At 34.6% G+C, this 144,179-nt stretch overlaps 9 protein-coding genes, 1 non-coding gene and 2 pseudogenes across 20 annotated transcripts in view; 8 read left to right on the top strand and 4 right to left on the bottom strand.

Annotated features, from left to right (window-relative positions):
* Positions 1–16,240: 16,240 nt before the first annotated feature.
* On the top strand, positions 16,241–19,366 carry LOC122280002 (trihelix transcription factor GTL1). Of its 2 annotated transcripts, XM_043090938.1 has the most exons (3): positions 16,241–16,772; positions 18,224–18,852; positions 19,157–19,366. In XM_043090938.1, exons 1-3 carry the CDS (start codon positions 16,312–16,314, stop codon positions 19,171–19,173), a joined length of 1,107 nt encoding a protein of 368 aa, XP_042946872.1. In that variant the 5' UTR covers positions 16,241–16,311; the 3' UTR covers positions 19,174–19,366. The 2 variants fall into 2 exon arrangements, with proteins under 2 accessions (XP_042946872.1, XP_042946871.1); XM_043090937.1 differs by lacking the exon at positions 19,157–19,366 and having other exon boundaries at positions 18,224–19,115.
* Positions 19,367–24,001: 4,635 nt separating this feature from the next.
* On the top strand, positions 24,002–27,124 carry LOC122280003 (nuclear transcription factor Y subunit B-3-like). Of its 2 annotated transcripts, none has more exons than XM_043090941.1 (2): positions 24,002–24,162; positions 26,227–27,124. In XM_043090941.1, the coding sequence occupies exons 1-2, from the start codon at positions 24,108–24,110 to the stop codon at positions 26,859–26,861; spliced, it is 690 nt and encodes a 229-aa protein (XP_042946875.1). In that variant the 5' UTR covers positions 24,002–24,107; the 3' UTR covers positions 26,862–27,124. The 2 variants fall into 2 exon arrangements, with proteins under 2 accessions (XP_042946875.1, XP_042946876.1); XM_043090942.1 differs by having other exon boundaries at positions 24,003–24,162; positions 26,236–27,124.
* A 243-nt stretch (positions 27,125–27,367) lies between these two features.
* TRNAT-CGU lies at positions 27,368–27,439 on the bottom strand. The gene has a single exon. It is a non-coding gene; the product is annotated as a tRNA-Thr (tRNA).
* Positions 27,440–42,448: 15,009 nt separating this feature from the next.
* LOC122278043 (tRNA (guanine(9)-N1)-methyltransferase) lies at positions 42,449–44,752 on the bottom strand. Its single transcript, XM_043088110.1, has 4 exons — positions 44,210–44,752; positions 43,686–44,045; positions 42,942–43,125; positions 42,449–42,828 (listed from the first exon to the last, which is right to left on the bottom strand). The coding sequence occupies exons 1-4, from the start codon at positions 44,621–44,623 to the stop codon at positions 42,800–42,802; spliced, it is 987 nt and encodes a 328-aa protein (XP_042944044.1). The 5' UTR covers positions 44,624–44,752; the 3' UTR covers positions 42,449–42,799.
* Positions 44,753–60,600: 15,848 nt separating this feature from the next.
* Positions 60,601–77,353, top strand: LOC122279215 (sister chromatid cohesion protein PDS5 homolog B). Of its 6 annotated transcripts, none has more exons than XM_043089658.1 (35): positions 60,602–60,860; positions 63,110–63,313; positions 63,419–63,600; positions 64,479–64,605; positions 64,756–64,974; positions 65,159–65,375; positions 65,488–65,633; positions 65,767–65,912; positions 67,036–67,185; positions 67,315–67,363; positions 67,448–67,639; positions 68,021–68,203; positions 68,292–68,446; positions 68,526–68,652; positions 68,794–68,943; positions 69,085–69,144; positions 69,328–69,464; positions 69,622–69,739; positions 69,886–70,020; positions 70,150–70,346; positions 70,954–71,116; positions 71,238–71,384; positions 72,290–72,370; positions 72,454–72,639; positions 72,742–72,844; positions 72,929–73,125; positions 73,233–73,343; positions 73,626–73,705; positions 74,769–74,820; positions 74,945–75,031; positions 75,125–75,171; positions 75,329–75,391; positions 75,478–75,629; positions 76,307–76,728; positions 76,819–77,353. In XM_043089658.1, exons 1-35 carry the CDS (start codon positions 60,768–60,770, stop codon positions 76,864–76,866), a joined length of 4,926 nt encoding a protein of 1,641 aa, XP_042945592.1. In that variant the 5' UTR covers positions 60,602–60,767; the 3' UTR covers positions 76,867–77,353. The 6 variants fall into 6 exon arrangements, with proteins under 6 accessions (XP_042945589.1, XP_042945590.1, XP_042945592.1 ...); XM_043089659.1 differs by having other exon boundaries at positions 72,745–72,844; XM_043089657.1 differs by having other exon boundaries at positions 72,454–72,844.
* A 1,226-nt stretch (positions 77,354–78,579) lies between these two features.
* On the top strand, positions 78,580–82,221 carry LOC122279216 (protein C2-DOMAIN ABA-RELATED 11). 2 transcript variants are annotated; one of them, XM_043089661.1, is made up of 4 exons: positions 78,580–78,803; positions 79,421–79,575; positions 80,113–80,208; positions 81,546–82,221. In XM_043089661.1, the coding sequence occupies exons 2-4, from the start codon at positions 79,465–79,467 to the stop codon at positions 81,840–81,842; spliced, it is 504 nt and encodes a 167-aa protein (XP_042945595.1). In that variant the 5' UTR covers positions 78,580–78,803; positions 79,421–79,464; the 3' UTR covers positions 81,843–82,221. The 2 variants fall into 2 exon arrangements, with proteins under 2 accessions (XP_042945595.1, XP_042945596.1); XM_043089662.1 differs by lacking the exon at positions 78,580–78,803 and adding an exon at positions 78,828–79,305.
* Positions 82,222–83,141: 920 nt separating this feature from the next.
* LOC122279217 (DNA oxidative demethylase ALKBH2) lies at positions 83,142–85,152 on the top strand. 2 transcript variants are annotated; one of them, XM_043089664.1, is made up of 4 exons: positions 83,142–83,458; positions 83,824–83,940; positions 84,068–84,257; positions 84,679–85,152. In XM_043089664.1, exons 1-4 carry the CDS (start codon positions 83,225–83,227, stop codon positions 84,867–84,869), a joined length of 732 nt encoding a protein of 243 aa, XP_042945598.1. In that variant the 5' UTR covers positions 83,142–83,224; the 3' UTR covers positions 84,870–85,152. The 2 variants fall into 2 exon arrangements, with proteins under 2 accessions (XP_042945598.1, XP_042945597.1); XM_043089663.1 differs by having other exon boundaries at positions 83,145–83,458; positions 84,670–85,152.
* A 1,576-nt stretch (positions 85,153–86,728) lies between these two features.
* LOC122279220 (acetyl-CoA acetyltransferase, cytosolic 1) lies at positions 86,729–97,333 on the top strand. Of its 2 annotated transcripts, none has more exons than XM_043089667.1 (14): positions 86,729–86,961; positions 87,525–87,623; positions 87,770–87,943; positions 88,052–88,157; positions 93,206–93,344; positions 93,870–93,947; positions 94,028–94,093; positions 95,012–95,097; positions 95,235–95,334; positions 95,416–95,526; positions 95,646–95,663; positions 95,810–95,896; positions 96,454–96,539; positions 97,164–97,333. In XM_043089667.1, exons 1-14 carry the CDS (start codon positions 86,916–86,918, stop codon positions 97,195–97,197), a joined length of 1,230 nt encoding a protein of 409 aa, XP_042945601.1. In that variant the 5' UTR covers positions 86,729–86,915; the 3' UTR covers positions 97,198–97,333. The 2 variants fall into 2 exon arrangements, with proteins under 2 accessions (XP_042945601.1, XP_042945599.1); XM_043089665.1 differs by having other exon boundaries at positions 86,733–86,961; positions 95,622–95,663.
* A 239-nt stretch (positions 97,334–97,572) lies between these two features.
* LOC122279219 lies at positions 97,573–104,490 on the bottom strand (annotated as a pseudogene).
* A 22,880-nt stretch (positions 104,491–127,370) lies between these two features.
* Positions 127,371–133,336, top strand: LOC122279062 (annotated as a pseudogene).
* Positions 133,337–134,345: 1,009 nt separating this feature from the next.
* On the bottom strand, positions 134,346–139,093 carry LOC122279061 (cellulose synthase-like protein E6). The gene is made up of 8 exons (XM_043089376.1): positions 138,779–139,093; positions 138,279–138,612; positions 136,516–136,656; positions 136,279–136,410; positions 135,918–136,130; positions 135,576–135,800; positions 135,149–135,496; positions 134,346–135,062 (listed from the first exon to the last, which is right to left on the bottom strand). The coding sequence occupies exons 1-8, from the start codon at positions 139,060–139,062 to the stop codon at positions 134,517–134,519; spliced, it is 2,223 nt and encodes a 740-aa protein (XP_042945310.1). The 5' UTR covers positions 139,063–139,093; the 3' UTR covers positions 134,346–134,516.
* Positions 139,094–141,818: 2,725 nt separating this feature from the next.
* LOC122279449 (WEB family protein At1g12150) overlaps positions 141,819–144,179 on the top strand; it is a 3,446-nt gene continuing 1,085 nt past the window's right edge. Inside the window, exons 1-4 of the mRNA XM_043090128.1 lie at positions 141,819–141,913; positions 142,067–142,142; positions 142,694–142,887; positions 143,325–144,179. The exon at positions 143,325–144,179 is cut by the window's right edge and continues 1,085 nt beyond it. Of these exons, the coding sequence (XP_042946062.1) occupies positions 142,708–142,887; positions 143,325–144,179 (1,035 nt within the window). The 5' untranslated portion in view covers positions 141,819–141,913; positions 142,067–142,142; positions 142,694–142,707. The remainder of the gene's footprint in view (positions 141,914–142,066; positions 142,143–142,693; positions 142,888–143,324) is intronic.

Genomic DNA, 144,179 nt, shown 5'->3' on the forward strand with positions numbered 1-144,179 from the left:
AATAGAATAATATAGTAGTAGAACTTTTGGTTTCGCGACCGGGTCTCATGTCCTCGAAAATACCATGCAATTATTCAGAAATTTGGTTCATGACTTGTTAAAATTTTATTAAATATATTTTATTAAAAAATAATAAATTAGATAGTTTTAAATGGAGAAAATAAGTTTTTTTTTGTTTTTATCAGTTTCACCCATTCATTTTTTTTAGTAATGTTATATATATGTTACAGTTTTATTTATATTTTTACTTATAATACTTATTTTGTTAGTTTTATTTTGATATTCAAATTTTAAATTTTATAATTTTTAAAATATCAATAACTTATACATAAAAAAGTAAGATTTTCTTAAATAGCATATTTATCATTTTCATTCATTTTTTAATAAAATATATACAACAAAACTTTAACAGAACGTAAGCCATACTTGAATATCAACTCAATGTTCGTATATTTCTAAGAGCACTACTACACCCATCGAGAGTGGGTATCAAATCACCGATAGTGTAATTTTTTTTTTTTTTCCAAACACTTTTTAAACCCCTTGAATGTTTTTTTTTTTATTAAAAAAAATTTCAAAAAGACTTCCTTAATCATTAAATTAGAAAAAGAAAATAGGTATACTTTATTGGTGGGTTTTATCAATGGAAATATCATTTCCCTATTTCTAATTATGAATATGAAAAATGATACTCGCACTGACAAAGTGTAATAATTAGATTTCTTTCTTAGAAAAATGATTTGTTTAAGTCTCAAATAAACAAGTCTCATACAAATCTTTATAAAAAAAATAGACTCTACCTTTAAAAAGTGTAAAAATACTATTTTTTATTAGTGAGATCCACTTTTCTTAAAGAATGCGTGTGTTATTTATTTTTTACTATTGTTTAAAAAATATTATACACAAAAATGCTTTTAAGAAAAGGAAAAAAAATATAACATTGATCGGTAACCTTTTCAATACCGATCGTCGATGAATGTAACATCATACGAATGAATATATATTAACTGGTATTAATGAATATTGAAAGTAATAATCAGATGACTAGAGATAAAAATAGAACCAGGTAACTGATATATATATTAATGAATAATGAAAATAAAGACTAAATGACTGGAGATAAATAAAAATAATGATAAATAAAAAATAAACGAGAAAGTATAAATCACATTTAATTATTGAAAGCAAACAACTTATAATAAAATATTATAATATTACAAAATATTATATTCAACCCTGCACACTGTAGCATGTCGATTAATGACTCAATGATCTTGTCGCCTTTGACTTGTTCTTTTGTATGCTTAACGAAATGAAATCTCAACGTTCCACATATACTACTTTTCAATATACAAATTAAATTATTATATAAAATCTGAGACGTTTATATATTATAAAACAATGTCTCTTGGTCGATCTTCAACTATATATGTACGTCAGTCTTTGTCAATTGCGTACATTGATTAATAGTACCACGCGTTTCAAGGGATTACATAAGTCAAGTACGTATCTAAATAAATAAATAAAAGCTACCTAAATTACTACACATCAAATGAGTAGAACTAACACATTTTTCTTAAAAATATTTTTCTTCTTTATATAAATTTAAAAAGTTATTTCAAACTCGATGGATTTTAATTTAATTATTATATATTTTTAAGTTTTGAGTTAAGTTTGGACGAGTTGATGAGCTGCATTTAGTGCATGTTTGGAATTACAGTGAGAAATATAACTTATAACTTTAGGATTTATAACTTATAACTTTAGTAATAAGTTCTACTATTAAAATGTTATTTACTGTTTGGTAACCATATGTTTAAAACACTTTCAAACATGTTACCTTTGTTTGAAAACAAATTAAAAAATTATTTTTTGAGGTAGAAATGACGATTATTTGAATTTTTAAAAATTATGATTATATTTTTAAAAGTTTGAAAGTTGTAATTATCTTAAAGTTGTATGGATATTTTCGTCTATTGACAGTCTTTTTAAAATTCAAATTATGTTCCGCATTATCCAAAAAATTACTTTAGAGAAAAAGATGCTTTTTCTCAAACGTACTTTTTAACTTATTTAAGATTAAAAGTGCTTTAATATGTAACACCCAAACAACCTAATTTTTTTATTAAGAGCTTTTAACAATATTTAAGCACTTTTTAAGACTCCTAACGCAACCCCAAACTGGCCCTTAGATGTTGAAATGAATTGAATTAAGTTGTAAATAATAGTACATTATGAGTCACATTGAGATGAGTTTAATTTTTTAAGATTGAGATGAATTTAACTTCTTAAGTTGAAATGTATGAAGTAGCTAGGTTAAGATGAGTTTTTTTTTTTTTTTTTTTTTTTATTTTTTTATTTTTTTATGGATAATTAAAAAAAGTAGTGAGTTCTATCTCAATTTTTTTTAAAGCAACAATATTCCATAAAAAGCAACAATATTTCATCAGTGAAAAATTGAAAACACAGCTTAAGACTGCGTTTGGCTCTTGAACAAAACTCAACTTATTATCTTAAATCAATCATATGTTTGATTGTTGAACAAAACTCAACACGCCATCTTAAACCAATAATTGGATACGTAGCCTAAGGTTGTGTTTAGATGATGGGTTGAGTTTTGTTCAACAACCAAACAAAGTCTTAGGCTGTGTTTAGATGTTAAAATGAGTTAAGTTATGAATAGTAATATTTTATAAGTTTCATTTAAATGAGTTTTAACTTTTTTAGGTTGAAATGAATTTATGAAATAGATTGAAATGAGTTTACACTACAAGAATTTTGGGCTCTTGGGATGGAATTTTGATTTCGTTCCAAAAAGAACACTGAAACATGCAGTTCAAATGGTATACTTAGGGATGATAAATTTCATCCCTAATAAAATAATTATTCGATAATGGGAAAAAATTGGCGGGTTAAAGAGCAGGAAACTAATTTACCATTCGAACATCACTTTACACCATTCAAACATGTAGTTAACCAAGTTCGAATGGTACTATGGCGTTCTAACGGATACACTAATTTAATCAATTAAAGAAATAATAATAGTAATCAACAATTAATTTATAAAACAAAATATCATGCATAATTAATTAAACTTACAAAACAACAAATATTGTCCATACTAAAAATAAAATAAAGTACAAATCAAAGAGATAAAATATTATGTCCCGGCCAACTCTTTGAGGACATCCTCGAATGCATCTATTCTTGCCTCTATCTGTGTCAATCGAGTAGATATCTTCTCCTGATTGTAAGACACGTGATGAATATTCACAGCTAACTTAGAAATGGCACCAATGATCTTTGTACATAAGCCAAAGAACGCAATCTGGATCTCTATACCCACTATATCAACAATCTAATTAGGAGTAATAGTGTGTGATGCCTCGGGTTGCATAGATGTCTCACCGGCTGATACTCCATGATAAGTTGGGTGTGCATCTCTGGTCTGAGTATCGATCGGCTCTGTAGTAAGAGCACGAAGACAAAGTCTCAAGTGCCCTTTGCTCTGTGATAACGTGGAAGAGTTGATCGATTCAATCAACTCCCAGATACACTTGGCAACATCAAGTAGGACCCCAACTGATAATAAGAATTGTGTGATCAAAAGGTCAAATGGCAAAATATATGTCATAACATACGAAACCTCTGATTGTATCCTAATGAATATATAACCCACTAGGTCGATATGCATCATAGGAGTGACACGTATCATAAATCTCGACCTATCCATGCCAACCTCCATTTTGTGCTGCCAAGAGTCAATGTTTTGGGCGATGATTAAGTTCATAATCTTAAAAAAATCTGATAAATTAACTTGTTTGATGCTCTTCATCCCATCATAAGGAGGCACATCTAAACCAACAACCAACCTATACACCTCAGCATTCGAAAGGCCATCCAGTCCATCAGTATCAATACCCTCATCCTCAACTGTCTCCTCATCAGCTGTAGACTCCATGGGCACCACGTTTGGATATAAAATCCCCAAACATACGATGCCTATAAAATCAGCAAGTATGTTTGCCGAGAACGGGAATGAAATACCTCATATGCTGATAATATATCTACCATTAGCATCCTGGTGAAAGGCACCGAGTCCTCTATAAAAATTGGTGACAAGATCAATATATGCCAAGAATGGGATACCTCATCCCTCTAGTCCAAAATTGGTGAACAACGGCGCTCCATGAACACTGATGTCAAGGAGCGACTCTCGAAGAGAAGATCTTGAAAATTGTCGATTTTCACCTGACGCTCTAATAAAACTTTACAGCCTAAGAATGTATCGACCGTACTACTAGACGAACCTTATTCCCCTGGTCTGGCACGCTTTGACCTTCCCCTAGCAGACATTTCAACTTGAAATTTAAATAATAAACTTAAAAGGATTAATTACAAAATATAATATACAAAACAATCATAAAATTATATAATTAATAAAATAATTTAAATCTATTTTATTTTTTGTAAGATAGATCGTTCGAACGAGTTTGGATATAATCATTCGCACGGTCTAAACACATTAGAACGGTTTTGTATTAAGGCATTTGAAACACCATTCCAACGAATGACCTTGGGTTCTAATCGTTTGAACGGTATAAAGACGTTTGAACTGTTTTGGATATAGGCACTCGAGCAGTAATGACACCATTCTCACTAACGACCTTTAGGTTCTAATCATTCCAATGGTATAAAGAGGTTCGAACGGTTTTGGATATAGGCATTTGAACGGTAATGAATTATTTAAGTATTTTATTTATAATTTTCACTTACTAATATTTACAACTTCTATACAAGAGTGAAGTTCTATAAACAAAACAAATAGGTCGAAGTTGAAAATTCATCATCATACAAGCTCAAGATCTTTCCATCGCCTTTCTCTGACATTAGTAATGTACTCTTTATTTATTTTTAAATAATAGTTTGTTTATTGGAGGTACTAATTTTAATATTAACTTTATGTCTTAACAATGTCTCTTGTAGCAAGAGTCAGACACGAATTATGATCTAACAAATTATATGTTGCATCCCATATTGATCGTAATGGAGAGTGGACTCATCCTGATACTTGTAAAAATTATGTAAGTATTATATTTTATTCTAATTAAACATATTTAATTTGTGTCAATATTAATTTTTAGGTTGTGTAGGATAAAATGATTGACCTCTGTGCTAAAACTGCATTAGATTAGAATTCCTCAACAAGTGATGTTGAAATTTTTTCATAAGTTCTGAGTCAACATTCAGGATATTTGAAGGGTTTGGGTCGCTGTGTCAAGCCTTCACAAACCCTTCAGGCTCTTCATCAATGTCAAGTACTACTGTCATTGCATTAGAAAATGAAAATTCTAGGATCGAATAATTGACTGTAAAACAACATGAGTTAGAGGCTCAATTGACGAAACAAGCATACATGAAGATGCACATAAAATAACACAAGAACAACAAGAGTTCAGGAGACAGATGCAACTCCAAATGCAAACACTTATGCAACAATTCAGGCCTCCAAACAATTAATTTTCATGTTTTGCACAAATTTTAGGATTTATAAAATTTTGTATAGATGATATTATTAGTATTATTACAATTTTTTTTTATTTAGTTAGGACTTATTAGATTAGTTTGATTAATATTGAACAATTTGTAATGTATTTTTGAAATATAAATATTTATTTTGTTTAAAACTTTTGATTAAAATCAAATACTAACTGTTTATACATATTCGAACGTTTGCTCATGTCTATTTGGTCGAATGAACTGGAATACGTTCGAACATACATACCGTTCGAACAGTTTTTTTAAAGTTTGAATGGCTTTTTGGAACGAAATTCAATTGACCCAGAATAAAATTTCCTTTCGAACGTGATTGAATGTCCCAATAAAATTTCATTCATTACACATTCGATCATCAATTTGTTTGTTCGAATGTTTGCTCGTGTTTATTTGGTCGAACGAATTGGAATACATTTGAATATACATATCGTTCGAACAGTTTTTTTAGTGTTCGAACCGATTTCTAGGATGAAATTCAATCGACCCGAAATAAAATTTCTGTTCGAATGTGATCAAACATTTTCACAAAATTTCATTCCAAAAGATATTTTTTGGAATGAAATTGATATTTTCATTCCAAAATACCTTTTGGGACACTGATATTGGGATGACCTTGAGACTTTTTTTCGTTCTAAAAGACATTTTGGGACAAAAACCTATTTTTTAGAACGAAAAATTTTCATTCCAAAAGACCTAATATGTTGTAGTGTTAACTTTTTTTAAAAGGTTAAAAAAGTAGTGAGTCTCATCAATGATTAGTTTAAGATAAGTTGAGTTAAATTCAATAACCAAACACACCTACTACAACAACTATTAGTCTCGAGTTGAGCTCAACTCAACTCAACTTAGATTTGTAGAAAATCCAACTACAAAATATTGCAAGTTTAGTAGTGATTGAATTTGCAACAAAGCCCTCCAAATTCCCCTCTAGATAGTCAGATCCAGTACGCCTTAAAAATCATTTGGCGAGACTAATGACCGTCGTAAAAGAAGTGATTTGTTGGTACTTTGCATGGTACTTAGCAAATTTTTTGCAACTCTAGCTTAAATAAACTAGTTTATTTCACGAATTGATTATTAATTTTTCTTTTTACATACCATCAAATTTCACATTAAGATTTCAATAACTGGGAAAGTACCATGCAGTAATCATTAACTCATTACAATCACCATCAAGGTTTTTTAATATTTTGAACCTATGCCCGAGTAATAGCAAAATACTTTGGCTCTTAACCGTTACTAGTATCATCATTTAGAGGCAAAGCATTTGTATATGCACATAATACTATTGAGAAGTGTAATTTTTTCATTCGCGGGAGTGAAGTACTCGCAGTCAGTCTATACATAGAGTGTACCAAAATAACATAAAGAAAGCAACTTCTTATTAGATACATGTAGCTTATCTAAGTATGGAAACAAATGAAGATATGGAAATAAGTAATATTTACAAATTAATGACTAATTCCTAAAATCATGGTGATGATGCTTGGCTGATTTTGTGCAAGGCTAAATCATGATTTGGTGTAATCACGAATTTAGTCAATACACCCCCTCAAGTTGGCACATGAAGATTCATAATGCCCAACTTACGTGAAAAGCGGTGAAAAAGCTCTAGTCCTAAAGCTTTAGTGAAGATATCGGCAGCTTGCTCATAAAATGGAGTATGGACAGCAGTGAGGAAGCCAAACTAGATTTTATCTCAAATAATATGACAATCAATCTCAATATGTTTGGTACATTCATGAAAGACAAGATTATGGGCAATATAAAGAGCAGACTGATTGTCACAATATAAGTTGAAAGGCTCAGGATGGGGAATACCAAGATCATTAAAGAGTTGTTTTAGCCAGTTGAGCTCGCAAGTGGTGACGGCCATGACACGATATTCAACTTCTGTAGAACAGCAGACCACTGTCATCTATTTTTTTATACACTAGGAGATAGGACTCATGCCGAGCTAAATAAAATATCTAGTTATGGAGTGACGGGTAGTAGGACATCTCGCCCTATCTGAATTAGTGTAGGATGTAGCCTATAAACTGCTGGATGATGAGAAAAAAATGCCTTGGCCTAGATAGCCTTTGATGTATTGGAGAAGACGGGTGGCTGCTTGCATGTGAGGGGCACGAGGTGCATGCATGAATTGGCTAAGGATGTTCACTGCAAAGACAATATCAGGACGAGTAATGGTCAGGTAAATAAGGTGTCCAACAAGTCGGCGATAGATACTAGGATCGGGAAGGAGTGTGCCATCCTAATTGATGAGCTTCAAGTGTTGTTCCATGGGAAACAGAGCGATCTGAGAACCAAGTTGGCCACTATCATTCAAAATATCAAGAACATATTTTTGTTGGTTGAGGAAGATGCCTTTTGGGGGAACAAGCAATTTCAAGACCAAAGAAAAATTTGAGGGGACCAAGGTCTTTGGCTTTGAAGTGTGTGGAGAGTACTCCTTTGAAAACTTCAATCTGGGAGAGATTATTGCCAACAACTAGAATATCATCAACATAGACCAAGATGATAGTGATAGTGGTGGAAGTGGCCAACAAAAATAAAGAGTGATCTATTTGAGATTGAGTAAAATATGCATCAAGAAGCATAGTGGTTAGTTTATAAAACCAGTTTCAAGATGCTTGTTTAAGGCCGTATAGTGATTTGTGAAGGCGACAGACACACATCTCCCCCTAAGAGCAATAATCGGGAGGTGATGTCATATACACTTCCTCATCAAGGTCTCCATATAGGAAGGCATTATTGACGTCAAGTTGATGAATGATCCATTGTCGAGTAGCTACAATAGCCAACAGACATCGAACAATAGTCATTTTTGCAACGAGTGCAAAGGTCTCATGATACTATAGGCCTTCAACTTGCTTATAACCTCTGGCAACCAACCGAGCTTTATATCTTTCAAGGGAACCATCTGCTTTGAGCTTGGTTTTTAATACCCATTTGCAATCGATCGATTTCTTACCAGGTGGTAAAGGCTCAAGACTCCAGGTGGAATTGGCTTCAAGGGCATGGAGTTTAGTAAACATAGCTTCTCATCAATGAGAATGGACAATGGCAGTGGAATAACAAGAAGGGTCAACAGAAGTAGTGAAAGCATGTAAAAAATTAAGGTAAGATGAGGAAAATTTAGAATAAGAAAAAAAAGCAAATAAAGGGTGAGAAGTACCTAAGGTGCATGCAGCAGGTGATGATGTCGTGGACTCGGTATGTAGAGTCGGATAAACATAATCATGGAGATATGCGAGTCAAGAAGTAGTGCAGCAAAGACGGGAAGAAGTGGGAGGAGGAAGGGGATCAAAGATGCTAGAGGAATGAATGGGTGTAGGGTATGGTAATATAGGATCGGGAACATGTAGGGGGAGGATGGGAATAGATGAGTCAAAAAGATAGATCCTGAAAATGAAACTTTTGTTCATTGAATGTGATGTCTTGAGAGAAAAAAAATGGTTTGAGTGTTCAGATTATAGAGCTTGTATGTTTTGTGGTTACTGGGATAACCAAGAAAGACGCATTTAGAGGCACGAGGAGAAAATTTATCTCAAGATGCACAAAAGGTTTGGGCATAATAGAGACAACCAAATACACGGAGATTACTGTAATTGGGGATGGTGTTGAAGAGAAGTTCAAATAGTGATTTATTTTGGAGAGCGACTCGGTGTGCGATTAATGAGATAAGCTATAATGAGTACACATTCACCCCAAAATTTTAAAGGTAAGTGGACTTGAAAATAAACACTTCGAGCAATATTCAGGAGATGTCTGTATTTTCATTTCACAATGCCATTTTGTTGTGGAGTTTCAACATATGTACGCTCATGAATAATGCCATGATTGTGAATGTAAGTTTGGAATTTATGCAAGAGAAATTCTTGTCCATTATCACTTCGAATTATTTTAATCATTGTATTGAACTAAGTTTGGATGAGAGCAAAAAAATGCATGAGATGTGTATAAGTCTCTGATTTATGACGCATGAGATAGATCTAGGTAGTGCGGGAAAAATCATCGACTATAGTAAGAAAATAATGGGCACCACGAATTGAGGGGATATGATAACCACCCCAAATGTCACAAAAAATGCCATTGAAAGAAAAAAAACTTTTATTAGCAATAGAAGAAAAAGGTAGCCGCGTGTGCTTAGAACGAGCACAAACATTACAGTTCGAAATAACATATGAATTATTAAAAAACCGAGGAATAAGAAGAGGAGATGGGTGACCTAGGCGTTGGTGCCATAAGTCTTTATTAGCAGTGGATTGTACAGAGAAAGCCATCACTGTGTTAGACTAGTACACATAAAACCCATTGGAAAAATCATCCGCTCCAATTAGCCTCGTCGATTGTGGATCGTAAAAGAAAATTTTTTTAGAAGAAAATGAAACAATGCAAGAGGTATTAGTGGTAAGCTGAGGGACAGATAAGAGATTAAATTAGAACTGAGGGATAAAATAGACATTTGAAAGAGTGAGTGTTTCGGATAAGAGGCATGTGCCGACTCCTTCAATGGAAAGAGTATTTCCATTGAGAAGCCGAACAGGGTGAGGGGAAGAGAGTATGAAACTTGATAAAGGTGGCTCGGTTATGGCACATGTGGGCACTGGCTCTGTTGTCCATGACCCAATCACGACAACTATCAAAAGAGGGAGGAGAGGAAGTAACACTGTCGACAAAATCTACTGATGAGGGTTGTGGGTTGAGGAGATCAAGCAATTTTTGGTAAAGCTCTAGCATCAGAGTTGGTATCGGTGACAAATCAGAGCAGAGAGATGTTGTGTTGGCTACCGGAGTCACCGTAGATGGTGGTTTGCTGAGTAGAGAGGGGCGGGGCTTGGATCGATTGTCTCGGCCAGTGGGCTACCCGATGAGCCTCCAACAACAGTCACGAATGTGGCCTATTTTGCCACATTCCAGGCATCGAGGGGGACTTTTGGAGGCACTGGACTGAGTTACGAAGGCAATAAAGTCAGCCGACATTGGTCACAGATGAAAAAGATGTTGTTGTTCTTACTGAAACAAAATAGAAAAAACTTTTGTGATAAGGGGAAGGGGTTCCATGGCTAGGATCTGAGTCTTGAGTTGGGAAAAAAATTCATTGAGACTAAGTAATATTTACAAATTAATGAATAATTCCTAAAATCATGGTGATAATGGTTGGCTGATTTTGTGCAAGGCTGAATCCTGATTTGGTGCAATCACGGATTTAGTCAATAAAGAAAGCAACTTCTTAGTGTTCTTCACTCAAGCATTGATTCGACATATAATACAAAGCAAACATTAATATGTCCTATGCACACTATGCAATATGTGGCAAACAACATTTGAATCCTTTCTATAATTCAAGCATGGTGAGAACTTGCCTAAACTAGAGCCTTGGATCCCATATCTTTAGCAATCACCCATAAGTTTTCATGTGATTGGTGCTACACTATTCTGCATTCACTTCTTCGTACAATTAAATAAATCGAGTAATATTAAATGGGAAGAAAAAACGAGTAATCCAACACGAAAGAAGTTATTTAACTAATATCCTATATACATGTATTTGATCAGGTCCTCAAGGTTGTTAAATAATTTTAAAATGGCTCATTTAACAGACCTATGCATATGTTAAAACAAAAAAAAAAAAAAAAATACCCAGCAGCAAACACACATGTAAAGGACAAAGGTGTGCACCTAAAAATATACAACTGTTTTTGACATGCATAAGGAAGTTTAGAAAATCTATACACAAACAAAGATATATTAAGATTTGTTCATCCCCAATATAATCAAACCCAAAGCAAAACTCTTCATATTTCTAAGTTGTTGTAACTTTGTGATAATTATTAGGTATCAATTCCCCACAACATTTAACTTTTTCATTCTACTTATTGTATACGAGAAATATACTTCATTTTAATACTAATTCTTTTAAGTTCGTTGCAACCAACTGGAAACACAAAAATTTTTGGGAAAAAAGGCCATCTCGTGAAAACAAAAAGGACACAACAACCCAAAATTCATTCTAATTTAAGCCATATACTAATAACACAAGAAGTTCAATCTTCTATCTAATTGACTGACTGGTACTTTAGATCTTGATTAGTACTATCTGATTGACAACTTGTAAAAAAATCTTTAGTGATTCAATTATGATCTTTAATGGGTCCATTCAGAGACAGAAAAGTTGGTATCAACCCAAATAGAGGCCACAATTTTTTACATCCATGGTAAGGTCAAAGCATAATAATGTAGAAACAGAGCCAGATACAAAAATATCATAATATCATACCAAAGGTTTTCAAATGCCACATCATATCAAATAGAATACTGAATAGAGTCATATTATTTTCATATAATCAAAACAGATTCAGAGCATCTTCACATAATCAAAACAGATTCAGAGCCTCTTTTAGTAATCATGCCCAAAAAATTTCATATTTCATATTTGCTCCTTTTGCACAACTCAAAAATAGAATGCCAAAGTGTTGCTCATGTCTATACTAGTCATGATAAACATGTCATTCTTTTATTATTTAGATACAATGAGTGATACATAACAAAATGATCGAGGTTGTTTTTCAATTTTCTTTTCTTAACAAAACATGCATATTTTTCATAAGTCAACCTCAGTCCATCTCTTTTTATGCAAAGTCTAGTATTGAAACACTGTTTACCTAGATTTTTTAACTTTTTTGAATTTTTCCATAATAGTGCCAAACAAATATCAATCATCACCTATAAAATAAACACGTAATTTACTTAAATCTCTAATTAAATATGTATTTTGATATTTAAGTCTAAAATACTAAAATATCCTATTTTTCCTTTAAAAAATACAAAATTATTGTAAGCCTACAATATCATCACTTTCCAATTTTATCGATATCCACTTAACTTCTTCAGCTAATACATTGAACTCTAAATCATTTTTGTAAGATAAAAGTGTATGGCTAACATATTTACTCAATTAAACTAAACCCATGTAAAATACATCTCACTTAATATTCAGTAACAAAATTCCAAATTGATCACAAGTCTATTTAAAATCAAGCCCAAACCCACACAAGATATTATAGGTGTTTTATAACAAATACAATCAGACTCAACATCCAGCCAAGACCCACATGAAATAAAATAAAACAATCTAACATGACTTCTAGCTAAAGGGCATAGATGTAATTAATATTAAAAAGGCTTAGAATCTTTCATTGGAAGCTAAACATGTCGCTAAGGGCATTTATGAAAATATATAGTAAGTGGATAGAGCTCAAGGGCTAGAACTTGAAGAAAAACAAACTTAAGAGGAACTACATCTGGTGAGGGAGGGATTGTGAGAGATAACTCGCCGAGAGAAAACAAAAACTGTGTGATAGAGCTGGTGCATTGGCAGATCTAGTGGGTGAACATAATCGAGTTCAAGGAGGCATGACACTGAGAGAGATAGAGAAAGTGATGAGAGAGAGAGAGAGAGAGAGAGAGAGAGAGAGAGACTTATGTATGGTGGAGTGAGTTAATCGAGGCGATGGTGGCGTAGGGAGTAGCATGACTAAGCTCTGGCATGATGGTGGTTCATAACGGTTAGAGACTGGGCACTAGGCGCTGCCTACAAACAGCTAGGAGAGAGAGAGAGAGAGAGAGAGAGAGAGAGAGAGAGAGAGAGAGACTTCAAGGCATTTTCATGCTTGGAGGGCTTCACATGCACTGGTTTGGTGGTTTATGATGCAACTAGCAATTTTGATGGAGCTGGGGGGCTTGAAAAGGTTAAACTTGGTAGGACCATGGTGCCTCTCAGTTGAGATAGGGAGGCAGCTAGTTTCGAGACTGTTCTGTTTTGGTGGTATAAAAACAGAGGTGCTTCGTGGGTTTAAGGCATTGCAATTGGCTAATGGTGGATGTCATGGTTTGCTGCCAGTTGTTCCCATGGTGGTTCACAGTGGAGGAGCATGCGGTGTAGGGTGGCAGTGGGTGGTCTTGGTCTGGTTCTCCTTCTATCGAGGCTAGCATGTGCGTGGGGCTAGTTCCCATTTGAGGACATGGAGGGGCTGGGTTGTAGGGGCTATCCCATGGTACTGCATGGCTTGGGCTTGGGTTTCACCATGGGCCTAGGCCTTGTTTGGACCCGGGTGTTACAAAAAACCTCCCCCTATACACCAAGACAAGAGAAGAGCAAAAATATCCAGAATGTAACCCATGTCATTCAATCCCAAGATATTTATTTGCATCCACCGCACAACAATAATTGCTGATAAGTTATCACAATATTTGAAGATTCCAATCTCCCAACTATGATTCCAAAGAGCTACTCACAAAAGACATATTGTTCCCCTTAGCCAAGAAAATGCTTTATCCCATTGCCTCTCAAAACTCAAAAAAAGGCCAAGAAGTCTGCTATCGTAGCAAATTGAGATAGCTCCCAGAGTCTCCCTCGAAGGCTCCCCCTAGGATTGTTGCTTTGACATTGAATATGTCATAAATTTATCGAATTCAACTTGCTATACCAATATTTGTTAAACATTTGCCCCTAAGTGCCTCAAGCTAGGCCTTGTAAAAGTACGCATCCTCTAACAATACACCTCCATTGTCGCCATGAAATACTCTTCTTGATGTTTTGGGCATTACCTTCTCGCCCAAACCCCTTTCATATCCTGATCTTTTCCCAGTAACCTCCCTAAACACTGCAACTATGGCATCTTTAGTTCGCTCTTCCGATTCCATGGTATTTAGCTTCTACACCATTTTGTTTTTTCACATGAGAAACAAAATGTTCAGTTTTAAACAAAGAACATAAAGAAAACAAACCATGGTTTCATAGATGGCCAAGATTAAGTTAATTCAAGATCACAACACATTATGAACTCTATCACTGAACTATTTTGTATTTAGCAATGTATTAAAAACTTGATTTTACTCCGAGAAGCAATTTTTACCTTGAACTCCTTGCTATCGCAGTGCATGCATAAGTTTCTCTAGACCGCTTCATCCACCATATTGATGCCTTTTTGCTAGAGCCATTTTATGACTTCCATACTCGGTATAGATTTTGTGTAGGTCATAGTGGAAAGAATTGAATCTACTACATAATTGGTCGATAACCGTCTTGCAATGGTTTTACTTTTCTCATTGTAGGATAAAGTCAATCTAAACATAGTAGAAAAAACATCAATATATGCATGCTAACTAATGAAATTAAACATTACAACTCACACTGCGTGATACTCAATCTTGCTTACATGAACGTGACTACACAACTCTTGTTCAGCTTCAGGCACATCATTCCAACGTTGGTAACCCATGTCAGTGTAATGTTTGACGATCCATATCACATTTCCACTAAATATATTTGCATTCTGGCATGAAATCTTAGTGCCCGCATCCTCGATCAACAAAGGAATCGGTCCAATCTTTTGAAACATGTCAAATTTGTCATCTCTGCCTATCCATGACCATGTTTCTTGTTCAAAGATACTAAATGTGAAATCTCTACCACAAATATGTAAACATTATATATGTATCCCAAAAACATTAGCACACCATGTAGCATGTTCAATATGTAGTTAAAACACCACAATTTCTACATTAAGATTTATAACAAAGCAATTTTAAATTGAACATCCATACCTGTACAATCCATCTGATTTGGAAACTTAGTTTCAAGTACGATGTCAGGTGGTTGAGTTGAATAATCCAATAGGGACTTAGTGTTGTCTCTTAGTATCGGTTCATTTCGTGGTAGTGGTTACTCATCTTATATAACCAGCCTGTGCATTAAAATATCCCTCAAGCCGCCTTCTCATCCGCATACTCTTCTTATACTTTGCACCATGTCTATCGTGACCCAAACTTGATTCGACACTTGAATTATAATCAAGACAAGTGTTTAATCAAAATTCAGATAGATTAGATAATTTTTTAAAGTTCTTATTCTCTTAATTTAAAAAATAAATAAATTAAATAAGTTAAAATCAAGATTTTATAACTAGTAGATATATATATATATATTATACATATTTGAATACTATATACATATAATACATAATTTATATAACATATCTATATGTGTGAGTGAGATTACGAGTCAAATTGAGTTTTATACGAGCTCGCTCATGAATATTAATTATATTGAATCCAAGCTTTTAAAAATTATATTTTTGACAATTTGAATGAACTTATTTGATAAACAAGTTGAGCACGAAACAAATTTAACTAAATAAATACAAGTTACCACTTGTCTTCTATACTATTCAGATTACACTCCTAATATATATAAAAGTCTTATACTATAATAATATATATTGTTAAGAGAAATATAATATACAATTGGAGAATCGTAAATATTGTACAATTATTTTAAAAATGAGTGAATTTTATTATTAAAAAAATAATTTTTTTTATATAAATTTTATATTTATTTAATTTTTTAAAAAAAATTATACAATATTTACATATTTATAACTGCAATTATCATTTCTTTATTATTAATATAAATTGACATTAGTATAAAAATTTGAAGTAGGTGACATTGTCATTGGATGAAACTTCCAAAATTTGTTAATTTTTCTAAATTTTCCTATGCTGACACGTCAGCTAGAAGGACACCACCGTAAATATTTGCAACAAAAGGTTATCCACGTGATTTCACTTGCTTCCCCACACGCAGTCACTAGGAAGTACGGAACGGCTTAGGGAAAATAATTTTTACCCTCTTTTACTCTCTCATTTTACCAAACCTCCTTTCACCGAAACCCTTGGAAACCTTAAAAAATGGAGCCCTTCACCGGCGACCGTGGAGTTCCGGACCCCGAGGAGGCCTTCCCAGACCACGTCACTCCATTTCCCGATACGATGGACCTGATCTATGATCACCAGACGGCAGCAGTTCACTCGCCCGAGTTGGTAGCGCACCTCCAAAACCTGCCGCCGCAGAAGCTCCGCCCGATTAGGTGCTTCAACTTCCGGTCTCCGGAGAAACTGGAGGAAACCCAAGGGAGGTTCTCTCCGGAGGAGCCGGAGGAGGAGGTGGCGCTTGGTTCTGTCAACGGTCCCGTTGCCGAAGTGCCGGGGGAGTGCTTTGTGCATCCGATGAAGGTAGAAGTCGGTGAGGCCTTCGAAATCGGGAAAGGTAGTTTGACGTCGGATGATCCGGAAAGGTTCGGGTCGGTTACTGGTTGGGGTGAGTGGGGTCCGAACTGTGTGGACGAGGACGTAGAGTCTGGAACCTCAAGGTGGGTTTTGGCTTTTTCCGACTTAATACATGCATCTACCTATTAAAAAAATAAATATATATTTGAATCTTTGTTATTTATTTATTTATTTATTTTGTAAAGCGTCGTTTGATTACATAGTGCAGAGAAAAAGCGATCAGAAATTTTAAATATTAATTTTATTTTAAAATTTAAAAAAGTCGAATTATTTATTATATTTTAAGCAGAAATTTAAAAAAATCATAATCGCAAAGTGAAATTCATGAAATGAAATTGTTTAGGTAACAAATGAGGCCTAATTAAGTCTACTATGTTGACATTATCAGAGGTCTTTAACGGAAGGAAAATAAAGGTTAGGTTTGGTAAATAAAATGAGAATTTTGTGGTGAGATTAAGATTTAAAATATTATTTTTGAGTATTATTATTGATATTTAAAAAAATTAAATTATTTATTATATTTTATGATAATTTGAAAAAATTATAATAATAATAAGATGATAATTTTGAATTGAGATGAGTTTTTAAAACCTGTCCTTAGCCTTTACTGTTCAAGTTACTGATTGAGGATCTTAATTTTGTTTATTTTTTACTTAATAATTAAGAAAGTGATTATTAATAAAATATAATTTTTTTATTTTTTAATTATTAAAAATGTTAAAAAATATATTTAAAAAAAGAAAAGAACAACAAATTTTAACGACGGTACGCTAGCACCGTTCTGAATGGAATGGGTTAATAAGGGCTACTCTACCAAACTGATTAACATAAAGTTGTTGCCTTTGTTTTTTGGTTTCTTATGCGTTTAACTGAAATTTGAGATACATCCAGTGCCGTAATTTTTACATTAGCAAGGAGTATGTATGCTGTTTAGAATTTTAATGTGCAGCTTTTCCTTGTATTCTATATGGAACGTTTGTGGTGAGCATTTTAGAAATTGGAAAGTAGGAACGTGCTGTCCTATTGTATATAGTTGTGTTACGCGATCATGCTGATTTTGCAAATACGAGTTAACGTATGTGACCTATGGAACCATGGTGCATGTACTGTTTAAGGGATATCTTTATTTATATATTTTGCATGTGTAATAGAATTGTTTTTTGCGATGAGAATGAGATTTGGTTGGAAGCTTTTTGGGATACTAGCATTATGGTAGTATACTGTTTATGTTTGGTATTGAAAAGATGCTTTAAGGGTCTTGCAGTAAGGCCAGGCGACTTGTAGGCTTTTCTGTTCATACACTTTCCTATATTTTTATAAAGTGCTATGTTCGGAGTAACATATTGTCGGCGGCACTTGTCTGAACAAATTTTTGGCGGCTATGATTGGCTTAAGAATAACGTTATATGGAAGTGTTTCAATTTGAAGGATCGTTCCTTGCACTTAAGTTTTTCAAGGGGTTGGATCTCGGGGCATTGCTTTAATCCAAACCCCAAATCACTTCTGGAACCTAACGTGTTCTTTTTGCTTTCAGCTCTTCTTCAGATGACGATTCCACAGCAAACATCAAAGAACCAATGAACCGTAAGAGAAAGGGAAAATCAAGTGGAAAACTTGAGCATTTTTTGGAAAGTTTGGTGAATAAAGTGATGGAGAAGCAAGAGCAGATGCATAAACAGTTGATAGAGATAATAGAGAAGAGGGAGAAGGAGAGAATAATCAGAGAAGAAGCTTGGAAGCAGCAGGAGATGGAAAGGATGAAAAGGGAGGAGGAAATGAGAGCCCTACAGACGTCTCGCAGCCTAGCCCTGATTTCCTTTATTCAGAATCTGTCAGGCCAGGAATTCCCACTTCCACAGCCAGTAAACACCCAATGCAAGGAAGAAGACGGTTCTGAAATTGGTATGGAACCCGACATCAAATGTGACCCAAATGGTAAAAGATGGCCAGAAGCTGAAGTACAAGCGCTGATAACTCTTCGAGCTGCTTTGGAGCATAAGTCTTGCCTTACTGGCTCTAAACGATCTATGTGGGAGGAGATCTCTGTGGGAATGTGGGGTATGGGCTATAACCGGACTGCAAAGAAATGTAAGGAAAAATGGGAAAACATCAACAAGTACTTCCGAAGGTCAATGGAAAGTGGGAAGAAGCATTCTGCTAATGGTAAGACATGCCATTATTTTCATGAATTGAACATGCTGTATGGTAATGGACTAATGGATCCCGGATTGCTTGTTAAAATCACAGACAGTGAGACTGAGGCTAAGAGTGAAAATGAGTGAACATTTGTAGTGCTCGACATTTATATGATTATCCCTAATCCTTTATAATCTTTTGGCCAATTGTTATAATGGATCGAGCTTTAATTGTATCAGCTTTGAACGTATATATATAAAATATACCCAAAAGATTATTTGGCTGGCTAAGGGAAGTGTTTTATGCTGTGTTTTTTGTCCAACTGAAACAGATGAAGCCTGCAGTTAGCCAAGTAATCCGAGTGCTGGGCTGGAATCGGTATTCTTTCCATGCTTTCTCCTGTCTTGTAAATCTTGGCCCCACAGGACTTGGTTCTAGTTCTCTCTGGCAATTCGAAATTGGATTTGGTAAAGCTAGCTCAAGGCGTTCTACTACTTTTACTTTTACAATATTCTGCAATAAAATATTATTATTCTTTAAATTTGAGCCCATCAAAGTCAAATAAATTTAAATATATTTAAAAAATAATAATATTTTATTGAAGATTAATTGTGTTAAATATGTAAAGTGGCTGTCTATATTATTTTGAGTAATGATAATGTCGTCTCTTTTACCGTGATCCTTCTACTATTTCAAGTTTGTCATTAAATAATTGGAAATTATTTGTCAAGTAATTTCACATATATACGTATCTTATAATGCCATATCAAGAGATGTTGAGCAAGTGATGATAAAAATGATGAAACATAGAGTTTCTCTATCAATTTGTTATGGTTTAAAGTGTGCCCATTCTTTATATTTATTTTTTGCATGTAAGATTTGGTCTAGTTGAGTGCATATCGCATATAAAGAAAAATAAGGACTCATTTGGACATTTATGATATCTCAAAATATCTATAAATAGTAGTAAGATAATTTGAGTTAAGATGTTTTATTAGATTTTGAAAAATGAGAGAAAAAATGTTGAATAAAAATATTATAATATTAAAATATTATTTAAATATAATTTTTGTTTTGAAATTTGAAAATTTTGTATTATTTTTTATCTTTTGTTTGGAAGTTTTATATCGGGTTTTGTATTTTAATAATAATTAGGTAATAATTAAATAAAAAAACTGAATATTTAAAATTAAAAGAAGTTTGCATTTGAATGATGTTTGCAAAGTAAATATATGATAATATATGAGAATACATTGTTACACAAACAATGCCTAAATGTGTTTATAAAAAGATAAAGAAGAAATGTAACTGCATTAGGAACATGCATGTTTTGTGATATAAGTGATTTGAAACTATGACTAGGAGTGTCGAGGTTATATAAATCAACTATTAGAAAGTTAGCATAAAAGGGTGTGTGCATTTCCTATTACATGGACTGCAAAATTAAAGATATCCATTAATGCTTTACCATCTTCTGCCCAAAAATTAATAGAAATCGGTTTATTATTATTCTTATTATTATTGAATAAATGTTTATTCCCAGAACGATCCATTTCTCTCAGACTTTGAAAATTTCAGATGGTCAAGTTATTGAATCAAACCACCGTGTGCAGGTAGAGTCAGTCTTCTACCCGTAAAAGACGAGATCTTGTTGAAGAGGGAATTGCGTGTTCCATATGAGTATCTAACGATGACTGATCTTCATGATCAACATAATATAGGTCTAGAGACCAAAACAAAACTATGAATAATGCTAGTTGCAGTTATAGAGCGTACAAATACCGCATAATCATTTTAAAAAAAAATAGGATTCATTATTAAAAAAATAGTTTGTTCCACATGAATCCTGTATTTATTCACTCTTTTTTAAAAGAATTGCACGATTATTATGCACTGCATAACTACAAATATCATTTCTCACTTTGCAATGATAGATAATTCTACTTCTACTTTTCCTCTTTTTAGTTATTTAAACTTGGGAATTTATATCCTCAGTACTTGACATCGATGAGATTAATAAGCCATGCATGAAAAAAATATAGAATTACTTAAATATATAACAAAATCTCGATGACAAAAATACAATAAACTTCATTAAAAGGAAATTATAAGGGGGTAAGGAGAGAATATTCTTTCTAGTAATTTGTAAATGATTACGTACGTACACATGACTCTCGCACATCAACTCAAAACACGAATTGAAATGTGTATCACAAAATCAGACTTATATATACAGACCAACGACATCTGAGTCATGATGTACTTATATATAAAAATTACTTAAGAGGCTTGATAAAGAAAAATGAGAATGATAACCAAAACCACAGGGAAAACGAGGAGTAGAGGGACCGTAGGTGGTTGCAATGTACTCATCACCAAAGGGAGAAAGAGGAGGATAATGGCCACCACTATTATCAATATCACCATCGAAGCCGCAGCACCATGCTCATTCTCTTGATCCATCTTCATCTTCACAAGCTAGCCTTTCTTAGTCGATATACTAGAATTAAAAACCCTAAGTTTATGTGCGTAAATTAACATGATCAGTATGTATATAGTATTAAGGCATATATATATATATATATATATAGAAAAATAGCTTTGCATGGTGTCACTTGGGAGAGGACACCACGGTTGGCTAAGTATATATATATCATGTGCAATATGTTCATTTCCAATTTCCATATACGTACAACCTGATCCTTCGACCAGTAAGTATATATAGTGGTGAATTGTCTCTAAGGTAACGAATTAAATAGAAAAATGTCTGTACATGATCATTACCAGTATCTACCCTTAATTTGATATACACACACACACACACACACACACACACACACACACACACACACACACACACACATATATATATATATAAGGAAAGTTTCAATCTCTCTTAACTTTTTTAGATTGAGAAGAGTTTAATTTTTAAGGTTGAAATGTATGAAGTAAGTTGAAATGAGTTTAACTTTTTTATGAGAAGTTGAAAAAATATTGGATCTCATCATTGATTGATTTGAGATGAGTTTAGTTTAGTTCAACAACCAAACACAACTTTAGAGATTTTAACTAAGGTTGCGTTTGGATACTAAGATGATTTTAGATGATCATATGAGTTGATCTATGAATAGTAATATTTTATGAGTCTTATTGAGATGTATTTAAATATAAATATGTCGAAGATATATATTTCAAGAATGTATGAAGTTATATGTTGGGATGAGTTTAACTTTTTATAGGAAATTAAAAAAGCGGTAGATCTTATCAATAATTGATTTGAAATTGGTTGAAATCACTTTAACAACTAAATATAGCCGACATTTTGGAGATAGATAGGCAGCCCTATAGCATTTAATATTATCCCAATAATAAAATCAACATTTAATTGAATCCATATATCAAACCTAGTAAAAGGCACATTTTTTGAATATCAAATATAAGTGGAGATTCATACTAGGAGTACTTTTATCTGGGATATATTATAAGAAAAATAACTTTTTGCGTCACCTAAATTCGTTGAAAAAACAAAAACTACGTCGCGATTATTTATTAGCAACGTGTTTTTTTTTTTTTTTGTCAAATTTAGGTGACGCGAAAAGCCATTTTTCCTATATAAGAGAAATTCCAATCATTCTTTGATTATGGTTTCATTGCTTGGGTGGAGATCCTAGTTGATCAATTCTCTCCAAGATTGTTATATTTAATCAACTAGAATTATGAATCATAATCATGCTTGAAGTATAATATTTCTTCTGACTTCTAAGGTTTTGGAAAGAGATAGGAGGGAAGAGAGAGTAGGCCCATAAACAATTCGGTCCGAACTGAATTCTGGACCGATTTGTCTCAGCATCAAAATATGTGGACCGTTGAAATTCTGTTTGGTTCCAAGGTCTACAAATTTTGGACCGGATCAAACTCCTATATATTTTTTAATAATTTAATATATTATTTTTATATAGTATTTATATAAGTTAATGATATAAGTCTCATTTAATGTATTATTATTGACCATATAAAATATAAAATAATATATGCTATCAATTAATAATAAATCATAAACCATGTGATAATTTATGTCATTATATGTAAATAGTTAATACATCATACATTCATACATACTCTACTATTTACACTTACTTAAAATAATTAGGTAATTTTTTTTAAATACCTAACTTGTAAGAAAGCATAAATAATCTATGTACAATGATATTATTTGATATTCATTAATCATATAAAAAATATATGACATTATTAATAATTATGCATACTAAAGAGTAAAATCTAAATAAGTAGTAACTATCAAAATCATAAATATAATTATAGTAAAATATTTTTTGAATAAGTTAGTTACATAATCCACATTAATAATTTACTAAAATTTAATTTATTAATTTAAATATTTTTTTATTAATTTATTTAAAAAATGATGAAAATAATAATAAAATAATTAGGCCGAACCAAAAGGACCGGACTAGATCAATAGCTATCAGTCCTCTCCCTATCGGTGTTCGATTTAAGAAAAATGATGGATCAAAATTTCACGGGACTGAATAAGGTCCAATTACAGCCCTAAGAGAGAGAAAGAGTACTGTCCATAATTACTATAATTTTTCATCTTTGTACGTAATAATGTTTAACTAAATATAAATTCTCAACCATTATCTCTAATTCCTGTCCAAAAATGTAAAAAGACGAGAGCAATGAAGAATTTATCTTATAAAAGTAAATTGATAGATTGTTATGATTTAATACATTAAACTATATAATTGATTGTTATGATTTAATATATTAAACTATATAATATATATTATAACTTTACTCTGATAAAATAATTAGTAGACCAATCATTTCTTAGTCTTACGTAACAATGTTGGAGCTAAGAATGTTTTTCGAGGCTACAAGCTGCCTGCCTACAATGGTCGCATCCCAGTTGTTGATTGAGCCCATGGCTTCCATAGAAGGTGGGTACAGCCTCAAAGCTAGCTAGCTAGGCCCACTCTTACCGTAAGTTCAGGGTAGCAAGCTAGATAGATAGCTACGTGGGGTCCAACTTGAGGGATTTCGAGTGCTGTCCAACTTGTATTTGACCGGCAAGGCTAATGCCAATGGGTTCCTCGTTCACGTCGCAAACTGCCATCTGGTGTCCGCTTTTTGGCACTATATATCTTCATATTACTGCTTAATTCATCTCTCGACTCTCTGATCTCTCTCTCTCTCAACATTCATCTGTTTTTCAGAGAGAGAAGAAAGAGATCAGCTTTCACTTGAAAAAAAATTCAGAAATGGAACGTGGAGCAGGCTTCAATGGTTACCACAAAATCCCCTCCAACAGCCCTGGTAATGTGTACTATACATCATCAAGAGAACTAGCTACCAAAGTCTCAAAACATATACCTATATACACGCATGCATTTCATTAATTATATGTTAAATGTGGCTCTTTATTTTTTAATATCCTTGTTAATTCCCCTTTGGTTTTTCTGCAAGAAATCTTGCTTTTGATTCTTGAAAGGAAGCAAAACAAGCTTTTGACATGTCAAAGTTATCATCCCCTGTAATGTTGTTTTTTGCATGCAAATGGATCGCTTTTTTATATACAAATGTAACTTCAATCTCAGAAGATGTATATGCACCAAAGCCCCTTAATGCAAGGACTTTCAGGCCCGATCGATCGAGCCATCAGCTAGCTAGGCTAGTGAAGGATCTGAGCAGACCAGTTCCTGGATCTTTTGGCATATTTTCTCCTTTAGATTATTTTAACCGCGCTCATTGAGTTTCTCTATATGTTCAGTTGATGCAACTCTCTCTCTCTCTCTCTCTCTCTCTCTCTCTCTCTCTCTCTCTCTCTGGTACATGATCTTGATCTGGTTTTATATTCAAATATGAATGTCCTAAAGATATGCATGCTCATTGATCAATCTGCTTGAACTAGATAGATATGTTTATGATCTGTTTGAATACTGTTAAGACTGTTTTGTTAGCTTTTTAGAATAATGCAGATCAGATATATAATCTCCCTCTTGCTCTTTTCTTTCTTTTATATTGTTGTTCACCTCGATCAATCTAGTACCATTGAGGTGCTGTTTGGTTGGCAGGAAAACGGCAGAGAAAATATTTGAAACACATGCAGTACTAGTAGGGTTGTACAAGTGGCATGCTTCATACATGCAATCTATGACCCCACAGGAGACAAGTGCCTGCCATGCATACTTATGCAACCCCATCAGGGGGACCCCCATCACTTTATAACCACATTTAAATTTTGACAAACTTTAAATTTACGAGTTTTGTGTAATTCTTAATTTAAAAAAAAAATAGATTTCATTAACAAAAGACAAATAAATCTTTTATATTTTTTTATGATGGGATCTATATTTTTTAATAAAAATTTTACACTAGACTTGTATACATCATTATTTAATTAAAAATCATATTGGGTTATTGTTGTTCTTATTGAGTTAATTATTAGCTAACCAAGTAAAGTGCAACGACTACGTTTTGTTCTATAAATTATTCAATTTTCTCGAATGGAACAAGTTACTTTGTAACATAACAAGACAAAAAGACATGAATAGGGTTGGTTGGTTGGCTTGTCGTTTTGTTGGAGTTCGAATTATATAGAGCCAAGTTTGTTTTGTCGTTAGTTGATGCTTTTATAGGGATAGAAAGTGTGGTCTCTCTCAGGTATTGTACACATAGGACACAGCCTAGCTACTTGTCTCTCCCTACATAACCACATCTTATTTGATTAGGCCCCAACTTTCTTCTACGTGTCGCCTTTGCTTGGGCCATTAGGATTTTTTTAGTACCCTCTTTTCAAATATTTTTTTATCATTTTAAAAGAATGTAATGTTTGGAATAAGTGTTAAAATACATAAATTTTGTATAAATTTTTGTAAAAAAGTTGATCCCGTTTTGAAAAATTATAAATAATTTCTTTTTAGTGAGATCTATCTTTCTACAAAAAAATTTATGTAAAACATATCTATTTAAAACTTATACATAATATTACTCTTAAAAAAATGTCATTGTATTTAATTCTTATTTCCATTATTTAATATAAAACATTTACTTTTAAAAAAAAAAATAACAGAAGTTGTGACATCCAAAAAAACTCAGCCATTTTTTTAAGAAAATTCTATACACCATACTACTATCTTACTCTCATCCTATTATATAAGATGTGTCATATTTATCACCAGTAAATAATTTTTTATTAAATAATAAATATATCACATCTTATATAATATGATGAAAATAAGATGAGACATTACTCACTTCTTTAAAGATGAGTTTTACTATTTTTTAATGCAGTGATCAACGTTACATTTCAAAACCATTTTAGCCTAAATTCATAGATTTGGTAACCATTCATCATAACATATCAAACGTTAATTGTAGTTGTTACAGGGAGGAAGCTAACAAATATCAAAATAAGGCCGGCGCCGGAGACCAACCACATCAACAACAACAATCATTCAACCACGGATGACAGTGAATGCACCGTGAGGGAGCAAGACAGGTTCATGCCGATTGCCAACGTGATAAGGATCATGCGCAAGATCCTCCCACCGCATGCCAAGATCTCCGACGATGCAAAGGAGACCATCCAAGAGTGCGTCTCCGAGTACATCAGCTTCATCACCGGCGAGGCCAACGAGCGTTGCCAACGCGAGCAGCGCAAGACCATCACTGCCGAGGACGTGCTCTGGGCCATGAGCAAGCTGGGGTTCGACGACTACATCGAGCCCCTCACTGTGTACCTCCACCGCTACCGGGAGATGGAGGGTGACCGCGGCTCCATAAGAGGAGAACCGCTGGGGAAGATGAGGGGCGTCGAGTTTGGAACGCTCGGGGTTGCTGCAACATTTGCACCGGTGTTTCACATGGCCGGTGGACATTATCAACATGGCTATTTTGGAGGTGCAGATCATCATCCCATGGGGGGTGGATATCTGAGGGATTCGACCAATGCGGGCCCGTCCCAGCAGCAGGCAGCAGTGGTGAACGGTGAAGCACATGCCCAGTATAAATGAGAGTAGTACTACTGCGTGCAGTTAACAACTTAGTGCTGATCTCTAATTTTCAGATGTAACACTAACGTAGTTAGTGGGAAGGATGAAGAAAATAGGGGGGAGAGAGAGAGAGAGAGAGAGACTTTTAGTTGTTTGAATTATCTCATGCATGGAATGGAATAACATGGTGTGTTTTTTGTGTGTTGAGGTACTGGTGCTGGTCATGTAATGCATAATCAGGGCTCTATCATGTTGATTAATGCTTTAATTTGCCGTTTTGATGATGATCTGTCTATATTTCTGCCTTCTACTGCTCAGTTTTGCATTTCCAGCGTTATAATATAGGCAAATTCAGAATACAAAGTATGATTACTCTGAATTAGATAGGCAAATTCATCATGCATCCACATACCAGAAATCAGCAAAAGACTTGAAACTGGAGTCTGGAGGTAAAACAAGCCGAATGTGCACATTATTAGTGACGTACCAAATGAGTAGAATGAATCACAGGTGATGCAAAATAGTAAAGCTCCCAGCGAGGATCGAACTCGCGACCTTTCGCTTACGAAGCGAACGCACTACCACTATGCTATGGAAGCCAAGCTGCTGTTGTATGCCAAAGTTGCCTTTGTTATTTTTTATTATCTTAAAAGCTGAGACTTGGGGAATTTTGACAGGCAGAAAGGGAATGCTTTATCTTGATAAACCTTAGGGGTGGGCAGCGGTGTCCCGGAACCCGCTGCCCCACCCCATTCGCCCCGCCCCCGCATAGGGCCCCAGCGGAGGCGGGGGACGGAAACGGACCCCCCCGGTCCGTTTTTCCCCCGCCCCGCATCATTATATATATATAATATATTATATATTATATATTATATAATATATATAACCGGATATCTAAGAGAAACGGCGCCGTTTTGTTAACCACAAAACTGCGCCGTTTCAATAACCCTAACCCATAACCCCACCCCCCCCCCCCCCGATCCCTTGATTCCCCTCCCCTCCCCTCCCATCCCGAGTTCCTTCCTCTCGGACATCTCTCTTCTGCCTAATTCCTTTTGCCTAGCCCCCGTGTTCGGTGTTCCCTCCTCCCACCGGCAACCAGTCCGGCCGCCGCACATATTCCATCCTCCCTCTCTCTCGCACAACGCACAACGCCGCACGCCGCACGGTAACATTTCTCCTCCTCTTTTGATTTTCTCCGTTGAGTTTTTATTTTTTATTTTTTATTTAGTTTTGATCGGAGATTGGAGATAGGATGGGGTTGAATCGGAGATGAAGGATGGGATTTGTGAATTGTGTGCTGTGGATTCAATGGATTGTGTGATTGTTTGGATTCAATGGATTGTTTTTTTTTTTTTTTTTGTAAATTTCATTGAACTTCGGACCCCTAAATTGATTTAGGGGTTTCAATCAATTTAGGGGTTAGGGTTTCGGATTGGAACCCTAAATTAAATTAGGGTTCCAATCCGAAACCCTAATTTGATTTAGGGGTTTCATTGAAACCCTAACCCCTAAATTGATTTAGGGGAGGGGTTAGGGTTTCGGATTGGGGCCCTAAATTAAATTAGGGTTCCAATCCGAAACCCTAATTTGATTTAGGGGTTTCAACTATTGAAACCCCTAAATTTGAAATAGGGTTTCGGATTGTGGGGTTCCAATCCGAAACCCTAATTTTTTTATGGGTTTAGAAACTAGTTTGTAAACTATTAAAAAATTGAAACCCTTTAGAAATGTAACAATTAAATTCAATATTTCCATTGCATTTAACGGGATATAATATTATAGATCCATTGCATTTTTTATACCTAAGAAAATTAAAATAATAATTAATATAGTAAGGACTGGAAACGATAAATCTCAAAATAGTTAATGATAAATAAGTTTTGATAATTTATTTTTTGGGTAAAAACAGAGTCAAAATAAAATAAAAGCTCCTTTCTACTGAAAATTTTTTCTTTGGATGGATCATAGACAAAAATTTTTCTCGAAAAATAAAGACCATGGATTTTGTAGGATTTTGAAGTTCATTTTCTGCTCACATGTATAAATACAAAGGATTTTTATTTTTTTGTTCTTTTGTTATAAATACAAAGGACTAGTTATGACAAGTTACCTTTAGTTCTCTTTTAGATTTAGAGTTGATCTCAACTTATCTTATCTAATTATTACAATTTTCTTAAATTTTTATATAAAATATAATTTTTAAATTAGGGATCCACATCTAAAACTTTACTTTCGCGTATTTAAATATTAAACTTTTGGGTTCTTTGAGTTATTTAAATTAGAAGTATTGGATTTTATCAGTTTTGAAAATCATTTTGTGCTCACATGTAAGCAAAGCTAGACAATGGATTAGTTTGTGGCAAGTGGTCTATAGAGCTTTATTTTATGTATTTTAAGATTAGTCTTTCGGGTTCTTGGAGTTATCTGCACTATTGCTATACATTAGTTAATTTTGGAGAAATTTACCCGATCATATTATTGTCTATAATTAAGAATAATAATACTAGAAGAATCTTTTAACATGCAAAAACCTAATATTGAGAAACCAGAGCACAACTTCATTATAAAAAGGAAAAGAAAAATGTTTTCCTAATTAAGTACAAGATGTTGATATTTCATGTATTATGGTACTAATAATAAAAATGCAAAAGGTATTGGTAATTAAGAAATTAAGGAGCACAAAATATATATATTGAAAAGCCAAAAAGATTGAGAAATAGAATAATATTCTGTTTGACTTGTTCTGTTTGTATGCATTTTTGCCCTGATTGTGTTGGATTGCACTTTGAATTTTATTTTTATCCTTTTTTGTTGGAGAACCAGGAATATCTTCGGATTTCAGTGATAGCTCGCCTTCCCCAGCCAACACCTACCCCAGAAACTAACTCTACTCCTACCCCTATAACGAGTACACCTTACCCTGCTCCGAAGCCCACACAGGGCAAGAAACCTGTATCCATAGTTTGGCAACACTTTACCAAACTAGAGGGTGGTGACCCCAACAACCCACAAGCTAAATGTAATCACTGTGGGAAAATGTATGGATGTCACTATAGGAAATATGGTACATCTCAGCTGAAGGTCCATCTAGAGGAACAATGCAAGAAGAGTCCAATTTTAAAATCCTTAGTAGAGAATGGTCAATCTAGATTAGATTTTAAAATGACGGATGGGAGTAGTGGGGCCGGGGGGCCAACATTGAAGGGGTATACAAAGTATAACTCCGATGAGTGTAGAAGAAAGTTAGCTCATATGATTGTCATGGACGAGCTGCCTTTTCAGTTTGTGGATGGTAAAGGGTTCCAAGAGTTTGTCCAAGAGTTGGAACCGAGATTTGTACTTCCTTCTCGTCACACTGTGGCAAAGGATATTAAGAAGATGTACCTCCGTGACAAAGATGTTTTGAGGGGCCAATTGGCGGGTTTGGTAGTTTGCCTCACTACCGATACTTGAACTTCAATCCAAAATATGAATTACATGTCGTTGACTGTACATTTTGTTGATGCTAATTGGGTTCTGCACAAAAAAATTATTAAATTTTGTCAAATAACTGATCATAAGGGTGAGACGATTGGGAAGGCCTTGGAGGCCGCAATAAAGGAGTAGGGGTTGGAAAAAGTTTTGTCTGTGTCAGTTGATAATGCGTCGTCTAATGATGTCGCATTGGGGTATCTAAAAAATTATCTTAAAGATGCAAATAAGACATTCTTGGGTGGTGAATACTTGCATGTTAGATGTGCTGCACATATTTTGAATTTAATTGTGACTGAGGGGTTGAAAGATGTTGATGACTCGGTTGCACGAGTTAGAATGGCTGTGAAATGGGTGAGGTCTTCTCCTTCTAGATTAGAGAAATTCAAAATTGCTGCAAAGGCTGCGGGCATAACATCGAAGAAGGGTCTTTGTACTGATGTGCCTACCAGATGGAACTCAACCTTCTTGATGTTGGAGGCGGCCCAAGAATATAAGCCAGCCTTTCAATTATTGGGTGATGAAGACATCCAATATGTCAAATACTTTGATGAGCACGGTGGATCACGAAAGCCTAATGATGATGATTGGGTGGTAGTTTCTACTTTCGTTGATTTTCTTGGATTATTTTATGATGTCACATTGAATATATCTAGTTCTTTGTACCCTACATCCCATGGGTTTTGTCAACAAATATGTAGGGTAAAAGAAGAATTAGAAGATATGCATAGGGATTCCAATGAAAGGATGAGGGGGATGGCAGTGAGCATGATGCAAAAATGACAAATATTGGGGAGATTTGACTAGAATGAATATTTTCTTATATGTGGTTGTTATTCTTGATCCCCGTCTGAAAGTTTCAGGCTTGTTATATGGGTTGGGACTTGTTCACAATCAGGTATGGACTGAAATTATTGGTGAATTGGCCCGAGAGACCCTGAAAAAATTGTATGATGAGTTTATGGCAATTAAGGGTGGTACTACATCGAAGACACATACACCGACCCCAACGCCTTCTACAGACACCGTCACCGGGCCTCCTACAAAGAAGCGCAGAATGCCGTGGACTAAGACCCTCGCACAGAATCCCACACTAGTCCATCAATCTACGGAGGTCGTTTCTGAATTAGACAACTATTTGTCAGCGGATATGGTCCAAGATGATAATGATCATTTCGATATATTAGGATGGTGGAAGAATGCCTCAAAGAAATATCCCATCATTTCTGAGATTTCCCGCTATATTTTGGTCATCCCTATTAGCACCGTTGCCTCAGATTCAGCCTTTAGTACCGGAGGTCGTATATTGGATCCTTTCCGTAGTTCATTGTCTCCTACAACTGTAGAGGCATTGATATGCACACAGAGTTGGACGATAGGAAAGGATATTCATGTTCCGGATATTTTAGATTTTAAGGAGACCGATGAGGGTGGTGATCAGTCTGGATTTGGACCACCCGATAAATGTTTTTTATTTTATTATTTTAATTTATTTATATTCATTTCCATTTCATCGTTATTAATTTTAATATTAATTTTTGTAGTAACACATGAGACGTCTAGTACCTCTGCAACATAAAAATATGCTGAAGCCCAGGCCGCCCCAACTGTCACACCCATTGACTCAAAGACAAGCCACAGCTGACAAGCCTCTTTAGAATATTTATTTTTTAATTATTTGTTCGAATTTTGTATTCAATAATTTGTAATGTTGATACAATATCTCTTGGACACTTTTATGTTTGTAATTTTGTAATTGTTTAGCCTTTCAATTTTGTAATAGCTTAGTTATTATTATTAGTTTATTACTTATTAGACTCTTAGACCAGTAACTTTTATTAGCCATAAAATCAATTACCATTCATAACACTTTTTTTTTTTAATCCAGTTTTTTAACTTTTCTTTTCCTTTTTACTTATAATTTTATGGGCTTAAAAATGAAAATGGCCTACAAGCTTTTTTTGGGCCAAAAATAGCAATTTCTGGGCCATTTTGGGCCCAGAAACGGTTTCTGAGCCCAAAATGGTCCAGAAATTGCTTCTGGGCCATTTTCGGCCCAGAAGATGCTCCTGGGCCCTGGGCCCAAGGCCCAGAAAATGCTCCTGGGCCCAAGGCCCATAAGGGGGGTGCGGGGGCCGGACGGTTTGTCCCCCCACCCCGTAGCCTGTCATACGAGACGGGGTACCCCGCCCCCGGACACCAGGGGCGGGGGACGGGGGAGATTTACCCCATCCGCCCCATGCGCCCGGGGGGGGGGGGTCTACCCTGCACCGTATGGTGTGGGTAGCACCCCTAATGAACCTAGGCCATTCCAAGTCAAACATCTCAGCTAGGGCTGAGAATCAGTCGATACAGATCGGATAAATCCATCGGACTAATCATTTCGGTCCAGACTATTTGACTCGGGGTTGGGTCCAGTCGGTCTCGGTCTAGATTTTATAAGACCGAGTGTTTTCAGTCCACTCCCGGTCCAAGAGTTTTTTACCTCGGACCAAATCGGATCGGACCGAATGAAAATTTTTTAAAAAAATTTATTATTTATATAATAATTATATATAATTAATTATATATGGTATAAAAAAATACTAATAATCTAATATAGACTGTAGTTATACTTATACTAATATAATTATACTAAATCACTATAACTAATACATATATCTATTGTGAAATGTACAGACGTATTAATTATAATTATATTGATGATATTAATTGGTTCTTTGTTAGTAGTTACTAACTTAGACCTAGAGTATGTCAATGTATTATGAATCTAATGGTAGTTCTAAGTTAATGCATAATGACTAATGAGGAATGAGCTATATACAATTTTTTATATTTTGTATATGAAGCAATAAGCATAAATAATTTAATTATCTACACATGCTTTACTTGCAACTTAGGTCATAGATGTAGATGTTAGTAATTAGTTAATGAGGAATTGATATCATGTTAGTTAATTGATATCATACATTACTTAATTACAATTTACAATTAGGAGTGTAACCGGTCCGGTCCGGTCCCGTTTTGGACAAAATTTAGAACCGAACTGGTATGCACCAGTTTTATATTTTTCAAAACCGATTACGCACTAGTTATCCTTTTAAATTGGTACTCCGGTTTTTCAATTTTAATGTATTATTATATATTATATAATATAGTATATTATAGTATATAATACTATAATGATAATATATTGTAGTATATTATAATTGTATTATAGAGTATAGTGATATTTTATAGTATATTATAATATATAGTGATATAGTATTATTATAACTATTAATATGCACTATATAATATTAGTATAACTATTAATACAATAAATAAAATGATATAAGATTTTAAGATTTAATATTATATTAATTAGTAATTTATCATATAATACAAAACTATTTTATATATAATTATATATTATATATAAAAATTATATACAATAGAAAAACTTAAAATATATATATAAATCGGTCCAATTCAGTTTTTTTTTTTACACCCCTATTTACAATAATATTTGTAATTGATTTATATTTACTTACAATTTAAGTACCATTTAACAAAAAATTTATCTAATAACTTTAATTAGATATAGATGAGGATGTAGATGTTAGTAATTAGTTAATGATAAATTAATGATAGGTTAATTGATAATATATATTAGTTAATTAATAGAATATTAATATTTAATTACATATTTAAAATTTTATATTGTAAATGAAGATAGGTTAGATGAAAATTACATAATTAATTATATTATATTCTATAAAATAATGTATATAAAAAATAAAAAAATTATTTTCACATTTCAGACGGTCGGGTCTGGTCCGATTCGTGGAACCCCCAACCTCGGACCGAACCGAAGATCGAAATTTTCCAAAACCGTAGACCGAAACTGGCCACACATTTTTTGGTCCAGTCCGAACCGACAGCTAAACATGCCTAAGTGAAACACATGAAACCCCTCCCTCGATTCTCTCCCATTCCATTTCCCTCTCAAGGTCTCAACTCTATGACTCTCTCACTATGTGAAAACTGAAAGGTAAAAACCCTAGCCCCACTGCCCCCTAATTTCATGATCGTCGCAGCCTCGCGAGGCCTCCCCCACCACCTGATTGTAAACGGCGTGAAAACTGCGTGTAAATGGCGCCGTTGTAGACTCGTTTTCCCTCCCCCCAGGGCCTTCCCTCCCCTCTCAAGCTCCTCCACACAGGTATGGTTTTTGTACATAAATTATCTACTTTTTGATTTCATGATTACTCTCTATTTTTGTTACTATCTATTTTTTTGGTATTTTTTTTAAAAGTATTTTGATTTCGTGATTTCGTGAATCTGGGTGTATATTTGTTTTCTTGTGAATCTATGATTCATGAATCTAGGTTGCTTGTTGGTGAATCTGTTATGAACTTATTTGTGTGATTTCACGATGAGGCTAATATTTGTGTGATTTCGTGAATAAGGGTTTCATGGTATTATTATGAATCTGTCATTAGTATTTTTTTTATTATTATGAATCTGTATTTGTGTGATTTTTTATTTGCTTGGAAAAGTAGAAATACATCTAGGAGAAAGAAAAAAAAGTGTAAAATTAAGTAGAAACAGATTGAAAATACATCGATCTGTATGTTATAAAAAAAAATCTGCTTATTTCAGTTCTTGCTATTGTTGATGCATTGTTTTTGTATATGGATCCTATTCTAGTAACAAATCCACAAAACTCTGCTACAAATGATGTTGAGTCAACCATACCTACACGACGGCAAGGCATTCCTCCACTCCCACCCAATATAAGTAGTAGTACTAAACCGAATATGAGTGGTAGACCTAGGTCAATTGTTTTGGATCACTTTACAAGAATACCAAATGGTGATCCAAGTAAACCTAGAGCTAAATGTAATTATTGTACTACTTCATATTCATGTGATACGAAAACCAGTGGTACAAAGTCCATAAAATATCACATTGAGAAACAATGTAAGAAATGTCCTGTTAATAGGACGGATAAGTCCAAACTACTCTAACTTGGAAGGCGAATGGAGGAAGTGGTAGATTGAAACTTGTGCCCATAGCATTAGTGTTGAGACTTGCATATAAGGCTTAGCAGAGATGATAATTATTGATAAGTTGCCCTTTAGCTTTGTTGAAGGTGAGGGTTTCAAAAAGTTTATACTTATTGTTTGCCCTAAATGGGTAACGATTACATCCCGTGTTACAGTTGCGAATGATTGTATTAGTGTGTATATGAGGAAAAAAAATAAGTTGAGAAGTGCTCTTTAAAAGCAATGAATTTTCCTCACCACGAATACATGGACATCAGTGCAAAATCTTAACTATATGTGTTTGACTACACACTTTATTGATGATGATTGAAATCTACACAAGATAATTCTTTTTTTTTTGTTTAGTTGAGAATCACAAGAGTGATACACTTGGTAGGGCCATTGAGATATGCTTTGCACGATTAGGGACGACTTAAATATCTTACTATCACACTTGATAATGCAAGTTCTAATAATGGAGCAGTTTCTTATTTGAAAAAAAAAACAAGTATAGGATGAACATTATTTTGGAACATAAATTCTTGTATGTTCGATGTTGTGCTCACATCTTAAACTTAATCATCCATGACAAGTTGAAGAAATTTGATGAGTCTATTGTAAATGTGAGAGGTGTCGAGAAATATGTGAAGTCTTCACCTCAAATATGGATTATATTTAAGAAATGTGTACAATTAGAAGATATTACAAGCAAAAGTGACATTTGCTTAAATGTACCAACTATGTGGAACTCCATCTATTATGTTGGAGAGAATTTCAAAATTTTGAAAAGCTTTGGAACGATTAGATGAAGAAGACTCGTGGTTCCTTACTAATATTGGAGACGATAATAACGATGATGTAGAGCAAGTGGTGAATAGAAGAACGTCAAAGAAGTTAGGACCTCCCAATAATATCGATTGGGAGAAGGTAAGGTTATTTGTAAGGTTTCCTAAACTATTTCATGATGCAACTTTATGTTTTTTGGAGGATCAATATGCAACTTGCAACTCCTTTTTTCAGGAGTTAGTTACAATATCCGATGAGATTAATTTTGAATGTCAAAATCAAAACCCTATGGTGGAATTAATGGCCACAAATATGAAGAAAAAATTTAACAAATATTGGGATAGCATGGATAATATGAATATGTTGTTGTTTGTTGGAATTCGTCTTGATCCTCAGTACAAGATGCGATATCTTGATTTTGGATTTGAATGGATGTATGCCCATGATCCCACAAAAGCGGTTGATTTGAGTGTTTCAGTGAAAAATACTTCAACTCGCAGGTATGAGGCATACCTTAGAAATGAAGAAGGGAATAATTCTTTACAACAACAGCAGCAGCCTAAATGTTTCTCACGTGAAGATTTAAATCATACAAATGAAGACGATGCAAGTAGAGACATAGACGTTCTTGCACAAAGAATGATCATATTTAAGCAACGGTTGCAGTCGGAGAACTCTCTTGAAAGCAAGTTAGAGGTTGATAGATTAGATGAAAAGTGTGAGGTAGACAATGCAAGTTTTGACATTCTAATTTGGTGGAAAGTTAATTCATTTAGATATCACGTCCTTTCAAAAATTACACACGATGTACTTGCAATACTAGTCTCTACAGTTGCCTCTGAATCTTGCTTTAGCACAGCGGGTCGTGTCCTTGATCCTTTCCGAATTAATTTATCTCCGATGATGGTTGAGGGTCTCATTTGTGCACAAAATTAGCTTCGTTCTTCTTCTACTCCAATCAATCTTAGGACTTTAATGGATGAGATGAAGGATTTTGAAAGGCTGTTGGATATGGATATGTTTCTTATTTACTTTATTTTATAACTTTTATGATCTATATGTTTTGTAAATTTATATAATTTTTTTTTTCTTTATTGCATAGCACTTGCTCAAGGGGGTGAAAATTCTATAGAGGCGTCAAATACAATGTCTACATCCAATGCAGATTCATGATACGAGAACTTGAATTGTTTTCTTGAATTGTAACTTGTCCAATTTTATTTTACTTTTATATTGTCTCTCATTGAACTTTTGTGTTCATATTTGACATTACCCAAAAAATGTAGCATTAAATTTTATTAATTTATTAGTCTATGGCAGCAGCTATATGGTAACAACATTTCGTTTGATGAAGAAAGTTTTGACGAGATCAAGTAGTGTTTGCGGTTTAGAGATCAAGTATTAGTTATTTGTTATTTGTATTATTTATTATTTAGTCATTTGTAATTTGTAATATCACTTTATTAGTAGGTGAGTTATGGCTAGAAGCCTAGATACATGGATTATAAATTGTAATAATTTTTGTGTCATTTGCTTAACTTTTTTTGGTTTTTTAACTACTTTTTTTCTTTTATTCGGACTCTTGGAGTTGGAGTTGTGGACTTATGGCTAGTTGCTTTTACTTTTTTCTTGTTTTTCTTTTTTTATTTGGATTTTTAAATATGGATGCTTAGTTGGCGTAATTGTTTGCTGCTTACTTGATTAGGGATTAGTTTAAATTTCTTTATCTCTATTTTGAAAAAATATGATTGTAAACAATTCTGCATACCAATACATGTACTTATCTAACATAATTGGTCAGAAAGTCAAATTTTAATAAAAATGATGCCAATTTGAATTTTGAATATGAATGTAGCAGTATTAATACGCAAATCGGTATGCAGATTCGTTTGTATCTAGCAAAAATCCTATATTTTTTTAGAATTTATTATCTATGATTGATAAGATCATAAATTTGATAACCTTATTTAAGTTGTTTGGATGGATATAGGAAATTTTGATTTCTTTTTAAGTAAAACATTTTTTTTCCAATTTATTGTATATAGACAATTTTTCTTTTACGATTATTTTAAATATTTTTATTTTCCTTTCAAGTTCTTTTTTGGTATTTTTTGACTTAAAATTACACAAAATGTCAGTGGGCCAAAAAAATCCACATTGAGCCTCATAGAATTTTCACAGTTGGGCCGAATTCTACCTAAGATATAGATTGGGCTATTGGCCCATTTGGTACTACAAAGGACCGAACGGACCAACTAAGACTTAACCAGACCAGTCCCAAGGTCTGTTCAGTCTGATCTAGGGTAGAAAACTTTGGACTGAATAGGTCCGGTCCGGTCCGTAAAACCTCATCGGACCGGACCGGATCAAACCGAATTCACCTCTACTTTCACTGTATAAGTCATATACTTCAAAAATAGCTATACTAATAATATACTATTAATATTAATATACTATCATATAATTTATATAGTTATACTAATCTCTATAATTAATACTATGTATAGCTATACAATAGCTATACAGTATACTTATCACTATAATTAATATAATTTAATTATCACTATACTTATATTGAATTAATATAATTATCACTATACTATAATTTATATAGTTATACTAATCATAATAAGTTAATAACTAAATTACTATAAATATAACTATATATATTCAATATGAATGTATTATTATATTCTTTAATATATAACTATAATATATAATACTAGTATATATTAACATATTATAAGATTTATAGTATAAATTATAATATAGAAATTATAATATACTAAATCACTATAACAGCATAAGTAATACTAATATATAGTTATACTAATAGTCTTCTATTAATACTATTATATAGTTATACTAATCACTATAATTAATACTAATATATAGCTATACAGTTGTACTACTACTATTAGTCTATTATATAATCTAAGACTCTCAATTCTAATATAGACTATATAGCTATAACTAATACTAATATTTATATTAATACTAATTATGTAGAATATGGTTATACACTAACTAATTCAACATAACTAATATTACTAATATAATATAGCTATACTAAATTACTAATAATCTAATATATATATATATATATATATATATATATATATATATATATATTGTTTGATAAAAAAGCATATTGTATTTATTGAAATTGGGCGTTACAATTTGGACTTGCAATTCACATTACAAACTAACTACAACTTTAAACGATCCCCAGTACACACAAGTGACTGGCATGGCCTTGCCCTTGTTGCAACCTCTCCAAACTATTATTTGAGAGACACCACTCTATCCAAAACAGAGTATAAGCAACCTCCTACCAGTTCAAAGAACGAAGTAGTAGACACCCTACAGACTAAAAGTCCTAGGGAACAACTCTTCAAACCTAATGTCTAAGAGACTTGTAATTTTATTATACTAAAAACATAAACCAAACAGAGATTAAGTTAAAAAACCAAAATAGAGAAACATAAAGCACTGACAAAGGGCTATATAGGAGCGTGGAATCCACACGCCGCCCTCGGAGCATGAAAGATGGTCAACTCCAAAGAAAACAGATGCCCTAGTCCTAGATAAGCCGTGTGTGGCGGCAGAAACATATCCCTAGTAGTGACGTTTGAACTTCAGTCACCCTGCTTTGGACCGCGCGTGCGATCCACTCGCCACTGTGTTTGGAAAACTTCTTCTCCCTTTCGACAAATCGGCGCATTGGAATGTTTGCTGTGGTGCGCGTGGATGCCGTCGAACTCCTAAAGCCAACAGATCGAAACATCTCCACCAAAATTGTTGGAACCAACCAGATGAAAACTAATGGAAAACCAATGAAAGAAAAGGAATAGGATGAGGAGAAAGAGAGGGGAAGGGAAGGGAGGAGCCAAGCTCCTCCCCCCTAGTTCGGCCACATTGGCTCCTCCCCCCTAGTTCGGCCACATTAGGGTTTGAGAGCTCTTTCTAGAGAGAAGGTAGAAAAAGAGTAGGTGTGGATCATTAAGACCTTAATTTCAACCGACACTAATAGTCTAATACTAATACAATTATATAGTTTTAATAATTATAAATTCATAATAACTAAATCATTGTAAGTCTATACCTATATATATATATATATATATATATATTTAGTGTCAATGTATTATTATATTCTTTAATGTATAACTATTAACTATAATATATAGTACTAGTATATATTAATAAATTAACATATTATATAAGAGTTATGGTATAAATTATGATATATCATATATATATAAATTTATAATAATATTAGTATAGTTAACTTAATATGTAATATGTTAGCATTAAATCACTATAATTATATAGAGTATTAGTAATAAGAGTATTACTATTATTTAATATAGTATTACATAGAGTATTAATATATGTTTAGGGTTTGAAGAGATATAGTAATACTATCATATAAACTTGAGTTCATGACAAACAATAATTGTAATACGGGAAAACCATTTGGGGGGACTAGAATGACAAATTAAAGCAATTTGATTATCTGAAGATTTGTCTTTAGAAACCTTTGGTTGCTCATCATTAGAAGGAGTTGCATGATCAAATTGTTTTCAATTTTAAAACACAAAAATTCTTGTTTTAAAGCACCATTTGAAATCTTGAGATTATTTGGAATCTTCCAGAAATGTGTTGAGATTTCGGTCTCTTCTTATTGGATTTTCCAAAATAGAACCAACAAAAGAAGATCTAGATCCAACGAAAAAATTTCTTCTTATACTGGGTGCTGGAGTTTGATCAAAACTAATTTTAACAGTACCATCCAGGTATTGCTTAATATAATCAAGATCAGGTTCATTAGTACAAACTTTAGTAGGAGGAGCTTCATGTATACTAGTATTACTATTATTACATATAGTTATTAGTTATAGTATTAGTATTAGTGTATTATTAGTTATAATAAATAAGTTAATAATTATTACTAATTTACTATATACTAATAGACTAATAATATTAGCGTATTACTAATATATATTAATATACATATATAATAGTACACTATATGTATATATATTAAATATATCACAATATAATTATATAAGTATTAAACAAAATGTCATTAGATAAAAAAAATGAAAAAATAACTAAAAAAGGCCTGGGGTGGACCGAATGGACCGACTGGATCGAACCATTTCAATTGGGACCGAACCTCCTTAGGGAGTTTGATCCGATCCAGGGTAGGAAAACCCTAGACCAAATAGATCCGGTCTGATCCACAAAACCTCTCGGAATCGGATTGGACTGGACCAAACTCCCCCCTAATCTCAGCTCTAATCTCAAATTAAGAAAAATAATACAAATACAACAATTTTCACAATTTTTAATTAAAGAGCATTTTTGTATAACACTTGAAAATAATATCGTTTCATAAAAATATGGAAAATACTCTAACCACAAATAGATTACATAAAAGTAATACTACAAACTTACGTGGCTTGATATAATTTATCAGATTATAAAGTTACTTTTATTGTAAAGTAGATATAACAAATTAGATGAAACCATATTAATTTATGAGATTATTTTTATGTAATTCCTTTGTAGATGTAACACTCCTCAAACACAACCTGCCCGCTCCTCTTTCCCCGAGTTTTTTAGAACTTAAATTTTCCTAGGAGCATTAACATTTAAGGTTATAGCACATCAACTACGATAGGCTGCTAGTTTTCAATGAAATTCCTCAAAAAATCTCAAGAGGACTCGCCATTTGATCATTTTAGAGAAGTATGTAATGAGTCTAGTGTCTCACAGAACTTAGAACGAGTTTAATTAATCACGTAGCATGCATATAAACTCTTAGACATCCTTCAGGCTTCAAGGGGAGATGTTACCAAAGGATTCATATCATTCGGTATCAGGATCAATGATCACATTTGAGTATGGAATTAGAAATAGCACATCGAGTATGGGATCGATTGATTTGCTACTTTGTAATTGGGTCTAAAACGGAGTAACCTAGAACTTAATTGGACTTTCTTGAATCCATTTATAGACATAATGCTAAAAACTAAGTAATCAAATATTGATACGAGTGGAACCCTTAAAACAAAATGACGAACCATCGAGTAGTGTCTATAGCGTGCGTGAGCTGCTCATGTTTGTCTGTTGTTATCCTAGCGTCTCACATAACTTAATTACAAGCCAATCACACACACAAGCTCTTGGAAACCCTCCCCTTGCAAGGCAATTTCTAAGGATTAGTTATACTTATATACCCATGGTTTGGTATCAAAGATTCAAAAGGGTAAATTGAAAAGTAGAGATTAAATTAATTAAAAAATTAAAAAAAAAAAACTATTTGTTGATAAATAATCCTAAATACAACTTTAAATGTGTACAAATCTCGCACTTTTTTTTGATAAAAAGTGAAATCTATTATTAGAAGGCAAATTTTTTTTATATGGGTCTCGAATTTATCCAATTTTTTTAAAAGAATTCCACCTGAATTGTATGCTCTAAAACTGTACAAATCATTTCCTCTTGCAGATATGGGTAGTTCATCCCACAACGATCACCGCGCCACAGACAATGGATGCAAGAGCGCTGGTGTACCCATGATGCCACAACAAAGAAAGGTGGTGTGAGAGGGGCGCTACAATCGGGCCCGGTCTAAGCAAGGCCTAGTAGCGCTCGTGATTATATGGTGCAGAAGACTTGCCATGCACCTGAAAATTTTGAACCTCAGCTTGAATTTTCGATTTTACAAACCCACTTCTTCCTGGGAAAATATAGAACAAATTCAAATTTCAAGTTAAGAACTAGGAAGGGACTTCAATACACTTCTTTTTTGAATCCAATTGATCATCTTTCTCTTCGTTTTCTTCCCCTTCTACTTTCTGATATCCTTCTGAATCAGCTTCAGGTCTTTTCCTTTGAGGAATCACTTGAAAAAAAGAAACTTTCCAATCCTTTGTTTCCATAAACTTGAGGAGTATCTCTATCACTTGGTTCACGGTTAGGACCTGCACTCAAATAGAGGAAAACGATCAGCCTCATGATAGAGGTGGCAGGAGAGAGACCCAACACGGATTGTAGACAAGAATTATTACATTTCAATATTTGAATTAAGTACTATCCCAAACAGCTTTGATAAAAATAAGAATACAACATGATAGAGGTAACGAAATGAGGTATTATAATTTGAATTACTCCTGCCAATATGCAGTTTCACATGTACTTGAAAATTATCCAAAATATATATATATATATATATATATATATATATATATATTTTGATAAATAAGAAAATTATCCAAAATATGCTTCCAAATACCATAGCTAAGGACCACAGATTTTTTCAAAAAATGAATACACAAAGCCTTCATGGAAACCAGAACCATTTGAAGGAAGAAATGCTTGCTGTGAATATGCAAAGTCACGGATTGAGAACCTGTCCACTTATTGTTTGGTAGCTTGGGGGCTAGAAAATCATTTAACACTTGCATCAACCTCCCACGCGTGAAAATGATGCAAGGGGTAGTCCTATCCATGCCATATTCAAGCAAGAGAGATAGAACTATACCTGGGAACTTGACATCTTCAAGTAACTCCCAATCGGGAGCTTCGCTGTCTGGATTCCTTGCTCTTTTGCTTTCTTCATGGTTATCCCTTTCCACCGATTACGGTCCACTAACCCACCAACAATATATATCTTCTTGGGATCAAGTTCCTCGAGAACAGTTTCTGCATCGGCCGTGAGATACACCAGGTTTTCCTTTTGATCTTCCAATGCTTCCATATATGATCCATTTTCCTTCTCAATTATCCACTTATCAAACCCCGGGAGTCTTTTCAATTGGCTTCCCATCTCTCCCTCGCACCCCGTTAACCAGAGATGGCAAGGGCTAGAGCATCTTCCATTCACCGCGTAACAATACATAATCTGCAGATTCAATCAATGGCAGATGGCATAAAATTATCAAAACAACTCACCTAAATATTGAACTGTTCCCCCAACAAACATGAATCATTTACTATTCAAAGAAAAAAAACACAGGTAACAGAAAGGAGGGAAAAAGAGGAGAACTTGGGGATTAGAAAAGAGACCTGTTGAACGAGACTGTGAATCTCGGAGGGGGTCATGAGGTGAGCGAAGTCGAGGTCTATGACGATCTTCTGGCCGCAATCTCTGGCTCCAGTGAGCCTCTCGATCTTCCTCCCTCTCTCCTCCGACCTCTTCTCCATCCTCTCCTTCCTCAGGCTTCTGCGGGACTCGATGAGCTTCGATCGCTCCTCTTCGGGCACGCTGGCCAAAGTCTCCTCCCACTCCTTTCGTTTCCGCTCCGAATCTTGCCTCTTTTGCTGCTTCGTCAGGGCCTTCTTCTCCGCTTTCTTCGCCTCGAACCTCTGTTGCTTCAGTAGCTTCTTCTGGGCGCTCTTCGAGAGAGGTTGTTGAAGAGGGGTGGTGGCGGGATCCGGGGGGGTTTCGAGGGCGCTTTGGTCATTTTCCACGGCCTCCATTGTTAGCTACGACCACAAAATACTGCAACCCTGCGTGTGGCTCTTTGAGCAGACGAGGGACTGTGTTTGGGTTTTAGCCTTTTAGGTTTCTTTGTTTGCTCGAGAATTGAAAGCTGCAGTCACGTCGCATTAGCAAATTCGAAACTTTTCCTTTAATCTCATCGTATTATTATAATTTTTTTAAATTTTTATATAAAATATAATAAATAATTTATTTTTTAAATTTTAATTTAATTTTTTTAAATTTCAAAATAATATAATATTAAAAAATAATATTTTATTTAATTTACATTTTTTGTTTGGTTAACCAAAACCAAAAATCTCATCTCAACTTATCATTACAATTTTTTTAAATCTCCATACAAAATATAATAAATAATCTAACTTTTTCAAATTTCAATACAAAATTAATATTAAAAAATTATATTATAACAGTATTTTATTCATTACTATTTAAAATATCTTATCTCATCTCATCTCATCTGTAAAACCAAACGGGGCCTTAATTCATCTCATTTCTAAATCTAAACCAACCCTTATTAAGTGGTTATGGCACTAACCACATATTAGGAAGTGAGGGGTATGATGAAGGTTTTATTAAAGCGTAAATAAAGTTATAAAAATAAACTTATTTAGCCTCCAAATAACATTTTGGTAACACTAATGTAATTTTTGTTACCATACTATTAGTAAGCTGAATCCAGCATATATCATTAACATGAAGTCTTTGGATTCAGCCTTGGGCACATTTTCTTCTCTGTCTCTCTTCTTCAATCTCACTGTGTTTAGATGTAAAGATCACTTCAATTTATTTCAAATGAATCTATCTCAAATTTTGAAATATTGACTTTCTATGATCTCTTATATTTAAAGGTCGAATTTTCATTACTCCATTGGATTTGATGTGAAACAAGTTACCTATCTTTGTCTTCTTGAATTTCACTCCAACCTCTTGGACCTCTTATGACATTTGATATTGACTTCCACTCTTCCCTCTTAAGCTCACCAAGAAGAATATTCCTAAATTTCTCTGCCACCTTGAATTCGAGTCCAACCACTTGAAAGTTTGTGGCATAAGGTATTGAGTACTTCCAGTCTTTATATTTGGACCAACTAGATCCTTCAATTTCTGTGTCTCTTTGAATTTGACCATTCCCTTTGGAAGCTTTGTGTTATAAGGTCTTCGCTCTTTAAATGAAGGGTTGATAGCTTTATGTATTAGATCAAGTAGATACTTAATGTTGGCAATTGAACCATAACTTGATCCCTTGACATTCAATTCACACGATAATTCCAAACAGTGAGAAAAGAAAACCAATGCACGATCAAGAAGTCAGGTTGAGACTCTCTCATTCACATCATCGAAGATTGGGCTTTCATCAAGAGCAATTTCATGTAATCAATGATGTGTTGGCTAAATTTTTCGGATTGATTGCCAAGTAGTATTTGGTTTTTCTCACTTTCATTTGCAGAGTTTGTGCTCTCAAGATTAGCATCATCATATTGTTGGTTGCAACCCTCACTCATCTCGTACAATTTAATAAGAATGAAAAACGGAAGTTAATTTTCAAGTAACAGTAGATCACGCCTGTTGAGTACTGTGGAGTCTGGTCCACACCGCTCGAGCGGAGGCATTGGCCCCTTGAGCGAAGTTAGGCAGAGTCGAACGCTCGACAGTGAGTTCGAGCAGGAGGCTTTCGCTCGAGCGGAGGCATTGGCCGCTCGAGCGAAGTCAAGCAGAGTCGAACGCTCGACGTCAGCTCGACAGTGAGCTCGAGCGGGACACAGAAGGGAAGTTCGCTCGACGCGCGTTAGACACGCCGCTCGAGCAAACATGCGATTTTAGGGATTCCGCCGTTTGAACTATATATATGATGCTTTAACTCATATGGCCGGATACTGTAGACACGAAAACACTGTGGATGAACAGTGTTGAGATCCATCTTGTAGTGTGATATTCCTCAATAATAAAATCCTCTGCAACTCCCGTGGACGTAGGCAATTTGCCGAACCACGTACATCGTGTGTGATTGCGTGTGTGATTGTTTTTTCTCGTTCGTTATTATTTTTCAATTCATTGTCATCGTTTTTTCACAACAATTGGTATCAAGAGCCAAGGTTCGGGTCTGAGGAAAAACGATGGCTGGAGATGAATTGAAGGTATCGGGGATCGAGAAGTTTGATGGCACGGATTTTGGATACTGGAGGATGCAGATAGAGGACTACCTCTATGGGAAGAAACTTCATCTTCCACTATTGGGGCAGCAACCGGAAAAGATGGATGATACTAGTTGGAACATGTTGGATCGACAGGTTCTGGGGGTTATTCGATTAACCCTGTCGAGATCCGTTGCACACAACGTCATCAAGGAGAAGACGACAGCGGATCTCATGGCGGCTTTGTCAGGTATGTATGAAAAGCCGTCAGCGAATAACAAGGTACATCTGATGAAAAAGTGATTCAATTTGAAAATGGCAGATGGTACATCTGTTGCACAACATCTGAATGATTTTAATACTATCACAAATCAATTGTCGTCTGTTGAAATTGAATTTGATGATGAGATACGTGCATTGATACTATTGGCTTCATTACCAAATAGTTGGGAAGCCATGAGAATGGCTGTTAGTAATTCTGCTGGTAAAACTAAACTGAAATATGATGATATTCGTGATTTGATTTTGGCTGAGGAGGTGCGCAGGAAAGATTCGGGCGAGACCTCGGGTTTGAGTTCAGCCCTAAATGTTGACTCTCGAGGGAGATCACATGACAGGAACTCAAACAGAGGAAGATCAAAATCAAAGTACAGGGGCAAGAGCAAGTCGAGGCTTGGTTAGCAGGCAACTTGCTGGAATTGTGGCAAAGCTGGCCACATAAAGAAAAACTACAAAAACCCCAAAAAGACGGAGAATGATAGTGCTAATGTGGTAACTGAAGAAGTACAGGATGCACTATTGCTTGCAGTTCATAGTCCAGTTGATGACTAGATACTGGATTCAGGGGCTTCCTTCCATACATCTTCCCACCGGGAGCTAATGCGAAACTATGTTGCAGGTGATTTTGGGAAGGTATATTTGGCTGATGGTGAGGCTTTGAACATAGTGGGGATGAGAGACATTGACATTGTACTCCCTGGCAAAAACAAATGGACCTTGCAAAAGGTCAGGCACATTCCTGAGTTGAAGAAGAACCTCATTTCTGTTGGGCAACTTGATGAGTGTGGTCATTCAGTGGTGTTCTCAGATAGCACCTGGAAGGTCACAAAAGGGGCATTGGTATTAGCTCGGGGTAAGAAAAATGGTACACTATATATGACTACTGGCTTAATTGACACTATTGCTACTACCGTTGCAGAAAGCACAGCAGATTTGTGGCATTGCAGGCTTGGCCATATGAGTCAGAAGGGCATGATGGAACTTCTGTCTAGAGGCAAGCTACCAGAACTGAAGACAGTTGATCTCAGTATGTGCGAGAGTTGTGTTATGGGGAAACAAAAGAAGGTCAGCTTCTTGAAAAGTGGCAGGACGCCAAAGACAGGAAGACTTGATCTTGTGCACACAGATGTGTGGGGTCCTTCCCCAGTTGCATCTCTTGGAGGTTCTCGCTACTATGTTACGTTCATTGATGACCATAGTAGGAAGGTATGGATTTATTTTTTGAAGCATAAATCTGAAGTATTTAATGTTTTCAAAATTTGGAAAGCCATGGTTGAGACAGAGACAGGCTTGAAACTGAAGTGTTTAAGGTCTGACAATGGTGGTGAGTATGTTGATGGCGGGTTCAAGGAGTATTGTGCAGCTCTGGGTATCAGAATGGAGAAGACCATTCCTGGGACACCACAGCAAAATGGAGTTGCTGAGCGTATGAACAGGACTATTAATGAGCGTGCTAGAAGCATGAGGTTGCACGCCGGACTACCACCCACTTTCTGGGCAGATGCAGTCAGCACTGTCGTTTATTTGATAAACAGAGGGCCATCAGTTCCACTGGATTGTGGATTGCCTGAGGAGGTTTGGAGCGGGAAAGAGGTCAAGTTTTCTCACCTTAAAACTTTTGGTTGTCTTTCTTATGTGCTTGTTGATTCTGATGCTCGTAGTAAGCTTGAGGCTAAGTCAAAGAAATGCTATTTCATTGGCTATGGAGACGAGGCATTTGGCTATCGTTTCTGGGATGATCAGGGTCAGAAAATCATAAGAAGCAGGAATGTGATTTTCAATGAGAAAATGATGTACAAGGATAAGTCGAGTACAGCTTCTGTAGTAGCTTATCAGGAGTCCGAGTTTGTAGGATTGGATGACCTACCAGAGGTCACAGTGCAGTGTAGAGATGTGAGTGACGGGGAGAGTGGGTCCAGTGCACCCATTCCTATTATTCCGCAGGCAGTTTCAGAACCGTCTACTCCTACAGTTGCAGTTCCCAGGTCAGTTAGGACTATACGTCCTCCACAGCGTTTCTCACCTACTTTGAATTACATTTTGTTGACAGATGGTGGAGAACCGCAGAGTTATGAAGAAACATTGCAAGATGAGAATTCTAGCATGTGGGAGCTGGCCATGAAAAACGAGATGGATTCCCTGCTAGGGAATCAGACATGGGAGTTGACAGAACTTCCATCAGGGAAGAAGGCATTACACAACAAGTGGGTATACCGGGTGAAAACTGAGCATGACGGCAGTAAGAGGTACAAGGCTAGACTTGTTGTAAAAGGCTTTCAGCAAAAGCAGGGTATTGATTACTCTGAGATCTTTTCTCCTGTGGTGAAGATCACAACTATCAGGATGGTACTGGCTATGGTTGCCACTGAAGATCTATTTCTTGAGCAGTTAGATGTGAAGACAACTTTTCTTCATGGAGACCTTGAAGAAGACATCTACATGCACCAGCCTGAGGGGTTTGTGGTACAGGGAAAGGAAGGTTCAGTTTGCAGACTGAAGAAGAGCTTGTATGGCCTGAAGCAAGCTCCTAGACAGTGGTACAAGAAATTTGACAACTTCATGCACAGTGCAGGGTATATTAGATGTTAGGCAGATCACTGTTGCTATGTTAGGCATTTTGACAATTCTTATATTATTTTGCTGTTGTATGTGGATGACATGCTTATTGCAGGGGCTAGTATTGATGAGATCAATAATCTGAAGAAGCAGATGTCAGAGCACTTTGCAATGAAGGATTTGGGAGCTACAAAGCAAATCCTTGGCATGAGAATTGTCAGAGACAGAGTCAGAGGTACGTTGAGACTCTCACAGGCTAAGTATGTGAAAAAGGTACTCAGCAGGTTCAATATAGACAAGGCCAAACCAGTTGGCACACCCTTGGGAAGTCACTTCAGACTCAACAAGAATCAGTCACCAGAGTCAGAGGAGGAACAAGATTACATGAGTAAGGTTCTTTATGCCTCATCTATTGGTTCACTTATGTATGCTATGGTTTGCACAAGACCGGATATTGCCCATGCAGTGGGAGTTGTGAGTAGATACATGAGTAACCCAGGAAAGTAATATTGGGAAGCAGTGAAGTGGATTTTGAGGTACCTAAAGGGTTCCTCAGAAACCTGTTTATGTTTCTCTAGAGAGAGCTTGGAGGTGCAGGGCTATGTTGATGCTGATTTAGCTGGAGATATTGACAGCAGAAAGAGTACCACGGGCTTTGTTTATACACTTGGTGGTACTGCAGTGTCATGGGGTTCTAATCTACAGAAAACAATTTCTTTGTCTACAACAGAAGCTGAGTATATTGCAGTGTCAGAGGCTGCAAAAGAGATGGTATGGCTACAAGGCTTTTTTGAAGAATTGGGTAAGAAGAATCAGAAAGGCACTCTCTACAGTGACAGTCAGAGTGCCATATTCCTTGCCAAGAATCTAGCATTCCATTCCAGGACCAATCACATTCAGATCAGGTATCACTTCATACGGTCATTATTAGATGACGGACAGTTGTTACTTGAGAAGATTTGTGGAAGCAAGAACCCTGCTGATATGTTGACAAAGGGTGTTACGCTTGAGAAACTGAAGTTGTGCGCAACTTCAGTTGGTCTTCTAGAATGAAGACAGGAGCAGTGAGTTGCAGAGGTGGAGGATATCATATTTGAGGAAGATGGCGATACATCGAGTGTACCAGTCTCCAAGTGGGAGAATTGTTAAGTACTGTGGAGTCTGGTCCACACCGCTCGAGCGGAGGCATTGGCCGCTCGAGCAAAGTTAGGCAGAGTCGAACGCTCGACGTTAGCTCGACAATGAACTCGAGTAGGAGGCTTTCGCTCGAGCGGAGGCATTGGCCACTCGAGCGAAATCAGGCAGAGTCGAATGCTCGACGTCAGCTCGACAGTGAGCTCGAGCGGGACACGGAAGGGAAGTTCGCTCGACGCGTGCTCAACACGCCGCTCGAGCGAACATGCGATTTTAGGGATTCCGCCGTTTGAACTATATATATGATTCTTTAACTCATATGGTCGGATACTGTAGACACGGAAACACTGTGGATGAACAGTGTTGAGATCCATCTTGTAGTGTGATATTCCTCAATAATAAAATCCTCTGCAGCTCCCGTGGACGTAGGCAATTTGCCAAACCACGTACATCTTGTATCGTGTGTAATTGCGTGTGTGATTGTTTTTTCTCGTTCGTTATTACGCCTTATTGCAAATATCATCTAGGTTGTTTGGAAGATTGGTTCATCTTCAACAAGTTCGAAGATTGGATCTCAAGTATAGAAGCTTGTAAGATTGTGTCACATGCACCAAATAAGAAACAACTCAATAATGAAACACCCATCAAGTAGCAACATTTCTACAAATTCATTTTTGGATAATTCAGGGAATTGATAAACATAGAATTTACGAGCTCTTTCTTCATTTTCTCTCATAGCTGTGATATATATCTTTATGCACTAGTCTCATTCCTTCTTTTAAGCATTTGTTGGAGAAATCTCAATTTGTGTTTTTCCATAAACCTAAGGTGATCCTTTCCATGGTGATAAGGATTGATGGCAAGCAGATCAGGCTCATATGGATATAGCATGATGAGAAACATCTCCACTAGCAGGCATATCTTATTCTAGATATCAAAAAATAGTTTGTCAGTAACATTAATTGTTTTCAAAGCCAGATTTTACACATTCATCTTAGAATATAATGAAGATGCACACTTAAGCTCAACATCAACTGTGACGCTCCTAAATCTCCATGCACGGATACGGGAAAATCGAGACGTCCGGATGATGACATCACGGGTCATCATCCTATCGACGAGTGTCAAGTGTGTGTAAAAGCAACAAATGTGCAAAAAGAAATACGCAGCAGATAACGAAAGTCATGACTAAGTACTAGAATTTTTCTTATTTAATACAAAACTGTTCAAAATATACATAAATAAATATTACAAAACATAAACTTCAGCACCCCGGTGGAGCCGCATCCTCGGGCTCAGCCTCCTTCTCCTTATCCTCGATCTCTGCACCAAAATCTACGGTACCAAAAATGGTGTCGTAGGTAAGTAAAATCTAAACACCACCAGATAAAAACATATAGAACTCAAACAATATGCATGAAAGGATGCCAATGCACAAAACCCATAAAATCATATTTTTCCACACACGCCAAAAATCTCATTTGGCCTAAAAACATAGCCTTTCCAAATATCACGCCAAAAGTCACATTTTGCCCATATCAAACTCAAACCATTAACCCATTAATCTGTATGCACCATAACCTCCTGTAGGGGTCATCCGCACACCTTGGCTCTAGTGCCACACTGCAGGTAACGACCACGCATGTGATACCTAAACGAGCGATGTCCAGTTCCGCGCCCTGCGCGTTCATAGCCAAGCATCCTCTAGCCCTCGCCAGCGAAGGGCCACGGAGTCGGTGCGTAGAGCGATACCCGATTCCACGCTCGGCGCGTTCGTAGCCAAGCATCCTCTAGCCCCCGCTCCCACCGTCGCCCAGCGACAACTCAGGGGACGTTACTTAGTTTATTACGCTCTTGAGTGATCAGAGGAGCTCCATCGGGATAATACCCCATCCAGACTTGGGGTCGTGATACACACGCACCCGAAAATCCACTTACGCCAATAAAACAGGATTTTCTCAAATTAAATAAAAAGCACACGCATGCACCATGTAAATGCGATTTCAATGCACAAAACGATCAACCAACCATAAATCAATAAAATAAGCAACTCCGTCCTCCATCCATCCGACCCCCGAACTCCTCAGACTCAGTCCGGAATCAGCCAACCAACAATAAATAATTATTGAATGAGTAAAATATATTTAAATCTAAAAATAGAGTTTGGAAAATACTTATAGCGCTATATGATATTTTTAGAAAGCTCGCGGCGTTGCAAACGGCAGAAGAAAAGCAACGTAACAGTGAAATTTCATTGTGGCCGTGGGTTGTAAAAATACCCACTTTTGAACGGGAACAAACCAAGACTCGGGATTGATAGGGAATGGTCTAAGGATGTTTATGAAGTTAAGGGAAGTTGAATTTGGCCGTGGGTGGTGGCGAAAATGGTGGATGAAGGACTTAAACGCTCAAAATGGAAACTAGCTCATGGGAGCTGTTCCGGCGACTGTTAGAGGCCGAAAATGTGTGGGTTAGGATGACAAGGAGTCGGTGATGAAGTGGTGAAGAGGTGGTGGCCGGAGGTGGAGCGACGGCAGTAGATCGGAGTAAAAACCGTGTGGCTTGATGGGCTTTTTCCGACCAAACAGCGGCACGGTTGGGGATGAAACTTGGTGGGGTGGTTCACCGAAGAGAGGGGAAGAAAATGTGGGGGTGGTGTGCCGCACGGTGGCCGGCGGCGGTGGGTCTGGGCAGCTGTCGTGATCGGCGTGAAGGATAGGAGAGAGAGAGAGCGCGCGGGAGAGAGAACTGGGGAGGAGAAAAAGAAAGAAAAAAAGAAAGAAAAAGGAAAAAGAAGAAAAAAGAGAAAGAAGAAAAAAAAGAAAAGAGAAAAAGAAAAGATGATGGGAAAGAAATGAAATCCAGTCCTCATTTCGGAAACCAAAACGATCCGTCGAAAACGACATTAAAAACTGTAAAATGACTAAATAAAAAAAACACAACATCAAATAAATTAAAAACAAATTAAAATACATTAATTTAAAATAAATAAAATAATATATTAATTAAATTAAAAAATCCCTTCAATAAAAATACACGTAAAAGCGAGTCATCACATCAACAACCACTCACTTCAGTCAACATCTCTTTCTTTATATAGAAAAACTGATTGCTTATGACTTTGATAAGTGGCATTCTACTCTTGGTCAATTCCATTTTCACGGTCAAAATCATTATCTTATACATAGTTTCAATTGTAGAGCTAATTAGTATTATGCATCGTTTGGGAATTCATCTCATATTGTGATGCCTCAAGTAAAAAGTTAGCGTTTTGAAGTCGAGTCTGTCAATTATGGGTCTGAGAAATTATAGAATTAGTGGACTTTATATATTTCAAATTTCTCATCTAATCACATTAACTAATCAATACAACTTTTCTAAACTTCCAAAAAAAAAAAAAAAAAAAAATCAACTTTTTCAATTTCTAAAATAAAAATAAAAATAAAAAATTATATTATAACAATATTTTAACTTCATAATATTTTTATTCAATTTGTTCTTTCTTGTATCTCAAAACTCAATAAAACATCTTGACACAAACAAATTCCCTACTATTCCTAAACTATTTTATTACTATTTATATATTTCTCATCTCATCTTATTTCTAAAGTGAAACCTTAGTCAAAAAAGGTTTGGACATTGTATTTCAAGAAATAAAATAGAACAAAAAGGCTGATTTAAGTATATAGCCTTACAAAATAAATCAAGTCTATAAGTGATGAAGGCAAAATGGCACAAACATGCAATTATCTTCACATGCATATTGTATTTGTTTTGTAATAAAGATGAGAATGTTAAGTTTAGTTTTGTTCATTAAAGTAGCATATCTTGACAAGAGTTTGGCTCATATATGGTGAAAAATAACTAGATGTGTTCTAGTACATAAATGTTTGAATAATGTTTGCATATCCAAACATTATTCAAACATATATAAATATTATTCAAACACAAATACTGTTTGCGGTTGTTGAACTCTTCTAAATTTATCTCAAACTAATTTATCTAAATTTAATGGAACCCGCTACTTTTTCAACTTCTCATAAAAAATTTAAACTCATCTCAACCTATTTTATATATTTCAACATAAAAAGTTAAACTCATCTCAACCTGAAAAAGTTAAACCCATTTCAATGGGACTAACAAAATACTACTATTCACAACTCAAATTATCTCATCTTAACGTAAAAAAATTTCAACTTTTTCATCTAATAATTAAAAACTTTCTGAACTTTCAAATAAAACACAGAAAACAATTCAACTTCATCAATTCTTAAAATAAAATTATAATAATATTTTAACTTCATTATATTTTATTAAATTTTTTCTCTAATCTTTCTCAAAATTTTAGAAAACATCTTAACTCAAATCATTTCACTACTATTTACAAATCATTTAATTACTATTCATAGAATTTTTGTGCCATTTCATCTCAATATCCATATATATATATATATATAATATATATATATATATATATATATATATTTCCATAGTATATAAATAAAATTTAATTCACAATTAAACACAAAATAGTTATTTATTATATTATAAAAACAATAGATAACTTCATCAAATCACTTAATAATTTATAATCATTCTCTCGTATTAATAACAAATTATTATACTATTAAATTATCAAAAATTTGTAATACCCAGTACCATTGATTAAAAAAATAATAAAAAATAAAAGGATTGAATTTTGTATCACTTTTACTTTTTATTTTATTTTATAGTTTAGTGTGATTTTATCTTCTTTTTGAAAATTAGTAAAGAGGAATTTTGATTTTTCTGTTCGGGGGAAAAAAAAAGAAGAAGATGGAAACCGAAATATCGGATAGATATATCTGCATCACACTTTTATGAAGTCAGAATCTCGCGAAAATTTCGCTCACATTTGGAGTTCATTTCGGACGCTTGTTCGAAACTCGAAAGCCCCCCCAACCCCGAAGAGAGAGAGAGAGAGTTTCCTGGCCATGAGCAAAGAGCTCGTAAAACCCTCTGACGACAACCTTTGCTAAAACTGGAAGAAATGGCTCAGAAGCTTCAGCAGCAGCTCAAGGAGGTCGGATCCAAGCTCGAGACCCCTCCCTCCACCAAAGACGCTCTCGTCAGGCTCCTGAAGGTATGCATTTTCCTCTAATTTCTGTCATACGTCGGTTCTTCCTGTTCTCTTCCTCCGTTGGTTATTTCATATAGTGAGCTCGAGCGGGACACGGAAGGGAAGTTCGCTCGACGCGTGCTCAACACGCCGCTCGAGCGAACATGCGATTTTAGGGATTCCGCCGTTTGAACTATATATATGATTCTTTAACTCATATGGTCGGATACTGTAGACACGGAAACACTGTGGATGAACAGTGTTGAGATCCATCTTGTAGTGTGATATTCCTCAATAATAAAATCCTCTGCAGCTCCCGTGGACGTAGGCAATTTGCCAAACCACGTACATCTTGTATCGTGTGTAATTGCATGTGTGATTGTTTTTTCTCGTTCGTTATTACGCCTTATTGCAAATATCATCTAGGTTGTTTGGAAGATTGGTTCATCTTCAACAAGTTCGAAGATTGGATCTCAAGTATAGAAGCTTGTAAGATTGTGTCACATGCACCAAATAAGAAACAACTCAATAATGAAACACCCATCAAGTAGCAACATTTCTACAAATTCATTTTTGGATAATTCAGGGAATTGATAAACATAGAATTTACGAGCTCTTTCTTCATTTTCTCTCATAGCTGTGATATATATCTTTATGCACTAGTCTCATTCCTTCTTTTAAGCATTTGTTGGAGAAATCTCAATTTGTGTTTTTCCATAAACCTAAGGTGATCCTTTCCATGGTGATAAGGATTGATGGCAAGCAGATCAGGCTCATATGGATATAGCATGATGAGAAACATCTCCACTAGCAGGCATATCTTATTCTAGATATCAAAAAATAGTTTGTCAGTAACATTAATTGTTTTCAAAGCCAGATTTTACACATTCATCTTAGAATATAATGAAGATGCACACTTAAGCTCAACATCAACTGTGACGCTCCTAAATCTCCATGCACGGATACGGGAAAATCGAGACGTCCGGATGATGACATCACGGGTCATCATCCTATCGACGAGTGTCAAGTGTGTGTAAAAGCAACAAATGTGCAAAAAGAAATACGCAGCAGATAACGAAAGTCATGACTAAGTACTAGAATTTTTCTTATTTAATACAAAACTGTTCAAAATATACATAAATAAATATTACAAAACATAAACTTCAGCACCCCGGTGGAGCCGCATCCTCGGGCTCAGCCTCCTTCTCCTTATCCTCGATCTCTGCACCAAAATCTACGGTACCAAAAATGGTGTCGTAGGTAAGTAAAATCTAAACACCACCAGATAAAAACATATAGAACTCAAACAATATGCATGAAAGGATGCCAATGCACAAAACCCATAAAATCATATTTTTCCACACACGCCAAAAATCTCATTTGGCCTAAAAACATAGCCTTTCCAAATATCACGCCAAAAGTCACATTTTGCCCATATCAAACTCAAACCATTAACCCATTAATCTGTATGCACCATAACCTCCTGTAGGGGTCATCCGCACACCTTGGCTCTAGTGCCACACTGCAGGTAACGACCACGCATGTGATACCTAAACGAGCGATGTCCAGTTCCGCGCCCTGCGTGTTCATAGCCAAGCATCCTCTAGCCCTCGCCAGCGAAGGGCCACGGAGTCGGTGCGTAGAGCGATACCCGATTCCACGCTCGGCGCGTTCGTAGCCAAGCATCCTCTAGCCCCCGCTCCCACCGTCGCCCAGCGACAACTCATGGGACGTTACTTAGTTTATTACGCTCTTGAGTGATCAGAGGAGCTCCATCGGGATAATACCCCATCCAGACTTGGGGTCGTGATACACACGCACCCGAAAATCCACTTACGCCAATAAAACAGGATTTTCTCAAATTAAATAAAAAGCACACGCATGCACCATGTAAATGCGATTTCAATGCACAAAACGATCAACCAACCATAAATCAATAAAATAAGCAACTCCGTCCTCCATCCATCCGACCCCCGAACTCCTCAGACTCAGTCCGGAATCAGCCAACCAACAATAAATAATTATTGAATGAGTAAAATATATTTAAATCTAAAAATAGAGTTTGGAAAATACTTATAGCGCTATATGATATTTTTAGAAAGCTCGCGGCGTTGCAAACGGCAGAAGAAAAGCAACGTAACAGTGAAATTTCATTGTGGCCGTGGGTTGTAAAAATACCCACTTTTGAACGGGAACAAACCAAGACTCGGGATTGATAGGGAATGGTCTAAGGATGTTTATGAAGTTAAGGGAAGTTGAATTTGGCCGTGGGTGGTGGCGAAAATGGTGGATGAAGGACTTAAACGCTCAAAATGGAAACTAGCTCATGGGAGCTGTTCCGGCGACTGTTAGAGGCCGAAAATGTGTGGGTTAGGATGACAAGGAGTCGGTGATGAAGTGGTGAAGAGGTGGTGGCCGGAGGTGGAGCGACGGCAGTAGATCGGAGTAAAAACCGTGTGGCTTGATGGGCTTTTTCCGACCAAACAGCGGCACGGTTGGGGATGAAACTTGGTGGGGTGGTTCACCGAAGAGAGGGGAAGAAAATGTGGGGGTGGTGTGCCGCACGGTGGCCGGCGGCGGTGGGTCTGGGCAGCTGTCGTGATCGGCGTGAAGGATAGGAGAGAGAGAGAGCGCGCGGGAGAGAGAACTGGGGAGGAGAAAAAGAAAGAAAAAAAGAAAGAAAAAGGAAAAAGAAGAAAAAAGAGAAAGAAGAAAAAAAAGAAAAGAGAAAAAGAAAAGATGATGGGAAAGAAATGAAATCCAGTCCTCATTTCGGAAACCAAAACGATCCGTCGAAAACGACATTAAAAACTGTAAAATGACTAAATAAAAAAAACACAACATCAAATAAATTAAAAACAAATTAAAATACATTAATTTAAAATAAATAAAATAATATATTAATTAAATTAAAAAATCCCTTCAATAAAAATACACGTAAAAGCGAGTCATCACATCAACAACCACTCACTTCAGTCAACATCTCTTTCTTTATATAGAAAAACTGATTGCTTATGACTTTGATAAGTGGCATTCTACTCTTGGTCAATTCCATTTTCACGGTCAAAATCATTATCTTATACATAGTTTCAATTGTAGAGCTAATTAGTATTATGCATCGTTTGGGAATTCATCTCATATTGTGATGCCTCAAGTAAAAAGTTAGCGTTTTGAAGTCGAGTCTGTCAATTATGGGTCTGAGAAATTATAGAATTAGTGGACTTTATATATTTCAAATTTCTCATCTAATCACATTAACTAATCAATACAACTTTTCTAAACTTCCAAAAAAAAAAAAAAAAAAAAATCAACTTTTTCAATTTCTAAAATAAAAATAAAAATAAAAAATTATATTATAACAATATTTTAACTTCATAATATTTTTATTCAATTTGTTCTTTCTTGTATCTCAAAACTCAATAAAACATCTTGACACAAACAAATTCCCTACTATTCCTAAACTATTTTATTACTATTTATATATTTCTCATCTCATCTTATTTCTAAAGTGAAACCTTAGTCAAAAAAGGTTTGGACATTGTATTTCAAGAAATAAAATAGAACAAAAAGGCTGATTTAAGTATATAGCCTTTCAAAATAAATCAAGTCTATAAGTGATGAAGGCAAAATGGCACAAACATGCAATTATCTTCACATGCATATTGTATTTGTTTTGTAATAAAGATGAGAATGTTAAGTTTAGTTTTGTTCATTAAAGTAGCATATCTTGACAAGAGTTTGGCTCATATATGGTGAAAAATAACTAGATGTGTTCTAGTACATAAATGTTTGAATAATGTTTGCATATCCAAACATTATTCAAACATATATAAATATTATTCAAACACAAATACTGTTTGCGGTTGTTGAACTCTTCTAAATTTATCTCAAACTAATTTATCTAAATTTAATGGAACCCGCTACTTTTTCAACTTCTCATAAAAAATTTAAACTCATCTCAACCTATTTTATATATTTCAACATAAAAAGTTAAACTCATCTCAACCTGAAAAAGTTAAACCCATTTCAATGGGACTAACAAAATACTACTATTCACAACTCAAATTATCTCATCTTAACGTAAAAAAATTTCAACTTTTTCATCTAATAATTAAAAACTTTCTGAACTTTCAAATAAAACACAGAAAACAATTCAACTTCATCAATTCTTAAAATAAAATTATAATAATATTTTAACTTCATTATATTTTATTAAATTTTTTCTCTAATCTTTCTCAAAATTTTAGAAAACATCTTAACTCAAATCATTTCACTACTATTTACAAATCATTTAATTACTATTCATAGAATTTTTGTGCCATTTCATCTCAATATCCATATATATATATATATAATATATATATATATATATATATTTCCATAGTATATAAATAAAATTTAATTCACAATTAAACACAAAATAGTTATTTATTATATTATAAAAACAATAGATAACTTCATCAAATCACTTAATAATTTATAATCATTCTCTCGTATTAATAACAAATTATTATACTATTAAATTATCAAAAATTTGTAATACCCAGTACCATTGATTAAAAAAATAATAAAAAATAAAAGGATTGAATTTTGTATCACTTTTACTTTTTATTTTATTTTATAGTTTAGTGTGATTTTATCTTCTTTTTGAAAATTAGTAAAGAGGAATTTTGATTTTTCTGTTCGGGGGAAAAAAAAAGAAGAAGATGGAAACCGAAATATCGGATAGATATATCTGCATCACACTTTTATGAAGTCAGAATCTCGCGAAAATTTCGCTCACATTTGGAGTTCATTTCGGACGCTTGTTCGAAACTCGAAAGCCCCCCCAACCCCGAAGAGAGAGAGAGAGAGTTTCCTGGCCATGAGCAAAGAGCTCGTAAAACCCTCTGACGACAACCTTTGCTAAAACTGGAAGAAATGGCTCAGAAGCTTCAGCAGCAGCTCAAGGAGGTCGGATCCAAGCTCGAGACCCCTCCCTCCACCAAAGACGCTCTCGTCAGGCTCCTGAAGGTATGCATTTTCCTCTAATTTCTGTCATACGTCGGTTCTTCCTGTTCTCTTCCTCCGTTGGTTATTTCCTATGTCTGGTTTCCAAAAAGCCTAAGCAAAACGATGCTAAAGAAAGCACACACATTTGACTCTCACGTAAAATTATTTTTGTATTATTTTCTTTGGAACATAGTTAGTAAGCTAGTTGCTGAGTTTTATGGTATAATAAATTCAGCCAGACTTATATGCTATTTGAGCTAAATAGTGCAAAAGGTTTAAAATTCATGTTTAATTTTCCTTCTTTTTTTTAGGTTAAATGGAATGCTTACTTGCATTTACACCTCCTAATATCGATATTAATATATTTGTTGGAATTCTGGGGAGAAATCAACTGAATAGGGTTAATTCGCAGAGTGTTTTGAATCTCTCTGATAAATTAAATGATTGATAGTTACCGTGGAAAGCTTTTTGTTTTTGCTCTGGTTTGTTTCGTGTAGCAAGCCAGTGTAAACTAAATAAATTGAGACTTCGAATATTCTATTTTAGGCTTATGAGGACTGAATTACTCCATTCAAAGTAGCCAGCTAGTTCTAGTTAGGATCGGTCTGAGTGAAGCTCTTTTTGCTGTCTCTGGGTTAACCTCCTAGAAAATTTGACTTTGTTGAGCTAGAAAGTCATAATTTTGATGGGATTTTGATCGTATCTGGTCCAAATAAGATTCTTTGTGCTGACCGTTATGGAGTCGGGCTACCCCTGTTTGTTATGGGTAATGAGGTTTCTTGTTTGAGTTAATTTCGAAAAAGATCAGTGACACTCCTTGATGGTTTAGCTTTGAGTTATACTTCTAGTTGTTCTTATGGATTGATTGAGCTAGCCAGTATTCATCTGGGAGAGCATAATAGTCAGCTTTGATCTGGACACTCTATTAAGATCTTACTGCTGTAAGCTGTAAGCTCAATGAGTTCATGTGCATAGGATGATCTTGACATGAAAATCTATTTATTGAGCAATTTCCATTCTGACATCACGAAGAGGCTGTATATAAACAATCTGATTTGAGGGTACCTGAGACAGAGTGTTTTTATTGGCCTGTCTTGTTTTATTATTTGAGAGTTGCAACTGTGCCTTGATGTGTAATACTGATCCCATCAGACCAAAGCTTAAGGAGCTCCTAGATCATTATATAATGACAAAATGTTTGGTCATGACAGTTTGTTGGTTCTTCATTCTATGGTTTCTGCCAACAGCAAATAATGTTATGTTCATTCAAATTTAGCTGTTGTTGGATTAAAAATACAGATAACCTTCGTTCTAGAGCGTATCTTTTCTGATTGAGGAATTGATTGTTTTACAGTTCCAATGACTGTTAAAAGATACTACACAGTGCCATGATGAAAGAAAATGCTACAGGTGGCCAGCACCATTGAAGTCATTATATTGAAAGACATGACGTGATAGCTAAGAAAAAATAGATGGAAACTGTGATAGAATATAGGTGATGACGTCAAATGGTCATATTTGCAAGTTTCCTCCTTGGAAGCATACAGAATAATCAAAATTACGTTGTGTATTTATCCATGGATAGCAATCATATGGTTACAAGATGTCAATGTTACTGAGATTTCACTTGCTTTTATTGTTATGCGAAATAAACTTCTCATTCTGTAACTTGAACAGCTGATGTTTCGATCAACTAAAATACTGTTCTGAAGTGCTGTTGATTGGGCTTTTTAAACTGACCTACAGACCTACATGTTGCATACAAACCGCATATGTCTAGAATGGCCCATTTCTTCAGCTTACCGATATCATTTTTTCCTGTCTTATTTGTGCCTGTTAAAACCACTTAGTTGTTATTATTAGTCATATATTATTCTCTAGGTCACCGATAAATATGTTATGTTGAACTCTTAGCATTGACACGCTTCCTAAATATGTATTTTGTTGAGTTTGACAGACAACCAGTGATTTAGGTGTATCCTCTTAATGAAATGAAGGAACGAGATCAATCGTGGTGAATAAATAAGTAGATCTTGTCTGTTTCCTTTTTAACAAGATAGACCCTTGATTTTCTCATTGGAAGTAAGCTGAGCTTGTATCTTATCATTGGCATTGAACATAATTATCCAAAATATTCAATTCAGTCTTGTTAGATGTGCACAATATTTAATTCACGTTGTTGGATGCTAAAATGTGTGAAATTATACATATGAGTTAGGTTTCTCATTTGGTTAATAAATATCATGCATTTTTTTCCTGTCAACTTGCAGCAAGCTGCAACATGTCTCTCTGAGTTGGATCAATCACCATCGGCTTCAGTCTTGGAGTCGATGCAGCCTTTTCTTAATGCAGTTGTAAGGCCAGAATTGCTGAAGCACCAAGATAGGGATGTCAAGCTTCTAGTTGCAACATGTATTTGTGAGATAACCCGCATTACTGCACCCGAAGCCCCTTACAATGATGATGTTTTAAAGGTAATTTTTTTGTTGTAATTGGCAAGTGGTTTGCGATGTTGGTCATGCATTTCCATTTTACCTCTATTTAAATTGTACTCCCATCTAATTGTTATCTATTTGCAGGATATCTTTCACTTGATTGTAGGCACTTTTAGTGGGTTAAGTGATACCGGTGGTCCATCATTTGGTAGGAGAGTGGTTATCTTGGAGACTATGGCAAAATATAGGTCATGTGTTGTAATGTTGGATCTTGAATGCGATGATTTGGTGAATGAGATGTTCAGTACATTTTTTGCCGTTGCCAGGTTTGCTGTTATCCATTTTTTAATAATTTCAAATCATTTTCAATGAATGTGCTTCTTTAGAAAGATGCTGATTCCTTTTTGAATTATTTGGTGGCCATGGGCATTTATGGTGTCGTATAAATGGATGTATTAATATAGCAAAGGAATTGTTTGTTTGGAATCGAATGACACATTTTTTACTGATTCTTTTTTATCGATAAACAAAATTTTATTGAGCATAAAATAGACAAAGGCCCAAGTATATGGGACATATACAAGAGCGTCACTTATGCATGCTAGTATAGCAATACAAGGAAGTCATGAAAGGACATGCCATCATTTTTTATTGATTGCTATGCTAAAACACAGAATTTTCACCTTTTTTCCGTAATTTGTTGGACTATGAATCTTAAATTCAATTGTAATCTCTTATGGTTTAAGCTTTTCTGAAATAGTTGGCTCAGACGTTTTGCAAAGAGAATTTGTGGGTAGATGTGCACTTGCTGTTAGCTTTTCCCTAATCTCATTTAGTTTTTAATTTTTTGCCTTGGCACATTGAGCATGTATTAATATAGTAAAGGAGTTGTTTGCTTTGAAGTGGAGGACACTCTTTTTACTGGGTGCAGGGCTACGACACGGAATGTTCACTGGCTTAAATGACTCATTTTTCAGTAGTTTGTTGGAATATGACTCTTAAATTGAATTAGAATCCCTCTTATGGTTAAAGGTTTTCTGCAATAGTGAGCTAGGATGTTTTGCAATGAGAGTTTGGGTAGATGTGCACTGGCTGTTAGCTTTTCCCTAGTTTCATTATATTTTTTTTAACTTTTTTTTACACTGAAGGTGGGATATCTTCTGCAAATTTAATTACTGCTGTACTAAAATTGTTACATATGCAGGGATGATCATCCAGAAAGTGTTCTGTCATCAATGCAAACAATCATGGTTGTTCTCTTAGAAGAGAGTGAGGAGGTCGGGGAGGATCTTTTATTTGTTATATTGACTGTATTGGGTCGTAACAGAAGTGTAAGTACCTTTCTATATGCCGGTGTATGCAATTGCTTAAATTGCCCTCTTATAATATGTAACATATTTTGCTGCAATAGCGTTGAGTATTCTTACAATGCTACTTCACAAGGGAATTGGGAATTGATGTTAATGGAACTTGAATTCCAGGACGTTACTATGGCTGCGAGGAGGCTTTCAATGAATGTTATAGAGAGCTGTGCTGTAAAACTTGAAGCTGGCATAAAGCAATTCCTTGTATCATCAATTTCAGGAGATAACCGGTCGGTGAACAGTCACATTGACCATCATGAAGTTATTTATGATATATATTGCTGTGCTCCACAGATCTTATTAGGAGTTGTCCCTTACCTTACAGGAGAGCTACTGGTAATTACTGATTCAGCAGCTTACGGTTCTGTGCATCCATTATTTTTTACAAGCCTGTTTAATGTTATACCCATACCTTGGATGCATCCCTTAGCATCTGTGATAAAATTGAGTTACAAATAAGAAGCTTAATGTTATTTAATGAGGAAAAAATGCTTCTCTGTTCCAATTTCAACATCTGCAGACTGATCAGCTAGATACTCGTATAAAAGCAGTGAGTTTAGTTGGAGACCTCTTTTCTCTGCCAGGAGTTGCTATCTCTGAAGCCTTTCAGCCAATCTTTTCAGAGTTTTTGAAGAGGTTGGCTGACAGAGTTGTCGAGGTTCGAATGTGTGTCCTCGAACATGTCAAGAGCTGTCTGCTGTCTGATCCATTAAGAGCTGAAGTTCCACAAATTATTTGTAAGTGAATTTTATTGATTTACAGATTTACGATCTTCTAACATGTACTTATCAGAGAAAAAACATTTGTGTGTAACATCTACTGACTTTGATTTTGGTCAACATTTTACAGCTGCACTTTGTGACCGGTTGTTGGACTTTGATGAAAAGGTTCGTAAACAAGTTGTTGCTGTAATCTGTGATGTGGCATGCCACGCTCTAAATGCTATTCCACTTGAAACTGTGAAACTTGTAGCCGAGCGCCTTCGGGACAAATCTGTACATATGCTTTCCCTTCTCTCTTTTTTTGAATTTGTTCTTCTTTTCTTGTTTAAAGTCTCCAGCTAAAAGAAAAAGTAAAGGCTATCTGCCAATTTTTATTCCAATATTTTCTTTTGCTCTGAATTTCCAGCTGCTTGTTAAAAAGTATACCATGGAGAGGTTGGCTGAAATATTCAAGGTTTATTGCATGAAGTGTTCCAACGGCTCAATCAATCCTGATAATTTTGATTGGATACCTGGCAAGATTTTAAGGTGTTTTTATGACAAAGATTTTAGGTAAAAATTTAATTTTGCATGCTGATCAAGATGTTTTTTGGTTGGCTTCAGGTTTTTCTTGATATTTAATGTCATGCAAGGAAAAGCCATCTTGGTTTGCATTTATACAAATAATATGGATAAAGTATTGAGCGACAGCATCCTCCTGTTCTGATAACAAATCAAAAGATGATAGGTTGTAAGATTTGATCTGTTATGAACTTCACTAGATGTTTATGATTTGAGCCGTCAACAGAAAACTTTAGTCGATAAAGGTTTACGTGTTTTGATTATTTATTAAGGTCTTGCATACTTGGGGTTGTGCTTACAACATAATTGCTTTTACTTGTAAAAAAAACTTCCTTTAGTACTTCATTCATTACATATATGGGTATTACATAAAGCAACTAGATCAAGGTTGACCCATAAGTTAATCCTGGTATGAAAGTTGTCACATATATGTCAATCTGGTTTAATTTAAATGTCAGCACTAGGTTTTGTCATTTTCCATCCTAGGGTTCATTTGGTGAATTAGCTTTTGGCGTGAGCAAAATATGAAGTATCATTGTAATTATGTATGTACTAATTATCCTAATCTTCGTCTCTGAAAAAATGGTATAACAATAAGAAATCAGTAGTATAAGAATGCATAGCAATGTCAATTTACTAGACTAGTGAGAATCCTGCAAAGAGATCCATCTGTGCTTGCATTATGAAATTATTGTGGCTGTTATTCCAGAAGGGTTTCTGGCTTTCTGGGTTTGGGATGTGCTTACACCCAATGGTCTGTTCATTCTTCGATTGACATGTCAATTTTATTCTCCTTATAGTTGAATTCTTGTCTTGATCAATCATCACACTTTTTCCTTGGGATGATTTCAGTAGTAAAGTGAAAATGGAAAAAGAAATTTTCTTTGGTCGTGTTGGGATGCTGGGCACTTGATTTGTGTCTTCTTCTGAAGTGAATATGGTGAAGAGTACTCCTACATTGATATTAACTTATTGCAACGGTAGTAATTGCTATCATTGTACAACTTGGTGCTAAGAGGGTGGGCCAAAAGTATTTGCTCCTTGATTTTTTTTTAATGTAAATTTTGATTCTTTTTGGTGAGTGTTCATGTTCTAAACTACTTCAATTGTTCAGATCAGATACAATTGAGTCTGTTCTGTGTGGGTCTCTGTTCCCAATTGAGATGTCCATCAAAGATAGAGTTCGACATTGGGTAAGAGTCTTCTCGGGATTTGATAAAGTGGAAGTGAAGTCCCTCGAGAAAATACTGGAGCAGAAGCAGAGGTATGTTTTATAAATGTTTTGTTTTAACATTAGGCAAACTCCATGTGACTTTTGGTAGACTTCCCGATATCTCAGCTTTTGTTTTTGGTGGATTGTGGACTGATTTTGGGAGATTCTCTTGGGGTGCAGGTTACAACAAGAGATGCAGAGGTATCTGTCTCTTAGGCAAATGAATCAGGTTTGCAAACATTGAAATTTAGAAGATATTGATCCGTTATGAGCACTCTCAAAATCGAAGTGATTGATTGTCCTCCAAATACAGGATGGTGATGCTCCTGAGGTCCAAAAAAAAGTCCTTTATTGCTTCCGAATTATGTCTCGCTCATTTGCTGATGCTGTAAAGGCTGAAGAGAATTACCAGATTCTTGATCAGTTGAAAGATGCTAATATATGGAAGATTTTGACAAATCTTGTCGATCCAAACACTAGCTTTCAACAGGCTTGTACTTTTCGGGTAGGGATTAAGCTACTGAATAATATCATGTATTCTAGAACTGGTTTGTTCATGCCACATGGTTGGGAGTAAATGGGTGGATGGGGGTAGTTGGAGGACCTTGTTTTTAACTCCTTTGTTTGGTTTTGATTGGACTTGATATACCACCTAATGAGAATGAAAATTCTTTAATGAGTTGAATCAATGTTGACTGTTTAGTGTAAATGCAGCCAAAACTTGAAAGGAATTCAAAAAGAATTTTTAATTTGAACTCTCTGTGTCATGGACTAATTTCAATCTCATGAACCTCACTTATGTTCACCTATCTTTATTTAAAACATCGGAAACTGCATCCTGTTCTTTATGGAATGGCTTTCATATGAGATTTTCATTTACTTGCAGGATGATTTACTGAGGATACTTGGCGAGAAACATCGACTTTATGATTTTTTGAGTACTCTCTCTGTTAAGTGTTCTTATATGCTTTTCAACAAGGAGCATGTGAAAGAAATACTTCTGGAGGCTGGCACACAAAAGTCGGCTGGAAATACGCGATATACTCAATCTTGCATGAACATACTAGGGGTACAAACATGATGTTCCTACCTTTTGTGTTCTATCCAAAAAAGAATTTTGAAGGAGTTAATGTTAATTCTTTTGTAAACAATTTCAGATTCTTGCATGCTTTAGTCCATTGTTGCTGGGTGGGGCTGAAGGAGAATTAGTGAACCTTCTTAAAGATGACGATGAAATTATAAAAGAAGGCGTTTTGCATGTTCTAGCTAAGGCCGGCGGTACCATAAGAGAACAACTGGCAAGTTCATCGAGGTGCGACTCTTGAAATCTTTGACATTGTAACAAATTGTTCATGTATGATGTTAATTATCTCTGTGTTGTTTACATGCAGTTCCATTGACCTTATATTGGAGAGAATATGTATAGAAGGCAGTCGAAGACAGGCCAAGTATGCTGTACATGCTCTGGCAGCCATAACAAAGGATGATGGACTCAAGTCACTTTCTGTACTATACAAGGTTCGTTTTATGTTTCATCTTCCTATTTCACTTTCTGGCCTATGCTGCACATGCATCACCTGTAGATTTCCTCGACTCACAGCATTGTCAATGTGTAGTTCTGGTATATGCTAGAGCTGATCTTTCTTCCTCAATTTTCAGAGACTTGTGGATATGTTGGAGGAGAAGAGACATTTGCCTGCTATTCTACAATCTCTAGGGTGTATAGCAGAGACTGCAATGCCAGTTTTTGAAACTAGAGGGAGTGAAATTGAAGATTTTATAATAAACAAAATTTTGAAGTGTAGTAATGTATGTCTTCCAAGATCTACTAGTCTTGTGCAATTATTACCATTTTGATTCTATTTTTTTTTTCATTATTAGAAGAGATTTTGTTTTCATTCATATGTGCCTCACTATAAATTTGTGTGTATGCATCCTTTACTGTTTCAGAAAGCAGAAGATGATGCAAAAGGATCTTGGGATGACAAAAGTGAACTGTGTTTATTGAAGGTAAACTGTTTGGGGGCAGAATTGTATTTTAGTTCTTTTATGTGTTTCAAGATAATAAAAGTTGCATGCATTGAAATTCATTGCTCGATAATGACCAGAATTATAATGTTCTGATATTTTCAGGATAATTACCTTTACAATTGGCTTACCCTCTCTCTCTCTCTCTCTCTCTCTCTGCTGCAGATATTTGGTATCAAGACAATGGTTAAGAGCTTTTTGCCTGTTAAAGATGCCCATCTTCGTCCTGGCATTGATGGTCTTCTGGATATTCTAAGAAACATACTTTCTTTTGGAGAGATATCAAAAGACATAGAATCAAGGTATTGTTAGCTTTGTGGGAGCATTTTCAAATTACACTACAATTTTCTGTTTTGATTCACTTTAACAGTTTAGCTTGTTTTTCTGGTGTGATTTTCTTCAAAAGTTTAGTTGTTTTATAAAGTTTGAAATTCATGTAAAAGTCTCTCCATCTTATAGTTTAGTTGATAAGGCCCATTTGAGGCTTGCTTCGGCAAAAGCGGTTCTTCATCTGTCCAAGTACTGGGATGAAAAGATACCTGTTGATATCTTTCACTTGACCTTGTGGACATCAGAGGTGGGCTCCTTTACTTCAAAGCTGCTCCTAGTATAATCTTGATTTTCTATTTTTTTTTTAATTTTATATAATTATGGAAATAAGTGGTCAGTTTTCACAATGATCTGAGAGTGATAGATTAATTTTTCCTGGTACTGATCTTGTAGATTAGGTTCCCTCAAGCTAAAAAACAATTCCTGGGCAAGGTCTATCAGTATATAAAGGATCGGAATTTGGATGCTAAATATGCTTGTGCATTCTTATTTAACATCATCGGATCCAAGCCACTAGAGTTTGACGAGGTATGTATACCAGAGTTGATTGATTAGTGGTAGTTTCCATGTTCTCATGAAGTGCATCCTATGCATGCTATAGTGGCTAGATTTGTGAGAACCAGTTGGCTGAATTTGGCATTTTGCTTTGCTATGCAGGAGAGACAGAATCTTGCTGACATTATTCAAATGTATCACCAAACGAAGGCTCGACAAATCTCTATGCAATGTAATGGAGATTCCTTGACAGCATATCCTGAATACATCCTCCCATACTTGGTTCATGCTCTTGCTCATCATTCATGTCCTAATATTGAAGAATGCAAGGATGTCAAAGCATTTGATCTTATATACAGGTATACTTACTGTTCATTTTATTTTATTCCACCTTTGATATGCATCCATTGGGTCTTGAACCCGTAATCTTATCCTCCACCCTGATCTTATTGGAGGTGGCAGCCCCATTTTGAGCTAAACCTTACTGGCTATTTCACATTTTGATTTTGATTTTGATTTAATTGTATTTATAGAGATTGTTTCATGTTGTATTTCACGGGAGTTAGAATTTTATCGAGAAGCAGAAGGAATAAAACTCAATGCAAGGCATCATAACATGTTTCTTAATTTTTATGCTATGGAATTAGATAAGTTTTTTTGTAGGTTTGTTCTTTCCCATAGTGTTCTCTGTAAATTGTACACGTGCTTTATTTGGGCACAAAATAATAAAATTGTTGGCGATATCTTCTTGCCAATTCACTGTATAGTAATTTCATTGTGCAAAAAATTATATATTCTTCTTGCCACTTATGGAGCTTTGATGCACATTTTTTATCACTAATTTGTCCATTTTTATCTATAAGTGTGGTATATTCTTAACTCTTGACTGATCGTTATGATGAAAATCAGTATGAACTATGGTATTTGATGTGAATGCTCATTCCTTTATTGTTCTATGTTCTTCAGGCAATTGCACTTGATTATTTCCATGCTGGTGCGTGGAGATGAAGAAGCCAAGTCAGAAGCTGGTACCAGCAAGGAGAAAGAGGGGGGAATTCTTTCTGTTATTTGCTCTATCTTTCAAAGTATCAAGCGCTCTGAGGATATAGTTGATGCAGCAAAATCAAAGGTGGTGATAAAACTTGTCTCATCTCTTGGCTATCATTCAGTTAATTAATCTAAACTTAAAAAGAAAGTGAATACAGAGAAATATAATTCCGTGCTTAACAAATTTCCTTTGAAATTGTCAGAACTCGCATGCTATTTGTGACCTTGGGTTGTCAATCACCAAGCGCCTAGCCCCAAAGGAGGATGACTCACAACGGTCAACTGTGTTGGTCTCCCTTCCCTCCATGCTGTACAAATTGTTTGAAAAGAATGAAGGAGATGGCTCTGTGGTAACTTCTGCAAAGAATTCATTTCTCTTGTTTTTCTAATTTGTACTGGATTCGGGTCAAGGATAGAATTGCTGATTCTTTGACATATATATGGTTACTGAATGCATTTTATTGTGGCACCAATGCATGGCTTGATATCACCTCATTGATTGTCCATCGATAATTCTTTATTGTTCTTTAAATTGCTTGAAAAGGGATGTTTTTATGCAGCAATTTTGACTTATGACTACTGCACTACTTGAATTCTTAACTTGATAACACTTGATGATGCTAAAGTTTTCATGCTATGCTCCATTTTGGATGTTTACAGTGTAGCGTGAAGCTCTTGTTTTGCAATTAGGCTATGCTGGCAGATTTGTGTATCTGTGTGGGTATGTGTGTGTGGCTGGTAGTGGCATGACATTACTGAATTTGGATGTAGATGCAGCCTTTCAGGGCTCGTTTGGATAGTGAGATGAGATGAGATGAAATGGTTTGTGAATTGTAGTGAGATTGTTGAGTTGAGATGAGATGAGATAGTTTTTGAAAATTTGATGTTTGGATTCGGAAGTGAGATGAGATGAGATGGTTTTGGATTAGAAAGTGATTTTAAAATAAGTGTCTGGATAAAAGAGTGTCTTGCCGTATGAGTTGAGATGAAAATTCATCTCATCTCTGAAACTAAATGGCTTAGTTTCTGGGCATGGAGTTGTATTTGTGGGAGAAAAGAATATATCCTTGCTACCTACTGATACGTGCATAAAACCAATCCCCTTCTTTTGTAAAACTTGCCTCATTTATAGTAAATCTGGTACTTAGAATTCTTGGAGTCACTTGCATTAATTCTTTTTAAAATGGGAGATATCTTGTGCCCTGTTTCTCATTTTCAGAGAATGTCCATTAATACCATTTATTGTTTTCAATAGGCCAGCGATGGGCAAACGTGGTTGGCTGATGAAAACGTCTTGACTCACTTTGAGTCACTTAAGTTAGAAACTGATGAAGAGGTATATTTTGCCAATCTGTGGCATGGTAATGATAGTTTGTGCATCTTACATCTTTTACTAAAATAGTGTTTTTATCACATCAGGTGTTTTCTGAAGTAGCTCAGGATGAAGAACTGAAACCTGGTGAAATAGATGGAAATGAAATGCCTCTAGGAAAAATGCTAAAACGCTTGAGATCTCAAGGGACCAAGGCTAAAAAGGTGAAAAAGAACACGTCTTTACCAGCTGAAGCAAAAAATGCTGAAAATGATGTTGATATCTTGGAAATGGTGAGGGAAATAAACTTAGGTAACTTGGGTGTGTCTAATAAATTTGAATCAAGCAATGGTCATGAATATTTCCCGAGTAAGAAAACAAAAATGGATCTGAAGCAGGAGAAAGGTAAGAAAAGAAAAGCTAGTGATGCAACATCTGTTAGGGTGCCGAAACGCCCAAGGTCATCCTCTGCTCACACTGCTTTCAGAGCACCAGCAGGTATTTCAAAAGCTCCTTTAAGAGCTTCAGAGGATGCCACTATTAAAGCAAGAATTATTCACTCAATTAAATCCATTGAAACAGATCCAGACATCAGCTCTGATTCAAAAGGAAAAATGTCCACCCAGAAGAAAATGATTGAAGGTGCTGACTCAGACTTGTTGGTACCTTCCCTTCGAAAGAACAAAAGCGTCCGCGCAAAACCTAAAGGAAAATTCTCTGACCGTGGTCATGATGATGAGGCAAATGAATTGGGAGAAGCAAATGACAGTGACATGGAGGTGAGCTCTGCTACTGGGTTAATCTACTTTAAGAGTTTGATACACCTAATGTCCTCCTGGTGGTTTAATAGTGAAGATATCCACTTCTTTTCGTACCTCTATTGCAGAAGCATGATGTGCTGACAGAGACTGATCAAATTGACATAAGTAGTAATGTTAAGTCTCCTATCCGGTCTAGCAGGAAGCAGAAAAGGAAAAGCATTGCAGGATTTGCAAAGGTCAATCTCTCTGCACTTTCCCACCAGTGATATGTCATGTGTATTTTACTTATTTTGTGTATGTACATATGTTTACTTGTGTACTGCTTTTCATTCCTACCAGTGGGTCTTGGATCTACGGCCTCTCCCTCCACAAAGGAAGGAGGTGTTATTTGATCTAGAGTTCTTTGGGCCCTATTTTCTTCTCATATTTGAGGTTTAGCTGTTTACTTAGCATACAGAACTAATGGACATCACCATATAACATGCCATGATTTAATCTGATGTAAATTTTCCCCACAGTGCACATCAAAGGCTGGTGGACGAGATATCGAAGATTTGATTGGTTGCAGAATAAAAGTTTGGTGGCCTATGGATAAGCGGTGAGTCATCTTTTTATCTATATACCGCAAAACAATGAAAGCAAAAGAATGTCTGAGGCCATGCCTGTTCTGCCTCACTCAAACAGAGAAATACATCATCACCTGATACTTGTCCATCTGTTGTTGGTAGTTGGGGGGCTGAACCTTTTTTTTTCCTGACCAGTAGACAAGATTTTACTGAAAATAATAATAGGCGTAGACCAAGTACATGGGATATATACAAGAGCATCACCTATGTATGATTATCTAGTGATACAAGAAAGTCATGAATGCCAAGGTTATTAAAATCAATTACAATGAAACCTATGGAATACTGTTAAAAACGAACGTTCTAAGCTCATCCATTGACCGCTCACGATCTTTAGAGCTTCTTGCTTTCCTCCCCCTCCAAAGACACCACCTTAGGCATATTGGTACTGTAACACCCCGGTCCTCGATGGGTCGGAGATTTACTTCCTGTTACTTAAACTCACATTCAAACAATTCATTTATAGACTCCAAATTCTCAATACCATATAAAAATTTCTGTTTCAAATCAACTACCTTAATATAATCAACCTCCCAAAATACCAAGTCATCAGAACACGACAAAATTACTTAATAAAATTTGCCAATACTCATAGAAACCTTCTATGCCTAATCCATATGCTTAAATCATCTCACTCATGCTCCATAATCTTGATCCTCAGCTGAAATATTCAAATTATCTCAACCATCTTAGTATTGCTGCTGTCTGTGGATTACCATGTAGGCCTCTCCAATTTGCTAGTAAATAAACCATACTTCTCAGTGTTACCCAAGCTAATCCCACTCTAGTAAATAAGTCATTCCAAAGCAACGTGGCAATCTCACAATGGAGTAGTAAATGGTCAACGGACTCCCCGCTTCTTTTTACACATGCAACACCACCAATTCATAACAATGATATGGCGTTTCCTTAGATTGTCTAATTTTCGATTGTTCTAGTTTTTTCTCCTTTCTGCAATTCCTGTCAAGGGCTAAAATCTTCTCCTTTTGATTTTAGACGCATACCATCCTAATGTCTCATTGTTAAAATTTCTAGGTTCTATCAAGGCACGGTTAAGTCTTATGATCCTCTAAAACGGAAGCATGTGGTAAGCTTCGGCATGCCCTTATCCTCTCAGTTAGATGCTGGGATTGGTTGATGTAAACGTTTTGTTGTGTAATTAATGCGCACTACATTTCTACATAATTTCACACCTTAATGTCATATGGAAGGTTTTGTACGATGATGGAGATGTGGAAGTTCTCCGTATAGAAAAGGAGCGCTGGGAGCTCATTGACAATGGTCGCAAGTCTTCAAAGGTTTATTTTATTTAGCATTCTTTCCTCTTGCTGAGGACATTCCTTTATTTGTTTTCAGAAAAGCAATGACTTATTTCTCCCCTTTTCTCGTAGCATAAGCAGAAGTTAAATTCATCGAATGGCCGTCTTTCAAAAGAAGTGTAAGTGTTGCCTTTCTGATGCAGAATGTAGAGTATCTTCTTTTTCCTGTAAAATCAAATTTTTTACTTTTATTTTGGAAGAAGTGTTGTCCCTGTTTGGTTTCATTATGCGTCTCTACCAGCATCAGTATGCTAAATTCTTTTCATTGTTTTACAGGTCACCAAGGAAGCAAAATAAAAATTCAGGTGGCTCACGTTTGAATAAGGAATCAATTAAGAAGTGAGTGAAGCCTTGCATTTTAGGTGCATTTCTTCACATCAAGTTTACATATCTTGGATTTAAATTCAGCTATCTATCTCTTCTAGTGTTAAAGGGAAAAGAACTCCAAAAAGAAATTTGAAGCAAGTACTAAAGGGTGCATCAAAAAGAGACTTGGGTGAAGCTGAGGACAAAGGGGATTCTGATATATCAAATCCTGAACCAGCCACAACGTCTAAAACTTATGAAATGAACTCAGGTGAAGTATCTCTCTCTTCTGTTTCTAGTATCCAATTCTATAGCTTGGACCAAATGACACCCTCCCCCTTAGAAAAGGGGAGGAGGGTGATGTTATGAGTTCAGTCTTGTGTAGGTGCATTGAGCTGTCAAAAAGAAGGCCCATTCATATTTTGTTCATGCAAGGCAATGCACAAAAGTTAGGCTCTATTTTATTTTTTCAACTGCGCCCCCCCCCCCCCCCCCCCCCCCCCCTCTTGATCAATAAAAATTTGATTAAAAAAAAGCACAGATTACTACATGTTCAGGTGGATTAATAGAAAAACATCACGGTGGGCTGACATTGAGATTGCTTGGTGTAGTATGGTGCTTGTCTTGGAGAATGGTGAAGTGGATTTTGACCTCCAATATGTGGCTTAGATTAGCTTCAAACTCATTTTATCTGTTGATGTATATAAATATTAAGCCTTTAGCTTCAAACTCAACCCATTTTAGCTGGTGATGTATATAAATACTAAGCTTTTAGCTATTAGGGTAAATACTTTCTTATATATGTTGATGCGGAGTTTTGCCTTGAAATAAACGTGAGAGGGCACATCACTTTCGGATTTTTGTTTCATTCAAGTTCTGTGTTTTTGCATCCCTGATTTATGGATCTTTCAAAAACTCTTGGTATTTTAAATGCATATTTTTTTCCAGGTGATTCAGAAGGCGAAAAAGCTGAAAGACTGGATGAGAACCTAACAGACAAGGAGGAATCTGAGACAGAGGTGAAGTCATCAAAAACAAAACAATTAGAAGACATGCAGAAGAGCCTGCATCATCCAGATGAATCTGAAGGAGAAGAAGAACCTGATTTTGAAGGAAGAAGAGCTGAAGATGTCAAGAGTGTCCCACAAGATAGTGAAAATGATGATGAGGAGAAATCTCATTCAGAAGATAAAGAAGCAGATGAATTGAGCAGTGCCGTAAAAGAGGGAGCTAATGAAGATGACAAATCAGATTCAGAAGGAAGTCAAGAAACCAATAGAAGTAGTCCCATGAAGCAGGAGAAATCTCGAGTAACATCTGCAAATCCTTCAGGTGCTCGTCATGTTGAAGATTCGGACGATGAGCCTCTTGTACATATCTCCACCCTTTGCTTTTGGCATATAAATTTGATAAAGCCATATTAGCATGCATTATAAAAATTTGTCTCTTATCAAATGCAGATGAGGTGGAAGCATCGAACAGGAAAAAAAGGCTCAAGACAGAGGTAGGGTAAACAGTTTGGCCAAAATAGCTAGCAGTGACATTCATGACTTCGCTGAGTCCGGGATCCATTGCCTTCTGTTTAGATTACAGGCTCAATGGGTGAAGAAGATTAATGCCACTACAATGGCGTAAAAAAGAGTAATAAACATAGAAATAGTTCCCGGCAGCCATGCTCGAAATGCAAAACAGCTGTAGACATTCCATCGATTAAGGTAATCAGTTTTAGTTAGAAAGTGGGTGATGATTTCAACAAATGACCGTGGTAGTGTTAGATGGGTAGGTTTTGGCATGTAATTTTATGAGGTATGGTACATCTCTTTTGATCGTTTAATTGATAAATTTGAGGGGCCACATGTACAGATCATACGTGGGCATAGATGTATGTTAGTATATTAAATGTTTGATTCCTGACAACTATCAAAGTTACATAATCTTACTGCACTGCTGCTACTGTCTACAGACTTGTTAATTTGAAACTCTTTCTTCTTTGCATACGGAATGTTTGGTTACTGTGGCTGGATCTTCCTGTTCAGGTCAATTGGGGAGGGTCAGAAGAAGGCAGCGGAATTGACTCTACCCAACACTTCCAAGCACTAGATATCCCTCTGCCCATAGACTGCTTCCTCAATATCCACCTAATCTCACTTCCACACTACAAATAAAGGTATACTAGAATTAAGAAAAAGAAGATTTCCAAATAGATCACTCCTACTTTTTTCTATAAAGAATGCCTGATGTTTGCACACTCTAAAACTATACGTAGCATTATTTTTCATAAGAAATACCAAGGACACCAAATTTGCATGTTTGACGGCTGCTACCCATGTGGTTGAACAAGTCTAGAAAGAAAAAGAGGGACATAAATGTTTTGTTGTTCTCTGTATGCTGGTGTTGGTCTGTTTCAAGTCTCCCTTTTCTTTCCATTCCAAACCCACACTCGATCCTAAGCAAAATATGATGTATGCTTTGTCAACTTCAAAGATAAAGGCAGTTGGTAAAACACTCGCAGGAATAGGCATACATGTGATCTGACTACATTCAAATGTTTTGACCACAATTCTCATATCTCACCTCCAAATATGGACCAAATCAGCATTGCATTTTGCATACAACTACCAATAAATAACTTCTACGAGCAAATCAATTTAAATATTACGTATTACCATCTCAATGGTGAAGAATGCATGTCGTGCAAAAACAATTTTCTGAATGGTAAATAAAAAATCTTCTCTAAAATTATAATGATTTTCATACACTATGCATATCTAGGATTTATATTTATTCAAGTAATATTAGATACAAGTATATTTTATGTAATCCCTTTGAAAAAAGTGGGACCTAATATAAAAAAAGTAGATTTTTTCAAGTGATTTTATTTTTCAAAAGTTTTGTACAAAGCTCACGTACCTGAATCTACTCAGAAATGCTATATGAGTACAAAAAGATTTTATAAAAATAAACTCATAAATTGACATGATTTTATTTAAGAATTGTGCTACTCTGTCGCCAAGTAATGACCATTGGACATGTCGCCTAGCACATTTGAGTTTTTTTATTTTTGCTTTCATATATCTTTTAATATATTTAAATATTTTAAAAAATAAATTAATATATTAAAAATTACTTCTTTAATCATTAAATAAAAATAAATAAATAAAAAAGAAACGGTACACTTGAGCGACACAATGCAGCATCTCTCCTTCACGTAATAAATAGCCTAGAAGAGAAGGAGTCCATGGTCAGAGTCAATCAGCTAAACCTAAGACGCGCACTGACCGTTTCACGGGACCGAGCAACGACACGGTCTCGTCGAATGATCTCTACCTCTTGCATAAGACGCACGAGTTATTACAGTACTCACATCACGAACAAATTAGATCATCGCGTCCAGCCAAACCTCCCCTCAGAGCTGAGCCTCCATATATATATTTTTTTGTTTTCGGTAACTACAATCCGCTGTTTCTGCTTCCATTATTTTTTTGGGTTTGTTTGCTTTTCGAGCATGGCCATTTTCTCGTGTCTCACACTGTTGTTTTACTAGTCATTTCGGTTATCGATTGGTTTTGTGTTCGCTATTGGTTACTCGGTTTTGTATTGTAGTTGCTGTTGTTGTTTTTGCATTAATTCAGGGTTTTGATTTGAGCTTGTACTCAACATGAATAGATAATGCTGGGATTTTCTTGTTTACTAGTTTATATGCTTTCATGCAGAGCCTCTTAATTTCTTTTCCTTTCATTGAAAATGTCCCAGATTTTCCCTAATTTAAGCTCACCTTTCACGTAAGCATGCTTTATGGTGTATTTATGTGTGTATGTAGGAGTATATGTATGTTGGTATGTATGCATTTGTTTATCTAAGATAAGTGCGTCTAGTTGGGAGTTGTATTGAGAATGATATTCGGAGTGGAGACATCTTTTTAGTTCTCCTGGTGTTATTCAGCGCAGGTTAATTAGTTATCTTAATTTCTGCTTCTCATAACCTTTTTTTCCCACGTATAAAGCCCTTTTTTTTTTTTTTTTTTGTGGTTGAAAGACACATTTTTGGTTCGATTCTTTGCAGTTTTTGGCCTCTTTGTGGCGTTTAGGCATTCTTAGGAGCTGATTATGGCGGAGCCACTGGGACTGCTGAAAGTGATGGTGGTGCAAGGGAAAAGATTGGTAATCCGAGATTTCAAGAGCAGCGATCCTTATGTGGTAGTTAAGTTAGGCTCTCAGGTGATTCTAGACTCAAAAATTGGATTAATTCCTTCATGTTTGTGGATCTGCCGGTTTTTTCCCCTTTCCTTTTTGCTTTCCTTTTTTCTTGAATTATGATAGCACTTTGGTATCTAATTTTACTCTGAGGTATGTGGCTGATCTCATGAGCTCTTTTGTTCCAATAGTCCATAGTTTTTTTTTGATTGATTCATCACCACCAATGGTAAATACACATTGCTGTTACATATTGTAAACTTGATAAACAGTAAGAAGTGCAGCTCTAGTTTATTAAGTAATTTGGAAAAGGATGAACTCACTGACTCAAGAGAATTAATAAGTTTTGTGGTAATGGTTTAAAGGAAAAGAATCAGAAAACAGAAGTGAAGTTTCTATATGCCTAATGTTTGGCAAAATTATAGAATATGAATAACGGTGATCACTTAAAAACTTTCTCGTAGGCACCTAGACATATCTTAGGTACTTGTTACTGGAATCTGTAAATTTTTTTGGGTCTGATAGAATTCCAAACTAACTTATTTGTGTTCTTTGTATCAGACGGCAAAGACCAAGGTTATCAATAGTTGCCTTAATCCTGTTTGGAATGAAGAGCTAAGTTTCTCTGTCACAGAACCAGTTGGAGTTCTAAATTTTGTAAGTTCCTAAAGCTTTGAATTCAGAAAATTTAAATTGTGCAAATGAGTCTAACAGCTTATATGGTTTGCCACGTATTCCAATTAGAGTGGAATTTTTAGGTTTTAATTAGAGTTGAGGTGAGTGAAAGGTGAAATATAGTTTTTTTTTTTTTGTTCATTATTGAGTTCTGTTTCATTCTACCAGCTAAATTATCAAAATTGCTTGGCTGTTCGATTTTAATAACTTCTTGGTAGTCCTTCCTTTGAGCTATCTTCTCATGCTTTAACCAATTGTGTATCTCTTGGTGTTCAACTCCTTTGTTCAACTTGTGAATTCATAGGACATTCAGCAAACTTCACTTTTTAAGATTTTTATAATCTTGGCCCAGTCACGTGAGATCTTTTTGTGTGATGCCTAGATCTATCATATTGAGCAAAATTATGGCAAGATTTAGCAACTTGCTTGAAAAGTCAAAATTCTTGGTTGTGCTGGAGGGGACATAATTGAGCTTCTTGTGTCAAAACCTTAAAGATGGGGTTTTCCAAATGGAAATTTGATTTCTTTTTTAATTTCTTGAGTTATGCATTTAACCTTAGTCCACAGACCTGCATAGTCCTGCTGTATCAGCTGCTGCTTATTTATCCCCCAAAGTTATTCTTGCCCTGGGCAGTTTTGTTAAGTTCATTATCCTTTCTCCAGTACTTTGATCTTCTATTGTAGTGAAGTGGCAAGTTTTGGCTTGGATGCCTTCTTGCAAAGCAGATAACCTTGTGGAAGAAGGGGGATAATCCCTCTTCTGTGCTGTTACGTCCAAGAGCAGTTTGGTACTTATTTGCTTCCCAGCACATAGACTTTGTCTGAAAAATCTGGCGTTCTCTGGCTTTTGTCCGGAAAATGTTTGGCTTCTTAGTATTGGCATTTTGAAGAATGAGAATTGGTTTTTGTCCGAAAATTAAGGGCTATATGGGAAGAGAAGGGATTTGAGAACTTTGGAAAGTTCAGAGGTTCGGGGAGTTATAATGTATTAGCAGGAGTGGAGGGTTTGCAATGCTTTGTTAGTTTATGAAGTGATTTCATCTCCGTCTTGTTTTCATGATTGGAACATTTTCTATATGTTTCCCCTCTTATTTTTCCCCTCGAATGTGGCTTAGATAGAAGTTTAATGTTGATCTGTTTAGAGTATAAGTTCTTCCGTAATAATTTTGTAAATTTAGTTTTGTTCTCATCTCTCCTTTTTACATAAAAAATCTTGCATTAATGGTCTGTTCCCTTAGCTGGCGAAGTGATCTTACTGATGTTAATGACATTGTAACCTCCAGATTTGTGACATCTGACCAAAGTGCATTTTTCTGCAGGAAGTATTTGACAAAGACCGTTTCAAGGCAGATGACAAGATGGGACATGCTCACCTCAGCCTTCAACCGCTAGTCTCTGCCGCCAGATTGAGGCAGATTCTTGGGGTTTCTTCTGGTGAGACAACATTACGGAAGGTAGCCCCGGACAGTGACAACTGTCTTGTTGGGGAGAGCTCTATTAGTTGCATAAATGGAGAGGTGGTGCAGAGCGTATGGTTAAGGCTCTGTGGAGTTGAGTCGGGGGAGATTGAACTAAAGATCAAGTTAATCAATCCACCAGTTACTCCCCCAAGGTAGATTTCTACAAATACCGGTTTGCATTGCATATCTTCAGATTTCTAACAATTAAGGGGCGGGAAAGAGCTGAATGTGGTTGTAGTTAAGTTTTTCCTCATGTAAACCCCTTTATAGATGTTAAAAAAAATACACTTCTAATGTAGAATTAATATACGAATGTGAGTAGGCTGAAGTGAAGCCAAGCTGTGTGTGAATGTGTGTTTGTTTAAAAAAAAAAAAAAAAAAAAAGAGAATGTGTGTTTATTTAAAGTCAGATGAAGTAGGAATTCGAATTGATTTCTATGGTCCTTTAATCTGTATTATTAACTTGGCTTGTGAATTAACAAGCTGTTGAATGTCAAGAATGGAATTTGGCATAAACTGCCTCGTTTGTTTCTTATTTCCGAGCAACTTTGGTCGAGTTATTCAAAATCAAGTGCATGTGTTTTGGCAGTAATTTATTTCAAAGCAAGGTTTATATATTTTAACATATGGGGAATACATGAGTAAAGGATGAACTCGATGAAGGATCCCAACAAACACTCCATTATAACTGATGCAATGCAAAACAAAAATAAAATGCAGGTGTTGAAAACAAATGCATGTTGCCTTACCTTCCCTTGTCAAGGGAGAGCATGCAAAGTGGCAGTTTTGAGTAGAATATCAAACTGTTTAGAGACCGTATATAGCATTACTCATAATAAATAATGTACGTTCATGCTTAAAATCTATTACAATCGACTAATGGAATAAAATATGAAGAAAAATTTCTAATCTCATCTCTTGTCTCTTCATGACTTTCAAAACTCTGACCATTCCTCTCATTCAAATGTATCACCATAAACAAATTGACCCTACCCAATTAAGAGAATTTTTTGGTTTACAAAGAAATATCACAAAAATAATTGAAAAATTAGATTATCAAGCGGTTATATAAAACACACATAGTAAAATATTTACATAATATAATTTGATTTAGAAAATAAATTTTAAAATTTGAATATGATAAATTAAGTCTTATTTTTGAAGTGATGTGAATAATATACTCTAGAGTCTACAGACTTGCCACTTAAAAATAGAATAACTAAAAAGAAAAAAGAAAAATGATAGTTATAATCGTGAGTATATAAGCGCTGTGTAATTATTTTAAAAAATATATAAATATGATATTTACATGAAAAAATTAATTTTTTAATAATAAATTTTATTCTTTTTTAAAGAGACTGTATAATATTTATATACTCAACATTTCTTTAAAAAAAAAAAAAATTACATGAAATGGTTTTTATTATAAAATAAATCTGATCAGTCTTTCCATAAATGGCGCGAAACGTAAAAGAAATGGGGGGTAATGCTAGACCTCCGTGTCTCCAACACCAAACCCTTTCCTGTTGATTATTCCAATGAGTTTGAAGCTGAAAGCGCTGACCGAACCATCCGCGGAATCTAACCCTGACCCTAACCCTAATGGCAGTGCTGTAAAGATCTTGACTTTCGATTTAGGAAATGGAAGCGAAGTCGTATATATACCCAAGTTCTTTCCTTTTAATCAGGCATGGAACTGGTTCGATTACCTCAACAATGAGATCCCTTGGTCCAGGCCTACCATTCGCGTCTTCGGACGCTCTTGCGTCCAGGTACCCCCTCCCCGCCCAATTCAATCAATTTCGTTTTTCCCCTGATTTCCTGTTTGGCGGTGCGAAATTGTAGCTAAAAGAAAAGGAAAAGTCATTTCTTCTCTATCGAAATCCTTTATAACTGCATCCAAATAAATAGGTCAGTTTTTTGTGAACTCAAATAATAGGTAAAGTGTTTTAAGATTACGTATACTTGTTATCGTGGTCCTATAGTTTGTAGAACGAGAGATTGAGGCAAAGATGGTAATGGTTTTGAACAAAGAGTATAATAAGGCTTGGCATTTGGTTCATATATACGCTTGGAAATGGAAATGCTTATTTCCCAGTTGTGATTTATAATGGTTTATGGTATTTGCTTTTGCTAGCCTAGAGACACATGCTATATTGCAAGTCCAGGACTGCCCGATCTGATTTACAGTGGATATCAGCCACGTGCCTATTCTTGGGATGATTATGCTCCACTGAAGGAAATCTTGGATGCGGTAATTAAGAAAAACTGTGGAAATCTCCTTGTGTCATCGCTACCAAAAACATGTATATTATCCTGATGATTGGTTCATTATTGGCGCATACATCGGTATCCGATTTGTTGATCTCTTTTCTAGGCAGGTCCATGAGGCTCTTCCTGGGAGTAGCTTTAATAGCTTGCTCTTGAACAGATATAAAGGTGGTAATGACTGTGTTGGTTGGCACTCTGATGATGAGAAGCTCTATGGATCGACGCCGGAAATTGCTTCAGTGTCCTTTGGATGTGAACGTGAATTTTTCTTGAAGAAGAAACCCAGTAAGAGATCTCATGGTATGTCAATGCATCTTTTTTGTGAGTGTTTTTTCTGCACCAGTTGTCATACTCTGAAAGTTCTGGACTTCTTGATTTCACAGATCCAACTAGATTTAGGCCTCGTTGCATCATTTTGGTCTCTTGGCTTGGATTGTTCTAATCAAGGAAATTACCCCCATCTCTACTTATCAATAAATAAATAGATAAATATATAATAACTAAAGGAGATTACCCCCATCTGGCATCTATCACTGTTTGCATGATAGGTTTCCTTACAAATTCCATGTAGCAGTAAGATTGCATCAGTTTTTTCTTTTTAGTTCCTCTAAATTGTAGACCCGGACGCTTGTTTACCAGTTTTGCATTATTAACCAATTGCTAACAAGTTGATTATGTTGATTTTATGTTTACAATTGTCCTCTGTGGCTAGTGTCAAAAGAACGTGGTGAAGAACCAGCAAGCAAGCGGTCCAAGAAGAGTAGCCATACTGATCAGCACTCATTCACGCTTAAGCATGGATCGCTATTGGTAATGAGGGGCAACACTCAACGGGATTGGCTCCACTCAGTGCCTAAGCGTGCAAAAGTAGAGGCAACTCGTATTAACCTCACCTTCAGGCATGTCGTTTGATGGGACCTTCAACTAAAAGAGAATTGTTTTTCCTTGGGCTTTGTTGAATTGTCTGTAGACAGGCATTGAAGTTCCTGGTGTAACAAGGTGCCACAAGGTATTTTAAATTTTGTTAGGAGATAGAATGTATGGTTTTCCTGAAAACTTGATATGGACATTGAAAGGTTAAGGATCCTTGTAGCTTTTAATGCGATATGCATCTATGTATAGTTCATAACAATTGTCAGTTTTCTCTGTTGATAGTGTTATTATAATTTATCGCAATCGAAGTTAGCTTTATGCATGGCGAGCTTCCTATTTCTCTCATGTGATGGCTCCTTCTGTTGTTCCACTTCCACCTGACTCAGCCGGATCATTCTTGTTCTCTCCTTTCACCAACTACTCTTAATTCTTCCCGTTTGCCTTTCTTATCTCCACACCTCCAAGCCCTACTGACTCCATCCTTTTTAGGCTGCCAGCGAAATTTCATTTACCAATCTTGCTTGTAGCTTATTGGCAGTGCTGCAGGGTCCTTCTATACTTGCATAAACTTCTCAATCATTGGTGAATGAAAATGGCATAGAGATTGGTTGAAGTACAGACTCCCCAACCAACAAGTAATAGCTGCAATAGCAAAGCATGCCGAAAATAACAATGCAGCAATGTCCTTCTGCCTCGGTGGATCAAATGGCAAGCAGAAACCATAGTCGGATCAGCAATTATGGCACTGAAGTCTGTGTTAAGCAAAACCAACATAAGCGTGGGGCTAAGACAAGTTAGAGACAAGCCACTTCAAGATGCAGCAAAATGATAGCAATTGATACCCAAGATGCATGATGAAGTAGGCTTTCCTTGCTCCTTACTGACACTGTTCTATCCAAGAGTAAAACATATCATTTCGGTGCATGAGAAAGTGTACTTTCACCTCCCTTATTTTCTAAACGATGTTTAGAACTTAATGAAGTTTACCTAAGATACTTTATCCTAGTTTGAAAAAGAAAAAAAAAAAAAAACAAGCTTTTCATGTTGGAATCCACCAAATTGTGAAATCCACGTTATTACATGCGAGTTTCATGTAATAAGATCAAAATCTGTTTATAAAACTTATTTTTTACACCCAACACGCCATAGAAATTTTTTTTCACATTAGCTACACTAAAAAATTATTGATATTTTAATTTTTTTAAAATTATAATTAATGAATATGAAAAACTCTAAAATCATTAGACGCCATAATCTATGGATTAGATTATATCCATTATTCATAACATAACATTTAATGATTAAAAATTATTGGATATGTTTTGGTGGTGATGTATCATTCATGTGTGATTTGGATATTAAGATGAGATGAAAGATAATTTTATATAAAAGTTAAAAATAAATTATTTTTTAATATTATTATTTTAAAATTTTAAAAAATTGAATCATTTATTATATTTTACATAAAAAATTTTAAAAATCATAATAATAAAATGAGATCGAAATAATATGAAATGAGAAATATTTTATCGTTTATTTAACCAGTGGCTCATCATTTTACAGAGAAATGGATATAGGAAAGAGTTTTGCTATATACAAGCATAGTCGCGTATTAATCTGTGTATCAATACTGATTTATTCATATTTAAAATTTAAATTAACATTATTTTCGATAAAACACTACTATGACCTCTCCCATGCCCCCTCAAGTGACCGCTGGTCACAAATTTTTTTTTTTCATTTAATTATTAAGGAAAATATTTTAAATGTTTTGATGTATTTTTTTTTAAAATATTAAAAAAATGTGAAAAAAAAGAAAAAAAAAGAAAAAGAAAAAGAGTGTGCATGCGGTAAAAATGAGCGGTGCAAATTAGCGGCAGAATAGCACCGCCCTTGGATGGCTTGATTTACGCTTCCCAACGATTACGTTTGATCGTTTAACGTTTAGCGCAACCCGAAAAATCACCCACCTCCCCGGCACATACGCGCAACCCCCTGAGTTTGAGTGATCATATCACCAAGTAGTCCCCTTTCCTTTGGCTTGGCTTGGATTTTCTGTATCACTTTCTTTCTCGGACGATCCCTATGGCTCCTGTCCCTGTGGCATCCTCGGACTCCATTAAACCTCGAGGTTCTTTCTTTCTTTGTTAATTATATTTTTCTTTACTGCCTTTTGATCCTTGTTCCTTCGATAATTCTGTTATTAGTTTCAGTTTGTTTATTAGTTTAGTTGCAAAGCTTTTTGTTAATTAGAATTAGCTCTTGTATGGATAGAGTTCGGTTGGTGTACAGATTCTACAGAATACCGGATTTTCTTTTGCTTCATTGTCATTCTCTGCATTTCCTTCTTCTCTTTTAAATCATTCCATCTCTTAACATGTTCCACCATTTAATTTTACAAGTTTGATAGAAGTATTGGTTTCGGCTTTCCTTCTTACTAATCTCGATTAAATATTTCCATAATTCTTCTGATTTCTACGTTCAATTGCTTGGAATTAAGCTATTATTAGCATGCTTATATGCCCAGCCGTAGCATAATCGAAAATTCCAATTTTCACTGGCTATTTTACGCTTACCTTTATGTATCGTTACTTGTTTTCTTATGATCTTGAGAAGATGCATAACAAGGCTTACAAATTGGCCTTTGGGTAATTCTTAGTCTATGTCAACTCAACCTAAAGTGTTTCCGTGCAGATGCTTGTATTGTTGGTGTTGCACGTACGCCGATGGGTGGCTTACTTGGTACCTTGTCATCGTTGTCAGCTACCAAGCTTGGCTCTATAGCTATTGAATGTAATCACTGCTACTTATGTCTCTTTAATTTGTTTTCTTTTGGTTTCTTCAACTATGTTACTATTCAGTATTGTGTTCCTTAAAATGATTGTGTGTATGTGTGTGTGTGTGTTTTCATTTTGATTGTAATGTATTAATTTGGGTAGGTGCTCTAAAGAGGGCAAATGTCGATCCGTCAACTGTGGAAGAGGTTTTCTTCGGGAATGTCCTAAGTGCCAATTTAGGGCAAGCTCCTGCCAGGCAGGCTGCTCTGGGAGCAGGTATACCTAATTCTGTGATCTGCACCACTATTAACAAAGTTTGTTCATCTGGGATGAAAGGTGCGCTCTTCATTGAATTGAAAATTATACTTCACTTTTAGTGTATAAAAAAATGAATTTAGAAATGGGATTGAGTATGGCATATTCTTTTAATCTTCTTTGTCCCAGCAACAATGCTTGCTGCACAATCTATTCAGTTTGGTCTGAATAACGTCGTCGTGGCTGGTGGAATGGAAAGCATGTCTAATGCACCTAAGTACCTGGCTGAAGCAAGGTTTGGCTATGTGGCATTAATTGTTTACTCATTAGTTTACTTCATATTGCTTTTATGCTTTTACGGATTGATGGACTTGGAAGTTTTTTTTTGATAAGTAAAAAGATATATATTAAATCATAAAGAGGGCAAGGCCCGAGTACACGGGGTATACAAGGAGCCTAGCTACAGTCTAAGAGCTGCGAAGGGCAGCGTGAAGTTCAGTAAAGGTAGTGCCATTCAGTACAATAGAGGAGGCCCATAAAACTAGATGGACTTGGAAGTTGAAAGAAGTACATGTTTCAGCTAGGTAGATAAGATTTTATGGACTCCCTCTAGGATATAGAAATTCTGTCTGTTCATTCTATAGGGCCATCGCTAATCAGGGCAATAACCACTTCCCTTGAATGAACATTTGGAGCAGTACCATGCCTTTAAACTGCCTTCTTTGTGTGGACAGCAGCATTAGGGAAGATCCTAACCATGGGCAACCAATGGAAATGCTGAATCGTAGTAATTGATTGGTGTTGTACGTGTAGGAAAAGTTTTGAAACTATGGACCACTTGCTACTTCATTGTGAGGTTGTTAGGACCCTGTGGGATATTTTTGTGGTAGATCAGTCCTCTTCCAGCTAGAGAAGTCTTTATGGTATCCCCCAAACTGTAGCTGTAACATACGAACCTAGAATTTAGGTTAATTTAGTTAGAAATTATTTAGTTATGTTATGATTATACTTATTCTTTTTATTAATTACTTATTTATTTATCTTCAGATGCTTATAATTATTTATTTGTTAAATAAGATAATGAACCAGATTAATTAGAGTTTTAAAGTGGTTTCCTTTTATCTTGTATTCTCTGTTATTATCGGATAGGTTTAAAATTTTTTGAAAAGATTCTAAGATCAAAACCAAATCAGATCTAGCTAATCCCCTGAAACTCTAGCTAACCTCCTGAAAACTCACGTAAAACCCTTTCCCTCACCTTTATAAAATCTCACCAGACCCTCAGATTAATCATTCAGAAATTTTAGTTGACAAAGAGGAAAAAGGAAAAGATAGCACTCGTGCAGCCCCCCCCTTTTTTTTTCTTTACCCAGCCACTTCATCAGAGCACCTTCAGATCTGTACAGACACTGCCAGTCAACCACTTCATTGAACACCCCACTATCTGGTAAGCCACTGCAGTCTGCCACCTTTTTTTTTCTCTCTCTTGTCACACGTTACCTTTACTTAGCAAGCCTTAGATCCCATCGCTGGCCTGCTTTCTCCAGCAAATGATTACTTGCTTTGTTCATATCTTTTTATTTCTTTTACTTTACTGAAAAGCACATGCAAGTATTGGTTATTACACAAATGCCCTTCAACCCACTGCACCTAACCTTTCCGTAAACTGCCTTATAAAGGAACTTTTGGTGAAGTTACCTCTTTACCCTCTAGTAACTAGGCAGACTTTATGTTTTAAACATAGTTTTTGGTACCGTACCGTACCGGCCGGTACATTCCGTACCGGTCACCAGGCCGGTACAGGTAAGGTACCTGTTTCGTACCGGCTGAAATACCGGCCATACCGGCCTGTATTTCGGCCTGTACCGGCCTGCGTACCGGCCTGTACCGGCCGGTATTTCGGCCTTCATGTTTTTTTTTTTTTTTTTTTCATTTTTTTAAGTTATAATCTTATTTTTTTACCCCAATTCATATTAGACTATTTATAATTTATATATACATATGTATTCATGTATAATTTATTCATATATAAATTATGATTTTGAAATATAATTTATATATATATTTATATATATAATTTATTTATATATCGACTATCCCGAAACGGTACACGAAACGGTACCGGTACTGAAATATTTCGTTCCAGTGCCTTGACCGGTATGCCATCCGGTACGGTATTCAAAACATTGGTTTTAAATCTGATCATATACGTGGGTTATTTTTCCTTGTGGGCTGGGCTTGAGGTTTATTAGACATGTTTCATTAACATGGACTTTTGTTTTAATTTGGGCTTGATTCTAGTATATTTCAGAAATTTATTTTAATAGTTAAGTGAGTTGATTTCTTGTGGGCTTGATTATTTTATTGGGCTGGTTGTATTTACAGAAACTGTTCTAGTAACCTTAAATGTTTTCTGTAATTGGGGCTGGGCTGAAACTTAATTCAGACCAAAGTTTCACTTAAATAAATATATTAGTCTTAGACTCATTCTTTTACACAATATATTGAAGGGCTTTTAAGCATATTTTAAAGAATTCTTTTATATTGTTTCAGCTTATTATCTTAGCTAATATTTCAATTGACCTTTAACTAAGTTTTATAAAATTATTAAGATTATGATATGAGCTTTGGAATAATATTATTTTAGGTAATCTTTTTTATATTTGAATATTTATTAAATTATCTCTATGGCAAGATTTTAAGTAATTAGATTGCTACGACACGTTTTCTAGAAAGATTAGTAACGTCTAGTGCCTCGTATAGGTCACGAGCTACAACGTGAGATTTCGGAAGCAACTCTAAGAGGTAAATAGTATGATCATATAAATGTACGCGTAATGTAAATATTATAATTGGATATGATAATATGATATGGTTTTGATGGTTATCTACGTTGCGCTAAGAGCCAAGTCAAGGTTAGACCTCTTTCACGAACTTCTATGAATTACGATGATTTACATGAAAGTAAGCCTATATATATGTTATGCTTTTATGGATTGTTGATTGATGGATTGAATGTTACTAAAATCACATGGAAGTCATGATATGATCATATAATAATTTAAGATAGGTATTCTATGAATTAAAATAGCCAGGTCATGCATGCTTCATTCATGTAGTACTTAGACCATGTATGCCATGTATTGTTCATGCGATAACTTAAGTCAAGCATGCCATGTAATAAATAGCCAGATCATGTATGACATGTTCATTAGTTCTCAGATCATGCATGCCATGAAATGTCATAAAATGATTAAATCATGTTAGGCCATGTCATGCTATACTATACCATTTACAAGAATATATCATGTTATGCCATGCCATGTACGAGAATATGCCATGCTAGAAAAGTCTAAGAAGTCCAAGAAAATTATCATGCATCAAGAAAGATGAACATTTTAAGGTAACATGGACCCAAGCGTGTTTACCACAGTTATGCTAAAATGGTACCACGGACTCAAGCGTGGTTACCACAAGTTAGGTGAAACACGGACTCAAACGTGTTTCACTACATGTCATGCAAGTTAAGGTAACACGGACCCAAGCGTGTTTACCACAGTTATGCTAAGACGGTACCACGGACTCAAGCGTGGTTACCAGAAGTTAGGTGAAACACGGACTCAAGCGTGTTTCACTACATGTCATGCAAGTTAAGTGAAACACGGACCCAAGCATGTTTCGCTTCATGTCAAGCAAGATAAGTGAAACACGGACCCAAGCGTGTTTCGCTTCATGTCAAGCAAGATAAGTGAAACACGGACCCAAGAGTGTTTCACTCCACGTCAAGCAAGATAAGTGAAACACGGACTCAAGCGTGTTTCACTTCATGTTATGCAAGTTAAGTGAAACATGGACTCAAGCGTGTTTCACTACATGACAAGTTATGTGGTGCCATGGACTCAAGCATGGTTCACCATGAAATAAGTATAATTCAAGAAAAACAAGTTACTCATGCATTCACACTTCATGTTTGCCATGATTATGAATGTTTCCACTCTTATTAATCCATGAATGTTATATGAAAGTTGTGATAAGGTTGTAAAAATCAAATTTATGCTAAGTTAGATAGTATTTTACGATATGATGTATTATTTACTGAGTATTCGACTCATTTTTGTTGTTTGTTCTTTTTGTTTTCTTCTATGTTGATTGCCACAGATGGTGATTATGATGATGCAGAGCTGGATGGCCAGGAGTAGATTTAGTATAAGGACTTAGAGATGAATAAGTGTCATTTACACAGGGATCAAGTTTCTTTTATGTCATTTCAATAATTAGTCTTGTTTAAGACTAGCTCATGTTTTGCTTTATTCAGTTTCAAGTTTCAAGACTATTTATATCCTTTCAATTAAGTTTTTTTTAATAAATGAGGTATTTCAGAGTAATGAGTCTCTTTACCGGGCATTTTATCATGTTTGTCAGTAACGTCTCTATCCTACGGGAACGGGGTATTACAGTAGCATTATGGAAGTTGGTCCCCATATGCCTTCTGTGATGCATTTGGAGGGAAAGAAACAACTAGAACTTAGAAGATAGGGAATGTTTGTTGAGGAACTTAGTAGATAACCCATACGGACATGCTTTTTCTCTAGGCAATTGCTTTAGATTTTAATGGGCTTAATGTTTATGATTTCCATGTATCTATTTCCTATAAGTGTTTTCTCATGTATACATCCAATGTACCTAAGCTATCCTTATTGATATTAATAAGATTTTTACTTTTTTTTTTTTTTGATAATTCTGTTAATTTGAAGAAAAGACTAGGTGAAGCCCAACTGCATAGGACATATACCATTAATAAAATTTTTATTAAAAAAAAAGTAAGTGCTTGTGAAGCATAAATGTTGGCATAGGGTCTTTCTTGTTGAAGCATATAGATTATTGAAGGGTATGTCATCTTGGTTATAAAATGATAATCTATATATTTTTTATATAAGTAAACTGGTAATTTATATAATTATAACATGGAGAAGTGAGGTTTGCTAACTGTGGGTAAGTGAGAGTCATTAATGGGATGTCCGTGACAATTTTAGTCTTGACTTGGCCAGCCTTTTATTCAAGGAGGAAACATCATGAAAATTTCATTATGAATCAAACAAGTTGATAATCTTTCTGCCTATTGTGGTGATTATGTAAACATATTGTTGTTTACTTCTTTGACCATGGTTGCAGTTGTTTTACTACTTTTATGTGCTGATGATAAACTGATGGACTTGCTCGATGTTTAGTGCTGCCTTAGCTTTGTATACAAGTGTTCCTATTTTTTACCGATTAAAAAAAAAAAAAAAAAAAAAGTTGAGGGAAGTATCTTTGTGATCCATTCTGACTCCATTTTATAAACAGAAAGGGATCTCGATTTGGACATGATACAATTGTTGATGGTATGCTGAAGGATGGACTTTGGGATGTTTACAACGACTTTGGGATGGGAGCTTGCGCAGAAATATGTGCTGATCAACATACTATAACAAGAGAAGAGCAGGTACAGTTCTGCAGTATTTGTCCGCTTTATTACATGCAATAAGTTTAGTTTTCAACATGCAATATCTTTTATTATGCTCTTGATACTTTTTTAAAATAAATTTACTAAGCTTATTTGAAGTACAAAATTTTGTCTTATAATCATTTTTTATAAATAAACAAAATTTTTATCTAATAATTTAATGTTCAGTTCATTTTATTTCATTTTTTTTTTCCTTCCATGTATACTTTTCGACAAGTTTTGTTGGTATCTGATTCGTAAGTTACGACATAAAGTGAGTTTAGACATCTGTGTTGATAGATGGAATAAACTTTGAAGCATTTGACAAAAGAAAAAGAAAATCATGTTAAGTAAATTTTTACAATGCTGGTTTATGTTGTAATTTTGAAAAATATTTTTTCTTTGGTGTTAATTTTCCCATTATATGTTACTGATATTTCCTGTTTTCCTCAGTGAGCTCCAATGTTTCAGTTTGCATCATTAATTCATTATATTAACTTCTGCTATATCTATTTTTTCTTGCAGGATAATTATGCTGTTAAGAGTTTTCAGCGGGGAATTTCTGCACAGAATGGAGGCCTCTTTGCATGGGAAATAGTTCCGGTGTGATTCCTAGTCTTAACCAACCAGCAGAGCTTGTATTCTATGGCATCAAATAAATATCACCTGATAATTCTGTGCAGGTTGAAATTTCTGGGGGAAGAGGGAAGCCTTCCACAATTGTTGACAAGGATGAAGGTTTAGGAAAGGTGAATACAATAATTAGACAAGGATTGGCTTATCAACTATATAATTCTTTGTCAGTTGACTGATAAAATACTGATATAATTATTTGACCCATAGTATTTGAAGTTGAAGATATCTCTTCTCAATTGAGTACTTGATGTGTGATTGGAATACATTAGCTGAAGATGACTACCATTTTACCAAGTGGATTTCACCAATCAAGCTAATAGAGTAGGCTATTTGTCTTCATGTATCATTAACATTGGCATCATGTTATTTAAGGCACATCAGTTTCTTTTTTGATTGGATGTTGGTTTTAAACAAACCACTGCCTTGCCAGTTGCCCCCCTTGAAATGAGAAAAAAGTTTCTAAAAGTGTTCCAAACCCCATCATTTTCAAATAATTACCATTTTTCATATCATTTATTTCTGTTTAGGGTTAAACATATTATTCTCCCTAAATTACCAGGGTTTTAAAACCTTTTTCCCCCAAATTACCAAAACTGATACACATCAATTATCTCCGGCTATCAGATAGCATCCTACATCAAGACCTGATTGTTAGAATGGTGAAAAATAGGCAACATGAAACGTGTACCCTTCTATTTATTTCTGCAAAAAAAAAAAAAAAAAAAAAAAAAAAGAAGAAAAACCTTCTATTTATTATGTGGTTTTTACCATGAATGCATGAGCTGTTCTCAAACAAAAGAGAAATAGACAATTGGAGTGAATTTGATCTTTGATTAATACATTGTAGTTATGTTATATTGGACTTTAACTCTACGTTTGTACTCCTATAGCCAAAATTTTGGAGCTCTTAATGTCACGTCCTTGTCTTATATTTACTCTTTCCTTTCCACTTTTACTTCTGAAATATTGAGTTTCCTTCAATCTGTCTCTTTCTGTCTCTACCCCTCCCCCCACTTATACTATCATTTTAGTTTGATGCTGCTAAACTGAGGAAACTCAGGCCAAGTTTCAAGGAAGATGGGGGTTCTGTTACTGCTGGCAACGCTTCTAGCATAAGGTCTCTCTCTCTCTCTCTCTCTCTCTCTCTCTCTAATTCCAAGATAGATGTGTTGTATAATCTTGTTCCTTCCTTGTATTGGTAATGAAGTGAATTCCTTCTGATTCACTCTGGTTTGGGGCTGTCATCATGTATAGTGATGGTGCAGCAGCATTAGTGCTAGTAAGTGGAGAGAAGGCACTTCAACTAGGTTTGAAGGTGATTGCAAAGATCAAAGGATATGCTGATGCAGCTCAGGTATTATGAACATTAGTGTTCATATTTGGTTTGATTAATGAAACTCATGTAAAATAATTCTAAAAAGTAGAATCCATGCAGGCACCTGAATTATTCACAACTGCCCCGGCCCTTGCAATACCAAAAGCTATTTCAAATGCTGGTTTGGAAGCTTCTCAGATTTGTTACTATGAAATTAATGAAGCTTTTTCTGTAAGAATTCAGGCTTTCATTTTTTTCATCCCACTAGTCAGCTGTTCATTGATCTTGAATTTGCTAGATATGTGCGCTTAAACTAATCCTTGCAGGTTGTGGCACTTGCCAATCAAAAGTTGCTTGGTCTTAATCCTGTGAGTCTTAGACTAACCCTTTTACTATTTTTTACTCATAGAACTCAGAAATTTAGTTGCTTTTAGATGTTTCAGTCTCTTGTGCAGTCTCCAAGTATTATAAACTCAATCCTTATATAAATTTTTTGTATTTATAATGAGTGCAGGAAAGGCTTAATGCACATGGTGGAGCTGTATCATTGGGACATCCTTTAGGATGCAGTGGAGCTCGTATCTTGGTCACGTTGTTAGGGGTAATAAATGATGTTATCTTTATATGTTAGTTAGATTACACTTTGCACCCAAAATTACCACTATTTTTGCAATATGCACCACAAACTACCAAAACTGTTAATTTGCACCCTAAACTGCCCAATTACGACAAACTGCCCAAACTGCCCAAAAACTGTCCTGTTTTTCATTGATCATAATGCAGATATTAATAAATTGCGCAAATTACTAAAATTTAGTAGTTTAGGATGCAAATTGCCAGCTTTGGTTGCTTAAAGCGCAAATTGAAAAAACAGTGGCAATTTAGGGGCTCAAAATATAATTTTCACTTTTTTATTTTATTTTATTTTTTATATGCGTTGTTTCATATGATTTGACAAAATATTTTTACTTCTCTCTCGCTCCCCTCACATACTTTGTATATGGCTGTGAAGCGATTCTATGCTTTTCTCCTGCTGTAGAAACCATTTGAGAGATGAGGACTATGTCTGAGGAAATTGAGGAGTGCATCAAATAGTTTATTTCTTCATATATTTGTTTGCATTTCAGAGAATATTTAAAAAGGAAAATTTTGTTGTAGGTGTTGAGACACAAGAATGGGAAATATGGGGTTGCTGGCATCTGCAATGGGGGAGGAGGGGCATCTGCCCTGGTTCTTGAGCTCATGTAAGCCATTTACATTTGTTGAGGCATATGCTCAGTTTAATACTTGAGAATTTCTTGCCTTTTATGATACTAGTAAGTATGAGGGTTTGAAATGTCCCTTTTGAATAGTAAATAAAGTTCATGGTTAACATCGGAAAAACTCAATGGGAGTGTGCTCCAGCTGCATCAAAATTTTTGTCATTAAATGTAGTGCATGATACAGTGATACACCTATTCCCAATTTCCCAGTTGAGATCTGGGTTAATTATTTCAAGAACTCATTTCCCTACTCAATAATTACTTGTTGCCATTTTGACCTGATATTCTTATTACCCCCTTCATTTGTAAATTGTAATAATTCCTATTATCTAAATTCTTATCAGTTAAGGTTGTAGAGTAGTCTTCTGTATCATTACTTATATTTGATCAGATAGCTTAATTATGAACCATAAAGAATAAGGAGAAAATAAAAACTCACAAAGTTGATTCTCTTAATTTTCTTGAAGAACCCATTGCACTATTGCCCTGATATTATTGTTTCATCGTTAGTATTAGAAATATCAAAGAAAAAAATATATTATTTCGATCTCTCTTCCCATTATTTAAAAGTTCTAGTAAGTCATGGAAGAATTTTACATCTTGCAGGCCAGTTGCTCAGGTGGGACTTTCGAAGTTGTGATGTTTATTTCCCCTCTTATTGGCATACTTTAGTACGGTTTTGTTCTTTTTCTATATCAAGATTTCTTCTCAAATAATGAAGTTAAAAATTGTTGAATTAGATCTGCTTAATAAATATGCATTATGTCGTTTCATCACTTTGTCATCTTTAATTCTATTCTATTTTTGGTTCCAAACTTTCTTCATTTTGGGTGAATTCATATATTCAGAATTATTGTGTTTCATTAATATATTAGTGTGTTTAAATAAGGTGTATTCAGCCTACAACCTGATATCTTTTGTGGCATTTAAGACTGTCAATGGATGCTTTGCATATTAGAATTCTCATGTCATACAGTTTATTAAAACTGATAATAGGCTAGACAAGTCAGCATCATTGGCAATTAGAGAAGTGAAAATATTTCCAAAGCGTAGCTTGTTACAAAATAAAATAGGATTTTCCATGAAATTGCTTTCACTTGAAATGTTGTTCCTTGCCAGCTGAGGTTTTGCTTGGCATCAAGATAGAACTTAACACAGGGCTAAGGTACAAGCCAATAGTGCAAACATAACTGCCTGTGTTGTTACCGAGCTTGGCATCCTGCCATTGTCTTTCCTGAGGAAAAGACCTTGGTAAACAGGCAGGTTGATTAGAACCAGGAGAGCACATAGAAGAATTTGCAATGAAAATGGGTCTGAAATCCAAGTTTTCATATCCAAAATCAACCTCTTCATTCCTCCAATGAAACAGAATGCATTTAGCAGCGCAAGCGTAGCTAAAATGGTAAACATTGGTGAAGAAGTGCCAAACTCCATGACCTCCTGCTCATATCTCTGTGACACATCATCTTCAGTCACCTTTGCCGTGATGACAAAGGCTGACTTCATATGTCCTAGTAGTTTTAGGATGCTGTCAATGAAGCCAAACAAGGAGGAACTAGTTCTTTTGAATAGCCACATCCTTTGATCATTCCACCATCCTTGGAATGTGCCCCCACACCAAACAAATTCTCCCAGACTGTATGCCCGGTGGACAAGGATGACTAGTGCAAATGGCAGCACCCATGGGTTTGAAACCTGTTAGTACAAGATGATTCTATTCTTAGAACACAGATTAGCAACAACCATAGACAAGTTTGATTCAAGCAAGGGAAGTTTCATACCTCTGGAAACAAGGAGATACCTTTAAGCAGGAACAGCGATGGCACTGTAACATAATACAGCGTAGGCAAGCAGTTTGCAGCCCATAGCAGATAGAAAGAGTACGAAAGTTGAAGTTTAAGGGGAATCTTTTTATACCCATGGACAAAGGGACAGTACCTTGAGACAAAGATCTGAAAATCACCTCCACTCCATCTTTTATGCTGTATAAGTGACTGCAGTAGTGTTGTTGGAGCTAGTCCGAGGAAGCCCTTCTTTTCTGGATTGAAATATATGGATCTCCAACCTCGACATTGTATAGCTAATCCAGTAAGGACATCTTCAACTGGATAGCCATACTTCAGACCCTTCTGCAAATCAGCATGTATATCAAGAACAGGTTCATAAGAAGTTTAGTCATGAGAGAGAGAGAGAGAGAGAGAGAGAGAGAGAGAGAGAGAGAGAGAGAGACCTCCTTTCCCCACTGAGTATTGTTTTCACAGGTGCAACTGGCAAGGACTTTGCATTCGTTTTCCAGCGAACTGGTACTCGCTTCTACCTTTATCTTGTTCCATCTTTCCCAATCTGTCTTGCGTTCCTTGCTATACTTCTGTCCACAGAGACTCTCTCTTCTGTGAAAGCACCCAGTACCAATATAGCAAGGCCCTCCATGCCCATCAAATCCTGAAAACTCGACCTTTATCACCATTCATACAACGAATATAAAATCAGCTGAATTGTTCTCCAATCAGGTATAGGTTTAATTGATTCAATAGTTTTAGTTTGAAATCCCTGTAAGTTGGTGGTTGATAGTACGTACCATGCTCTCTATGTTCAAGCTACTACTGTAAACATCATTCTTCGTAAGATTCTCAAAAGTCTGTGGAAACTGTACAAATCCAACTTCATCGCCTCTTTCTTCATCCATAAAAAAGCACACCGCATCCCTCACTGACTCCGAATTGCTTGAATACATGTCGCAGTCCACATTAAGAATTATCGGAGAATTGCTTATCCTTTTTGACACCCTTATCTATTTCTCAGTTACAATGGCCATAAAATATACCAAAAACTGTTATTACATGAATTACAAAGTTCTGGGGGATTAGGAAGAAATTGAACTGATCAGCCATAGCTTGAAGAAGCAGTCTGCATGATGTGTATATGGAAGTTAGGCGTACCAGTGCATTCATGGCTCCTGCTTTGAAATTGTGGTGGTGCTGGGTCTTTTTTCACGTGCTAAGTACACCAGAGTTGGCACAGATTGTCCTTCGATGTCCACAGCCTTAGGGTCTTTCCCATCAAGAAGTACCTATTAATTATTTAGTAGGCGGAAGAGGAGTTGACTTATTTTTATGCAAATATATATCCATTCCATGATCAGACATGACTACTGAGAATGCAGAAATTAAAGTACTTGAAGAATGGTTTGATGATCGAGTCGGCTTGCAACCAGGTTCCACTCTCTGAATCCCTGATGTTCTTTGCGTATTTCTTCTGAAATTCGACCCAGCTTTGTGGTGGTTTCAATCCGTTGCTTCATGTCTTCATATGATTTCTGTAAACCAAAAAAAAACCAAAAACGAAACAAAATTTTGGAAGATGCTTTTCAGCCTGAAAATTGAAAGGAATTATATATCACTACAAGAAAAATGAGTACTTATAACGAGTTATTTGTGATAGAAATTACTATTTGTAGCGAGAATAGACTCATTTTGGTAGGAAAGAGTAATTCTACTTATCATCTAATTATCATCATTCTCTTGTCATCCCATGATGTAGTATTAGATGATTGGAGACTATTTATTATATTTCACTTATGAATCTATTATCTAATGCCACATCATGGGATGATGAGATTATGATGAATAGTTTTTCATTCTCAACCAAATTTATTGAAAGAAAAACACTTCCAAACAACTAGTTAAGTTATTAACAGTAATAGTCTTGAAGTGTTATAAATAAGTTGAGCAACTAATTGATCTTCAAACGCCCCATGAATAATGAAATCGAACTTCTTGGTGTTATACTTACAGTACTTTTTATGTCTGCTATTTAAATAGAAAAATTATTTAAAAAATGTCATATCAATATATATGACTGAAAATAATAGAATATAAAAATATAGAATATTATTTCTATAAAATAAAATAGATAGTTTAGAGATGGTATAATTAATTAAGCCTTTCATCTTATATCATATCATCTAATCCTAATCATTATAACATTTTTCAAACTTCCAAATTATAAAATACAATAAACATTATAACCTTTTTAAATTTCAAAATAAAAATTATATTTTAATAATATTTTATTTAACTTTCATATAGTTTCGTCTATATACCCAAGAGAGGCCTAAGACGTTAATTTATCCATTCAACTTATTTTAAAAATTTATCAAACAGAAGTTGAGAGTCGGAGGAGGCCCAATATTTTTTTAAAAAAAAAGGGGAAATAGAAAGTTTTAATTGTGTTAGTATATTAATTTTACTTATAATAATGAAAATGGTGATGTGAGAACTTGTTGTTGGAATTAATAAAATCCCAATCATCTAGATAATATTTTTTTTAGGAAGTATTTTTTTTAATGAGGTTGTGATTTTTTTTTTTTAAAAAATATAGGGAAAAAAAAGAAAAAAGTACTAACGTGATCCCATGTGTGGCTGTAGAGCCCCTCCAATCAATTATATATGTTCATGAATCACGACGATGCCCAATCCCATGCTGTTCACATAAACTTTGAGAGCCTCTGGCCTCTAAATCAAACGAAGAGACAAATACAGGCTATACAGCCCACCTCTCTGCAGAAGCATCTTTTAATGGGATTCCGCATGTCAAAGTAATTCTACTCAGAGCCAAGAGCTAATTCAAACTTATAATATTGGATGGCATTCGAGGAAGTTCCTTATATATATATATATATATATATATATATATATATACATACACATATGTACTGCAAAGCATGCTTGTTTAGTTGGGTGAGATAAGATTTTTAATAAAAATAATATGATTTTTTACAAAAACAATTAATTAATGCACTAAGTTGAATCAACTTTTTGTGAAGTCTGTATTGCAATATTTTTCAAATATGGCAAATGCTCCTACATAATATGAATTTAATGCTTGTGTATGATCAATAGAAAAGTAAAGAATATAAATGTAAAAAATTCAAAACATGGTAAATCAATACAAATTATAGACACTGAGATCAAATTATCTCCTACCCTTTTTTATTATTTCTGAACAAAATATATAAAAGAGGGATATCTACTAACTTTAAAATTAAAAGTACATTAACTTTTCTTAATCATTACGTCTACAAATTAAGATCCAGAAAGTCAACCTTTACAAATAAAAGGTGCTGTGAGAGATAATATAATATATATGTTAGTACAAATAAATTGTATTCAAAGTTGTACCCATCATGGAATTAGACAGATTATGATAATTAGTTATGGATTTAAACTTGGTTAAAATGATAGTAAATTATAAACGAAAAGGTAATTTTGAATTGAAAAAATAAAAAAACAAATGTATATATATGACTGGTAATAATAAATATATATCTAAGGAACAAAAATCACAAATAATTAAATCCATAAACAAAATAATACAAAAATACACATCTTAGATGATCTACTAATATTAAATAGTAAATACCAACTATACAAAAATACTTGTATTAGGACACTGCTAACTGAATTTTCTAATGATTGAAACTCTATTTTTAGAATTTTGTGAAATTTGAACATCTTAATGGAGTGGTTGAATGAAATTATTTTTGGAAAAACTTATTTTCAAGTTTAAGGATAGAGCACATATATCCAGTTGAATGTTTTCGACATTTATCTTAGTTTCTCTTCATTTTTTCTTCCATGTGGAAGACAAGATGCATGGGGGAATAAAAAGTTACATCTACGTATTAACAACATTTGCGGTTTATATATGTTGATCACATACATATTATGAATGGGTGTCATGCACATACATGAATTACATATTGATTTCTATTGAATGCCAAAATTAATTAGTTCTGACATTAATTATGTGTATGAATTTATGAAGAAATCACAAAACCTTGGAACTCAATAAAACCAATAATATTTTATGAATTTTTTGTTGCATATATAAGCTAGTCTAGTCAACTTCAATAAATTAAATGATTTTTTATCTCAAAAATATTATTTATATTCTAACTTTTCCATTTGATTAAAAGTTGAATAGATTATATATTATTTCTCTTACTTAATTACCAGACTATTTCAATTATTCCAAGTTAATATATTTTTAAGAAATCACAATTGTACACCACATTACGGACATAAAAAATGTGATTAATTCTTTGATAAGTTTTTTTATTCAAATTTATTCTTTAATTAGTGGAACAGTTTGCTTAATAATGAGAGAAATTGTTGTCAGCTTCATGAGTATTATTGATGAGTAGTATAGAGAGCGTGGGTCAGCTTTCACTCTTGTCCATTTGATTGCCTGCCTCTTTTCAGCATCATGCATTCAACATGCACGTTGATTAACTTTGAAAAAAAAAAACTGCATATAGTACATCTATGACCTACCTACCTAGCAAATGTCTTCATCTGAAAATTAAAATTTTGAAAAAGTAATAGCATATTTAATTAAAGAAAATGGTGATTAGAAAGGAAGACTTGTCTATCCACAAAGCAAGCAGACCTGGCATATAGGATAACGTGTTCATAACATCTCTAGAGATTTTATTTTTTATTATCCATTGGCCATCAAGCAAAAAAGCCTTCTATAGAAGAGATATTTTTTCTCAATTTTAACCATGTGCCTGCATTCATCTTTCTCGTCTTCCAATGCAACAAATAACTTTGATCTATTACAAATAAAATAATTCAGGGCAATAATAGGTAGCAAATTAATGAAAAAATAAAAATTAATGAAAAACAAGAAAAGTTAAGTTAGATAGTCACTTATTATAATAGAATATATATATATATATATATATATATATATATGTGTGTGTGTGTGTGTGTGTATATATTTATAAAACTTCATATCATAAATTAAATTTATTTTATAATAATAATAATAATAATTCTATAATCGAATATATTTAATTTATATATTTATTTTAATTAAACCTTTTTAGAACTAAAATATTTCAACTTGTGCATGGAATAAATATATAGTCTCGTGATAGACATTGTCGTGGAATAGGATGCATATGATATAGATATCATATCATAAATCAAAATTATTTTATAAATTTGATATCATTTTATGCAAGACTGATTCTAAGACGACCTGAAAAATAATATAAATAATTTACCTTGACGGAAGACCAGACGTCCTTGGCCATGACAGGTTCATCCTCTAGTAGTGGCGCCTCAGCACTGCGGAAATATGCATCCGGAGATCTTGGTTCAACTTTGAACTTCTTGCAAAACGGAAGCCAAATCTTTGAGAAACGCGAGGCCTCTAGCATGGCGTAAAACGTCGAGTCCGAGCCACCATCGTCTGAGAGATAAATGTTTAGCTTTTCCGGTGGATAGTCAAAAGCCATTACTGACAGCACTGTGTTAATCACCATGACAGGTGGTTCTATCGTGGGGTCTGCGGTGCACACGAATATGTCTATTCCCGGCAAACAACTCCCGTATCTGTTTGTTCCATGTACGATTATTTATACATGTACAGTACTTAGTATACATAAACCTAGCTAGCCGGCAGTACATTGCATATATGTCTGCAAATTAATGGAGATGTTGAAGACTGAGACACAGAGAGAGAGAGAGAGAGAGAGAGAGAGAGAGAGAGAGAGAGAGAGAGAGAGAGAGAGAGAGAGAGAGAGAGAGAGGAGAACCTGAGAGAGAGCCGGTCTTTGAAAGTATAACGGTAGATGGGGTTTCCTCGGACAACGGCGGTGAGAAACCAGTAAAAGCAAAACCATATCTCTGATACAAACAATCCCACCCAAGCCCATCTTCTTCCTGCTTCTTCTTTTTCTGGTATATACCTCAGTCTATATATAAAGATGAAGGATATACACACCAAGATTAAAAGTGCATACAGTTGAAAATGGATCCGTGTTTTTGGCGTCTTTGTTTCAAAAAGAGGAAGATGACGATGATCAGTATTTCCCATCTCTCTCTCGCTCACATGTTGCTTGGAGTAAGCGTACTAAGCGGCTTTATATTGCTTCTGATTAATAATTTTGCAGAGTAACGAAAGTTACAAATTTCAAGTAGATAAATTTCTTACAAATTATTTATAAAAAAATAAATAAATTTTATTAAATAAAAATTTATACACTTTTATCCACTTTTTTTTATAAAGGCATGTACAAGATTTGTCTATTTAATATTTGTATAAATCATTTTCTTTCTCAAAACATTGAAAACCAAAGGTAGATGATTATTTTCAAAGCATTTAAGCGGGGATGGAACGTCAAAATTCAATCTTGGCCGGGTCTCCTTTATAAAATTAATTGGAAAAAGAAACAAAAAGATAAACCTAAGTTAAGACTATGTCTACACAATTCAATCTTCAGCTAGCTTTTGTACCCTGTTTGACTTTTCTTCTTTAAACAAAGTACAAAAGCTAGCCAATTGATCCTATTTTATACTTCAGTAAGTACTCATTGGCCACAATAACCTGTAAATTAAGTTGGCCTCCAGCTTTAAGTACTGCAACTTGCAATTATTCTATGAAAAAGTTAAAAGTTGTAAATTAAATAATTACCAAGTTGTTAAGCCTTTTAAATCAAAGTTATTAAATCCGTTTCAACCACCGTTATGGTTAAGGCATTGGAAATGAATATTTTAATACCGATACATTTCATTGTATCGTTTCGAGATATACATTATATGAATAAATTATATATATATATATAATAACTATATTCTAAAATAAAACTAATACAAATCTTAAAAGCATACATACCTGATAAACTTAATAATATTTTTCAATAATGAATACAAGTTTTAAACACACATATTTATAAAACTCAATAAAATATCATAAGTTCTCAATTCAACTATTAAAAGAAATAATAATTTATTTTCATTAATAAGACAAAAATGATCAACATTAGCAAAGTCACTCAAAATATTTTCTTCAGTGTCATCAACATCGTCATCAATATCAAGACCAACATTATCACCATCTTTCAAATTTTGTGAGGCTAGTGGCTCCTCAATACTTTCCCAATCCAAGTCTTCTTCATTAATAAGCTCTGATTCATCACCTACTCATTCCTCCATCAAGTCAATATTCTTAAGATTGATTTGATCTAAAAAATCTCTTTCCCTTTTTGTATTTCTGCTAAAATAAAAGTCACATGTAAGTGAAAATGTTATATATTTTTTAACAATTAAAAACATTATTTTTGAAAATTTTTATCTCTCACGAAGTTTCAAGTTATAACGAACAAATACTAGATCATTCAAATGTTTATGCTCTAATCTATTCCTCTTCTTCAAATGAATAAACTCAAATATGCTCCAATTTAATTCACAATAAATTGCACAACAACATTGGCTTAATATGGGAATTGCAAATGTTTGAAGAGTTGGAACCTCATTTCCAAAAGTACTTCACCATGCAATTATAACAAAAGTGCAATTATAAATTATTACTTAAAATTAAATAAAAGAATTAAAATATAGATTCACACTATTTAATAGAAGGATATTTAGGTTACCTGGAATACTTTTTTCACGCTGGCAGATTGTTATAGGTTGTCCAAAATCACTGTGTGCATTCTTATACAAGTCAATTTGTTGAATGATCTCATCTTACTTATCAGGATCAAGTTCCAACTTTGTAACGCAAGTCATAAACCCTCTTGAAATATCATTTTTACTTTTAAAGTAAGGGTTAAAGTAAATTTTAGGGTTAAGAAAACAACCTGCTGCATGTAATGGACTATGAAGCTACTTATCCCACCTAGCATCAATGACCCTGATAAATGGCATAAATGCAGAAACTTTGTTCTTCAATCTTGCTTTTATATTCTATTTGGCTCTCTCCATTGCATCATACAAGTATCTCATTGTAGACTTCTCGTCCCCATCGACAAGTGGTAGTACTTGAACCAAAGGTTCGCTGATTGTTACAATAAACTGACATTGAGTCCAAAACTTTCTATCTTTTAGAATAATCATGGTTATCACCTTCCCTATGTTGCTTTTAGAATAACTTGATACAACCTACTTATCACAAGTAAACATTTATTTAAACTCTTTCTTAAACAAAAGTAAGCATTGGATACTTAAAACATTTGTAGCAAATCTCGTAGCTACATGGCGACATAAATCACGACCTTTGGTGAAATCTTTTCTCATCAAAGTTAAAACCCAGGCATGGTTATAAATGAATTTCGTTATCTTTCTTGCCATTTTTATAGTTTCATCAGTAATAATAAAATGTTTGAGATCATAAAAATTCTCAAACATCAAATCTATACAATGAGCTACATAACGGGATGAAAAGAAGGAGCCATATTTCTACTATAATTTTTTTCCTGTAGCCTTGTAACTCGTATCATTGTTCGTTATGAATTGCACAACATTCTCCACCCCAACTTCTTGAACAACTTTATCAAAAATATTAAATAATGTTTCAGCATTTTTTCTAAGGCCCGATGTATCAATAGACTTCAGAAATATTATACATTTTGGACAATAAACTAAAAAGTTAATTATTGGTTATTGTCTCTTATTTGTCCAAACATTTGCCATTAATGAAAAACCACTATCCCTCCAAGATATTTTAATATCTAAGAGATAATTCTGAACCTCAATCATAGAATTATTCAACGGATTTTCTCTCAACTCATGTAAATAAGGACCCTTGAATCCTGACCTAATGGCAGTTATGGCATCTATAGCTGGTTGATAAAACTTAGATTGAGATGCATTAAAAGGTAAATTAGCATCATATCACCAATTTGCTATAGCCATCTTTGCTTTGTCAATCATTTCCTTTAAATACATAACACACTTAATAGAAGGTTGAGACCCAAGAGTTGTTCTTGGAGCAAAAGATATGCTAAATGCCCCTGTTGACTTTCCACCGACTTTTTCCTTTCCTTTTAAACCATGAATGTGTCCTTGACTTCCTCCTTCATCATCATCATTAGGGGTGCAGAAACAAATCAATGAATCGGTAAATTGGATCGAACTGGACCAAACCAGTGGGATTGGTCCAATCCTGAGTTTAGTTCGGTCCAATACCGGTTTTATTTTTCTTAAAATGGTCAAAATCGGTCCGGTTTTGATTTTTCTTTTTCTAAGACCAAATCAGACCAGTTCATATATATATATATATATATTTAATTTTTTCTATTGTATATAATTTTTATATATAATATATAGTTACATATAAAATATTTTTGTATTATATGATAAATTACTAATTAATATAATATTAGATTTTAAAATCTTATATTATTTTAGTTATTGTATTAATAGTTATACCAATATTATATAGTGCATATTGATAGTTATACTAATACTATGTACACTATAATATATCACTATATTATATATTATAATATATCACTATAGTCTATAATATAATTATAATATATATTATAATATACTATATTATATAAAATATAATATAGTACATTAAAATCGAAAAACTGAACCGAACCGGATTGGAAAGTGGTAAAATCGGAGTACTAGTATTGGTTTAGTAGGGTAACTGGTGCGTAATCGGTTTTGAAAAATATAAAACCAGTACATACCAGTTTGGTTCTAAATTTTGTACAAAACCAGACCGAACCGGACCGGTTACACTCCTAATCATTATCAACAATATCAACATCATTATATGTTAAATCTATAAGGGTTCCAGTTCCAATCTCTAAACTTAGTTTTATTTTCTTCTCTTTGTTTTTTTTTTTCGTTTCATTGACCAACTCCTTTATTTGCCATTTTATATGATCAGGACCTTTTTGCATGCTTCTACATCACCTGAAATCCTACCTAGATGATCCTTCAACCTCATGACTCCACCACTTCTAATTATTTTGCTACAATAGAGACATTAAGTACTATTTTTTGCCCCTAGCACTACACGTGGATGGACCCATGCTGGATCCTTTGATCTAGCAGGAGCAACTACCATGGAGGTACTATTATTTGATTGACAACTAGACATTTATAATTTATATACTCTTACATTATTAAAAAAAAAAAACAGAATCAACTGAAGATCCAAAAGTAGATATATTATATATAATTATATATGCACATATCTTATCAATCTCAAATTCTCAATATACAAAGCAAAAATATTTTATATATGTAGATCTACAGCTAATAACCTAAAAACAACTCTTAGTTTTTCAAGGTTCTGTTAATTCTTTTTTTTTCTTTTTACATTTTATTTCTATCAACTATGAACAAGATCTTGAACTTCAAGATTTAAAATCCAGGCATGGCTTAGCGACAACATTGTGGGTAAAAGACTAGAAGTAAAACCAAGCATTTGCACAAACAGATAATGAGCATTTCACTCTTAAGTTATTTTCAAAAACACATAAAACTATGCATTGATTCATAACAACTAACAAGATATGCACCAACAATTCACATTTCACAAACCAGGAAACACTTAATTAAATCCATAGTTCCTAACTTCCTAAATTAATCTTAAATTTTTTGCTAATACATGCAATGACTTTAATCTGCAGTGACACGTTAAAGGCTAAAGGGGCTGATCTAGATATGCGATTCGGAATGGCAGAGAAATGACAAACTGCTAGAGGCCAAGAGTCAGCTGTGGCCATGGAATGGAGTCGTTGAGACTCGAGATGGCCAAGAAACAATGATAGAAGGCACAACGTTGTCGCTGCACACCAAGACTAACGAATCGATTCATGAATGGTGTCATTGCTACTGGCCAAGACTCACGAACGGAGCTGTGACAAAAAGGTGGTGTTGTTAGGGTCCACACTCACATGAACTGTGAAGGAGATCAATGATCAAGCAAAGGCCAAGATGAAGGGAAGTTGGATTTCTAAATCTGACTTTTGAGAACCCAAGAGAAAGAAATCAAAACGGAAAGGGGTAAAAGAAATGAGAATCAGAAAAGGGAAATAAAAAAAATAAAAAAATATGTAAATTACGAAAATGCAATGGAATTAGTGATAATTACAAAAAAACCATTGCATGTTTAATTTTGGACCGAAATGTGAATTTTGGCCAAAATGGACCGGAATGGCTAGAATTTGGAGCGGTAAGAAATATATAGATAGACAGTTTCGGCCACTGTTCCAGAAAGGCAGATTTTGGCTGGAACGGAACAGATTTCAAAACTTTGTTTTAAATCCCTTATCATTTAAATATTAGATACTGAGGCAATTACTTTTTATATTACTTGATTGATTTTTTTAAAAATGGTCTCAAGTATCACCATGAGGAGTTCAAGCTCAAATGACCCTTGATTTGTCTTTTGGAAGGGATATATAACCAGATAATTATGGGTCTCTGTCCCCTCCCATTTGAAGAATAATCAATTTTCCACAAAAAATAATCTTCTCCAAATACTGCATTTGGTATTCTTAAATGGAAAATACTTTAATTACAAAGGGATCACATAAAAGTAAACTCACAAATTAATATGATTTGATATGGTATTTCAAATTGTAAAGTTATTTTTATTAAAAAGTAGATCTAATAGATTTTATGAAGTCAACTCAGTTTGTGGATTTATTTTGTGTAATCTCTGTGTTTGTAGCATTTCTCTTCTTAACTAGCCTCCCCTTAAAGAAAAATCCAAAAAAAAAAAAAAAGCAAAACAAAATTAACTAGCATCCACATCAATAGTAGAAAACAAAAAGAACATGGTACGAAACCCATAGGAATACTGATGAATCACAACTATACCTTAAAAACACAAAAATCCCTAATACACCTATTGTTTTCATTCAAAACCCAGCATTCATAATCAAACTGGATTGATTCACATTCAAAACTAAGAGTGTAGAGAGAAAGAGAGAGAGAGGGAAACTAAAGAGTGATGAAGAGTGAAGACTTCAAGTGCATGGTACTAGGTCACTGTCTGCAGGGGAATTAATCAGCAAACAAAACAACGTTGTTTCCCTTAGCAAAAATGATGTCATTTTGTAACTAAAAATGATTTAAAAAAAAAAAAAGATCCGGTTACAGATAACGGTTACATAACCAGGTCCATACTCGGATAATCGTTCAAATTCATCCAGATTTCTAGGTTCCAAACAGGACCAAAAAAAAATGGGGCCCAATTGCACATTCCTAAGTGTATACATTGAACTATTTAATGTCAAAATAATTAACTTTCACCATGCAATAATATCACATTAATACATGTGAGCTACCAACCATCTATATGTCTAATCGAGTGATCTACTTATTTTATTATATTTTTTCTAATCGTGATTCTAGAGGCAATAGATCAAGTGGAAATTAAAGTTATTAAACTCAATCTAAAGCGTCAAAACAAACAACTATATTAATATGCATCTAAGATCATGACGCCAGAAATATAATTTAAGGATTGGATATATATAATCTTAATAAGTCTTAAAAAATAATTTTTTTAGCAGTTGATATATTCTTTGAGTTATTGTTTTTATATATAATTCAAATTGGCCAACGCATGTTCAAATATTTTTACTTAGTGACGCTGGACAAAATATAGATTATTTTGCAGGCTAGTCTCAACAGATAATTCACAAGGAAGAATACAAGAGAATCGCCTAAGAAATATAGAGAAACACTTATGATATTCAATTCAAAATTATCAAATCCAAGAATGTCGAAAATCAACCCACAAGCCAGGTTGTATAGCTAAAAATCGTCACCATCAGAATTTTACCAAAAATAGCAAAATTTCAATAATTATATCAAAATTAAATACATAACAAAAGAAGTAATCTGTAAAAAATTTGGCTTAAATCAGGTTCAGAGTCACTTCCTAAACAATAAATGAAATATTACCATAAAAAGAAAAAAATAATTAAAAATAGAGATTCAGAAGGGAAAATAGTAGATTTTGACCTAAAAAAATATGTGCATCGAGCATAGCTGGGTGGCCATGATGTGCACATTAAAAAGAGCTTTCCAAATTAGGATCATATGTGCGATTTTGATATCCATAATCAAAGTTCTGGCCAAAATACTGAAATGCACTAAAAACTGTCCAAATTAAGAAAAGATCACGACTACCTGTCATCTTTGTACTGATTTGCCAACTCAAGGTATTTTAGTGCCATCAACATACCATTTGACAACTCAGTATCATCTGACTCGAATCCTCCTGCATCACTTAGCAAGTGCATAAAATCCAATAAAACTCATACAATAAGGACGATTTTTTTTTTCAATAACAGGAAAACTAAGCTTCTAAATTTATTAAAACCTCACTTTTGGCAGGAGGAATATCGTGGAAACATAAATCAATAAATGAAACCAACAAATAACAATAAAAGACTCATCCCTTTAAATCAAATTCTAATATAAGGAATGCCCAATTTGTCAATCCTAATAAGACCCCTTAGTAAAGAAGGGACTATAGCCAAAGACTCCCAAGTAGCAGAACAATCCTCATATGCCAGCTTTGCCAAGAAATCAGTAGTGCTATTGTGCACCTTGCCTATAAACATGCCAAATGGTGAAGTTGATGTTTTGGAGTAACTCCATGAGCTCAATCCAATAGTCTTCAAGATACCAAATGGGACAATTAGAGGCCAAAATCCAATTTACCACAACCATAGAATCCATCTCTATTTCCACATTATTGAAACCCAATCTGCTCAAATGTCTAACTCCATGCAACATGGACATGAATTCAACATAGTTATTGGTACCAAAATCAAGGGGGACGGAAAAAGCTAGCACCAAATTTCTTGATGAATCACGTATTAAACCACCAGCACCAGCCTTTCTCAAGCTCTTCCAAATGCGCCCATCTATATTTAATATCACCCAATTTTCCCTTGGTTGGTCCCAACACACTACTTGAAATAATATGCATTTCTTCCACCTGTAAGGGACATTTAAATCAACCAATAAAGTTTCATCGCGGCGAGATAAAGGCTTTGAACCTTTAATTTTTCACTTAGTTTAACTAGCCAAAATTTAATGTTTCACCAAATATCCTCCACTGATTCCCACTTTCCTTCCATTTGAGCTCAACTCCAAAGGAGCCAAAGTCTCCAAGCTACAATAGAGGAAATAAGATCCATAAGTTAACCCATGAACGATTATTTGGAGGCTCTAGCAAACTAAGCAGAAACAGTTTCTGCCCATGTGCTATGTTGATGTTGAAGGAACCCCACTTGCATGGCACATCTTTTCCAAATAGCCCTTGCCATTTCACCCATTACCAAAACATGGTTCATGTCCTCATATCCCCTTTGTGAACAACAGTTACATTTGGAAACAAAGGGAATACCAACACTATGAATTTTATCATCAACAGTGAGAGCATTATTACTACTTTTCCACATAACAGTTGCCATATTTTTTGGGATACAAGGATGCCAAATCCAATCAGTCCATCTAACCTTTGGGGCTTTTACCCGAGTAATCTCTCATGCACTCTTGGAAGAAAAATTACCATCCTCCTTATTCATCCATATTAAGCAGTCTGCCCCATCCCTCTACCTGCAGAAATTATGAGAAATTTCTTGCACCTTTTGAATGCCCACCAACTGAACAAGGAGATCCATATCCCAACCACTTGCCCTGCAATAATCTTTTAATGTTATGTTGGGTAAAATAGTAGGGAAGTATCAACAAGAGGCTCATCACCTATCCATTTATCGAACCAAAATGAAATATCCCATCTCTTTAGTTTCCATCTCGAATGATCAATGATATTCGGTAGACTCATCTTCACCATCTTACCAAAATCTAGATCATTTGTCTTGGTTAACAAAAGAGATGTGACTCTGCTTTACATATTTGGCCTTGAAAAATTTGGACCAAAGAGAATCTTCCAATAATATCTGTCAATCAAATTTCATATGAAGAGCTTTCTGTACCTCATCCAAATTTTGAATGCCAATACCACCCTCTTTTACAGGTTTACACATCAACTCCCATGATTTCCAATGTTTCTTTGGCTTGCCATCCTTATAGTCCCAAAAGAAATTACTAAAACTTCTGGAAATAAAGGAGATGACAGATTTAGGAACCTACAAAATCGAGAGTAGATGAATGAGAAAACTGCCAAGCACGAGCTTCAAAAGCAAAGGTGAGCTTTGCTAGACAAAAGCTAAGATTGCCATCCCTCAAAATTTTCCCTGATCTTGCCAAGGAACTCACCAAAATGAACTGCTTTTAGCCTCCTAAACACAATAGGAACTCCCAAATATTTAAAAGGAAGAAACCCTTTAAAGAAGTCAGAGATATGCAAAATGTTTGTCCACCTAGAGCATGGGATAAGGTTTGAGAAAATAATTGAGGACTTCTCTTTGTTGACCCGCTAACCAGACCAACTTTTATAGACTACAAGAACCTTATAAATGGCCTGAATCAACTTTTTATCTCTACTAGCAAAAATCAAAATATTGTCCACATATAGCAGATGAGATCTTATAGGTGCCCCTCTAGGATGCTAAAAATGAGAGATATTCCTTTCTTGAAAATTCTTTTTCAATAATCTGAAAAGGTTTTCTTCCACCATAATTAAAAGATACAGAGACAAAGGGTTTCCTTGTCGCAAGCCTCTCCCTCCCTAAAAGAAACCCTTCGGAATACCATTCATGACAACTGAGAACCAAAGTAAAAATATACATTGGTGCACCAAGATACAAAATTCCTCAGAGAACCCAAAACCAGCCAAAGAATGAAATAGAAAAGCCTAATTAATACCATTATAGGCCTTAGCCATATCTATCTTCAAAGCCACATTACCTCCACAAGCCAATTTGTTGATATTCTGAATCATCTCCTATATCAAACTCACATTCTCAAAAATGCTTCACCTAGGAATAAAGGCTCTCTATTCCTCAGAGATTAATCGAGGAAGCGAAGAAGATAACCAGCTCACAAGAATTTTGGTACATACGTTATAGAATATTGAGCAAAGACTAATTGGGCGAAATTTATCAAAGTTCTTCGGTTTATCAACCTTGGGGATCAAAACCAAAAAAGAGGCTGTGAATTCCCTCAAAATTTTACTTCCTCTAAAAAAATCACGAACATCATCCCCACCTGTGCCAACAATATCCCAACAGGCTTTATAAAAATCTGACCTAAACCCATCAGGACCCAGACTATTATTTGTAGGAATTGAAAACAAAGATTGCCTTACCTCTTGTATTGAATGAAGTTCTAGGAGAGCTACATTGTCATCCTTATGAATGACCCAATCAATAAGAGAAGATAAATCCGGTAAAGGCGATTGATGATTAGAGACCAAGAAATTCTGAAAATAAGCCACGGTACCGAAATGAACCTCCTCCGAAGTTTTCAACCATTCATTCTAACTAATTTTCATTTGCCCCACCACTCTTTGCTTTTTTGAAGCCATGACCTTAAAGAATTTAAGGCTTGCTTCTCCCGATTTAAGCTATTCTTACTTTGCCTATTGAGCTAGATGGATTTCTTCTATACTAGTCCATGTATCCAATTCAACTTTGGAGGTTAAGAAATCCAGTTCTATATCCTCAGAAGCACCCATCTACAATTATTCCTCCAAGGTATGCACCCTTTCCTCCAACTGCTTGATGTGCAACCCAGTCCACCGAACACATTTCGGTTCCATCCACAAAGAGCCACTTTCAATTTTTTCAGTTTTCTCACCAAACAAAATATCCCACCACCACCTTGTTCCTCCTTCCATGCATTAGTAACAAAATCCAAAAACTTGTCATGGGTTGTCCACATTTGCTGAAACTTGAAAGGAACATGACCGTATCTCCTATCTTCTGGGCTCAAATCAACCTGTAAAAGAACATAATCAGAATATAGTTTTGGCAAATAGATTCCTCCCGTAGAAGGGAACTCCAATACATAAGCCGAATTGACAAGAGCTCGATCTAATCTTGCCCAACTCCAAGACCTCCCTTCATGACCGTTACACCAAGTCATACTATTTTCTTGGAAACCCAATTCAAATAACCCAGCCATATCAATGAAAGAATTAAATTCCTCCATGGCAATACGCGGATGAGGTCACCCCCTAATCCGCTCCTCATCCGATCTAATTATGTTAAAATCACCAATAACCATCCATGGAACATTCGAAGATTGTAAATTACATAAATCATCCCATAACTACCGACGATCCCCATAAGTATATTTTGTATAAACAAATTAAATCCACAAACATTTACCATTCAACTTTATTTCCATAGGAATGCTTTGAGAGGAAGAACTCAACACACAGAAAACCTTCTTTAGACCATAACACTCAAAGTTTCCCCTACGTTTTGATTCAAAACATTTCTGCCAAAAAAGACATTGCTTTGCAAATGACTAAGGTGTTGGCCATCAACAAAAGGCTTAGCAACTGCAAAGATACATGGTTTACTGGATCTCACCATCTTCAACAATCCTTTTCTAGAGGTCCCAAGGCCTCGTATATTCAATTATATAATTCTATTCATCATAAATTAAGACATGAGGCCTGCTTTTAGCCCTATTGGAGCTCCTCACCTTATTTCCCATCTTGCCATCAATTGTTTGGGTTGACTCATTAGGGTCCGAAATGACTTCTTTTACCAACTAAATATGGGCATCATGCTGTGCACCCTCCGAATTAGATAAGGATTCAGAGAGTACATGAAGATACTCTACCTCTTGTACCTTTAGTTGAATATTATTAATGTCCATCAGGGTGGCATATATGGATCAATTTCAACATCCACCTGACGATCGAGTACCTCTGCCTGAACTGTCTCTCATGCATCCTCATCAAAAATAGCAACCCTTGACTAGCAAGTGGCAACCTCATTTGCCACAATCAGTGTCGCTTGAGGCCAGATCTTTGTTTGGTTACACATCCCCTTCTTCCACCTCCTCGATAAGAACTATTGCATCAGTCACCAATACTGGCTATTCTACATGACCCTCATGCATTGTAATAGCACCTTGAGAACCTGACACCACAAGAATAATGTTGTTTTCTTGATGGCATTGTGAATCCCCTTCGTGCCTACATTCTCTTGCATCTTATTGTTTTCATCAGTTGTTAAACCTGCCATAGGCACTTCATTGCATTGAACCCCAAAATTCGACTGTATTGGCACCAGTTCACCTGTTAATTTATCTCGAAGTTCTTGATGCACCCATTTCTTGCCACTTATTTCCGAAATCGACCTGCCTTTCTCATTACCAGACTTACAAGTTTTCTCATTATGTCCTTGTAATTTACACTTTGTGCAGAAGGCATGAAGAGTTCCAAAAACCACTTCTTGTTACCAGCTAGAAGGAGACACATGGGAACCAATCCAGAAAGAACTCAGAGGAGACTTCGCTGCATCCATCTCTGCGCAAACACGGGAGCCATCAATTCTAGTGGCGCAGCAAGTGGAATTGTCTCGACAAATAGATCTCCCAATAGGCACAGTGAAGATCTTCAAGAAGGAGGAATGATAAAACTTATTTTTTACACACCCAACACACCATAGAAAATTTTTTTCACATCAGCTACGCTAAAAATTATTGATATTTTAATTTTTTTAAAAATTATAATTAATGAATATGCCAAACTCTAAAATTAATAGACGCCATAATCTAAGGATTAGATTATATCCATTATTCATAACATAACATTTAATGATTAAAAATTATTGGATATGTTTTGGTGGTGATGTATCATTTGGGTGTGATTTGGATATTGAGATTAGATGGGAGATAATTTTATATAAAAGTTAAAAATAAATTATTTTTTAATATTATTATTTTAAAATTTAAAAAAATTGAATTGTTTATTATATTTTACATAAAAAATTTCAAAAATTATAATAATAAAATGAGATCAAAATAATATGAAATGAAATGAAACACTTTTAACTGTATCAACTGACGTCAACCAGTGGATCCATCAATTTACACGGGAATGGATATATCCCCTGACAAATCTTACAACGTGATTAACATTCGGAATTTAAGAGGATAATGTCAGAAAAGGTTTGTTCTTTTTCCGTGGCGAATTGAAGAACAGTTCCTCTTCGGGCCGGTGACACCTATAAGCAGCTGTTATTGGAGACGAATAGAGAGCTGCCACATAGGGTTTCTCAGGAAATCATGGAACACGCAAAGCAGGGGATCCAACAAGACGTCTTCCTCTCCTTCCCAAGTCTCTCTCTCTCTCACCCCTTCCCGCTCGAACTCCAGACGTCATCTCCCTCTCATCACTGAGTCTCTCTCTCTCTCTCTCTCTCTCTCTCTCTCTCTCTCTCACGAAAACCCTAACTCGATCTTCAAAATCTCCCTCTCTCTCTCTCTCCTTTGATCTCTCTCCTTCCCTCTTCCTCACAAAACCATGTAATTGGAAATTTTCTATGGTTTTATCAAGATTGAAGTGGTCTGTGACAGGAATAAAAGCTCAAGAGTGGCATCATAGACTTCCCGAGAGCATATAAAGTCTCTCATCCATGAGAAGAGGGAGATTGGGATGTTAGAAAAATCTTTTGCATATGCATCAAATAGATGTTAATAGAGTGGGAAAGCTTCATCTGGAGATGGGACATCTTTCGAAAATGGTTTCTATAAAGTAGGAGATGGTTGCATTGACAAGTCATAAAAGGATATTCTATTCAACTCTTGATTAAAATATTAATGGGAATTAGTATAAAGCATGTAATAAAATATTAATCTATGAAAGAAATGGTTTGGTTCCTTTCGATTCATAAGACTCGGTTGGGAACTTGGGTTGGCTAGCCAAAAGACTAAACTTCCACACCATGAAATCCTCTGACCTGATAATTCTTGCACGTTTCATGGCACTATCTTGATGTCTTTTTTGCAAGTCTCGGAGGTCACTCCTAGGTCACGAGATGGAAGGAGAGAGACGGAGAGAACAGAGAGTAAGACCCAAAATCAGAGATTATGAGAGAGTGAGAGAGAAGAGAGAGAGAGAGGGAGGGTTTTCGCCTTTCAGGATCGAGAGTAGAGAGAGAGAGAGAGAGAGAGAGAGAGAGAGAAGGAGTGTTTTGGATTTAGAGAGGGAGGGAGAGGTTTCATCTGTTTGCGCAGAGAGTGAGAGAGTAGAAAGAGAGGGAGTGCTTTTGCTTCAGAGAGGGAGGGAGGGGTTTCATTTATTGCGCAACTCTAGTGTTCCTTCATATACTGTACACGTGGCAAGTTGTCATTGGCCTCCGATATATGAGAGTTGTAGGAGACACTTGCAAGAAGGTTTTTTCATTGAAGAATAGCTTGGTCACACTTCCCAACGCTTACGTTTGATCGTTTAATGTTTAGCGCAACCTGAAAAATCACCCACCTCCTCGGCACATATGCACACCCCCGAGTTTGAGGGATCAGATCACCAAGTAGTCATCTTCCTTTACTTTGCCTTGGCTTGGATTTTCTGTATCACTTTTTTTCTCGGACGATCCCTATGGCTCCTAAACCTCTGGAAACAATTCGCATATGATAGATAAGGTATATGTTTAATAAAAAAACGTGAATTAAAAATGAAAATAATTTTAATGAGATAAGAAATTTCTTTTTTAAAATTCTTTTTATATTTTTTAAAATAAAAAGGTCATCAAATTGGTGCAAGAAATATACTTGTGTTGAACTCAAGGTTTCAAATTTTGTGTAATTATATATCTACACATGGATTTTGATGATAACAAATGGATTCAAAGAATAAAAGAATCTCAAGTTCAAATTGTCTACACAATGGAATCCAGCACATCAAAAAACCAAGTATGGGCAAGAAGGGAACAAGTTCATATTAAAGTCATAGAGTAATGTTGTAAATCTCTTAAAAATTTGAAATTAAGATTTAGGCTCAAAATTAATATTTTATCATAAAGCATTAAAATACATTTTCCACATGTGCATGAATATTTTGAAAATTAAATTTGAAAATTTTGAAAGATGATTGATTGTCATCTTTCACATATGCATTATATGATTAAATGTTTGAACTTTAAAAATATTAAAAATGATTGATTGGCATCTTTCACATGTACATGTTTTATTTGAATATTTTCAAAAGTGATTTATATTTTTTTTATTTATGCAAAAGGTAGATGTTTTTGTTTGAAATTTTTGAAAAGTAAAGTGTGCTCCTTTTGTCATATGCAAAAAGTAAAAAAATTAGGTTTGAATTTTTTGAAAAGTGAATGATGTTGTCTTTGACATGTAAATCTTTTTAAATTTGAATATGAAGTCTCATATGCCTATAAATAAATCATTTGAAAACTTCACATTCATAACACTAAGAGCATACAATATTCATTTGAAGTTTTCATTATCTTTTCTCTAAATATTGAGCCTTAATCCATATTCATTTTGAGAGAAATATAGTTTGCGCTGTATTGTTCTTATTTCACTCATTGAGGAGTGTTTTCTGATAATTTACCCACTATTAGCTCTTGTATCAGTAAAAGAGTGTTTATAACCCTTGTACGTGTAGAAAGTGTTCTACACATAAAGTAATTGAATCACCACGAGTAAGGTGACTGCAAGTGTAAAGGGTGTTCTACACAGATCCTTTGTAGCGGTGTTGTTCAAATGTGTAATAGGTTTCTATCTCTACTTGAAGGAGGTTGAATAGTGAATTTGGGGATCCTCAAGGGATAAGTTGAGGCGAGGACATAGGCAGTGGAGTCGAACCTCGTTAACATGCTGAGTTTGTTTCTCTCTTACCCTTACTCTTTATATTTATTGCTGTTTTGTATTTTGTTTATATTTTATATTGTATATTTGATTTATAATTGTTATTTTTTTAAATACAACTCAATTCACCCCCCTCTTGTATTAGTCATCTGGGTAACATTTGGTATCAGAGTAAGGATCTTGTTATAAGGTTAACTATCTTTTGATTTAAGATCTTATGGCTAACATTGCAGTTTCATTTGGTAAAGGTCAATCTAACAGTCGGCCTCCACTCTTTTGTGGAGACAATTACTCATTCTAAAAAGTTAGAATGAGAATATTCCTTTAGGTTCAAGGTCGAGAAATCTGGAAATGTATTGTAAATGGATCTTATATTCCAACAAAAGTAGTTGATAGAGTAAAGGTAAAAAAAGAAGAAGAAAAGTTTGATCGTGAAGACGATAGACTTTATACTTTGAATTTAACTACTATGAATTTATTATATAATGCTTTCAATGGAAATGAATTTAATAGAATAATGACTTATGCTACAGGAAAAAATTTTTGGATAACTTGAAAGTTACTTATGAAGGAACTTCGCAAGTCAAAGAATCAAAAATTTATCTTCTTACTTATGAATTTGAAATGTTTAAGATGAATGATGATAAATCTATTTTTAGTATGCATACTCATTTTACTAACATCATAAACAAATTGAAAGTTTTTGGTAAAGTTTATTCTAAAGTGGAGATAGTAAGAAAAATTCTCAACTCTCTACCAAAACACTAGGAATAAAAAATGACAACAATTCTTGAAATTAGAGACCTCAAGAAGGTCAAAGTGAATGAATTAATCGGGTCACTTATCACCCATGAGTACATATTAAAAATAGGAGAAGAAGAAGGAAGGTCAAAGAAGAGCTTGGCACTTAAAACTGTTTCTCATGAAAGTGAAAGTAATGAAGATGAGGAAAATGACAACAAATATAAAGAAGTTGCGATGATAACAAGAAGAATTCAGAGGTTCTTAAAGAAAAATAAAACTCTTCTGAGGAAATCCTTCAAAAAGTTTTTCAATAAAGATTCAGGTAAAAATGACACTTTAATTTGTTATAAATACAATAAGTTTGGTCATATCAAGCCAGATTGTCCTCTACTAAAGAAAGATCGAAACAAGGGTAAAAAAGCAATGAAAGCTACATGGAAGGATGATTCAAATAGTTCAGATAGTGATGCAAGCAATCGAGAATCAGCAAATCTTTATCTTATGGCTAAAGATGACATTGAGGTAACAAATCTTGATAATATTGAAGATCCTTCATATGAAGAATTGAAAAATATTTTAGAAGATGTATATGAGGAACTTGAAAAATTGGGTATCGAGTATACTGCTTTGAAAAAGAAAAATTTTTCTTTAACAAACGAAATTGATATTTTAAGAAAAGTGGGTATCGTTTTGAAAGATGAAAATCTTAAGTTGAAGAAAAAGAAAACTGATTTAGAAAATATTGTTAAAAACTTTACGAATGGAAAAAGAAAATTTGAAAAACTTCTTGGTAGTCAAATATGTGTTTTTGACGAGGCAGGTTTAGGATATATGCCAAAACAAAAATACAAATCTTATAAAAACTTTTTTGATAATCTTTTTACATCAAAATCTAATATTCAAAATTCTTTTCATAAAAATAATTTTGTCAAAAAAAGATACTATTATAATCACTCAAATTCTTCATATAAGCTACATGCTATTTGCAATTTTTGTAATAGAAATGATTATAATTATCATGTTTGTCCTATTAGAGGAAAGCATACAATGACTATTAGGCCCATATGGGTACCGAAAAATCTTATTTATTCTAATACTAATAAATAAAGGACCTAAAGAACTTGAGTACCAAGAAAAATCATTTTAATTATTTTTATAAATATGCATGAAGTCCTTCAAAAGCAAAAACAAATGGTTTTTAGATAAATGGATATTCAAGACACATGATGGGAGACAAGACTAAATTATTTGATCTTAGATCTAAAGAAGAAGGATACGTGACATTTGGAGACAACTCGAAATGGAAGATCGTGGGAATATGTAAAATTGGTGATTAATCTTCTCTCATAATTGAAGATGTTATACTTGTTGAAGGTCTAAAACATAATCTTTTGAGGATAAGTCAATTATGTGATAAAAGATTTACAGTTACTTTCAAAATTAATAAGTTCATTATGTTGAATGATCATAATAGTAATATTTGTTTTATTGTTTTTAAAAGTAACTATATTTATACAATCAATTTTGAATAAATTACCTCACAAGATGCTATTTGTTTTTCAGCTTAAAATGAAACTAGTTGGCTATAGCATAGAAGACTAGGTCATGCCAACATGGAACTTATTTCCAAACTTTCAAAAAATGATCTTGTAAGAGGTTTACTAAAGGTAAATTTTCTTAAAGGGCAAACTTTGTGATGCATGCCAATTTGGTAAACAAATAAAAACTTTTTTCAAAACCAAGAAACATATTTTCACTACTAGACCACTACAACTGATACACATGGATCTTTTTGGATCAAATAGAGTGTCCAGTCTAGGAGGAAAATATTATGTATTTGTTATTGTTGATGATTTTTCTAGATATACTTGGGTCATCTTTTTTGCTCATAAAAATGAGCCACATAATGCATTTACCAAATTATGCAAGAGAATTTAAAATGAAAATGACTATACTATTTCATCCGAAGTGATAGGAGAAAAGAGTTTGTTAATAAAAATGTTGAAACATTTTGTGATGAAAATGATTTTGTACATAATTTTTCTGCCCTTCGAATTTCTCAACAAAATGTGGTAGTAAAAAGGAAAAATAGATCTCTTCAAGAGATGGCAAGAACAATACTCAATGAGAATAACTTGCCTAATTATTTTTGGACTGAAGCGTTAAGTACTGCATATTATGTTATAAATAGAGTTATGTTAAGATCTAACTTAGATAAAACCCTTATGAGTTTTGGAATGAGAAAAAATTCAACATTGGTTACTTTCATGTATTTTGATGCAAATGTTTTATTTTGAATGATAGGGATAATTTAGGCAAGTTTGATTCAAAATCTGATGAAGATATCTTTTTTAGGTATTCTACTAATAGTAAAACTTATAAAGTATTCAATAAAAAGACTTTGACTGTACAAAAATCTATATATGTAGTATTTGATGAATCTAATTCTCCATTCTCCAATAAATCCATTAATGAAGAAACAAGAGGTATAAATAACACGAAAAGTCTTAATTTCAACAAAGAGAACACAATAGAAGAAGTTCAACATAGAAACATCAGGAAAGATTATCAAATTTAATATAAGATGCAACCAACCAGTGGAAATTTGTGAAAGAAATGGAACAAATTCTGGGAGAACTTTCACGAAGTGTAAGCATTCAATCATCTCTTAGAAATATTTGCAATCATACTACTTTTCTATCTCAGATTGAACCCAAAAATATTGATGAATCACTCCTTGATAAATCTTGAATTCTAATTATGTAAGAAGAGTTGAATTAATTTAAAAGCAATGATATTTGGACACTTGTTCCTAAACTAAAAAATTATACTATTATTGGAATAAAATGGATTTTTAGAAACAAGAAATATGAGTCCGGAATTATTACTAGAAATAAGACTCGACTTGTAGCCTAAGGTTTCAATCAAAAAGAAGAAATCGATTATGATGAGACATATGCACCAGTCGCAAGATTAGAAACTATTCGAATGCTATTTGCATATGCTTGTTATAAAAATTTCAAATTTTTTCAAATAGATGTTAAAAGTGCTTTCTTAAATGGTTTTATAAATGAAGAGTTATATGTTGAGCAACCTCTAGGTTTTGAAAATTATATTTCTTCAAATCATATTTTCAAATTCATAAAAGCACTATATGGACTTAAACAAGCTTTTAAAGTTTGGTACGAGAGACTCAATAGTTTCTTGATTGAAAAAAATTTTTCAAGAGGAAAAATTGACACAACTCTTTTTATTAAATATGAAAATGATGATATTCTTTTTATTCAGATTTATGTTAATAATATAATATTCAGTGCTACTAATAAAAATATGTGCTAAGTTTTTACTAAGACTATGCAGAAAGAATTTGAAATAAGCATGATGAGAGAACTTACATTCTTTCTCAGATTGCAAATTAAGCAAGCAAAAAGTAGGACATTCATATATGAAGAAATTACTGAAAAAATTTGGAATGGAAGGTGCTAAAGAAATTGGAATACCAATGAACCTATCCACTAAACTTGATAAAGATGAAACCGGTAAGTTAATTGACTCGAAGGTATATCAATGTATGATTGGTAACTTATTATATTTGATAACCAGTAGACCAGATATTATGTTTAGTGTGTGTTTATGTGCACGCTTTCAATAATCTCTAAAAGAATCTCATTTAATTGCAGTTAAGCGCATTCTTAGATATCTTAGTGGTACAATTAACCTAGGGTTATGGTACCCTAAGCACACATCTTTCGATCTAATCAGTTACAAAGATGCAGATTATGCTGGTTGTAAAATAGATCGAAAATGAACTAATGAAGCATGTCATTTCTTAGGTCATGTTCTAGTTTCCTGATTTAGTAAAAAATAAAATTATGTTGCACTATCTACTACTGAGACAGAATATATTACTGCGGGTAGTTATTGTGCTCAAATTCTTTACATGAAGCAACAACTTGAAGATTTTAAACTCATGTATAATCACATTCCAATCAAATGTGATAATACAAGTGTTATAAATTTTTCAAAAAATCCAATACAACATTCTAGAACTAAGCATATTGAAATCAGATATCATTTTCTTCGAGATCATGTGCAGAAAGGAGATATAATACTAGAGTTCATAAACACGCACGATCAGTTAGTAAATATTTTCACAAAATCCTTATCAGAAGATAGATTATGTATGATTAGAAGAGAAATATATATGATGCATGCTATGAATATATCTTAAAAAATAGACCAGAGTCAATAAATATAGAGAGATCTTTTTTAAATACTTTTACATAAATTTAAGATTTTTCGCCTCATGTTTGAAACGTTCATTCTCTTCATACAATATCATGTTCTCTCTATCCATGGAAACTGGCAAGCGGAATGAAGAATCTAATAGAGATTTCAACAATTTATTCTTCTACCGAATGATTCATTCTCTTGTGTGAGACTCTTGAATAATTCGTTGAGGTACAATAATTTGTTCTTTAAGCTTTTCAACCTCATGGTTTCTGACTTGTAGCCGCTGGAAAAAAGTAACTATAGAGGAGGAACAGCGAGTCCCGAGACTCACCAAGTCGTAGATAGCATCGAAATCTGACTTATTAGCTAAATTATTATTTTCTTACTGCAACAAGGCACCAATGGCAGCTGCAGAAATGATAGAAGATTGAGGTGTAGAATACTTCATGGATAAATCCAAAGGAATGTTAGAAGAATGAGCCATTGAGAAAATAATTGAAAGTTTAAAACGAGAATATTGAAGGAATGCAAATGAGTTATAGAGATGAAAAGAAAATTTAATGCAGATTGGATGAACTTTAAAACTGATTTTATAGAGATAGCATAACGAACAAGACAAGCTATCATCTAAGTCAATGAACAATGTGATTTCTTTTTGGTATCCAATGGATGAAAATGATCTTTTTTTTTTCAATAACATCAGGCGATTTTTAAAATCTCCAACCACATTTGTCGGGTTACGGGTGGCTCCAATTTTTAACTATCTACAGCGTTTACTAACACATCATTTTCTTCAGCCTATTTACTTACTGCAGATTATTTTTAATGATGCCAAAAGGAAGATAAGTTTTATTAAAAAATTAACATTGTTTGAATTGCTAAACTTGTTATATATGATTGGAATTATATTTATACTTTTGCTTGAAAAACTAACGCATATTTTCAGGAGGAGCTTAAGTATTAATATAGGCTTCTAGTTCTATCAAGTATTTGTCATCATCAAAAAGGGGGAGATTTTTGAACCCAAGATTTCAAGTTTTGTGTAATTATATATCTACACATGGATTTTAATGATAACAAATGAATTCAAATAATAAAGGAATCTCAAGTTCAAATTGTCTACACAATAGAGTCAAGCACATCAAAGAACCAAACATGAGCAAGAAAGGAATAAATTCACATTAAAGTCATAGAGTAATATTATAAATTTCTTAAAAATTTGAAATTAGGATTAAATTTCAAAATTAATATTTTATCATAAAGCATTAAAATATATTTTTCACATGTGCATGAATATTTTGAAAATTAAATTTAAAAATTTTGAAAGATGATTGATTGTCATCTTTCACATGTACATTACATGATTAAAGGTTTGAATTTTGAAAATATTAAAGATGATTGATTGTTATCTTTCACATGTACATGTTTTATTTGAATATTTTCAAAAGTGATTGATGCTTTTTTGACTTATGTAAAAGGTATATGTTTTTGTTTGAAATATTTGAAAAGTAAAGTGTGTTTCTTTTGTCATATGCAAAAAGTAAAAAGATTATATTTGAAATTTTTGAAAAGTAAAGTGTGCTCCTTTTGTCATATGCAAAAAGTAAAAAAATTAGGTTTGAATTTTTTAAAAAGTGAATGATGTTGTCTTTGACATGTGAATCTTTTTAAATTTGAATATGAAGTCGCATATGCTTATAAATAAATCATTTGAAAACTTCACATTCACAATACCAAGAGTATACAACATTTATTCAAAGTTTTCATTCTCTTTTCTCTAAGTATTAAACCTTAATCCTTGTTCATTTTGAGAAAGATATAGTTTGCGATATATTGTTCTTATTTCAATCATTGAGGAGTGTTTTCTGATAACCTACCCACTATCAGCTATTGTATTAGTAAAAGGATGTGTATAACCCTTGTACATATAGAAAGTATTCTACACAGGAAATAGTTGAATCATCACGAATAAGTTGATTGCAAGTGTAGAGAGTATTTTATACGGATCCTTTGTAGCGGTGTTGTTTAAAGGTATAACAAGTTTCTGTCTCTACCTGAAGGAGGTTAAATAGTGAATTTAGAGATTCTCAAAAGATAGGTTGAGGCGAAGATATAGACAATAAGACTAAACCTCGTTAATATATTGAATTTGTTTTAATCTTACTCTTATTCTTTATATTTATTACTATTTCGTATTTTATTTATATTTTATATTATATATTTAATTTATAATTATTATTTTTTTAAATATAACTCAATTTATTCCCCTTTTATATTAATCATCTGGACAAAGAACTTAACAAAACTCAAGTTTGAGTGATAAGATCACCAAGTACTCCTCTTCCTTTACTTTGGCTTGGCTTGAATTTTCTGTATCACTTTCTTTCTCCGACGATCCCTATGGCTCCTGTCCCTGTGGCATCCTCGGAGTCCATTAAACCTCGAGGTTCTTTTTTCTTTGTTAATTATATTTTTTTTTTACTGCCTTTTGATCCCTGTTCGTTCGACAACTCTGTTATTAGTTTCAGTTAGTTTGTTAGTTTAGTTGCACAGCTTTTTGTTAATTAGATTTAGCTCTTGTATGGATAGAGTTCGGTTGGTGTACAGATTCTACAGAATACCGGATTTTCTTTTGCTTCATTGTCATTCTCTGCATTTCCTTCTTCTCTTTTAAATCATTCCATCTCTTAACATGTTCCACCATTTAATTTTACAAGTTTGATAGGAGTATTGGTTTCGGCTTTCCTTCTTACTAATCTCGATTAAATATTGCCATAATTCCTCTGATTTCTACGTTCAATTGCTTGGAATTAAGCTATTATTAGCATGCTTATATGCCCAACCGTAGCATAATCGAAAATTCCAATTTTCACTGGCTATTTTAGTCTACGTCAAGGCTTACAAATTGGCCTTTGGGTAATTCTTAGTCTATGTCAACTCAACCAAAAGTGTTTCCGTGCAGATGTTTGTATTGTTGGTGTTGCACGTACGCCGATGGGTGGGTTACTTGGTACCTTGTCATCATTGTCAGCTACCAAGCTTGGCTCTATAGCTATTGAATGTAATCACTGCTACTTATTTCTCTTTAATTTGTTTTCTTTTGGTTGCTTCAACTATGTTACTATTCAGTATTGTGTTCCTTAAAACGATTGTGTGTGTGTGTGTTTTCATTTTGATTTTAATGTATTAATTTGGATAGAACTCTAAAGAGGGCAAATGTCGATCCTTCAACTGTGGAAGAGGTTTTCTTCGGGAGTGTCCTAAGTGCCAATTTAGAGCAAGCTCCTGCTAGGCAGGCTGCTTTGGGTGCAGGTATACCTCATTCTGTGATCTGCACCACTATTAACAAAGTTTGTTCATCTGGGATGAAAGGTGCGCTCTTTATTGAATTGAAAATTATACTTCACTTTTAGTTTAGAAAAAAATGATTGTAGAAATGGGATTGAGTATGGCATATTCTTTTAATCTTCTTTGTCCCAGCAAAAATGCTTGCTGCACAATCTATTCAGTTTGGTCTGAATAACGTCATCGTGGCTGGTGGAATGGAAAGCATGTCTAATGCACCTAAGTACCTAGCTGAAGCAAGGTTTGGCTATGTGGCATTAATTGTTTACTCATTAGTTTACTTCATGTTGCTTTTGTGCTTTTACGGATTGATGGACTTGGAAGTTGAAAGAAGTACATGTTTCGGCTAGGTAGATAAGATTTTATGGACTCCCTCTAGGATGTAGAAATTCTGTCTGTTCATTCTATAGGGCCATCGCTAATCAGGACAATAACCACTTCCCTTGTATGAACATTTGGAGCAGTAACGTGCCTTTAAATGCTGCCTTCTTGGTGTGGACAACAGCATTAGGGAAGATCCTAACCATGGGCAACCAATGGAAATGCCTAATCATAGTAATTGATTGGTGTTGTACGTGTAGGAAAAGTTTTGAAACTATGGACCACTTGCTACTTCATTGTGAGGTTGTTAGGACCCTGTGGGATATATTTGTGGTAGATCAGTCCTCTTCCAGCTAGAGAAGTCTTTATGGTATCCCCCAAACTGTAGCATTATGGAAGTTGGTCCCCATATGCCTTCTATGATGCATTTGGGGGAAAGAAACGACTAGAACTTAGAAGATAGTGAATGTTTGTCGAGGAACTTAGTAGATAATCAATACCGACATGCTTTTTCTCTAGGCAATTGCTCTAGATTTTAATGGGATTAAATGTTTATGATTTCCATGTATCTATTTCCTATAAGTGTTTTCTCATGTATACATCCAATGTACCTAAGCTATGCTTATTGATATTAATAAAATTTTTACTTTTTTTTTTATAAGTGATAATTCTGTTAATTTGAAGAAAAGACTAGGTGAAGCCCAACTGCATAGGACATATACCATTAATAAAATTTTTATTCAAAAAAAAGTAAGTGCTTGTGAAGCATAAGTGTTGGCATAGGGTCTTTCTTGTTAAAGCATCTAGATTATTGAAGGGTATGTCATCTTGGTTGTAAAATGATAATCTATATATTTTTTATATAAGTAAACTGGTAATTTATATAATTATAACATGGAGAAGTGAGGTTTGCTAAATGTGGGTAAGTGAGAGTCATTAATGGATGGGATGTCCATGACAATTTTAGTCTTACTTGGCCAGCCTTTTATACAAGGAGGAAACATCATGAAAGTTTCATTGTGAATCAAACAAGTTGATAATCTTTCTGCCTATTGTGGTGATTATGTAAAACATATTGTTGTTTACTTCTTTGACCATGGTTGCAGTTGTTTTACTACTTTTATGTGCTGATGATAAACTGATGGACTTGCTCAATGTTTAGTGCTGCCTTAGCTTTGTATACAAGTGTTCCTATTTTTCACCGATCAAAAAAAAAAAAAAAAAAAAGACAAAAAGTTGAGGGAAGTATCTTTGTGATCCATTCTGAGTCCATTTTATAAACAGAAAGGGATCTTGATTTGGACATGATACAATTGTTGATGGTATGCTGAAAGATGGACTTTGGGATGTTTACAATGACTTTGGGATGGCAGCTTGCGCAGAAATATGTGCTGATCATCATACTATAACGAGAAGAGCAGGTACTGTTCTGCAGTATTTGTCCACTTTATTACATGCAATAAGTTTATTTTTCAACATGTGATATCTTTTATTATGCTCTTGATACTTTTTTAAAATAAATTTACTAAGTTTATTTTAAGTACCAAATTTTGTCTTATAATCATTTTTTATAAATAATAAAAAAAAATTATCTAATAATTTAATGTTCAGTTCATTTTGTTTCTTTTTTTTTTTTTTTTTTTTTTTCCATGTATACTTTTCGACAAGTTTTGTTGGTATCTGATTCGTAAGTTACCACATAAAGTGAGTTTAGACATCTGTGTTGATAGATGGAATAAACTTTGAAGCATTTGACAAAAGAAAAAGAAAATCATGTTAAGTAAATTTTTACAATGCTGGTTTATGTTATAATTTTGTAAAATGTTTTTTCTTTGGTGTTAATTTTCCCATTATACGTTACGGATATTTCCTGTTTTCCTCAGTGACCTCCAATGTTTCGTTTGCATGATTGATTCATTATATTAACTTCTGCTAAATCTATTTTTTCTTGCAGGATAATTATGCTGTTAAGAGTTTTCAGCGGGGAATTTCTGCACAGAATGGAGGCCTCTTTGCATGGGAAATAGTTCCGGTGGGATTCCTAATCTTAACCAACCAGGAGAGCTTGTATTCTATGGCATCGAGTAAATATCACCTGATAATTCTGTGCAGGTTGAAATTTCTGGGGGAAGAGGGAAGCCTTCCACAATTGTTGACAAGGATAAAGGCTTAGGAAAGGTGAATACAATAATTAGACAAGGATTGGCTTATCAACTATATAATTCTTTGTCAGTTGACTGATAAAAAACTGATATAATTATTTGACGCATAGTATTTGAAGTTGAAGATATCTCTTCTCAATTGAGTACTTGATGTGTGATTGGGATACATTAGCTGAAGATGACTACCATTTTACCAAGTAGATTTCACCAATCAAGCTAATAGAGTAGGTTATTTGTCTTCATGTATCAATAACATTGGCATCATGTTATTTAAGGCACATCAGTTTCTTTTTTGATTGGATGTTGGTTTTAAACAAACCACTGCCTTGCCAGTTGCCCCGCTTGAAATGAGAAAAAAATTTCTGAAAGTGTTCCAAACCCCAGCATTTTCAAATAATTACCATTTTTCATATCGTTTATTTCTGTTAATGTTAAACATATTATTCTCCCTAAATTACCAGGTTTTTAAAACTTTTTCCCACAAATTACCAAAACTGATACACATCAATTATCTCCGGCTATCAGACAGCATCCTACATCAAGACCTGATTGTTAGAATGGTGAAAAATAGGCGACATGAAACATGTATTTAACCCTTCTATTTATTTCTGCAAAAAAAAAAAAAAAAAAACCTTCTATTTATTATGTCGTTTTTACCATGAATGCACGAGCTGTTCTCAAACAAAAGAGAAATAGACAATTGGAGTGAATTTGATCTTTGATTAATACATTGTAGTTATGTTATATTGGACTTTAACTCTACTTTTGTACTCCTATAGCCAAAATTTTGGAGCTCTTAATGTCACGTCCTTGTCTTATATTTACTCTTTCCTTTCCACTTTTACTTCTGAAATGTTGAGTTTCCTTCAATCTGTCTCTACCCCTTCCCCCCTTATACTATCATTTTAGTTTGATGCTGCTAAACTGAGGAAACTCAGGCCAAGTTTCATGGAAGATGGGGGTTCTGTTACTGCTGGCAACACTTCTAGCATAAGGTCTCTCTCTCTCTCCCTCCCCAAGATAGATGTGTTGTATAATCTTGTTCCTTCCTTGTATTGGTAGTGAAGTGAATTCCTTCTGATTCACTCTGGTTTGGGTCTGTCATCATGGATAGTGATGGTGCAGCAGTATTAGTGCTAGTAGGTGGAGAGAAGGCACTTCAACTAGGTTTGAAGGTGATTGCAAAGATCAAAGGATCTGCTGATGCAGCTCAGTTATTATGAACATTAGTGTTCATATTTGGTTTGATTAATGAAACTCATGTAAAATAGTTCCAAAAAGTAGAATCCATGCAGGCACCTGAATTATTCACAACTGCCCCGGCCCTTGCAATACCAAAAGCTATTTCAAATGCTGGTTTGGAAGCTTCTCAGATTTGTTACTATGAAATTAATGAAGCTTTTTCTGTAAGAATTCAGGCTTTCATTTTTTTCATCCCGCTAGTCAGCTGTTCATTGATCTTGAATTTGCTAGATATGTGCGCTTAAACTAATCCTTGCAGGTTGTGGCACTTGCCAATCAAAAGTTGCTTGGTCTTAATCCTGTGAGTCTTAGACTAACCCTTTTACTATTTTTTACTCATAGAACTCAGAAATTTAGTTGCTTTTAGATGTTTCATTCTCTTGCGCAGTCTCCAAGTATTATAAACTCAATCCTTATATAAATTTTTTGTCTTTATAATGAGTGCAGGAAAGGCTTAATGCACATGGTGGAGCTGTATCATTGGGACATCCTTTAGGATGCAGTGGAGCTCCTACCTTGGTCACGTTGTTAGGGGTAATAAATGATGTTATCTTTATATGTTAGTGAGATTACACTTTGCACCCAAAATTACCAATATTTTTGCAATATGCACCACAAACAACCAAAACTGTTAATTTGCACCCAAAACTGCCCAATTACGACAATTTGCACCTTGGTTAAGATTTGATCATTAAAACTGTGCCATATGTCCTGTTTTTCATTGATCATAATGCAGATATTAATAAATGGTGCAGATTACTAAAATTTAGTAGTTTAGGATGCAAATTGTCAGTTTTGGTTGCTTAAAGTGCAAATTGAAAAAACAGTGGCAATTTAGGGGTGCAAAATATATTTTTCACTTATTTTTTTTTTTATATGCGTTGTGTCATATGATTTGACAAAATATTTTTACTTCTCTCTCACTCCCCTCACATACTTTGTATATGGCTGTGAAGCGATTCTGTGCTTTTCTCCTGCTATAGAAACCATTTGAGAGATGAGGACTATGTTTGAGGAAATTGAGGAGGGCATCAAATAGTTCATTTCTTCATATATTTGTTCGCATTTCAGAGAATATTTAAAAAGGAAAATTTTGTTGTAGGTGTTGAGACACAAGAATGGGAAATATGGGGTTGCTGGCATCTGCAATGGGGGAGGAGGGGCATCTGCCCTGGTTCTTGAGCTCATGTAAGCCATTTACATTTGTTGAGGCATATGCTCAGTTTAATACTTGAGAATTTCTAGCCTTTTATGATACTAGGAAGTACGAGGGTTTGAAAGGTCCCTTCTGAATAGTAAATAAAGTTCATGATTAACATCGGAAAAACTCAATGGGAGTGTGCTCCAGCTGCATCAAAATTTTTGTCATTACATGTAGTGCATGATATAGGGATACACCTATTCCCAATTTCCCAGTTGGGATCTGGACTAATTATTTCAAGAACTCATTTTCCTACTCAATAATTACTTGTTGCCATTTTGACCTGATATTCTTATTACCACCTTCATTTGTAAATTGTAATAATTCCTATTATCTAAATTCTTATCAGTTAAGGTTGTAGAGTAGTCTTCTCTGTCATTACTAATATTTGATCAGATAGCTTAATTATGAACCATAAAGAATAAGAAGAAAATAAAAACTCACAAAGTTGATTCTCTTAATTTTCTTGAAAAACCCATTGCACCATTGCCATGATATTATTGTTTCATCGTTACTATTAGAAATATCAAAGACAAAAAAATATTATTTCGATCTCTCTTCCCATTATTTAAAAGTTCTAGTAAGTCATGGAAGAATTTTACATCTTGCAGGCCAGTTGCTCAGGTGGGACTTTCGAAGTTGTGATGTTTATTTCCCCTCTCTTATTGGCATACTTTAGTACAGTTTTGTTCTTTTTCTATTTCAAGATTTCTTCTCAAATAATGAAGTTAAAAATTGTTGAATTAGATCCGCCTAATAAATATGCATTATGTCGTTTCATCACTTTGTCATCTTTAATTCTATTCTATTTTTGGTTCAAAACTTTCTTCATTTTGGGTGAATTCATATATTCAGAATTATTGTGTTTCATTAATTTATTAGTGTGTTTAAATAAGGTGTATTCAGCCTACAACCTGATATCTTTTGTGGCATTTAAGAGTGTCAATGGATGCTTTGCATGTTAGAATTCTCATGTCATACAATTTATTAAAACTGGTAATAGGCTAGACGAGTCAGCATCATTGGCAATTAGAGAAGTAAAAATGTTTCCAAAGCGTAGCTTGTTACAAAATAAAATAGGAATTTCTATGAAATTGCTTTCACTTGAAATGTCATACAATTTATTAAAACTGGTAATCGGCTGAAGTTTTGCTTGGCATCAAGATAGAACTTAACACAGGGCTAATGCACAAGCCAATAGTGCGAACATAACTGCCTGTGTTGTTACTGAGCTTGGCATCCTGCCACTGTCTTTCCTGAGGAAAAGACCTTGGTAAACAGGCAGGTTGATTAGAATCAGGAGAGCACATAGAAGAATTTGCAATGAAAATGGGTCTGAAACCCAAGTTTTCATATCCATAATCAACCTCTTCAATCCTCCAATGAAACAGAATGCATTTAGCAGCGCAAGCGTAGCTAAAATGGTAAACATTGGGGAAGAAGTGCCAAACTCCATGACCTCCTGCTCATATCTCTGCAACACGTCATCTTCAGCCACCTTTGCCGTGATGGCAAAGGCTGACTTTGTATGTCCTAGTAGTTTTAGGATACTGTCAAAGAAGCCAAAGAAGTAGGAACTAGTTCTTTTGAATAGCCACATCCTTTGATCATTCCACCATCCTTGGAATGTGCCCCCACACCAAACAAATTCTCCCAGACTGTATGCCCGGTGGACAAAGATGACTAGTGCAAATGGTAGCACCCATGGGTTTGAAACCTGTTAGTGCAAGATGATTCTATTCTTAGAACACAGATTAGCAATAGCCATAGACAAGTTTGATTCAAACAAGGGAAGTTCCGTACCTCTGGAAACAAGGAGATACCTCTAAGCATGAACAGCGATGGCACTGTAACATAGTACAGCGTAGGCAAGCAGTTTGCAGCCCATAGCAGATAGAGAGAGTACGAAAGTTGAAGTTTAAGGGGAATCTTTTTATACCCATGGACAAAGGGACAGTACCTTGAGACAAAGATCTGAAAATCACCTCCACTCCATCTTTTATGCTGTACAAGTGACTGCAGTAAGGTTGTTGGAGCTAGTCCGAGGAAGCCCTTCTTTTCTGGATTGAAATATATGGATCTCCAACCTCGACATTGTATAGCTAATCCAGTAATGACATCTTCGACTGGATAGCCATACTTCAGACCCTTCTGCAAATCAGAATGTATATCATGAACAGGTTCATAAGAAGTTTAGAGGAGAGAGAGAGAGAGAGAGAGAGAGAGAGACCTCCTTTCCCCACTGAGTATTATTTTCACAAGTGCAGCTGGCAAGGACTTTGCATGCGTTTTCCAGCGAACTGGTACTCTCTTCTACCTTTATCTTGTTCCATCTTTCCCAATCTGTCTTGCGTTCCTTGCTATACTTCTGTCCACAGAGACTCTCTCTTCTGTGAAAGCACCCAGTACCAATATAGCAAGGCCCCCCATCCCCATCAAATCCTGGAAACTCGACCTTTATCACCATTCATACACCGAATGTAAAATCAGCCGAATTGTTCTCCAATCAGGTATAGGTTTAATTGATTCAATAGTTTGAAATCACTGTAAGTTGGTGGTTGATAGTACGTACCATTCTCCCTATGTTCAAGCTACTACTGTAAGCATCATTCTTCGTAAGATTCTCAAAAGTCTGTGGAAACTGTACAAATCCAACTTCATCACCTCTTTCTTCATCCATAAAAAAACACACAGCATCCCTCACTGACTCCGAATTGCTTGAATACATGTCGCAGTCCACATTAAGAATTATCGGAGAATTGCTTATCCTTTTTGACACCCTTATCTATTTCTCAGTTACAATGGCCATAAAATATACCAAAAACTGTTATTGCATGAATCACAAAGTTCTGGGGGATTAGGAAGAAATTGAACTGATCAGCCATAGCTTGAAGAAGCATTCTGCATGATGTGTATATGGAAGTTAGGCGTACCAGTGCATTCATGGCTCCTGCTTTGAAATTGTGGTGGTGCTGGGGTCTTTTTTCACGTGCTAAGTACACCAGAGTAGGCAAAGGTTGTCCTTCGATGTCCACAGCCTTAGGGTCTTTCCCATCAAGAAGTACCTATTAATTATTTAGTAAGCGGAAGAGGAGTTGACTGAATTTTATGCAAATATATATCCATTTCACGATCACACATGACTACTTAGAATGCAGAAATTAAAATACTTGAAGAATGGTTTGATGATCGCGTTGGCTTGCAACCAGGTTCCACTCTCTGAATCCCCTATGTTCTTTGCGTATTTCTTCTGAAATTCGACCCAGCTTTGTGGTGGTTTCAATCCGTTGCTTCATGTCTTCATATGATTTCTGTGTACCAAAAAAAACCAAAAATGAAAGAAAAATTTGGAAGATGCTTTTCAGCTGATTTTCAGCCTGAAAATATGAAGGAATTATATGTCACTACAAGAAAAATGAGTACTTATAATGAGTTATTTCAATGGAAATGAATATTTGCAGCGAGAGTAAACTCAAATTGGTAGGAAATGATCATTTTCATAGTATATAACTGATTACAAATTAGCCTCTTTCTTGTAGTGTATAGCTTGACAGGGATATTAACTCAGAGTAATGCTACTCATCATTTCAATTATCATCATTTTTTCATAATGTGATATTAGATAATTGAACCTATTATCTAATGCTATATCATGAAATGATCTCATGATCGAAGGATGGATGATGAATAGACTTTTTTCATTCTTAACCAAATTTATTGAAAGAAAAACACTTCCGTATATAACTAGTTGAGTTTTAAACTATAATAGTCTTGTGAAGTCTTATACAACAATAAGTTGAACCTTTTAAAAAAAAAAAGTTCCAACGTTAGTATTCTTATTTTCAATATTTTAAATTGAGCAACTAATTGATCTTCAAACGCCCCATGAATAATGAAATCGTACTTCTTGATGTGTTATACTTTCACTTTTATATGTCTGCTATTTAAATAGAAAATTATTTAAAAAATGTCATATCGATATATATGACTGAAAATAATAAAATATAAAAATATAGAATATTTTTTCTCTAAAATAAAATAGATAGTTTAGAGATGGTATAATTAATTAAGCCTTTCATCTCATCTCATATCATCTAATTATTATAATTTTTTTAAACTAAATTATAAAATGTAATAAATGATTTTATTTTTTTAAATTTAAAAATAAAAATTATATTATAATAATATTTTATTCAATTTTCATATCATTATATCTGTATAACTAAGCGAAGCCTAAGACATCCATTAACTTATTTTAAAAATCTATCAAACGTCAGAGGTGGAGGTTGGGGGTGGTCCATTTCTTTTTTAAAGGAAGTAGAAAGTTTTAATTGTGTGTTAGTATATTAATTTTACTTATAATGATGAAAATGGTGATGTGAGAACTGGTTATTGGAGTTAATAAATCCCAATTATCTAGAAAAATGCTGCTCTTACTGGCGAGATCCCTGTCATCCCAATTTTTTTAAATAAAAAAATATTTTAAAAAATATAGGGGAAAGAAAGGAAATAAAGAAAAAAAAAAAAAAAAAAAAACACTGACGGGATCCCCTATCTGGATCTCATCATGTGTGGCTGTAGAGACCCCCCAATCAATTATATATGTTCATGACGATCCCCAATCCCATGCTGTCCACATAAACTGTGACAGCCTCTGGCCTCTGCAAACCAAAAAAAGAGACAAATACAGGCTATTCGGCCCTCCTTTCTCTGCAGAAGCATCTTTTAATGGGATTCCGCATATCAAAGTAATTCTACTAAAAGCCAAGAGCTAATTCAAACTTATCCTACGATGCAAGACTTATTCTACTAAGAGCCAAGAGCTAATAAAGGCTATTCAGCCCACCTTTACTCATTTCTTCAAATAAATTTGATATCATTTCATGCAAGACTGATTCTACGATGACCGGAAAAAATAATATAAATAATTTACCTTGACCGAAGACCAGACGTCTTTGGCCATGACGGGATCATCCTCCTGTAGTACTGGCGGCTTAGCGCTGCGGAAATATGCATCCGGAGATCTTGGTTCAACTTTGAACTTCTTGCAAAACGGAAGCCAAATCTTTGAGAAACGCGAGGCCTCTAGCATGGCGTAAAACGTCAAGTCCGAGCCACCATCGTCTGAGAGATAAACGTTTAGCTTTTCCGGTGGATAGTCAAAAGCCATGACTGACAGCACTGTGTTAATCACCATGACTGGTGGTTCTATCGTGGGGTCTGTGGTGCACACGAATATGTCTATTCCCGGCAAACAACTCTCGTATCTGTTTGTTCCACGTACGATTATTTATATATGTACAGTACTTAGTATACATAAACCTAGCTAGTTGGCAGTACATGGCATATATGTCTCCAATTAATGGAGATGTTGAAGACAGCGACACAGTCACACACAGAGAGAGAGAGAGAGAGAGAGAGAGAGAGGAGAACCTGAGAGACAGCCGGTCTTTGAAAGTATAACGGTAGATGGGGTTTCCTCGGATAACGGCGGTGAGAAACCAGTAAAAGCAAAACCATATCTCTGATACAAACAATCCCACCCAAGCCCATCTTCTTCCTGCTTCTTCTGATCTTGCTGGTATATACCTCAGTCTATATATAAAGATGAAGAATATACACACCAAGATTAAAAGTGCATAGAGTTGAAAATGGATCCGTGTTTTTGGCGTCTTTGTTTCAAAAAGAGGAAGATGACGATGATCAGTATTTCCCATCTCTCTCTCGCTCACATGTTGCTTGGAGTAAGCGTACTAAGCGGCTTTATAGTGCTTCTGATTAATAATTTCTTAAAGTTAATGCTAATTACAAGTTTTAATAGATAAATTTCGTATAAATTATTTATAAAAAAGTGGGTTCTAAAAAAAAAAAAAAAAAAATTATACACTTTTATCTATTTTTTTTATAAAGACATGTACAAAGTTGTCTATTTGAAACTTGTTCAATGGGTGTACTGTGACTTAACCATTTATCCAAAAGCCTCTGTATTGCTAGATATTAATTTAGTTAAATCTCTAACATCTAGGATCATAGCATTCCATCATGCTTCTGAATCTAATGTCCACGACGGCCCACTCTATCAACACTGACCTGATGGTAGCCATTTTCCTTTTTGCTGCTTCATTCATCTATCAGTATTCAATGACCTAACACAATACCCATATATAGTACTAAAGTATTTTAATCCAGCTTATAGGTCACCCTCTTCGTGACTTGAACCCGTGACATGATCGCTACTCTAATATCAATTATTAAGAATCCAACATTAGGACTGTTGGATACTAATTTGGTTAAACCTCTAACCTTCATAATCATAACATGTACTTCATTGTCCTTTATGCTCAATAAAGACACTTTTCAACTATATTGGCCGGGTCTCCTCTATAAAATTAATTGGAAAAAGAAACAAAAAGATAAACCTAAGTTATGACTATGTCTACAAAATTCAATCTCCAGCTAGCTTTTCTTCTTTAAACAAACAAAAGATAGCCAATTGATCCTATTTTCTACTTCAGTAAGTACTCATTGACCACAATAATATGTAAAGTTGGCCTCCAGCTTTGACTGCAACTTGCAATTATTCTATCAAACCCTAGAAAAAGTTAAAAGTTGTAAATTAAATTACCAAGTTGGTTAGCCTTTTAAATCCCTTTTCATTTAAATTACCAAATTAATTTTTATATAACTTGATTTATTTTTTAAAAATAGTCTAAAGTATCATGATTTGTCTTTTGGATGCTAGGGATATAACCATGATAATTATGGGTCCCCATCCCTTCCATTTGAAGGAATAATCAATTTTCCACAAAGAATAATCTTCTGATCCAAATACTGGATTCGGCATTCTTAAATATATAGCCCCTTTTGAGAAAAACCCCAAAACAAAAAACAAAACAAAACTAGCCTCCACATCGATATATAGTAGAAAACAAAAAGAACATGGCACGAAACCCATAGGAATACTGATCATAGTCGAACCCATCACTGAATCGATATCACAACTAAACCCTAAAATGCAAAAATTCCTAATACACACATTGTTTACATACAAAACCCAACACTCATAATCAAACTGAATTAATTCACGAGTGAAGGTTTCGAGTGGCACTAGCTCACTGCTTGCAGGGGAATTAATTAGCAAACAAAACGGCATTTTTTCCCTTAGCAAAGACGACGTCGTTTTGTAACTAAAAACGATTTTATTTTTAAAATAAGACCCGGTTACATAACTGGCTTTATGCTCAAATAATCGCCTGAATTCATTCAAATTTTTGGTTCCAAACCGAATTGGATTCTTTTGGTTCCAAACCGAATTGGAAAAGAATCCGATCCGATTACAACCCTAAGCAATTACATTAAACTATTTAATGTCAAAATAATTAACTTTCACCATGCAATAATATCACATTAATGTGTGCCACATGTGAGCTACCAACCAAAGCATCTATCTGTCAAATCGAGTGATCTACTTATTTTATTATATTTTTTCTAATCGTGATTCAAGAGGCAGTACTAGATCAATTGAAAATTAAAGGTATTAAACTCAATCTAAAGCGCGTCAAAACAAACGACTATATTAATATGCATCTGAGATCATGAAGCCAGAAATATAATAATTAACAACCCGACATATATATAATCTTAAATAAGGCTTAAAAAATATTTTTTTAGCAATTGATTCTTTAAGTTATTATTTTTATATTATATAATCCAAATTAGCCCACGAATGTTCAAATATTTTTACTTAGCAAGTGAATCAAATCCAAGAAAACTCATACAATAAGAACGAATCTTATTCATATTCATATAAAAATCTAAAATACATATATAAAAAATCATGTTTCAATTCTTTTTTTATTTATATTTTCTTTTGACAAAACCCTTCGGGCGACCAATGCCCACGGATCTATGTATTATTCGTCTAGGAGTGCACAACCTTACAGTTGCAATTCCCAACCACAACTAGTGAGGCTAGCTATTTGTTGACATCAATAAATAACTAGCACCCCTTTTGAACAGTTATTTTTGCATATTTTATGTATACTTATGTCTATATATTTTTTTTTGTATATATTTCACTCATATGATTGGTTGCGTATTAAAAAAAATTAATACAGTCAATCACATCAATAAAATATACAAGGAGTATATAAAAGTGATTGTATATAACATTATTATATAATTAACAACCCCATTCTTAATTTGCCAAGAAAAATAAATACAGTTTTAGGATATTCAAGTCACTTATTCAATTAAAGATAATTTTTTCACATAGAGTTTCAGATTTGTCTTTTTCTTTTTTTTTTCCCCTCAACGCTTCTTTCCTTGACATTATGACCAAAATCGATCACTTGCATGCAATTTTCTTTTAGAGCTAGCCAGCCCGGCCTGAGAAAGAAAAATGTATGGTGGACATGTATTTACCCTTAAAAACCACCGCAAACCTCTCAGTCTTTCCCACTAAAAATAGGAGAATTAATTGTACAAAATCAAAAGGTCTCTACCAACAGCATTCTTGGTCTGTTCTTCTTTCCAACGGACGCTGACCATCAGCTTCAAGGCCGAGAGGTAATCTTAATATTAGTAAATTAGCTAATTAATACATAATTATGATCATTTTTTGTTTTGGAAATTCGATCTCAACTTGTTCCATGGTTTCTGTTTGAGTCATGACTCATTTTTCTGAAACCTTTTGCATTTTTGCTTCCTGAAATGTGTCAGGCCGGCTTTTGCTCATTGCAGTTCATGGCTGATTAAGATAATTGCATGTGTTCTGGTGATACCATCCTGCATTAAGGTACAGAGATTCACTTTTCTTTCAATGTCCTTTAGTTTATGAAGATATTAACAATGCTGCTGCTCCTTAATTTGGTTCATGTGAATGTTACACCTTATGTTTTACTGCAGAATTCGAAGGTCAATGCAACCTAGGATATTTTATTTGGTAAATGAAGGAATAGTATCATGAATCCATCTTTGATATGGGTTTTGAACAATTTCGTGACTCATGGTATAATGTTCTTTTGTTAGATTATTTACTTGCCTGTGATAATGATCGACATGACTCTCATCATTCATTAATTTATAGACTGTGATAACTTTTGTATGTGCAAAATGACTATCCATATTATATGCCTTCTTATACGACTAGTCGTGCACCCGCGTGATGTGTGATCGAATGGGTGATGGAGTTTCAGCTGACATAATTTTAAATTTTGTGTCATATATAATTAGATAGACAAATCTTTCTCAGTTCATGATTATATTGGAAACTCATTGACTTTGTAATGTAATTTGATATCTCAATCTTGTATGATGTTTAGCTAAATTGATTTTGCATTTGTTAAGCTTAAAAGGAAGAGATGGCCAAGATTCAAATAAAAGATGGCCAAAAGCAGCCTCCAAGTTCTGCTAGACCAGAAGTGGGAGAGATTGACACCAGGGCACCTTTCGAATCTGTCAAAGCTGCTGTGGGTCTATTTGGTGAAGTAGCAATCTGTAGGGAGCAACCTTTTGCCAAGAAGTCAAATCTTTCTTCAGGGGTACATACTATTAATTTTAGAGTAATGCTATATACAATCGTGGAGTGTGCAAGTGCCGCGCATCCGTTTTGATAATAGAGTAGGGTCCACTGATAAAAAATTTCATTTTTTTTTTTTCATGTGCGTTATGTATTTACTCACATTTTTCCAAATAGATTATGCAGGGCGCTTGTGCATTCTACGATTGCAAATATCATTTCTCTTAATTCTATTGCTGAAATTGCATAAACTGAGAAAGAACATGATCAAGACTATTTGTCGTCTTTACCTGTGATGCAAATATAGTGCATGCAGTACATAGCTTGTTCTTTGGATATGTAAAGAAAAAAATTTTAGCTTGTTCTTTGGATATGTAAAGAAAAAAGTTGATTTTAATGTTGCAATGCAAGAGTGACAATGGTGGTAAGGATGTGATCTTTTTCTTTCTCATTTCCCAGAGTGTTCTGGACAAGGAGACACAGCTGCTATTGGCCCAGAAAGAACTGAACAAGATAGAGGAACAGCTAGAGAGTTCAGAGACAGCAAAAACTCAGGCACTTTCGGAGCTTGAAAAGGCTAAGAAGACCCTGCAAGACTTAACCACCAAGCTCAAGACTGTAAGCGAGTCTAAGCAATCATTAAACGAAGCTGCAGAAACTGTGAAGAACCAAACCAAGAAACTCGAAAGAGAAAAATCAAGAAATGCCAACGGACTTGAAGCTTGGAAGCAAGAACTGGACCATGCCAGAAAGGAGTACCTGACCACCGTCACTGAACTTGATGCTGCAAAGCAAGAGCTCACCAAACTTCGGCAGGATTTTGATGCGGCCTTGGAAGTGAAATCGGCTGCATGCCAACAGGCAGCAGAAGCTCAGGGTTCAGCATCTATCAACACAGAAAAGGTTAGTGAACTTTCAGAGGAAATTGCAGCCATGCAATTATCAATTGAACAACTACAGCTTGCCACTCTACAAGTCCGCCAAGAAGAAGCAAAGATTGTGGCGGAAAGAGTTGCATGCCTACAACTGTACAAATCCAGAAAGGAAGAAGCAGAGAAAAAGATGCTCTCCATGAAAATAGAGGCTGATCCCGTATCTACTAGATATTTGAGGGCCAAGTATGCAGAAACAAGTGCTGACATTGAAGTCATGCAAAAGGAGATGAGGGCAGCTCATGCTTCTGAAATGAATGCTTCGAGAGCTGTAACCTTGGAGCTCAATGAAGCCACAAAGTCACTCCAGGAAGTAGCTGAAGAAGAAAGATCTCTTCGAAGCTTGGTGAGTTCCCTTAGTCTGGAACTGGAGGATGTGAAG

This window comes from Carya illinoinensis, chromosome 10 (assembly GCF_018687715.1).
Source record: "Carya illinoinensis cultivar Pawnee chromosome 10, C.illinoinensisPawnee_v1, whole genome shotgun sequence".
NCBI lineage: Eukaryota > Viridiplantae > Streptophyta > Magnoliopsida > Fagales > Juglandaceae > Carya > Carya illinoinensis.

Excerpts from the sequence above, each read along its gene's own strand:
- LOC122280002 (XM_043090937.1), top strand. The coding sequence starts at position 16,312 with ATGGAGCCCTTCACCGGCGACCGTGGAGTTCCGGACCCCGAGGAGGCC. Across the intron at positions 16,773-18,223 it reads GTAGAGTCTGGAACCTCAAG|CTCTTCTTCAGATGACGATT; the intron begins GTGGGTTTTGGC and ends TTTTGCTTTCAG.
- LOC122280003 (XM_043090941.1), top strand. The coding sequence starts at position 24,108 with ATGGAACGTGGAGCAGGCTTCAATGGTTACCACAAAATCCCCTCCAAC. Across the intron at positions 24,163-26,226 it reads AATCCCCTCCAACAGCCCTG|TTGTTACAGGGAGGAAGCTA; the intron begins GTAATGTGTACT and ends CGTTAATTGTAG.
- LOC122278043 (XM_043088110.1), bottom strand. The coding sequence starts at position 44,623 with ATGGAGGCCGTGGAAAATGACCAAAGCGCCCTCGAAACCCCCCCGGAT. Across the intron at positions 43,126-43,685 it reads TGAAGATGTCAAGTTCCCAG|GTCCTAACCGTGAACCAAGT; the intron begins GTATAGTTCTAT and ends ATTTGAGTGCAG. Across the intron at positions 42,829-42,941 it reads ATTGGATTCAAAAAAGAAGT|GTGCATGGCAAGTCTTCTGC; the intron begins GTATTGAAGTCC and ends CAAAATTTTCAG.
- LOC122279215 (XM_043089655.1), top strand. The coding sequence starts at position 60,768 with ATGGCTCAGAAGCTTCAGCAGCAGCTCAAGGAGGTCGGATCCAAGCTC. Across the intron at positions 67,364-67,447 it reads CTCTTAGGCAAATGAATCAG|GATGGTGATGCTCCTGAGGT; the intron begins GTTTGCAAACAT and ends CTCCAAATACAG. Across the intron at positions 75,032-75,124 it reads ATGGTCGCAAGTCTTCAAAG|CATAAGCAGAAGTTAAATTC; the intron begins GTTTATTTTATT and ends CTTTTCTCGTAG.
- LOC122279216 (XM_043089661.1), top strand. The coding sequence starts at position 79,465 with ATGGCGGAGCCACTGGGACTGCTGAAAGTGATGGTGGTGCAAGGGAAA. Across the intron at positions 79,576-80,112 it reads TAGTTAAGTTAGGCTCTCAG|ACGGCAAAGACCAAGGTTAT; the intron begins GTGATTCTAGAC and ends TCTTTGTATCAG. Across the intron at positions 80,209-81,545 it reads CAGTTGGAGTTCTAAATTTT|GAAGTATTTGACAAAGACCG; the intron begins GTAAGTTCCTAA and ends ATTTTTCTGCAG.
- LOC122279217 (XM_043089663.1), top strand. The coding sequence starts at position 83,225 with ATGAGTTTGAAGCTGAAAGCGCTGACCGAACCATCCGCGGAATCTAAC. Across the intron at positions 83,941-84,067 it reads TGAAGGAAATCTTGGATGCG|GTCCATGAGGCTCTTCCTGG; the intron begins GTAATTAAGAAA and ends TTTTCTAGGCAG. Across the intron at positions 84,258-84,669 it reads ACCCAGTAAGAGATCTCATG|TGTCAAAAGAACGTGGTGAA; the intron begins GTATGTCAATGC and ends CTCTGTGGCTAG.
- LOC122279220 (XM_043089665.1), top strand. The coding sequence starts at position 86,916 with ATGGCTCCTGTCCCTGTGGCATCCTCGGACTCCATTAAACCTCGAG. Across the intron at positions 86,962-87,524 it reads GGACTCCATTAAACCTCGAG|ATGCTTGTATTGTTGGTGTT; the intron begins GTTCTTTCTTTC and ends GTTTCCGTGCAG. Across the intron at positions 88,158-93,205 it reads AAGTACCTGGCTGAAGCAAG|AAAGGGATCTCGATTTGGAC; the intron begins GTTTGGCTATGT and ends TTTTATAAACAG.
- LOC122279061 (XM_043089376.1), bottom strand. The coding sequence starts at position 139,062 with ATGGGAAATACTGATCATCGTCATCTTCCTCTTTTTGAAACAAAGACG. Across the intron at positions 136,657-138,278 it reads ACGTCTGGTCTTCGGTCAAG|AAATCATATGAAGACATGAA; the intron begins GTAAATTATTTA and ends TTTGGTACACAG. Across the intron at positions 136,131-136,278 it reads CAGGAGCCATGAATGCACTG|ATAAGGGTGTCAAAAAGGAT; the intron begins GTACGCCTAACT and ends ACTGAGAAATAG.